Source organism: Quercus suber, unplaced genomic scaffold (genome assembly GCF_002906115.3).
Source record: "Quercus suber isolate HL8 unplaced genomic scaffold, Cork oak 2.0 scaffold_32, whole genome shotgun sequence".
In the NCBI taxonomy this organism is placed as follows: domain Eukaryota; kingdom Viridiplantae; phylum Streptophyta; class Magnoliopsida; order Fagales; family Fagaceae; genus Quercus; species Quercus suber.
This window is the reverse complement of record NW_027069497.1, coordinates 1,333,026-1,477,204: the sequence shown is the minus strand read 5'-3', so window position 1 is coordinate 1,477,204 and position 144,179 is coordinate 1,333,026. Positions and strand designations below refer to the sequence as shown.

The window sequence follows — 144,179 nt, the reverse complement described above, 5'->3', positions numbered from 1 at the left end:
CGAGAAGCAACTAGCTGCTTTACCGAAGATACCGCTTCGGCTATTTTCTGAAGGAACATGTAGAAGAAGACACAAAACCCAATGTAATAGTCATTGCCGCATTAATGAGCTCTCTCTACCTAATGTCAACCCCATTAAATGCAGAATGATTGGCCTGAACAGTAAGAACACCCCAAAAATCTGCCTTCATGACCAAGAAATGGTAGGGAGAGGGGTTTGATAGGACAAATATCTCCCCAAATCCACCTAAGGGAGGAACAGCTGGAAAGCGGAAAAGGGGAGAATGAGAGGAGGTCACTAACACGTAAGAGGACCCAAAAAAAACGGAAGGAGAACTAGAGAGAGAAAGAGAGAAAAGCTAGAGCTTGCATTTTCTCCTTAGAACCTCTATGTGTACTCAGGAAACAAATTTTTATCAATATAAGAGTTTAGTTCATTTGTTTCTATCTCCAATCATCAATCTAATCTTCCCATTGTGGAATTTTATCCCTTAATAATTAGAAATTAATTGTGTTGATTAGAAACTCATACGCTTTTAAGTTTGTATTGTGTTTCTTACCCCCACACACACACACACATATACACACACACATATATATATATAACCAACACTTTAGTATTTATTTTATGTAATTAAAAAGATTACTAATATGATAAATAAATATTTTTATTAATTATTTTAAGTGGTTCACTAATTATTTAAGTATAATAAAATTTTGATATCAGTTTTCTAAGATCTATATGTGAAAAAAAAATTATTAAAAATATGTTATTCTTGCATAAATTTAATTACTTTTGTCAAAGTCCAACAAAAAAAAAATTAAATTAAATTAATAACCCACAATCAAGAATGTAAAAACAATTTATATATATATATATATATGGAACCAAAATTGTAGTATTTCTATATTAAAAGATTACTAATATGATAAATACATATATAGTTCTATATTAATTATTTTAAGTGGTGCATTAAATAATGAAATTTTGATGTTAGTTTTCTAAGATTTATATGAAAACAATTGAGTAGAAATATAGTTTTCTTGCTAAAATATTCTTACTTTGTAACGGTGGAAACAAAGAAAAATAAATAAATTTAATAACGCATGATCAAGAATGTAAAAAAAATTATCCAACAATATTTTTATTTTTATTTATCAAAATGGTATTTGCATTCTTTTTAGCATGCATGAATCAAGTCTATCTATATCAGTCACAATATAATACAATTTTCAAAATTTTAAACACATATAGTATGAACAAATTAGTACATCACTCTTATTGTATTTCTATTTTGTCTATAAAATAGAACACCAAATATTACAATATTTTAGAAGAAAATTATTGAAATATTGGAGGAAACTAACAATATGCATCACGCATCATGCAGAAACTCAACTAGTTTATTTATAATAATACAACTAAACTTGTCAAGGTACTTTCTTAAGTAAGAAACTTGAGGAGTTATATTTTTGGAAAGATAATCCTATTTTTTCATGTTACATTGAAGTCAAATTTTAAAGTTATCATAATACAATTTATAAGTTATCATAGGTAAAAATCCAAAACATACCTTCTAAGTTTCAACTTTTGTCATTTTAGTCCTCTAAGTTTCAATTTTTGTTAATTCAGTATTTTGTTAGGCTTTAGTTAAGTGATGCTGCTAAGTGAACCAAAATAATGCCGTTTAGGGTTTGTTTTTTTCAATTTCGTAATTAAAATGAAATAAAAAATTGTTATTAAAAAAAAGGAAAAAAGGAAACAATTAAGGGGAATGAAAAAAAATTTGGGGAAAAAGAGAGGGGAAAGAGAGAGAGTTAGAGATCTACAAGGGGAGAGACGATTATAAATTTCAAGTAAACCCCATCTTTTCTATGCTCCCAGTCGATAGAATTATTCTGATACTGACATAGCTTGTAACGCTTTGTTCCCTGTCATCCCCAGTAAAAAGGGTTTGTCTGAGGCCTTGAGGTATTTGCCATGGCAGCTTTTCCAGCAGATAAGGTTGTTGTTTTCTTCTACATGCTCAATGGTCCAAAACGCTCTATTTGAGGCATCATTGCCCTTATATCGTACTTTTTCTTCGTCGTCTTCAGCTACTTGGTACTTGTTGAAGTGACTTCTTAGTCTTACAGTGGCATTCTTGAAAAACTCCATGGTAATTGGGACTTTCTTGAAAGTTGAAAGACAAATGAAAGATTGAAAAACTCCATGGTAATTGGGACTTTCTTGAAAGTTGAAAGACAAATGAAAGATGGTACGAAGAAGTAAAAGTGAATTTGATTGCTATTTTCAAAGGTTGAGGAAAGGTTTGAAAAAAAAAAGTTTTACTTGGTGGTTTAGTCTGAAATTAGCATGCGAAGCTTGAATTGGTCTCCATACTATGTATATGTATAAATTTTTTTTTTTTTTCATTTTTTGTTTATCCTTGTTAATGAATGTGAAATGAGAACAAAACTTCAATCCTTTCCTCTTTCCCCTCTCTCTTTTTCCCCCAATTTTCTCAGTTAGGGCATACAAATTCATCATTCATCAGGGTTTTTTGTTTTGTTTTCAAGGGAAAGGGAACAACGTCATTCCCCATAATTGTTTTCTTTTGTATTTTCTTTTAATAACAGTTTTTGATTTTGTTTTAATTACAAAATTTATTATAAAATAAAAAAATAAAAAGAAGATAGCCTAAACGGTGTCGTTTTGGTTCACTTAATGGCACCACTTAACTAAAACCTAACGGAATATTGAATTGACAAAAATTGAAACTTAGAAGATTAAAATGACAAAACTGAAACTTAAAAAACTGAAATGACAAAAGTTGAAACTTAGAGGGTCAATTTTGGATTTTTGCCGCTATCATAATACAATTTATTCAAAAAACTGATGGTTATTTTGGATTATGTATTGCTGATTAAATCAAGGTAAAGGAGGAAATTAAGTAACAAGGTGGCTAAGAACAAGTAAAAAGGTGGTTAACTATCAAGCTTGATATTTCAAGTTTAATGTATCCAAAGTACTATTTGGGGAGGCCAACCTACATTTATTGATAAATAATTGATGGAAATAACAAACTGGGTGGAGTTTCTTTTAACTAGCGAACCACTGTATCATATCAACTGTATATTTGGGATAAAAGACTCAAGATACACACATGTAACATTGCTATTTAAAAAGGCTGAATTGATTACCAGAGGGAGAATCTTAGTAATGCAATAGTAGGTTAACATCGCACCATATTTGGCAAAGATCAAGTCCCAATTCTCCTGCATTTATCACCGAATATATAAGTCTCCGCAAATTTTAATTCAAGAAGAAAACTTCAAAATAGATGAAAACATTCAAAGTAATTAATTGCTTCTTAATTCCCAATGATAATACTTTCTAGACTATATACACAATTAGACATAATCCCAATTATTTCCCGAATCCCAAAATGATGGTAATAGTCAAAAGTAAAACTCATGATGAAGATGTTGACGATGAACTGCATACCTTCAACCATCTCCATGCTATCTCACGGCCTTCTGAACTTATCATGAAAAGCACGTAAATACTATCTTGATCTCGAACCTAAAAGGATATTTAGATGGGCAACAATTAGACTGGCAAGGAAGACAAGGCCATTAGAAACCATGATTTAATTGGCACAACCAATACCTCATCAGACAACATAAAATTTAGAACCTCAAGCAATATATTTGGGTCTGGACAAGATGCAAGACAACCTGTGGATGAAAGAATGGCATTAAATTTAAGTAGCTTTAACCCAAAAAGTGACACAGGATATTATTTCAAATGTTACTAAATCTTACGTAAAACCAATTCCTTCTCTTGCACAGTATCCGCTTCTCTATAGAGCTTCAGTAAGGATATTATATTTTTTTTTTTCCTACACGTCAGCCCCAACCAAGAAACTTGCACACTGATCAACAAGCTCATCTCCACTCAAAGTAAAAGATTGTGAAGAAGAGGTTCCAATCAGTGTCCAGCAACCAGTGAGTTGGAATGCAGTCATTGACATAATAATATGTATGGTGATTGTTCTTACTCTGCAGAAAAGAGGAGAAGATCAATGAAAAATTGTTTCAACTCATTCACTACAGCTGGGATGGCATCACTAGCTATCTCCATAACTTTATAACACACCTGTTGTGTATATCACTTAAAAAAGTCAAGTTCTAGTAAATATTTGGGGTTGATAGTAACATTATCAAGATATAGAAGTTTTCCTTACATTAATGAGTTTCGATAACACAATGAAATCAAGCTCTTTTCTGTACACAACCATCAAAGAAAGCAATGATGACAGTGGTTGTTTGCAAGCCTCACAAAGAGCATATGTATCATCCAAAATGCCTGAAAATTGAGACGTAAAAGGAGTTTTATGCTATTTGACCATGAGTGCAGAACTTATAACGGCATAAATCAAGAAAAACCCCTAATGTAAGGAATTTATTATAGAGAGAGGATAGGCTTGGTATTTATAAGGAATTAACATATAGAGACCAAATATGCAGTCTTAATTTTGCCAATTCATTTGCCAAACTCTAGTCACAACAATGCTTCCCTGCTGTTACACCTACCCTAGGAACTAAGCACCAAAGTCAGAAATCTAGTATACTTCACACCATGTGATCAGTTTCCTATGAATACAGCCAGCCTAATACAACAACATATGATCAGTTATTAATTTATTGTTGGATATGGCACACACCAAATTTATCCGGTGCTGACAAGCAATTACTCTCTATGGCTTTCTTAAGTCGAGCTGCAAGCTTATCTTCATAATTTACCCTGTAGAAACCACTCTGCTCAGTATTAACTTTGACCCAGAAATGGTCATCACATTTCTCTTTATTCTTTTCATTAACTGAGCTTGAGTTTTCATGGGGAGAATGAACCAGTTCAGATATATCCACTTTTCCAGATTTAGTTTCCAAAAGGAAAGTCTTGCATTTGTTATATGAACCAATTGATAAGGTTATTGGAACAATCCATAGTCCATCACCACCCAAACCAGATGATAGGAATTGCGACTGCAAATCTTAAAACTGTATCAGATTTCCACAATAACAAAGATGGTCATAGATAGAGATGAATAACTTGACCTCTAAGATTTTAAGAAATGCCTGTTTGCTTATTAATTAATAATATTACCTGTTCAAATTCCAAAATATTATCTTTGTATTTTACAGAGATAACTGGAAATCCTTTTTTCTTTGACCAAGCATCCATCATCGAATTGAGTTCAACACCAGAGTTCTCTGAAAGAACTCCCCATAAATCATCTGTCTTCGCATTTTTTCCAGCATATCCTTTTATGTACGAACTTAAGGATTTCTGGTTCAAATAAGATGTCACAGAGTTATATATGTAATTTAGTCAAAGTTAATTTTCTATCCACTCATTACATGGTGAAAATTTTTGATCACATTCAAGAAGTGCGAATTAAATGCCTGCAGGAATATAATTCAGGCATTTCCCTTCCGCCATTTTGTTCATAAATTTGTGTGCATAACATGTTGAAAAAAGAAAAATGTTCATGCTGAAATTTTTGTTATTAAGAACCTTATTTTCATGAAAATGTGATATTAAGGTCTACTGCACTGAGAAATGATACATTGTAGTGACCGCGATTAGTGGAATAGGTGATCAAAGAAAGCTTCCGATTTGACAAATATAAGTGACACGGAAAATATGTAGATTCTAAAAGAAGAACAGACACTGGAGCAAGAATTTCTGCAAAAGAAAATACCTAGAAGGCGTTACTTGGCAAAAGCATCCTACACACTGGATCAAACCCCAATCCACTCTTAATTTTTGAGCCCATGTGGTATCAATATATATTCTTTTAGCCCATTGAATAATTGAAGACTATAATGGCATTGTTAACCTAGAATATGATCAGAAATGAACATAAATTACATAACAGCCTTGACAATTATAAAGTGCCAAACCTGCTTAATAAACAAGAGAGCCATTAAAGCTTTATAAACAAATGATATTAACTGATAAATGCCAAGCAATAGTTCTGTATAGATTTTCCAAGAAATGGTTATGAAATATTGCATAGAAGGTTTTACTATGAAAATACAGAATCAATATTTGGTGCTCCATATAAAAATAATTTAACTATTTTAAGTCAAGAATGAACTATCCCACCTGAAATGTATCATCACCAAGATAACCCTGCAACATTCGAATAACAGCAGATCCCTTTTTGTAGCTGATAGAATCAAATATTTCCTCTATTGAACGAGCATGATGTACCTCCACCTGCAAATATGCCAAATATCATGTGATGGACAGTTGAATTACAAGTTAAAGTTATGCTTTATATAGAAAATTGCCTAACAATTTTTCCTCAATTGAATTCATAATTGAAACTTATAATATAGTACAATTAGTGCTTCAATCTTTGGAGTTGGATTATAGGATATTTCCCTGCACTGTCACCTCCCTCCTACTAGGTAGTGCTCCACACACTCTGATGACAGATGCACATGCATGTGAACACACACACACACTAGGTTGACTTTGTGTCAATAAATTTACTTTGATGATGTTCATTGCGGTGCTTGAAATCCCGAAAACATGCCATTTTAGGAAGTAGTTTGCCAATTAAAAAGATTGTTGATTTTATCACTTGATTCACTAACAAGATAAATAATATAACATGCATAGTTGATGTGCTATTTGCAACTTTTAACAAAAGCATTCACTTCCTTACCTCAATAGGATGTGATTGTTCCAATGCATCCATACGCAGGCCATCATTTGTTTTTAGAAGAAATTGAGTCCATATTTTCCACTCAGGAAACATGATGTCAGTGGCCATATAACTTACCTGGAAATTAAAGATCAAATAGAGATTTTTTTTTTTTTAAATGAACGTATTGAAATAGCCAGCAAGTGGAAGCAATGATGTAAGATGACTCAATTTTACCCATGTTGCAAATCCCTCATTAAGCCATAAATGACTCCACCATTCCATTGTTACCAGATTGCCAAACCATTGATGGGCTACTTCATGTGATACAGCAATTGTGAGCTGACACAACCAGAATATGATTTAAAGAACTATACAACTATTTAGGATAGAAGAAAACTTATTTCAAAGTAATTATGATCTCCATTGAAATTGATCTGTTATTTGTTCCAGATTTTTCTTATTGATAGCACTATATAATAAACCATTTAATGAATTGACTGCATCAAGAAATTATCAATAGTAGTCAGTTATTCTATAATAAGGTTTTTTGGGGAAATAAAAAAGAATACTACATTTCCCTATTACGTGTTATGATTTATAAAAAGGGAGCGTAGAAAAAGTAAAACAAAAAGTGTCTTGAAATTGCATTTCATGATAAGCAGGAGCTGCTAGGCCTCAAAGGAGGATCATAATGCAAAAGAGAAAAATGAAATGTAAATTCTGTTAGATATGTAACTTACAAACTGCTTCCTGTCTGCTGGAGAAAGTAAATCATCGTAAAGTAGCACATTTTCACGGTATGTGATCAAACCATAATTCTCCATAGCCGCATCAGAAAATTCAGGAACAGCAACCATATCAAGTTTTGGAAGTGGGTAAGGAGTTGAGAAGTATCTGGATGAAGTTGTTAGAGTTACTTCCAGTTATTAGCGTTTTATTTTACATTAGCATAAAGGTATTCTTGTAATCATTGCATAAAATCTAACATAAATATGTGCTAAGGTGACTGAATGCTTAGGAAAGCCTTAGACATTTTCTCAAGCCTCTCTCTCTCTCTCCATCCTTCTTTTCTCCTCTTCTCTCTTTTAACCTTATACCTCATATTTACAACTCAATTAGGTTTTAGAGTCAGGTTTCAGAGAAACTAACTTGTTCCTTTAATCTTTACCAATCAATTGAAAGGAAAGAAGGAAATTTTAAAAAATAAAAATAAAAATTCATTCTGTTCTTTGGAAGGTCAAACAAGAATGTACTGAAAAGTTCACCTTCTCCTGTGCATTACTGTAGACCAAACTCTATGTAATGGCCCAGTGTCCCTCATCTGTTTTTTTTTTTTTTAAATCATGTCATGGTGGATAAATTTGAATTTATTGATCAATGTAAAGAAAAGATTTTCATAGTTGAACCTATAAATATTAATAAAAAGAAATAAAAATATATTGCGATTGAAAAAGATACTTTATTTTGGATATAAGACGATGCATAGTTAAATAAAATTGTAATCTAATTTTTAATTTTATATTTTGATTTTAAGAGAGAGAGAGATATTACTTGGTGTATGACTTTGTAGGATATTATTTTACAAAAATCAAAGTCTCAAACTATTAGGAGAGATTAATCTATAATTGATGATTTAACACCTTTGCAACATCTTTTTGAAATATTTTAGGGTTTCAATTGAGTTTTGGTTCTATTAGTCTCGTACTTTGAGAGTCTTAATAAAAATGAAAAAGAAAAATTCGCTAATTAAAAGCACTATAAAATGTTCAAAATATAATGTGATATTGTCTCTCATTGATGAACTTCATCAATTTAACTAATGAATGTTTATATCACTTTTTTTGTGATTAATAATATGGCAATTTGTAAGCTAATAGTAAAATTTGTAGTATCTTTAACATCACTAATAAAAAAAATGTACAACTTTTAGAAAATATATATATAATTTTATAAAAATTTGGGTCTTTAATTATGAAAAGTAGGGCTTTTTTTTCTAAGGAAAAATTTATTTTTTGATGGGGCCTTAGGCCTAGGCCCAACTTGCCTGTGCCTTGAGCCGGCACTGGGTCAAACAAGAATGTACTGAAAAGTTCACCTTCTCCTGTGCATTACTGTAGACCAAACTCTATGTAATGGCCCAGTGTCCCTCATTTGTTATTATTATTTTTTTAAATCATGTCATTGTGGATAAATTTGAATTTATTGATCAATGTAAAGAAAAGATTAAGGAGTGTAAAATTCAAAAATTCCTCACGACCAAGAGAAAAGATCGTGGGAATTACCTAGTAAATATGTCAAGCGCCTTAACAGCAACATCTAAAGCAAACTTCCCTTTATCACACTTTCCAACAGGACAATATACACGAACCTTGGTTCCTGCATGTACAGTGCAATAGTCTACATAAACTTGAAAAAAAAAACACAGAAGAGAAAAAAAAAAGTAAATAAAGAAGCATCGGCCTAATATCGGTTATATGCATACCATAAGCTGTGGTTTCTTCAATATGATCAAATACACCAACAACAACAGCCACCAAATAAGTTGACATAATTGGAGATTCCTCAAAGTAAACAGTCTTGATATTTTCATTGAGCTTTTCATCAGTAATTGGCATATTGGACAATGCTGTCAATTCTGATGGCATGTCTATTGTGATCTTGAAGGTGGCCTGTAAAGAATGTATTGGTAATGCCTGAGAAGCAGTAAATTGAAGAGAAAAAATGGAGTTTCAAGAATAATTTAAACCACATAAGAACAGTATTAGTTAACTCTAATCAGATATTTGTGGCCACTTACACCTGATATTCATTAACATTGACTAAACAAAACACAAATACAAGTATACTATGTTGCCTATTTGCTTCATTTAAGCTTTTCACAAAAACAAATCTATGGTAATATCGTTTATAATCTGTTTACATGATTAAAATTTCTATTTTACCTGTTGTTTCATACAAGCATGTAAAAAGTCACTACTTTTAAAAAAGGGGGCACAAGTAAATGTCACTTAAGGAATATTGATTCCAGGCTCTAAATAAGTGAGAAAGTGAGTTATTTCAAGGGCAAAGGGAAATTCTTAATTATGCATACCTTAAGAGCAGGTTCATCCCAGTAAGGAAAGCACCGCCTTGCATCCACCGCTTGAAACTGAGTAACTGCCATATTCTTCTTCACTCCTCCATCCACATAAGTACTGTCAAAATAAAAGGGTTAATGCCCAAGACAAATAACTGTCTGTTGCATAGTTGTTTCAAGTTCTGCCTCATTGGTGGGATTATTATGTACTTGATTATTCTCAATAGTAACTAAAAATTCAAAAAATTTCATTTCTTCTTTCTTTTCTATGGTTTCTTCCCCTACTTGTTGGGGAGATAACATCTTGGGAAAACCTAATTGAATAGTCAATAAAATGCACAAGAACACCAATTGACCCAAAAGTTTAAGCTAATGGACTAGTTTAGACACAACTATGTTATATTAACTTTCCATTCTTGTCATTTGTATCCATGTGGGACTTCATTACTTAGCTAACCAAACCACTCACACGTGAATATTCCAACAGGTATAGTGGAGAATGTTGATCAACAAAAAATGTTTTATGTGGTCAATGGGAAACACATCCGATGCAGAACACATGTTCCAAAACATTACATACTTGATAGACCCTCACAAATATACTCTACACAAACACAAAATAAATAAATAAAAACTCTCCCAATGGTAACTTTGCACCCGACCCCTCTTGCTCAACAGACTGATCGTTGACTAATTATTGATCGACCGGTGTTGATTGATTACTTTATTTTTTTTTTCCCCAATGACCTATTTTGCTCAAATATGTTCGCTTTCCACATAATTTTGACAAAGATTCTAAATTTGTATTTAACATTTCCATTTGAAGCTCCTAAATGGTCCAAAAAATATCAAATGTTTTTCCAGTTACATAAATGAAAGTTTTTGTTTTTATAATTTTTTGGAATTACGTGAAATTATTTATAATATTATATGAAAGCCAAAAACAACATAAGATTTTTCTGAGAATTGCAACCAAAATACAAGAAAATGGGTAAGTTTTCCACAAGAGTTATTCTCCAAAAAAAGTTTTCCATGGAAACAATTATGGTAAAAAAGAATTAAAAAGAACAAGAAAAGGAGCTACCATCTATACAGTCCCTTCATTTGCTGGTTAAGGACCCCAGAAAAATCAATCCCCAAAACTCCATCACCAGGACTAAGCATTTCATCATAGACCAGCACTAGTATCATCATCACCATCCAAAACAACATCACACGGCTGATATGTCTTCAAAAACCAAGAAAAAACAGCATTAGAAAAACACCCATAACTAGTAGACTCAATGAGGGAACAAGAGTTATGTACTTACTTGGTTGTTAGATTTTGTGAACCAGACTTTATGAACATCAAGTTCTAGAGCATTTAGGACGAGATACTTAGTGTGTTCAAGGATGTTAAGGTTTAACTTGTACTGTACCAGAAAAAGTGCATGCTGTGAGGTCAAGTTTGAGATAAAGATCATAACTTGTTGGGATTGCCAATTTGGGTAGCCTTGTTTGGCCTTTGAATTGCTCTACACTTTGTTTCAACTCCATTTTCCTCCAGAAAAGACCTCACCCTCTGATTTCTCTCTGTGAATTTCTTGTTACGTAAGTATATAGCTTTGTGAATTAGTACTATGATTTTTTAGTTTGCAGAGAATTAGAGAAAGAATTATTTAAGAAAATGTTTGGGGCTTTTAGAAAGACTTTGTTGTGCTTACATTCATTGACCGTTATGAAGTGACAGCTGCCTTCGCTTTCGGTTTTGGTTTTAGTGGCAAAGTTTACACGCAGAAAAGCTTAAACAAGATTAAGCTTATTCAAAGTTCAAACACATTTTTATTAGTTTATAAGGATGGGGATGTGACAGTGTTTAATCTTATTTCTGTGGAATTTTGTGAAGCACTTGAACATTGAAAATATCAGTGAAAATTATTCGTGTTAGCCGAGGGTCCGATTGAGGTGAATGGTTGAGAAGAAAAATAATTTTGTTCCATATGTTCCATCGATTGCAATATATCATATATCTTCTTCTTTTCTTTTTGAACTTTAATTCAATAGCAAAGAACTTTGATTACCAAAATTCTGAAATAGGTAAATAGCTATTTAACTTCTATGTAATTGTATGTGTTTTTTTTTGTAAATAGCTATTTAAATTCTGAAATACGTGACAATGTGTTTTTTGTTTTTCTCTCCCCCATTGGAAAGGTCCCTATTGATTAAGGAAGGTGATGGTGCCACATAACAATCTAATCTTGCCTATATCAAGAAATGAGAAAAGTCAGAAATGGAAGAGAACAACTTTCAATTGTGTGTGCGTCTTTTGTTTTTGGGTAATTTTTATAGGTTCAATCTTTGTCCAATGAACCAAAAAGAAAGTTATTGCAATTTGCACTCTAGACCAAGTGCATTGAATTGACATCAACAGATTGAAAAGTCTGCATTAGTGGGCTGGTGGGGTTGGGGGGTGGGGTTTAAATTTACAATTTCTGAACCAGGTCAGACCCATATACAAAGCTACCTGAATCCTTAAGTAAAAGATCAGCCTTTTTGGCCCGAAGATCTCTAGGGGAAGCACAATTAAGACCAGGGAACATCTATGTCAAAATAGTATCTTTACTCTCACAGCAGCTTGAAGCATTGCCAAACACTCGTGAAGAATAACTGTAAGAAATCACAACGTTTTTGGGCTTCTTTTTCTTTTTCTTTTTTGGCTCTTTTGAGGTAGGGGAGGGGGCCAATCAAATCTGCGATGGAGGAACTGGGGATGGGGTAGGTGCCATCGAGATAGAAGCCCATCTTCAACATTTAGTCTTGATGCCAAGCACCATATAGGTTGATAATTCATAGTTTTAATTAAACGCAATGCAACTCTCAGGTCATGAATGCCGAGTAAAGGAATGGTTGGGGGTCATCAAGAGAATGGAGGAGATACACTTTCCTGAGTTCATCGTGAAGTTTACTCAAGGAATTAACAAAACAACCCAGCAGAGCATAACATATAGTATACTATTTTGCAATTTAGAGTTTGAGATTGCTAAAATTAATCAAAACATGACCTAAGAGTTTATTGGTTTCTTCCAAATCTAAATACATCAATTCACAGTCATGATAATTTTGAATCCATTTTCTGCAAGTCAAGATCAGTTACTTAAAACTCTCAGCAAAGTCTGATGCCAAATTCTATGCCCATTATAGTTACTCCTATGTAAATTTAACATACCTGTTGATCAGAACAGCACTAAACCATCTTCTCCCATGGATGAAATAATCATACACCTGCCAATTTCAGACAGCCTCACTCATGCTGAGAGGTATTCCAATCTCCAAAAGACAGTAACTTTTGTAGATTTGGAATTCGATACTCGATACAACCTACAACCACTGTAGGCTTCCCTCCAAGAGAAATAAATTGCATTCAGAATGAAGAAGAATAACTCAGAATCACCATGCAATCAGCAGAAACGTGAGAAACTGAATGATTGCTAGAATTGTTATAAATTAGCACATTTGGGGTGCATGGGCTGAAAACAATGAAGGAGACCATAAAATGATGTGACCATGATCAAGATAAAAACTACTTCCCCTAAAACTTCTTAAATAGTCCTTTAAATGCAGGCATCAATTTTTTTTTTTTTTTATAAATAAATGCAGGCATCAATTACTCTGTAAAATAATGCTTCAATTGCTTTTAATGTGCGTTTAGATACCACTTATTTTGCTGAAAATTGAAAACAATAAAACAATAATTTCTGCAACACTGTTCACTCTTTTAACACTGTAGCATTGCCACTTGCACTGTTCATGTCCGTGAACTGTGCAAGAGGTGCTGGTCAAAGGGAAAAAAAAAAGAAGGCAGACACAGACGTGAACTTGGAATGCGCAATCCAAACGGAGCTTTAGTGTAAAATATTGCTCCAACAGCAAAGTCCAAAATAAAATGATTGCATGAAGGGATATACAAATTCAATATCACAGCCTGTCAAAGTCACTCCTTAATGCAGTTCTATATATTCAGAAGCTTTTTAAAAAAAATTTAATTCAAATCAATAAAATGAATGCTAGAGAAAACATAGAAATTGCTAGTTTAACTAGGTAAATGCTGAAAATTAGGAAATAAAACAAGTCAACAAACGAAACATAAATATGACTCCAACACAGAGTAGCATATAGAACACAAGAAATGAGTAAACAGAAATGTCGTTGAATTCAAATTACAAGGAATTTGTCCAAGATTTGCCCATACTGCCTTACAAGTTACAAGTGAACTCCTTTCCTATCAAAGCTTACAAAAGAGTATAACAGTTCCTCATTTCATCCTTGTCCTACGCTCAACAATCCAACAATAAGAAGCAAAACAAAAATTGAAATAATAGAAGGGATACACTTTCCTGAGTTCACCATGAATTTTGCTCAAGTAATTAACAAAACAATCAATCATAATAGATACTATTTTGCCATTTACAGCAATGATAATTCTGAATCCATTTTCTGCAAGTCAAGATCACATACCACCATACCTGCAGATCGTTCGTTTTTTTAAACTCTCAGCAAAGTCTGATGCCAAATTCCATGCCCACTATAGTTTCCTCATATGTAAATTTAACATACCTGTTATCAGAACAGCACTAAACCATCTTCTCACGTGAAGGGAATAATCATATACCTGCCAATTTCAGACAGCCTCACTCATGCTGAGAGGTATTTCAATCTCCAAAAGACAGTAACTTTTGCAGATTTGGAAGTCGATACTCGATACTTTTTAGTTTCTACAACCACCATAGGCTTCCCACCAAGATAAATATATTGTATTCAGAATGAAGAAAATAACTCAGAATCACCATGCAATCGGCAGAAAGGTGAGAACCTGAATGATTGCTAGAATTGTAATAAATTAACCCATTTGAGGTGCGTGGGCTGAAAACAATGAAGGAGAACATAACATAATGTGACCATGATCATAGAAGTTAAGAACTACTTCCCCTAAAACTTCTTAGACCTTTAAATGCAGGCATCAATTACTCTTTAGTGTATAATATTGCTTCAACAGCAAAGTACAAAATAAAATGATTTCAAGAAGGGAAGTACAAATTCAATATCACAGCTTGTCAAAGTCACACTCCTGCAGTTCTATATTCAGAAACCTTTTTTTAGTTCAAATCAATAAAATGAAAACTAGAGAGAAAGCATAGAAATTACTAGTTGAACTACATAAATTCTGAAAAATAAATATAACTCCAACACAGAGCAGCATACAGAACACAAGAAATGAGTAAACAGAAATGTCATCGAATTCAAATTACAAGGAATTTGTCCAAAATTTGGCTATGCTGCCTTACAAGTTACAACTAAACTCCTTTCCTATCAAAGCTTACATAAGAGTATAACAGTTACTCATCTTAAACATTTCCTTGTCCTACATCGAACAACAAGAAGCAAAACAAAAATAACAAACGCCAAAGCCAACCAAACCAAATAACAATGCTCAACAATCAATCATGCCCTAATGATTCGGCGACTTACTCAACAAATACCTCTGCAACACATCCATAACCGATGCAAAATCCGCCTTGACATGAACTGGCGGATTAGCAAACCGGCACGCCATATCCTTAATCTCCTTAGAATGATAATCAATCTTAGATTGAGTAAACTTCAACCCATGTGCAGTGCTCACCACCACCGTCCGATCTGTCTTCCCAATCACCCCACTCTTCCTCAACTTAATCAATGCAGTCAATGCAACACCCGTATGCGGGCATATAAACATCCCAGTTGAATCCGCCTCCGCCATAGCATCCATCAACTCCTCCTCAGTTGCCTCCTCGACGATCCCATTAGAATTCTTCAGGGCATACACTGCTCTATCAATCGAAACGGGATCACCTATCTGAATAGCGGATGCAAACGTGGCATTCGCCTTTACAGCCTTGAAATCCTTCCACCCTGACTTGTAATGCAAGTAAAGCGGGTTTGCATTGGCAGCCTGAGCACAAACTAACCTAGGAATCCTATCCACAAGGCCTAATTCTTTACACATATGGAAACCTTTGTAAAAAGCATATATATTCCCAAGATTCCCACCCGGAACTATAACCCAATCAGGCACTTGCCAATCAAATTGTTGCAAAATCTCAATAGCAGCAGTTTTCTGACCCTCTAATCTCAAACTATTCAATGAATTAGCTAAGTAAATGGGCAATTCAGAGGTTACCTCACGGATTAGATGCATACATCCATCGAAATCAGTGTCGAGGCTCAACACGAAAGCGCCATTGGCAATGGGCTGAACCAACTGGGCAATGGAGATTCTATTAGCAGGCAAGAAAACAATGGAGGGAATCCCAGCAGAGGCACAATAAGCCGAAAGCGCCGCCGAGGTGTCTCCGGTGCTGGCACAGCCAACCCCAACAACAGGACGGTTCATTTTTCGAAGCCGATTCACTTGACTCACCAAAACAGTCATGCCCAAATCCTTGAAACTCCCAGTATGGCTAATCCCACAGTGTTTAACCCACAAATCATTCATGCCCAGAAACTGTTTGCCATAACGCTCGGCCCAGAAAAGGTTGGAGTTTCCCTCGAAAGCCGACACGATGTCGGCGTCGTCGATCTCCGGGAGGACCCATTCTTTCTTGGACCAGACGCCGGAGCCGTACGGCCACGTGGTCTTGCCGACGCGGGAATCGAAGAGGTCGCGCCAGTACTTGCCGTCGTAGGTTTTCAAGGCGGCGATGTCGTGCTCGACGTCGAGCAGCCCGCCGGATCGGGAGCGGTACACGATCTCGTCGAGGGAGTAGGACTCGTCGGAGGTTTGGTGAGATGGGTCAGGGCTGAAAGGGACGTACTTGGCGGAGAAGAGATGGGAGTACGTTGGGTTGTTGCGGCGAGCCTCGTCGCGGATGTTTTCGTCGAGCGGGCGGCGGGGTTTGGAGACTGAGATGGGTTTTGGCTGTTGTTGTGGTGGTGGTGGTGGTGGAGGAGATGGGTTTGTGGAGGCTTTGATGAAATGGGGTTTTGGGAAATAGGGTTTTGGAGATGGGGTTTTGGGTTTGATGGAGAAGAAGGATGAGGTAGATGAAGAAGAAGAAGAACAAGAATGAGCCATTATGGAAAATGGGCTTTGTTGTGTTTTTTGTGTGCGTTTGTATGTATGCGTTGTTGTTAATGAGAGATGGGTTGTTGCATAATAAAGCATTTATATATGGAAAGTTGGAGGGTTTTAAGGGGATGTGGGGAGTCGACTGTGAATAGTTGTCAATTAGCTGATATGAGACTGTGGGGCATTTAAAGCATTTCAAGATTCTCCCCAAAAATATCAAAAATTAAAAAATTTATTTTCAGAATGGAAAAAACAAAGAAAGAAAAAAGAATTTTGTTATAAGTGAAGATAGTTTTTCTCATTTTGTTTTATATGGTAGACTGGTAGTAGTAGGGGAAAAAAATTTAAAAAAATAAAAAGAGATTAAGGAAAATTATCTCTTAACTTTGAGATAAAACTGTTTTCGGATGAAAACAACTCTTATCTTATTTGAAATTAAATAAAGAAAACAACTCTATCTCAAGTAAGCTAAATAAGAAAAGTTAAGAAATAATTTTTTAACTCATTTTAAAGCTACTACCAAATATAAGAAAATAAAATAGTTTGTTAGAAAATATTTTTTGAAAAATGATTCATTTTTTTTAGAAAATGTTAATATCGAAACAAACGGAGAGTTAACTTTTAATAATTTGGTGGATATTGAAAATAAATTGAAAGTTTTGAATGGAAAAATATAATTTATAATCTATATATTGATAGTTTACTTATGACATCTCAAATTTAAAATTAGCACCTACATTATATATATATATATATATAGTAATAGTGTATATATGGCACCTGGTTTGTAAAAGACATCTCTATTTTAAATCAATTGGAAATATTTTATTTAATAGTTCATTTTTTTTTTTTTGTATTTAATTGTGTACATATACCACATCACATTAAATGTATGTTTAAATTTATAATATTTAATTTAAACCATGAAATGAATTATGAATTTATTTCAAATGGAAAGGATATATGTCTCGTGTGATTAAGATTTTGGAGAACAATCATCTCTATTTCAAGTCTTCTCTATTTCATTCATTATATAGTTAAGATTAGATATAAATTGTGATATTCTAAATTATCTGAATTTGATTAGATTGGATTGGTTTCTCAAAAAAAAAAAAAAAAAAAAGATTAGATTAGATTGTTAAAATGTGTGTTGTGCAAACTTGTGTTAAATCTCACATCATATACATTACTAAGTACATCTTGGTTTTATAAGTTCCCTTTGAAGTGCAAACACATATATAACTAACATCATCCTCATGTTGCTAAAGTTTGATTTGAACTATGAAATAGATCCATTTTAGGATAATCATTTTCCTAAGAGTCTAAAAATTTTAAAATAATAGTCTAAAATTTTTAAAATAATTTTAGCTTGACTATCATTAATAAATGGGATCTCAAAAAAAAAAAAAAGTACAAATGCCGTAAAATCTAAAGAACTAGTTTAATAATGAATTTTTTTGTTATTTTAAGAAATATGTTAATAGGTTTTCACTTTTCACTGAGATATATCAGGTAATAATTTTATAAGAAATCTTTATGGATTTGCCTTTTGGTTTTGTTTTTAGTGCCCAAAAGTGCCCACACTGACACACGGTGGTAGGGATTTGGATAAGAACGGTGGGGGTCGAGGGAGAGCATGTGAGAAGAATTAAAAAAATAATTTATTTGATTACCAAAACTTTGAAATAGATAAATAGTTGTGTTACCTTTTACGTAGTTGTTTTTTTTTTTTTTTTGGGACCTTTGACCTTTTACCTTTTACATAATTGTTAGTGTAGCTTCCCACACCCAATCATCCGACTGGAATGGCCCAATGATCTACAAAGAAAGTGTGCATTGATCCTTAGTTTCCTCTAGGATTTTATAAGGAAACCTTTTTTTTTTTTTAGAAGATTTATAAAGAAACTTAATATAATAGAATGAGTAAATTATAAAGAAATTTAATAAAATGAAATAAATATAAAGAATTGAATGAAATACAATAGAATGGAATGGAATTGAGTAGAATGAATAAATTAAACTAGCATCTTTAGAAGTTCTAAAAGAAAAATAGTTGAAACAAAATTGAATGTATATAACTTTATTTGTGAGCTTTTTCAAAAAAAAAAAGAATATATAAATTATTTTATAACAACTTAACTATTATACTTATTCTCAGCAAAAAAAAAAAAATTACACCTATTCTTTTACAAAAAGAACAAGCTAGTTGAGCTTGATCAAGACTTCTGTGATTTCAATTTTGCAAAGCTCGTTAAATCTTTTTAAGGCCAAGTCTAAATATAAATATATTAGTGGGCTTTTTTTTTTTGTGGGGGGGGGGGTAACTGAAGAAAGTATACAGTGTAGTTGTATACCCACTGTGGTGGGCCTTTTTGTAATGCGAGGCTGGGCTGCTTCCTACCGTACTGGGCCCAAGTTTTTTGAGTAAGGGAGTTGAGACTGGTCCAACTATAATACACTTTGATTCAGCTTATGCACAAACTATGCCTCGTTTGTCAAAAACTTCGTTCGCATGCCCATGGCAGGCAAAGGTACTTCGAATGAGTCATGGTAAGCAGACATGATAATAATAATAAAAGAAAATACTTTTGCCTTTAGACAAAGTGAATAAATAATCCCCAATTAAAATGATAATCACAATGATAAGAAACATCTTATAAAGAAAATGGTGGAGATAAATAAGTAAGACATAAGTTATCTAAAGAAAGAAAAAGGTCAATTTGTTATGCCAAGTTGTATCACAGGACCAAGATCAAGGAGGGAACCATTTTCCTCAATGTGAATAATCTCCCAGGAAAAATCCTACCATTGAAATTAATCACTTTGAGGGAAACAGACCTGAATGGCTTGTGCTCAAAAGAATCACCTTGCTTTTGGTAGAGAGCAGTACTTTTAAAGGGAGAGAGGGGATCAACCTATTGGTGCATGTATGTCGTTCTAACTCTCTGTTTTCTTTCCTTATTTTCTAATTTTCCTTTTCTCTTTCTTTTTCTCTTCTTTTCTCAATACTTGTTTCTGTTTCGTGATTTTTTCCCAGAGGTTACTATTACCGTCCTCCTTCCTATGCACGACAAATGTCCTTTATATAATGCATGTCGTGACCAGATTTTACTATTTTAGCCTTTAACTACCTTTGTCTGGTCTGAGTGTCCTTGCCGACCACCATTAATTTATCAGTCGCCTAACCACCACCACTTACTTGTGCTGGCCATACCATCAAACAAAGAAGACTATTTTGTTTGTTTGTTTGCTGTGGCACTCTTACTTGCTACGGCGTGGGTGCTCTCTCTCTTTCTATCCCTCGTGGTATGCACCTAGTGATTCTAGCTCATCTTTACTTCTTTTGGGTGGTATGTCATCCCAGTAGGACATTTCCCCAAAAGAGCCTGAGCAGAAACCCCAAAATAGGCTTTCCCCTCTCCCCACTGCCAGACCATACCCTCTTACCTCTGACCCATGACCCACTACCTCTTGTGTTGGTTAGGTACAGGTTGGTAAAGCCTAGGCCTTATGCGTGCTCAACTTCTGTGTGTGTCCAAAACTTGCCCGTTGCATTTGCCATGGTCTAGAGACTCCTCTTCACATTCTGCCGCCCACCCTTGACTTCTTATGGTGTGAGCTACTTTTTGATTCCTCATTCTCTATGGCCCACTCCCTTTCGGGGCTAAGTTTTACTTGATTGTGGACTTTTCCTCCTTCAGCCAATTCTTTTGCTCTTTTCTGCAGTCTTTGCATTTTCTGCTACACTATTCTGTCATTCCTGCTGTGATGTTATTGGACCCAAGCCTGATAGGCTTCTTTGGGCCTACTACTTATTCTTTTCTCAATGACTCAGTATGGTCATTGGGCTTTTGTTACATTGCTTGCAAGCTCCTGTGTCCCATTTATTTCCTCTTAGGCATCCTTGGCCATTTACTTTCCTTGAGCATCTTCAGCCCTTTCTAATTCTGCATTTCCATGGACTTTTACTAACTCCTTTGGGCTACTTTACTTGAATTACTTTGGGCCTGCTGTGGCCCATTTTTACTTTTCTACATCACATGCTGCCCATGAGTTTGCTACTTCTCTTTTTTCAGGCTCCTTTAGGCCTATTTGCTTCCTTAAGACCCATTAGTCTATTTTACAGGCCTATGATCCATTATTTTTGCCGCTTGGGCTTAATGACTTTTCTATTCAATTATTAACTCATTTCTGCCCATGTTGCTGAGCTTCTTCCTTCTACTGGGCTTCCCAAAATGAGTATCAACACCCACCTTAGGGTCATATCATGGGTTTAAATTTACAATTTCTAAACGAGGTCAAACCTATGTTCAAAGCCACCTGAATCCAGATATGAATATCAGTAGGGTTGTCCGTCGGTCCGGGTCGGGTTTATGCCCAACCTAGAATCGACTTGCTGGAATCGAGTGGGAAAAAAATGCACCTACCGCTGACCCATTGGAGTAATTGGGTCGAGCAATTCAGACCATCAACGGGTGGCGGGCAGGTCGATCAGAGTCATAGATTTGAGAAGATGGCAAAAAACGGTGAAAAAAACACAGAATTGGTGAAAAAACCCAGATTCCGACGATAATTTTCTAGATTTCGGCAATATTTCCCTTAGATTCGATGAGATTTAGCCAGATTCGGCGAAAATCTCACCGGATTTGATGAGATTTCGCTAGATTCGGTCAAAATCTCACTAGATCTAAGGGAAATATCACCGGAATCTGGGTTTCTTCGCCGGATTCTAGAAAATTATCATCGGATTTTGGAAAACTATCGCCAAAATCTGGAAATTTTGGCTGGGATTTGGAAATTTTGGTCGGAATTTGGAAATCTTTTGGTCAATTTGGGTTTTTCGAGTTTTATGGGAGGAAAATCGAAACCCACCTGTCGGAATTGGTTTCTGATGATGAAGACTTGTCGGAGCAATTAGGTAGGCTGGATTCGGGTCGAGTTCAGTCAGTTCTTCAGGTGGGTCGGATTACCAAATCAATCTGGACAACCCTAAATATCAACATTTTTAGCCAACATATTTCAAGGGAAGCTTAATTAAGATAAGAAATGGTAAAATTTAGGTGTAATTCTTTCAGTGCAATACATTTGATTATTTAATTAAATTCAAATACATTTCAAAAAAAAAAAAAAAGATAATTATGTTCATGTTTCATTAGTCAATACAATCATGTATTTAAATTAATTTGTAATTGAAGAATTGTATCATTTTTTGGGTATTAGAAAAACTATATTGAAATTTTACCCACAAAGGAATGTCAATATCAAAACACTATCAAAGCCACTTGAAGAATGTCATTAATCACTCTTGAAAAATAATAACGGTGAGAAATCACAAGATTTCTACCAATGTTCTATAAATCTCTTATGGAGATGATGCTTCCAAGGGCGAAATAGATGAATAATTCATAGTTTTAATTAAACGTAACTATGGTGTTAAGTAAAATTTAAAAAAAAAGCAGTTAAGAGTCTCATAATTTAGTGACATTATTCAATCTTCTTTATAAGAAAAAGTCACTTGCGATCAAATAAAAGATCCGGGGTCCTATCTTTCTCTGCTTATACTATAAATTAATTAGTGTTTTGGTTTGATAATATATGACAAACATCTAGAGTAGACGTTCTAGGTTGAAACTTTCCCTCTAAATAAAAAAAAAAGATTCAACACTGCTTATTGAATCAAGAGTATGGAAGTGATATGCTTTCCTATATTAAAGGTATATATAATATATGGTAGTAAATTTTATTTTTTGAATCCAACAGTGCTTATTAAACCACACCAAGGATCCCCATCAGGCAGGAGGGTGGCGAACAAGCTGAAATTCACCAAGTCAAATCCTACAAGAATTGAACAACCTCTAAGTTCTAAGCTTGGGAAAGCTTGGGAAGGTTAAATCAATGAATGAACTTCACTGGAAAACCGAAAAGTAATAAAGTCCATAGTGCGTATATTCATAGGTTTTTGGAATAGGGGTTGCTGATCAATTTTTCATATAAGTGTTGAAGTGAGGTTGCCACATGGAAGTGGTTTTGAGTCAAACTTTTGTGGGCTAGATGTTGGCCTTGGTGCTTGTTTAGGGGCCCTTTAGGCTTGGGCTTTGCAACTGTAAAGTCATGGGTATCGGAGGAGATACCTCAAATCCAATTTATTATGTAGTACACGTTATGTCCCATTTTGAAAAATTGTTATCAATGTTTATTCTAAGTATTCGTTTGGAATAGTTTGAAATTTGAATCCATTAGTTTATTTTACTTCAAGATAAATTGGATATAAGTATATATGCATTTTAAAAAACATGAGACCTTAAAAAGTTGTGTATATATATATATATATATTATTTTTTTACAGAAACAAACACATACATATACACAATGAAAAGTGAATAAAATTTTAATATAAAAACACATCATAAATTCCACTAAAACTCAATTTTTTTTCACTGGCCATTACAATAAGTTATATTCATTTGAAACCTCTTGTCATTAAAGTTATTGCAAACAAAAGAAAGGAGAAATGAAGGAAGAGTTAAATTTTGGAGCTAAGAAATTTATGCACGTTCAAAAGCCAAAGGTTAGAAATAGAATATAATATCGAGTTGAGTATTTGCTCAGCATGTAAATATTTATTCAAAAGTTAGCAAAATTTCGTGAATGTTAAGCAAGTTTGCTGGGAAAACTTTGTATTTTCGCTTTCCAAATTAGTTTCGTGCACACAAGCTTAAGGCTTAATTTCATTTGTAATCTAACCCAGAAAGAAAAAAAAATTTTCATTTTGGAATCCAATTTATTTCCCCCCAAACATGGCAAAAAATATGGTGAGGTAACTAAAAGACGTAAATAACCTTCACCAGCACATTGTCTCTCCGATGATATCCATGCCCGACCGATTATATTTCAGGGCAGTTTTGGAGAACCGTCGGAATGGTAATATAGCATCAAAATTTCCTCCAAGGAGAATATTCCTTTGAATTTCGTTCCCAACAAAGTTGAAAATTAAAAAAATAAAGAAATAAAATATTGCAAAAGCCAGCAAAGATGGACAAATAGGCATAGCCCTATTCATTAAAAAAAAAAAGAAAAAAAAAGAAAAAAGAAAAAGAAAATAGGCATAGCCCTTTGTCTTGTCGTGAAAGGTTTTGAAATTCATGCCATATAAAATATGAAATAAATAACCATGATATCACTCTGTAATTACTAATTACAGTTCTAAATTCTGATATCTATATATTAAAAAAAATCAATTTCCCCCTTATTTTTATGGGTTGTTCATAATTCTCCCACAAAATTATAAATCGAACAATGTCTTTTTTAATTGTTGAAAATGAGCAAATACCCCTATTATTAGTTAAACTGTTAATACATAACATAATTATTTGTTTCATGGAATATTCTACAATTAAATTAAACAAAAATATGATCTTGAGGGGGAATTGCAAATGAGCTCATAGTTAAGACTTAAGAGAGAAAAGGTGCAAATGAACCAACGTATAAAAGGGGAAAATATAATTTACCCTATTTTTATTATATTTAAATACTATAAGGATTTATTATAATACTTGTTATATTTACACCCATCAGTAGAATCTTGTCTTATTATATTTTCTTTAGGGTAAAATTTAGGAATAGTATTTAGATGTTGTTCTTTAGATTTCTCCTCTTAGTATTGTATCTAAGTATTGTCATTTTCTTTAAATAATACAATTAATTACTTCATAAACAATTACAACCATAATAAATATATATTTATAAGTATCATACTTATCAACTTTCATATTTAAAAAAATAATAAAATAAAACATAGAGAATATTGTACTTATGGTGAACTTTTCTGTATATTGTATAAGTTACTAACTATTCATCAAAAATTAGCAATATTATTTTTGACTAGTTAGTAACTTGTGCAATAAATAGGAAAGTTCAACAAAAATATAACATTCTCCATCTTTTTTTTCTAAATATGAAAGTTGATAATTATGATACTTATTAACATGTATTTATTATAATTGTGTTTGTTTGTGAAGTAACTTATTATATTATTTAAACAGAATGTGAAGTGGCATGATTTTTTTTTTTTTTTTTTATAATTTCAATCTATAATGTTTGCTCTTGATGGTAGCTTTTCATCATCATACCAAAACACTAATCAGCTTTTGATGTAGGTAGAGATTAAATTCTAGACCTCTTATTCAACTATCAAAGACTTTACTGATTGAGCTAACTGAAACTCACAGATGTGGCATGATTCTAATGAAATGTAAATATGAGAAGTTTTATAAGAAATCATTATAGTTTTCTAAACATATTTAAAAAGAAAGGTAAAAGCCAGTCCCTCTTTATCTATTGTTTTATTTGTAGTTTTCTCCATTAACTATTAAGTCATTTGCAATATTCAATTTATTATTTACTTTATTTGATGATGATAATAATAATAATAATAATAATAATATATGGTTTTTACAAGTTAAGCTAACTAAAATCAACAAAACTTGATTACTTTAATCTTAAATAAAAATGTTTTTTTTTTGTTTTTTAGTGACGTGTCTTAAGTGTTTTTTTTTTTTTTTTCTAGTTAGCAAAAATTACTTTTACTCAAATTTGTACAAATAACACCTTTTGAAAAAGCATCATCCTTCTTTTTTTTCCAAAAATGCGCTTTTTAATTTACCTCTGGTGCAAAAAATAAAATAAATTTACCAACAGAATCCAAAAATACATATTTTGACTTAAAAGAGCATTTGGTTGGTCACAATAAAGGGAATCGAAAGAAATAAATAATGGGAATCAAATGGGGCCTTAAGTTGACAATTCTATGGGTCTGTTTAGATGCAACTTATTATTACTGAAAGTTATTGAAAACTGATTGTTGCTGAAAACATGTAGCAAAATAATTTTTAAATATATGAATAGTACCGTGAGACCTATTTTTAATGTGTAAACAGTATATAAACAGTACATAAACAGTGTCAAACTATTCATGCACAGTAAAAATTGTCTTCCACTGTCAGTCAAATCCGGGCCAAAAAAAAAAAAAAATAGGAGAAAACGCAACTCACAATTCACAAAACGCGCCGCAGGTATCAGATGCTATCCAAACCAAGGCTATATATCAAAAAGACATTCTGGATTTGCTATATAGGGTCCGTTTGGATAGCACTTATTGTTGCTGAAAGTTGCTGAAAACTGATTGTTGCTGAAAACACTGTAGCAAATAATTTTTTAAATGTGTAAATAGTATTGTGACCCACTTTTAATATTTTTTAATACATAACAGTGCGTGAACAGTGCACGCACTGTTCATGCACAGTAAATTTTGTCCCCTCCCAGTCAACAAGTGCGGCCAAAAAAAAAAAAAAAAAAAGAAGGAGTAAAACGTAACTCAACTTTAAGCAACAACACCTCCTATCCAAACACAGTCATAAAGTAATGATGAGTTTGATACACCAGATGAAGCACGCAATGCATGGTGGCTATCAAATAACGTGCTTAAAAATTATACTCCTCTTCTATATTTTATTGTTAATATGTAATTTTATTTGTAAGTTAAGTACATGTTTGAATGATGCACATATGATTTGTTTGTTGAAATTANAAATAATTTTTAAATATAGTAAATATATTGGACCCATCTTTTAATGATTTGTAACAGTATATAACAGTGCGTAGAACAGTGTCAACTGTTCATGCACAGTAAAAATTTTGTCCCTCCAGTCAAAAGTCGCGGCCAAAAAAAAAAAAAAATAAAGAGGAGAAAACGCTAACTCAATTTCACAAACCGCAACATTATCCAACTCGGCTATTATCAACAAGACATCTATTGTCATAAAGTAATGATGAGTTTGATACACCAAATGAAGCCACCAATGCATGGTGGCTATCAAATAACTGCTTAAAAATTATACTCCTCTTCTATATTTTATTGTTAATATGTAATTTTATTTGTAAGTTAAGTACATGTTTGAATGATGCACATATGATTTGTTTGTTGAAATTAAAGTCTCAAGCTCATTTGTCGCCCAAACAAAAAACCATTTTTATAGCTTTTACAAGTTGAGCTATCAATATATCAATTACTAAAAAAAAGGAAAAAGGCATTGTCCTTCCTTTATCCTTGTGATAGCTCATCATAATTCTCCGTCTAAACTGTAAAATTGAGCAATATCCATATCCCCAATTAACTATTGAAAATGAGCTTATCAACAAAAAAGAAAAAACTAATGAAAATGAGTAACTGCCCCTTTATTGTTAAAACCATGAACTCATTACAAAATCCTTTGAATTTTGAAATATTCCACAATGAAATTACTAAAATATATACACTTTTGTTGTGTGTGTGTGTGTTGGGGGGGGGGGGGGATATATATATATATATAGAGAGAGAGAGAGAGAGAGAGAGAGAGAGAGAGAGAGAGAGAGAGAGTTTTAAGACCAACCATAATCATTTTTGAAAAATATTTACTTCACACCGAATATTATTCTTGCATTATACTTTGAAAAGTTGAAAGAAAGAAACAATGAATTCATAACATGATTTTTTTTAATGAGAGTGTCTAGAGTTCAATGAGCATCTTACTATCCACTGAGTATGTAACTTCTTTGTCCCACATAGATTACACGGAGTAATTTCTTAAGTTGATCCAAAACTGTTGATGAGAGGTTTTAAATTCAAAACCTTGTGAATCTTGTTACGGGGGATTCTAGCATTTTACCTTTATTTTTTAAAAAATTTAGTAATATGCTAATGTTTTGAAACTATATAGGTAAATGCCCTTATTTTGATACTTGATTACCTTAAAATTGAGTTTTAATGAAATACTTGATTGGTACCGAGTTATACCCAATCAAACTTAAAAAAAAAAAAAAAAAAAAAAATTGCATGGAACTTGAGTTCACGGAACTTGATTTCCATTAAAAACGTCACTATAAGACAACAAAAACGTAGCTATAGGTTATGCCCGATCAAATTTTAAAAAAAAAAATTTGCATGGAACTCGAGTTCCATTTAAAATGCCACTATAGGACAATCAAAACGTAGCTATAGGTTATGCTGAGTTCCATGCAATTTTTTTTTTTTTTTTAGCTATAGCAGTGTTCAGAAACACTTATAGCGGCGTTTTGGAAACTTGAGTTTCATGCATTTTTTTTTTAATTTTTAAGTCTGATCGGGCATAACTTGATTTTAAATCAATTGAGTTCTTCATTGAAACTTGATTTTGAGGAAATTGAGTTTCAAAACAGGAGTATAAACCTAGATAGTTTGGAAATAGGTGTATATTGCCAAATATTTTAAAAAATAGAGGTAAAAGGCTAAAATTCCCTCTTGTTACGTACACTAGGGCAACTCATTGGACTTTGTTAAGTACATAGCTTTTTGCTGATAATTTGATAGTTGAAAGTGAGAGGATTTGAATCTAAACATCTTTATTGAAAACATCTAAAAGTACGAGTTGAGTAACAAGACACTTGTCAAATTAAGTATGTAATTAAACTCAAACAACTTGTGCAAATTTATAAATAAGTTTTTTGTTGTTGTTGATAAATATGTAAAATTTTAATTTATAGCGTTTGTTATAATGATTATTTTTTATTATCAAGTTAAGAAACTAATTGATTTTATATATAGACTCTTAAATCTCTTATTTGACCGAAATTTTTTTTATAAGTTTACGAGTTGACTGTAAGTCTGTAACTCACTGTAATCAGGTGATTAAACTTTGAAACCTATTAAATGTTTTGCTTGATTAGTCAATGATAATGGGTCCCAACGTGACTGGTCGTTTGAGCTTTGTAAATATAAACACACAAATAGAGTGGTGTTGTGTAGCCGTGTGTAGCTGATTACCACCATTGTCCCCACATCGCTCTCACTGCCCCATACAAATCCAAAACCTCTTCTAAAAACAGAGACACTCATAGAAAAATATAAATAAACAACAAAAAATAACTTAAACAACCTGAAGTTTTAGACAGAGACCAAAGCTTAGAGAGAGAAAGGAACGGTGAGTTAAGCAAACAAGGTTTTGAGAGAGAAAGAGAGAGACCCAGATAGAAAAACAAAAAAAACAAAAAAAATTAAAACTTTGAAGTTAGAGAGAGAGAGAGAGAGAGAGAGAGGGAGGGAGGGACCAAAGCTTAGAGAGAGAAAGGAACAGTGAACTGAACCAAAGTTTAGAGAGAGAGAGGTGGGTTTGAGAGGGAAGGAATTGGTGGGTGTTTTGTTTGAAATGAAAAGCTATTTGATTGAGGCTTCTTATTTGATGTGCTGGGGTTGCTGAGTTGAAGTGCAAATAGTGGAATTTGTTCTGGAATGGTAAATTTTCAAAGCTTGCCACCTTTGTTTTTGTTTGTTTACTTCATTGCTCTCTCTCTCTCTCTCTCTCTCTCCTTCTTTTGTATTTGTTGCTGTGCTTGCCTGTTGAGGGTTTGTTTTGTGTGACTTGTTCTTGCTGGGTTTTTTACCATGTGTTTTGAATTTTGAGTTGGGGGTGACTTTATTTGTTTGTTTCTAAATTTTGAGGAACTGGGTTTGTTCTTGATTTTCTTTAAGGTACCAATTTGTTATGTGCAATTGTCCATGAATAAGTTTTCTCTTTCAATAGAAAAAAAAAAGTACTGAATTTCAATAGAATTCAACTTTTCTTTAAGTTATCTCTTATCATTTTCTGTGTTCTGTGTAGTTTTGTTTCTTTGTAAATATAAACACACAAATAGAGTGGTGTTGTGTAGCCGTGTGTAGCTGATTACCACCATTGTCCCCACATCGCTCTCACTGCCCCATACAAATCCAAAACCTCTTCTAAAAACAGAGACACTCATAGAAAAATATAAATAAACAACAAAAAATAACTTAAACAACCTGAAGTTTTAGACAGAGACCAAAGCTTAGAGAGAGAAAGGAACGGTGAGTTAAGCAAACAAGGTTTTGAGAGAGAAAGAGAGAGACCCAGATAGAGAAACAAAAAAAACAAAAAAAATTAAAACTTTGAAGTTAGAGAGAGAGAGAGAGAGAGAGAGAGGGAGGGAGGGACCAAAGCTTAGAGAGAGAAAGGAACAGTGAACTGAACCAAAGTTTAGAGAGAGAGAGAGAGAGGTGGGTTTGAGAGGGAAGGAATTGGTGGGTGTTTTGTTTGAAATGAAAAGCTATTTGATTGAGGCTTCTTATTTGATGTGCTGGGGTTGCTGAGTTGAAGTGCAAATAGTGGAATTTGTTCTGGAATGGTAAATCTTCAAAGCTTGCCACCTCTGTTTTTGTTTGTTTACTTCATTGCTCTCTCTCTCTCTCTCTCTCTCCTTTTGTATTTGTTGCTGTGCTTGCCTGTTGAGGGTTTGTTTTGTGTGACTTGTTCTTGCTGGGTTTTTTACCATGTGTTTTGAATTTTGAGTTGGGGGTGACTTTATTTGTTTGTTTCTAAATTTTGAGGAACTGGGTTTGTTCTTGATTTTCTTTAAGGTACCAATTTGTTATGTGCAATTGTCCATGAATAAGTTTTCTCTTTCAATAGAAAAAAAAAAGTACTGAATTTCAATAGAATTCAACTTTTCTTTAAGTTATCTCTTATCATTTTCTGTGTTCTGTGTAGTTTTGTTTTGTTTTTCTCGAGATAAATTCTCTTTTATTCATTCCAAGCTGCTCTCTCTCTCTCTCTCTCTCTCTCTCTCTCTCTCTCTTATTTGTAGGTTTACTGGTTGAAGTTTTATTGTCTTTTGCTATCTGTTATGGGCTTACCTTGTGTGTATGTGTGTTTTAACTTGTTTGTTTGAAGAAATTTAATTTTGGTTGGAATTTGTTTTATTTTTTATTATTCAAATTTAAGGAATTGGGGTTTGTGTTTGTGTTCTTTTTTTTTTCCCCATAATTCTCTACTCTGAAGGCAACAAATTGTGATACTTGAGAATTATAGTGACAATATCTTATTAAAAACAGATACTTTTAATTAAATTTAAATGTTGGTTTTAATTTCATCAAAAAGGTTACAATTGCTTGGATATTAGGAGGTTTCTGAATCAGTAAGTGTATTTTTGGCTATAGGTACTGGCTAAGGTTACTTCTTGTCTTTACAGAACTAGATAGTTTCATCAAGACTTTGATCTAGATTGCATGCTTACTCATGAATATTTGATGTAATTAATGCTCTATTCAATTCTTATGTCTTAGTAGCAATGTATCTTATGCTCTCTATTTTTTTTATAACATTCTGTTATGGATATTGATATTGCTGTTTTGTGCTCTGTCATAGTCTTAAGTTTTGATGTAAACATCATTTTCACGATGAACTTGTAAGTCTTTAATGCATTTCTGGACTTCATTCTAACTTTGATGTTTTTTTCTGCGTCCTTGCTATTTGTAGGCATCACTGGTTAACATAGTTGTGGGTTCTCATGTATGGGTCGAAGATCCAGTTTTGGCATGGTTGGATGGGGAAGTTATTCGAATCAATGGCCAGGAGGTTCATGTCAAAACCACCAATGGAAAAAAAGTAAGTGCTCCTTTACTTGGTTATTTTTGTATGAATGGACCTGTCCCTTAAATCTACCACTTCTGTATGCAAATGGAATTATTGAGAACATTTGTGACTTGTGACATAAATGAGCATTATAGGTTTTGTATGTATTTATCCTTCTTTCTGAAAATATTTTACCTTGTATTTGGATTTGATAAATTATTGGAATTTTCAAAATGATGGGAATTTCAAGTCTATCGATTTAATTTTGCATTGTTTGGTTTGGTAGATCTTGAAATTAAGAAATTAGACTCTTTTAGTAGTTACAATGATGATGGTACAATTACTACTCTTCATACTAATGCCACTGCCGCCACCACCACCACTACTACCACCTTCATTATCATTGTCAATGTTGTTGTTAAGTGTGGAAATCAAGAAATGTATGTATCTAGCTGTATTCGAGGTCAGCTGGTCCTCCAACATAGAGAGAGAGAGAGAGAGAGAGAGAGAGAGAGAGAGAGAGAAGGAAGAAAAGAATTGGAACTGAATTTAAAACATTCTTATTGCTTAATCTTCATTCAATTAGTAATGCCCTCTTTATATATCACTCAGCAATTCCCTAATCCCCTGCTCTAACTGATTGATACAGTAACCACTAGCCAACTGTCACAACCAACTCACAGTTATCAATAACTGCCACTAATTGTCACCAACTGATTTCCCTCCTTCTCACTAGAATACAATTGCAAACAAAACCCCATCCTGAGAACTTAAGTCACCATCAAGGACACAATCTTCGGTTTCAATCTTCCTAGACACTGCATCAGCCGCCAAAATTATCCTTCCCCTTCTTATATTCTACTATAAAAGCATACCTTAACAATTTAGTAAACCACTTTTGCTGAGCTGGGGTGCCAATTTTCTGTTCCTACAAATACTTTAGGCTCTGCTGATCAGTCTTGACAACAAAAGGTCTTCCCACCAAGTATGCCCTCCACCTCTTGACGGTAGTGACTAGAGCTAACAATTCCTTCTCATATGTAGGCAAGGCTAAATTTTTACCCTTGAGAGCTTGACTGTGAAAGGCTATAGGTCTGCCTTGCTGCATCAAAACTGCACCCAACCCTCTCCCTGAAGCATCACACTCCACAACAAATGGATTTTCAAAATTAGGAAAAGCCAACATAGGTGGTTGAACTATAGCTGTCTTGAGCTGCTGAAAAGCCAACTCAGCCTCATCTGACCAAGAGAATGAATCCTTCTTCAACAAGGCTGTCAGAGGAGCTGCAATCTGGCCATACCCCTTGACAAATTTTCTGTAATACCCTGTGAGACCTAATTACCCTCTCAAGGACTTAATATCCTTAGGCACTGCTGTGTATCAGCAGTCTTTTTAGGGTCAGTGTGTACTCCTTCACTAGCGATCACATGTCCCAAGTACTCCACTTCTTTACAAGCAAACGCGCATTTAGATTTTTTGGCATACAATTTATTAGCAGCTAAAATCTCCAAAACAGTTATAAGGTGGAGGATATGATTAGGCAGTGATTTTCTATATATCAGTATATCATCAAATAAGACTAACACAAACCTCCTTAGAAAGGGCTTGAATACCTGATTCATCAAGGATTGGAAAGTTGATGGGGCATTGGTCAAGCAAAACGATGTAACTAAGAACTCATAATGGCCTTCATGTGCCCTGAAAGCTGTCTTGGGTATGTCCTTTTCGTTCATTTTAATCTGATGGTATCTAGACCTTAAGTCAAGTTTGGAAAAAAATAACAGCTCCATTCAACTCATCTAGCAATTCATCAATGATAGGAATGGGAAACTTGTCCTTAACAGTGTTGCTGTTTAATGCCCTATAGTCAATACACATCCTCCATGATCCATTTGCCTTCATCACCAGCAAGACAAGAGAAGCAAAGGGGCTGCAACTGTTCCTAATTGAACCAACAAACAACAATTCCTTCACAATCTTCTCAATCTCATTCTTTTGATAAAATGGATATCTTTAAGGCCTTTGGCAAATTGGTTGAGTGCCCTCCTTAAGATTACTCTGATGTTCATGTCCATTAAGAGGAGGCAAACCCCTTGGAGTCTCAAAGACATGGTTAAACTCTTGCACTAATGATTTTACTGCTGTAGGCACCTTGGCTGTTGTCACATCGCCTTCTGCAATAGAAATTTGTAGTAAAAATCCTTTCCTTACTGGAGTTTTAAAGAATTGATCACAATCCATTAGAGAGGACCTTGAAGATGGTCTCAAACCCTGCAACAAGACTTACTGACTCCTATAGTAAAAACTCATAGTTAAGAGTTGGAAATTCCATTGTATCTCTCCAAGAGTGCTCAGCCATTGAGTACCCAACATTGCATCACAACCCCCTAATGCCAATACATGGAATTGGATACAAAACTCCACTCCTTGAACACACACTAGTACCTTACTACAGAACCCATGAGTCTTCACAATAGAACCATTGGTCACCTTAACTTCCAAGATTTTTGTAGCATCAACTCTTAGTTGTAAACTAGAAACCAATGATGCATCAATGAAGTTATGAGTACTACTAGTGTCGACAAGTATCACTAACCCACTACCATTGATTTTATCCTTAACTGTCACAGTACTAGGTGTAGGGGTACCTATTAAAGCATACAAAGTGATCTCAATATCCTCTTCTTGATTGGTCAGATTGTTCTCAGCAATCTTGGTAACAACATCACTATCCACATCCTCTTCTAACTCAGTAATTTGCATCATAGATTGTAAACCTTGAACCATTTCAATCTCTTCTAAAAGAAACAATTTTACATTCTTGCATTTATGCCTGGGCCCCCACTTCTCATCACAATTCTAACATAGGCCTTTTTTCTCTCTTTTCCATTTGTGCGGGTGTTATTCTCTTAATAGGTATCCTAGTTTTAGCTTCTACCATTATATTACCCTTACGCAACCCCAAGATAGAATTCTTACCAGATTCTTGTTGATACTTCGCATTTCTCTTGCAACTTAGCACATATTCCTCTTGAATCTTGGCCACTAAAAAAGCAACTTAGCTTGTGTAATGGAGAAAGGCCTTTGATCCTATTAGACATAGCTTCGAACTCTGCCTTATACAAAGCAACTGTTGACGTTTGCATTAGCCTTGTTAGCACCTCCATAGGATCATCATAAGCTGTAGAACCCAGCCTCACAAGTAGTGCATGCACCAATGACTCCCAATCAGAAAACACACCAGCCTCCTATGCTTCTTGGAACCAGATCAGGGCTTCTTGATCCATATGGAAGGAGGCAATCATCATTCTCTCTGCATTTGGGGTTTGGTAATACCCAAAATATTGCTTGGCTTTATACACCTAACTGGCAGGGTCTTCACCTAAAAAGTGTGGGAAATCAAGCTTAACACGTTTCACAAGAGATAACGCTGAAGAACTTCGAATTGGGGGTGAATTTTCTTGAGATGATCGTGCCTTGGGTTCATCATCAGAACTCAACTTCTACAAAATAGCCGTGGGATGTTGATTCATCTCGTTAAAGGTTCTGGTATGGATTTCTCGTATCTTCTGAATCTCTCGGATGTCTTTACTATGATGATCTAAAGTAGCTCGAAGAGAAGCAATAGCTTCATTGGTCGTGGCAGTGGATTGTGTCACGCCCATTGTTGTTGCCGAATCACTGCTCTGATACCAATTGTTAAGTGTGGAAATCAAGAAATGTATGTATCTAGCTGTATTGGAGGTCAGCTGGTCCTCCAAGAGAGAAAGAGAGAGAGAGAGAAAAGGAAGAAAAGAATTGGAATTGAATTTAGAACATTCTGATTGCTTAATCTTCATTCAATCAGTAATGCCCTCTTTATACATCACCTAGCAATTCCCTAACCCCCTACTCTAACTGATTGATATAGTAACCGCTAGCCAATTGTCACAACCAACTCACAGCTATCAATAACTGCCACTAACTGTCACTAACTGATTTCCCTCCTTCTCATTAGAATACAATTGCAATACAATCCCTAACAGTTGTTGCCACTGCCATTGCTGGTACCACTACCATCATCTGCTAGTGTCATGGCCATCACCATTGCCACAACTAGCACTCATCGGCATTGCCACTACCACCACCACAATCGTCACCACTGCCAATTATGATACCATATGATCATCAAATGACACATTCCCTATGGAATTTGAACTTGGGATTTGGATACTTGATTCCAAGTTCAAAATTCTACAGGATTTTTGGGTTACCTTTCTTGTTAACACAAACAAAGGAAACCAATATTGGGAACTATCAAGTTACAACTTTGAGTAAAATTTCACCTCAAAATTCCTCATCTAAACACAATTTTTTGGAGAATTTCGAAATTCTTCTAAAAATATAGGAAAATACAGGTTCAAGTAAAGGGGTTTTCAATGATTTATTACAGAAGTTATGTTGAGTATATTGGGAGCTTTCAACCATATAATCTAATCTAAGATTAACAGCAGAATTAATTATAGATGAAACAAGAGGTTAAGCATGAGCATGGTGTAAACTATGAAGCAAAGAAAGAAAGATTATTGTTTGCCTATCCAGAATCAAGGTCATTAGAGTGTCACTGTAGACAACAATCTAAAGGGGGAAAAACCCTATTGATATGGTGATCAGAGCTGCACAATCATGTGAAGAGTCAGTTCATATTAGCTTGCCATCTTCCTATCAAAGACTTGTAAAATAATGTGATGGTAACAACACAATTAAAAATTGATAACAGAACATGTTGCAAGTTTTGCCATATCATATAACATTTTGTACAATACTAAATGAAGATCTCTATCTAGCCTTCCCACATATTTTTTATCTCTATTCACCATCCCTACACATGTGGCAAACAAAATTGAGAAGCTCCAAAAGGATTTCCTGTGGGGAGACCCTAAGACTCATTTATTGGGATGGGATAAGGTGTGTATGCCTATTGCTAATGGTGGCCTAGGTATTAGGAAATTGACCACTTTCAATAAAGCCTTGCTAGGAAAGTGGCTTTGGCGTTTTGGGATCGAGGAGAATAGGCTTTGGAGGAGGGTGGTAACTTTGAAATTTGGGGAAGAATGTAGGGGGTGGACCTCTAAGTTGGGAAGGGGGGCTCATGGTTGTGGTTTGTGGAGAAGTATCCGGAAGGGTTGGGGAGTTTTCAACAAAAATGTCCAATATAAGGTTGGGGTGGGGGATAGAGTGAAATTTTGGATAGATAGGTGGTGTGGAGACCTTTCTCTCCAATTGGCTTTTCTAGTCTTGTTGGCCCCCACTTCTCATCACAATTCTAACATAGGCCTTTTTTCTCTCTTTTCCATTTGTGCGGGTGTTATTCTCTTAATAGGTATCCTAGTTTTAGCTTCTACCATTATATTACCCTTACGCAACCCCAAGATAGAATTCTTACCAGATTCTTGTTGATACTTCGCATTTCTCTTGCAACTTAGCACATATTCCTCTTGAATCTTGGCCACTAAAAAAGCAACTTAGCTTGTGTAATGGAGAAAGGCCTTTGATCCTATTAGACATAGCTTCGAACTCTGCCTTATACAAAGCAACTGTTGACGTTTGCCTTAGCCTTGTTAGCACCTCCATGGGATCATCATAAGCTGTAGAACCCAGCCTCACGAGTAGTGCATGCACCAATGACTCCCAATCAGAAAACACACCAGCCTCCTATGCTTCTTGGAACCAGATCAGGGCTTCTTCATCCATATGGAAGGAGGCAATCATCATTCTCTCTGCATTTGGGGTTTGGTAATACCCAAAATATTGCTTGGCTTTATACACCTAACTGGCAGGGTCTTCACCTAAAAAGCGTGGGAAATCAAGCTTAACACGTTTCACAAGAGATAATGCTGAAGAACTTCGAATTGGGGGTGAATTTTCTTGAGATGATCGTGCCTTGGGTTCATCATCAGAACTCAACTTCTACAAAATAGCCGTGGGATGTTGATTCATCTCGTTAAAGGTTCTGGTATGGATTTCTCGTATCTTCTGAATCTCTCGGATGTCTTTACTATGATGATCTAAAGTAGCTCGAAGAGAAGCAATAACTTCATTGGTCGTGGCAGTGGATTGTGTCACGCCCATTGTTGTTTTTTTTTTTTGATAAGTAATAGATTCATTGAAATCAAAAAGAGAGGAACACCGAAGTACACAGGGAGTATACAGAGGTGAACAAATAAAAAACGAACATTACAAAAATCAAGAAAATCCAAAATAGAAGAAAAAGGATGGTTTCTCCACACAGAAAACCAATCAAGTAAGGTTCTAAAAAAAAGAAGCTTGAGATCAGGCATGGAACGCTCCTTGTCTTCAAAACACCTACTATTTCTTTCCTTCCAAATACACCACATCAAACAATGAGGAGCAACCATCCAAAGATCTCCATTACGATGGCGACCAAAACGACCTTGCCAGCAAGCCAAAAGCCCAACAACAGAGAAAGGCATAACCCAACAAACTCCAAATAACCCAAAAACCATGTTCCACAACTCTAGAGCAACCGAGCAATGAAGGAAAAGATGGTCAATAGTTTCACTATTACACTTGCACATGAAACACCAGTCCAAAATGCAAATCTTTCTTTTCCTTAAGTTGTCAATAGTCAGACATTTCCCCAAGGCTGCTGTCCATACAAAGAAAGCCACTCTAGAGGGGATCTTCTGCTTCCAAATGCTTTTCCAAGGGAACAACTGCTCACTATGGCCAGCTAGAAGATGGTAGTAAGCACTGACCGTGAATCCCTTACTCTTACAAGGCAGCCAACATCTCTTATCCTCTCCAATCCCCCTTACAGGGGTGCAATAGATGGAATTGATGAAACTCTAGATGGTCAATAGTTTCACTATTACACTTGCACATGAAACACCAGTCCAAAATGCAAATCTTTCTTTTCCTTAAGTTGTCAATAGTCAGACATTTCCCCAAGGCTGCTGTCCATACAAAGAAAGCCACTCTAGAGGGGATCTTCTGCTTCCAAATGCTTTTCCAAGGGAACAACTGCTCACTATGGCCAGCTAGAAGATGGTAGTAAGCACTGACCGTGAATCCCTTACTCTTACAAGGCAGCCAACATCTCTTATCCTCTCCAATCCCCCTTACAGGGGTGCAATAGATGGAATTGATGAAACTCCAGAAAGCTTCCAATTCACGGTTATGCACCTCCCTACAGAACTGAAGATCCCAGTGGAGTACTCCATTGGTGAACTTCATAAGATCCCCTACACTTGCCTCTTTGTTGCAACAAATCCTATATAAATCAGGATAACGGTCACGCCCATTGTTGTTGCCGAATCACTGCTCTGATACCAATTGTTAAGTGTGGAAATCAAGAAATGTATGTATCTAGCTGTATTGGAGGTCAGCTGGTCCTCCAAGAGAGAAAGAGAGAGAGAGAGAAAAGGAAGAAAAGAATTGGAATTGAATTTAGAACATTCTGATTGCTTAATCTTCATTCAATCAGTAATGCCCTCTTTATACATCACCTAGCAATTCCCTAACCCCCTACTCTAACTGATTGATATAGTAACCGCTAGCCAATTGTCACAACCAACTCACAGCTATCAATAACTGCCACTAACTGTCACTAACTGATTTCCCTCCTTCTCATTAGAATACAATTGCAATACAATCCCTAACAGTTGTTGCCACTGCCATTGCTGGTACCACTACCATCATCTGCTAGTGTCATGGCCATCACCATTGCCACAACTAGCACTCATCGGCATTGCCACTACCACCACCACAATCGTCACCACTGCCAATTATGATACCATATGATCATCAAATGACACATTCCCTATGGAATTTGAACTTGGGATTTGGATACTTGATTCCAAGTTCAAAATTCTACAGGATTTTTGGGTTACCTTTCTTGTTAACACAAACAAAGGAAACCAATATTGGGAACTATCAAGTTACAACTTTGAGTAAAATTTCACCTCAAAATTCCTCATCTAAACACAATTTTTTGGAGAATTTCGAAATTCTTCTAAAAATATAGGAAAATACAGGTTCAAGTAAAGGGGTTTTCAATGATTTATTACAGAAGTTATGTTGAGTATATTGGGAGCTTTCAACCATATAATCTAATCTAAGATTAACAGCAGAATTAATTATAGATGAAACAAGAGGTTAAGCATGAGCATGGTGTAAACTATGAAGCAAAGAAAGAAAGATTATTGTTTGCCTATCCAGAATCAAGGTCATTAGAGTGTCACTGTAGACAACAATCTAAAGGGGGAAAAACCCTATTGATATGGTGATCAGAGCTGCACAATCATGTGAAGAGTCAGTTCATATTAGCTTGCCATCTTCCTATCAAAGACTTGTAAAATAATGTGATGGTAACAACACAATTAAAAATTGATAACAGAACATGTTGCAAGTTTTGCCATATCATATAACATTTTGTACAATACTAAATGAAGATCTCTATCTAGCCTTCCCACATATTTTTTATCTCTATTCACCATCCCTACACATGTGGCAAACAAAATTGAGAAGCTCCAAAAGGATTTCCTGTGGGGAGACCCTAAGACTCATTTATTGGGATGGGATAAGGTGTGTATGCCTATTGCTAATGGTGGCCTGGGTATTAGGAAATTGACCACTTTCAATAAAGCCTTGCTAGGAAAGTGGCTTTGGCGTTTTGGGATCGAGGAGAATAGGCTTTGGAGGAGGGTGGTAACTTTGAAATTTGGGGAAGAATGTAGGGGGTGGACCTCTAAGTTGGGAAGGGGGGCTCATGGTTGTGGTTTGTGGAGAAGTATCCGGAAGGGTTGGGGAGTTTTCAACAAAAATGTCCAATATAAGGTTGGGGTGGGGGATAGAGTGAAATTTTGGATAGATAGGTGGTGTGGAGACCTTTCTCTCCAATTGGCTTTTCTAGTCTTGTACAATTTTGCTGCAAACAGAGAGGCGTCCGTAGAATCATCTTTGATATGTCAAGGAGCAGGGGATGGGAGAACTTGGGATGTTAATTTCAATCGAGGTCCTAATGACTGGGAGGCAGATGTGGTGGATGATTTCTTTCGATTCTTGGCAGCCAATTTACCTTCAGAGATTGATGGTGATCGTTTAAGATGGAAGTTGACAAAAAACAGGGATTCTACTATTCGCTCATATTATCATAAGTTATACGGCTCTTCTTTCGTTGTTTTTCCATGGGAAGGTATTTGGAAGGTTAAGGCTCCCCGGCGTGTCTCTTTCTTTGTTTGGACAGCCACATGGGATAGGATCCTCACGGACGATAACTTGCGGCTTAGAGGCTTTGATTTTGTTGACTGGTGCATTATGTGTCATTGCTGTGGTGAGACAGTGGATCATTTGTTGTTACATTGTGGAAAGGCTTATCAGCTGTGGTACTTTGTCTTTAGGATTTTTGGGATTTCATGGGTCTCCTCACGTTCGGTGTCAGAGTTTCTATTTAGTTGGTGGAATTGGTTGGGGAAGCATTCATCTTACATTTGGAACTTAGTTCTGTTGTGTTTGATGTGGTGTATTTGGAAGGAAAACAATTGGAGGATGTTTGAGGATTTGGATAGATCTGAGGACCAAATGCATGCTCTCTTTTCTGGTTTCCTGTTTGATTGGGCTAGAGCTTGGGGACTCACATCTAGTGACTCTCTTCCTCTATTCCTTAGCTCTCTTTCTTTGTAATTAATGTCTTTTTATGTTTTTGCTTTTCCATCTTTTTTGTACTCTTGTTATGTTGGTACTAATTTGCATCTAGTAGTCTTTTGAATATATTTTTTCTTACTTATCAAAAAAAAAAAAAGAAGTGTTCTACAACAAACATGAGAATAACTCCTGCATTTTCATAAATACAATAAATTTGTTCCTAAGCCAAACATAGAAGAACTCCTATTTATACCAAAGACTCTTCTTGAACTAATGCTAATGGTTTGTCCAAATAGACCTAGCCTTTCTGTTCAGTAGTAAGAAATTGAACGTATTAGTATATAATTCTCCCATGTATCTTTAATTTATCTATAGTTCAGTCAATTTGTCTAAAAGAAAGTGCAACTTTTAGGTAATCAGCACCTAAAGTTTTTCTGTGTTTCTCTTGCATGTAAATCTGGTTCTAATCAAGTTGATGACTGGTGCAGGTCATTACAAGTATATCAAAAGTGTTTCCAAAGGATACTGAAGCTCCTCCTGGAGGGGTAGATGACATGACAAAGCTTTCCTATTTGCACGAACCTGGAGTTCTGCAAAACTTGGCCACTAGATATGAACTTAATGAAATCTATGTGAGCTATGTTACTTTTTATCTTTCCTTGGGACTTGTTAATATGCTGAAGCAATTGTTTAGAAATAATTTTTAGATGTAATACTTGAAATTACCTTTCTCAGACATACACAGGAAATATCCTGATAGCAATTAATCCATTTCAACTATTGCCTCATCTGTATGACACACACATGATGGAACAATACAAAGGAGCTGCTCTTGGGGAGCTGAGTCCTCACGTCTTTGCAGTTGCAGATGTTGCATACAGGTTAATTTAGATTCGCCTTCTGGATGTCACTACTTTTTTGTTTACCTGTGGGGTAGTTTCTTATTTGACATGCTGTTTAAGATAACAGGGCAATGATTAATGAAGGAAAAAGCAATTCAATTTTGGTTAGTGGAGAAAGTGGTGCTGGTAAAACTGAGACAACAAAGATGCTCATGAGATATCTTGCACACTTAGGTGGGCGATCTGGAGTAGAAGGACGAACAGTTGAACAGCAAGTTCTGGAGGTATGAATGTATGATGAAGTTATTATTAGTTGCATTCTATTTCTGGATTTCAAAGTTCCCTATATGAGCATATACTCAACATATTATCTCAAGAACCAAGTTAAAACAAGGTTTATATCCTCATTGATTTAATTTAATTTAATTTTTTTTAATATTACAGTCCAACCCAGTTCTTGAGGCCTTTGGTAATGCCAAAACAGTTCGGAACAACAACTCAAGGTGTGTATTAATCATATGGAAATTCATTTTATGCTTTATAGTTTCATTTCTTCTTCATTTTGATTATACAGACTGCATATATTTCTTAACCATGCTTATTTTGAGATATCTCTTTTTGAAGTTCTCATTGTAATGTCTGTTTCATGTCATCGTGACATTACCATGTAGTCGTTTTGGTAAATTTGTTGAAATCCAATTCGACAAGAATGGGAGGATATCTGGGGCAGCAATTAGAACGTATCTGCTCGAAAGGTCTCGTGTTTGCCAGATTTCTGTTCCTGAAAGAAATTACCATTGCTTTTACCTCCTTTGTGCTGCACCACCTGAGGTATTTTACACTATTCTGCTTGTCAATTTTTTTCTCTATATTTATCTTTTAAATCAAGCAAGTTCAACTATTGTTAGTGTTATCTCTAAGTATAAGTTCCATTTCAAAATTTTTATTTTTACCTTTTGTTTTCAAATATTTGTAGGACATTGAGAAATATAAGTTGGGGAGTCCGAAAACTTTCCATTATTTAAATCAATCAAATTGCTATGAGCTGGATGGCGTAAATGATGCTCATGAATATCTTGCAACCAGAAGGGCTATGGAAATTGTTGGAATTAATGAGGAAGAACAGGTTGCCTTTCTGCAACTTTAGACGATGCATGTTCTTTATGAAGGTTCAACCAGATTTCTCATCATTATATAATCTTTTCAGGAGGCAATATTCAGGGTTGTAGCTGCAATTCTTCACCTTGGTAATATTAATTTTGCCAAAGGGAAGGAAATAGATTCCTCAGTCATTAAGGATGAAAAGTCTAGATTCCATCTTAATATGACCGCAGAACTTCTTAGGTGTGTTTCTTTTACTTGTTCACATTAGAAGTGCATCTCTGAATCTTGTTTTGAAATCTATTCAAAAGTGTCATGTTTCACTGTTAATCATAATCATTTTACAGGTGTGATGCCCAGAGCTTGGAAGATGCTCTAATTAAACGTGTAATGGTGACACCTGAAGAAATTATTACAAGAACTCTTGACCCTGAAAATGCAATTGCTAGCAGAGATGCATTAGCCAAGACAATATATTCTCGCTTGTTTGACTGGTAAGGGGCTCATTAGACCTTTTATTTTCTCCCTGGTTTGTATTATAGTCTTCTTATTTTTGTATTTGATAATATTTTGATTTACTGCTTGTTTTGACAGGCTTGTGGAAAAAATTAACATTTCTATTGGACAGGATCCAAACTCAAAGTCAATAATTGGAGTCCTTGATATCTATGGTTTTGAAAGTTTTAAGTGCAATAGGTATGCTATTACAATCTTTTGATTTCACTGGAGCAAGATAAATTTCATTTCTTTAGAGGCAGAGAGTGGATACTATGCATCACATGCGTTTTTGTATAATTTTACAAAAAGTTATGAAGTTTGCTCCAATGACATCGTGCCCCTCCCCTCCACCCTAACATCTACAACAAGAAGCAAAAGAAAAGAAAGACAGAACAGTGCAAAACTACAAACAATATTTCATTAGTTTTGTGCTGACATCTTCTTATAAAACAGTTTTGAGCAGTTCTGCATCAATTTCACAAATGAAAAGCTGCAACAGCATTTCAATCAGGTCAGGTTATTAATCAATACCAGTTGTTTTGGGTCCTAATTATTGAGATAGCTTATAGGCTGATTTTGGTTATTTTTAATTGTGCTCTTGCAGCATGTGTTTAAAATGGAGCAGGAAGAGTATACCAAAGAAGAGATAGATTGGAGCTACATTGAGTTTGTCGATAACCAAGATGTGCTTGATCTGATTGAAAAGGTTTTTAGCTGTTACACAATATTTTAACTTAGAATTTTGTGTTTCTCATTTTGAGGCTGTTTTAAACGACTTTTGTTTTAGTAGTTAGATTAATAGATTCATGTTGTGATTTGGTATTTACTTATAATAAAAAAAATGTTGTCGATTGATATTTGAGTGCATATCATAACCATATTATACTGTATATCATTTATCTAATAAATGAGTAATTTGATCTTTTACAGAAACCTGGAGGAATTATTGCGCTACTTGATGAGGCCTGGTAATATGCTGCTCTTGCTTTATGTGGTTTAATTCTAGATTTCAATCTTGATCATAATTAACTGATATTTACATTCCATTTCTTCCATTTGGCTGGTCTCTGCATTCTGTTACATGTGGTAGTTTCTTGTTCTGCTCTGCTACTCATATTTATCTGATTCTTGAATGCAGTATGTTTCCTAAATCAACACATGAAACATTTGCACAGAAGTTGTACCAGACATTTAAGAATCACCAGCGCTTTATCAAACCAAAGCTTTCTCGCACAAATTTTACCATATCACACTATGCGGGGGAGGTAAACAATTTTGTTTTGTCACATTAGCTGTTTGCCTTGGGAAGGTTTAGGGCATTTTCTCTAGCTTCTGAAATCTTCTCAATTTTAAAGGTAACTTATCAAGCTGATCAGTTCCTGGACAAGAACAAAGATTATGTGGTGGCAGAACATCAAGCTTTATTGACGGCCTCAAAGTGCTCTTTTGTGGTGGGTCTATTTCCCCCACTTCCAGAAGAATCATCAAAGTCATCCAAATTTTCCTCCATTGGAGCACGCTTCAAGGTGAGTGCATGCATATCCTTTTCAATTTCTCTTGTTTGGATGGGGTTAACAATAACATATGATGGGTGTGTAGGTGAGTGTTGTCAACCATCCTAATTATTTGTTTAACTGTTGTATGCCATGATGTCATTGACCTCTATTCCATCTGCATTTCACTTTAATAATTGCCATATATATATATATATATTCCTCGCCAAATCCCCTCAATTTCTTTGTGGTCAGTCTTATGTTTTTATGCCTCAAGTTGGCTGACATACCGTGGTCTTCTTTTGCCCATCACATGCTTGCAATTTACTTTAGAAGACCTTGTTCGAAATATGTGGTTAAATGATTAAATTTACCTTATCATAATAGTTTAAATTTTTGGGATAATTGGTAATTTAACACGGTATCAAAGTAAGAGGTCTTGAGTTCGATCTTTGTTTCCTCCACTCTACCTCCCATTTAAATTCCCATGTGTTGGGCTTCGCCTATTAAAAGGTAGTTTTGGCCCACACGTAAGGAGGAATGTTAAATGATTAAATTTACTATATCCCAATAGCTTAAATTTTTATGACAATCGGTAATTTAATAGACCTAAAGGTCAAGCTTTTTCTTTTTTCAATAGCTCTTCAGTGGCATTTTGATACTGTTAGTAATGGTATATATGGTGATTTTACAAGGTTCATTGTTTTTTTGTGGACTAATATGCTCTGCGTTTGACAATTTTACCAGTGTTCAATATGAATATTACTTATAATTTTGATTACAGAATATGAGAAATGATTTAATGAATCAATTATGGTAATTGGCAGCTACAACTTCAATCGTTGATGGAGACCTTGAGTGCCACAGAACCTCATTACATCAGATGTGTGAAGCCAAATAATGTCCTGAAACCTGCTATTTTGGAGAATTCTAATATCATTCAACAATTACGCTGTGGTGTGAGTATGATTTTGTCAAAATGTACCTTTGTTTTTTTTTTTTCCTCATCAAAACTTGTATACTTTTGTTTTCATATGATCTGAATTTTTTTTGTCATCTAGGGTGTTCTTGAGGCCATCAGGATAAGTTGTGCTGGATATCCTACCAGACGCACATTTTATGAGTTTCTTAATCGTTTTGGTGTTCTGGCTCCAGAAGTTCTGGAAGGAAAGTATGTAATAATTAATCTTTTTACACAGAATTTTGGATTTTTTCTTTTCTTTTGTGAACTTGCTTTTTGTAGTACTTACCACTTAAGTTGATATAGCTCTCAAATGTTACTTAATGGTGCTTTCTCCATTTCTTTTCAGTTATGATGATAAAATGGCTTGCCAAATGATTCTTGATAGGAAGGGATTGAAAGGATATCAGGTGATTCAAGTTTTTATGTTCAACTTCTCGTCCCTGACCATGCTGCTTTTATGGTTGTTTGACTTGATTCTATTTCCTTTTCAGGATATTATATGCATTTTCTTTGTCCCTGTATATAATAATTATTCACTGCAATGTGAACTGGCAGATAGGCAAAGCAAAGGTTTTCCTCAGAGCGGGTCAGATGGCTGAGTTGGATGCTAGAAGAGCAGAGGTACTTGGAAATGCTGCTAGAACTATCCAACGGCAAATTCGTACGTACATTGCCCGTAAAGAGTTCATCTCATTGCGCAAAGCTGCTATTCAGACGCAATCCCATTGGCGAGGTATCGTTTTCTATTGTCTCCAAATCTCTGCACTTTGTCAGTAGGAAATAAGGAAATGTCATGCTCAATTTTTATTTTATTTTGTTTTCTATTACAGAATGTATGAAACTTGAGAACATATTAAAATGCATGAGATTTGCAACATATGTGATTTTGTTAAAAGCAGGAAGAGTTGAAAAGAATGTGTTAATGTTGCTAGCTAAATTCAGATTTTTGTCTCATGGCATGAGAAGTGTTGCCATTGCTGGAATTATGAGAGACTGATGAAAACGTCTGACAATCTGTCATGCATGTCAATATAATAGTGAGATACGTGATTTCTTTACATATGAATAAGATCCAAATCAGAAAGAAAGGCAAAATGTTTGAGAAGGCAGTTTCTGAAAATTGGGTGTTTTTCAAAGCTCAATCAAATAATCATATTGGTCACTAACCAAATCACTTGGACTGAACTCTTCTGTCCTTTTCTCGCTTTTTTTTTAGGTAAAATGGCTCGTAAACAGTATCAGCAGTTGAGACGGGAAGCTGCAGCCCTGAAGATTCAGAAGAATTTCAGGCGATACAGTGCCAGGAAATCCCACCAAACGGTACTTTCATCGGCAATCAAATTGCAGACAGGCTTAAGAGCAATGACAGCACGCAATGAATTCAGATTACGGAAGAAAACTAAAGCTGCCATCATTATTCAGGTATCATCATTGTTCAGTGATATGATCTTTTAGGTATACATATTATTATTGTTATTTGGGTGTTAATGCAATTTACCACTCAAGATAACATTGTTAAATTGGTTTCCCTTGAGCATTTTCAAACGCCAATTCTTTGACTTCTGAAGTATGGAAAATTCAAAATTTTCTTCTAGATTCTTATATATCTGTGGGTTACAGGCAAATTGGCGCTGCCACCAAGCTTATTCTTATTATATGAGTCTTCAGAAGGCAGCTATTGTTTCTCAGTGTGGCTGGAGATGCCGAGTCGCTAGAAGAGAGCTCAGAATGCTCAAAATGGTTTAAAATTCTTTTTAAAATATTTTTGTATCTTTCATTTTTGATCAACTTGATGAAAGTTTATGACGTGGTTGTTATGTATAAAGAATTATAGCAAGTGCTGACATATCCTATAAATTAATATAGGCCGCAAGGGAAACTGGGGCACTTAAAGAAGCAAAAGACAAATTAGAGAAGCGTGTGGAAGAACTTACATGGCGCCTGCAATTAGAAAAGCGATTAAGGGTAGGGATTCTTATTTTTCCATCTATTAAAATATATATTTTTATTCTTCTAATTCAGAGTCGAGGATGGATCTGAGTTTACTTTGTTTGCTGTCAATACAGACTGATCTTGAGGAGGCAAAAGCACGCGAAACTGCCAAGCTACAAGAAGCATTGCATGCAATGCAAGTACAAGTAGAAGAAGCAAGCTCCATGATCATTAAAGAACGAGAGGCAGCCAGAAAAGCTATTGAAGAAGCACCTGCTGTCATCAAGGAGACTCCTGTTATAATACAAGATACACAAAGGGTTGAGTCATTGACAGCTGAAGTTGAAAGATTGAAGGTATAAATACTTGGTTGTAGGATAATAATTACTGCTTGCTTGAACATTCTCTTTTAAATATTCTTTAGCCCTACTCTATAGGACATAAAAAGTGTTGGGTTCCAAGACACACTCTAGAGAAACTGCATCTTTGTTATGGTTACTTCATTCAGGAGAGGTATTATAATCTGGGAAGTTGAATTTTTGAATTCAAAATGCCATGTGGTGTTTGTGAAACCTTTAAAAGTAAGTTATACACTTTATACACAGGGCACTTTTTGTACTGCAGTCTAACTGATACTAATATTTCAGAAAAGTAATTGTTAATTCATCAGAACCACAGGTTGAGTTCATGGGGACGCCATATGATGAATTTGACATTTGTACAGGCCTTGTTGCAATCAGAAACACAGATTGCAGAAAGGACCAAACAGGCTTATGCTGTTGAGCAAGCTAAAAATGGGGAATTGAATAGGAAGCTTGAAGATGCAGGGAAGAAAGTGGATCAGCTTCAAGATTCAGTGCAAAGGTTTGTAATAATTTTGGAAGTTATCCCAACCCTGTTGCTAATTGCACATTAAATGCCTGCAGACTCTGAGGCCTTTTGTCCATATTCTAGTAATTACTCCTGTTCTTTGTTCTTAATGTATATGCACAATATGGAAGTGTTTTCATTATGCTTTCAATTTCTTATTGGAATATTAATATTAAAGTGGGATCAGAAGCTTCAACATATAAAGGAAGGCATGGATAAATAAGAGTCAGTCAAGATGTGTAAAATATTGAAGTGTTTTGAAACTTTTCTTCCACCTCTGATCCAGGCTTGAGGAGAAGCTCACTAATTTACAATCAGAGAATCAGGTAATGCGACAACAAGCCCTACCAATATCACCAAAAGGGAAAGTTTTATCTGCAAGACCAAAGACAACAATCATTCAGGTATTTTGGTGTGAAAAATAATTAATTTATCTGAACCACATAAGTTCATGGAAATTTTTTTAAGTTGTCAATTAATTGTAGAGGACTCCTGAGAATGGCAATGTTCAAAATGGAGAAATAAGGAAACCCTCGGTAAGATGATTTATTTGCTTTGTGTATATCAAATCGAGGAAAGCAATATATATGTGTTCCCATCATCTTCTTAATGTCTCAGGATTCAATTGTCACTGTACCTAACTCACGGGAAGCCACTGAAGTGGAGGAAAAGCCACAGAAATCTCTAAATGAAAAGCAGCAGGTAAGTGGTTGTAAGAAACTTGTGAAACAAATTTAAACCTCAAAAACATCTTGATATTCCATTTTGGGTTTCTACTTCCCATACTTCTTAGTTTACTGTATTTGGCTGAACCAACACTGGCTAAGGTCTTTTCTCATTTGCTGTATTCTTTCTGGGTGCAGGAGAACCAGGACCTGCTAATAAAGTGTATTTCACAAGATCTAGGTTTTTCTGGGGGCAAACCTGTTTCTGCTTGTCTAATATACAAATGCCTTCTCCAATGGCGGTCTTTTGAGGTTGAAAGAACCAATATTTTTGACCGTATCATTCAAACAGTAGGCTTGGCACTAGAGGTATGGCTTAGCTTCTGTTTTAGTTGGAATGGTACCTGTATGGGTTTCATCATATATTATTTATGTTTGTGCAAAAGAACAATCAGATCGGCCATTTAGCATTGAATCTGTTTCAATGAATGAACTTATTTTATAGCTCCGGATTTTTTTTGCTGGAGCAGCGAAGAAACTCATAAATTAATTTGTGTTTGATGTCATTATGCCACTCACTGAAGGTCCAGGATAACAATGACGTATTAGCTTATTGGCTATCAAATTCATCCACGTTGCTGTTACTCCTCCAACGCACATTGAAGGCAACTGGAGCAGCAAACTTAACTCCACAACGGCGAAGATCAGCATCAACTTCTCTATTTGGGAGGATGTCTCAAGTAATGAAAGAGACATTTTATTTTTGGTACTATCATGTAGTTTGATTTTATTTTTTTTTAACAATTCCAATTTATAGGGGCTTCGAGCATCTCCACAAAGTGCTGGGTTCTCATTTCTTAATAGTCGGATTCTTGGTGGCCTGGATGAACTACGGCAAGTTGAAGCCAAATATCCAGCTTTGCTTTTTAAACAGCAACTCACAGCCTTCCTTGAAAAAATATATGGAATGATAAGAGATAATTTAAAAAAAGAGATCTCCCCATTGCTTGGATTTTGTATCCAGGTAACTGCTATGTTTATCTTCTTTTCCCATTTTTTATTACCATATCTTTTTACTTCCATATATTAGTTTTTTGGAGATTTTATAATTGTAAAATATATATTTTTTACTTCTGACAACAATGCATCTGCCGACGAGTGCACCTTTCTCATATTTATGATTTCTATGTAAAAGCATTGAATATTTTTCCTACTATAACCTTAATCTCGGGCATAATGAGTAAGAGATGAGACATGTACAAATTTCTAGTGAATTTCAAGTGATGCATCTGTACATAGATACTGCTTCTTACCCGCTTTTTAATGCAACTTCCCCCCGCCTGCCCTACCCCCTTTTCTAGTTTAAGGGATTATGTTTCTAATAAACAAATTGATCAAGTTTCCTCTGTGCTTATCTAAGTCAAAATGGGTAATAATCTAACCATGTCCGAGGCCTGAGCCATCCCAACAGTTGTGCATCTAGTCTGACCAAAACTAACATGTGCAAATTCCTGGTTGATAATTTGATGTACATTTGCTTGTATTATGGTGCATGTCTTCTTGATAAGTGTGTATGAGTACTAGGATAAAATAGTGTGCATACATGTGTATGTCTGTTTTACAAATATTTCAGGTGGCCCATGGTCTTGGTGGCATATGTAGTTATAGGAGCCAGCTATATCCATGCTCTAAATCAAAATTTTTTTTTCTTCATCAATTGTGACACAGGCACCTAGGACATCCCGAGCTAGTTTAGTGAAGGGACGTGCTCAAGCCAATGCTGCAGCTCAACAAGCTCTGATTGCTCACTGGCAAAGCATTGTGAAATGCATTGATAACTACTTGAAGATCATGAGGGCCAACCATGTAAGTGGAGCTTCCAAGTACAATGAGATGGGGTCATTGTTTTTGTTCTTTACATGGCTAACTCTCTTCAATATTGTGACAATACAGGTCCCTTCATTCCTAGTTTGCAAATTATTCGCTCAGATATTTTCTTTCATCAACGTTCAGTTATTTAACAGGTAAAAGTATCACTTAAGGTTTCTAGAATCCTACAACATATTTTGATTATAGAGTATATTAAGGTATATTCCCTGACAATTTAAATTTCTTTTTTGCAGCCTTCTCTTGCGGCGTGAATGTTGTTCATTCAGCAATGGGGAATACTTGAAGGCAGGGTTGGCTGAATTGGAACAGTGGTGTCATGATGCGACCGAGGAGGTACTAGCCATGGATCAATCTCTTGGATTCTTTCTCCATGCCTCTCTTTTGGTAGACTTTATTTATTACCTTATTTGCATGCAGTTTGTAGGTTTGGCTTGGGATGAGATGAAGCACATCCGACAAGCAGTTGGCTTCCTGGTTTGATTCATTTATCTCATTTTCCATTCCTATTGAGGTATCTATTCTTAAATGTGTCTTATTAGTCTTTTCCTTTTCATTTTTTCCTGCAATATCAGGTCATACATCAGAAGCCCAAAAAGACCTTGAAAGAAATAACAAATGATCTATGTCCAGTGAGTCTTTAACCCTTCTTCTCCTCCCTCTATCCCTCCTCCTGTCTTTCTAATTTTTTTGTCCCATCCTCTTGCAGGTGCTTAGCATACAGCAATTATACAGGATCAGTACAATGTACTGGGATGACAAATATGGTACTCACAGTGTATCTACTGATGTAAGTTGTGTACTAAACTTTTAGTTGGTTAGGAGTTGTCAGCCTTCATTTACCTTCATAGGCTCTTTGCTAAAAAAACGCTGATAAAAGAGTGTTTGGAATTAGTTCCAAATAAAAGAAATTTTGAATACTCTTAATCAGTTTTTCTATCTCATAATCTTTTCTCAAGAAAAATTATTAAACCCAATATGTCTATGTTTTGTGGTTACATTTTGAACTCATTTCTGCAATTGCTGTTTTTATACAGTCCCTTGTAAGGTTATCATTCAATTTGTTTCCATAAAGGATTTATCAAGCTGTCGCAGGTTCATTTCTGTTGAACTCCCACTCAAAATTTCACCATGTGCAGGTTATTTCAAGTATGAGAATTATGATGACCGAGGACTCAAACAATGCTGTCAGCAGTTCTTTCTTATTGGATGACGACTCTAGGTAAAAACTTCCAACTGCATGCTTTTAGTATCACATCTTGAATGCCTTCCGTGTATAGCTAATACCGAAACTGCTTGTGTTCAAAATGCAGCATTCCATTTACTGTGGATGACATTTCCAAGTCAATGCAACATATTGAAGTTCCTGATATTGATCCTCCACCTCTTATTCGCGAAAACTCGGGCTTTACATTCTTATTACAACGCTCAGAATGATATCAAGTGGTTGTACTTTTCTGCCAGCAATCTTTTCTCTTCCATGGGCTACTACTCTTGGAACATCCAAAGTTGATGTGCCACAAAACCTTTGCATATATTCCGTTGGTCCAGCTCAACGTGTAATTATATTAATCATTTTATTTTATTTTTTTCTGCCCAGGCTATTTATTTGGTCAGTCTGGTCTAATTCTTTTCTCTTATTTTTTCAATTTTTCATTCACTGTAGTAGGATGGGTATTTGCACTAGTCTATTACTAGTTACACTACATTAGGCTGCTTTTGTTATTTATTAGGCTTTCATTTGTGTAATATTTTTTCACTTGGTTTCCAACTACTACAAATTGTAGTTTGTGATGTTAGCCGCATTTTTTTTTTTTTGGCTAATATTTGTTGTATAAATAGTTTTCTGTGTAATATGATGTAAGGAGAGTTCTTTATTTATTTATTAATTATAATTATTACTATTTTTTGGTTATTAATTGGGCTTTCATACTGCTATCTCTTATTGCTTTGTTGACTCGATATAGCTAGACGTGAGTGTTGCCTTTTGTCTCTCATTCTATCTATATATATGATCGTCATTGCCTTGTGCACATGTTGTGGTCAGATCAACAACTATCACTACCCATCCTCACCGGTTTTGGCTAGATCTTAGCCAGTTTTGAGTGTTGACACACCCAACTCGACATGGTCAGATGAGTTGATTACTCGATCCATGCACAGTCCTAGGTAGAAGTAGTTTTAAACTTTTAAATGGGTAAGCTGATTTAAGTAAGAGGGATGCTTGACACAAAATTTGAATGCAATTAGAATTTGATTTGAATTCTTTATTAAACTTGCACTCTAATTCTTTACTAGCAACTGATCAGGCAATTGAATGATCAGATCCCTGGATTCAACTATCTATCCAGCTTTTTTAAATCCTCTATACAACTACTTTCTCAATTTTTTTTTATTATAATTATTGTAAGTTTGCAAGGGGAAATTTTAACCCTAGTTCTCTTTATAAAGAAGGCTATGTAATGTTGAGTAATGCTATGTCCACAAAATTTTCGCAATAATTTCATAATAAATTCTAGGTGGTAAGTTGTTACTAATTTTAATATGGGTCCACTATTGAAATTTCTTTTTGGCCCACCAATAATAGCTTATCACCTAGGATTTGTTGTGAAAATTTTGTAAACGTAACATTTCTTACTTTTTTATATATTAAAAAATAACTCTATTATTTAATTGAAAATGATTAAACATTAAGACAAATTAGGATATAAATGAAAATTTGAGAAATTTCAACTTCAATTACAAGTACTCCAAAGTGGTACAATGGATTTTTATTCCTAACTTATTGTTATCAATTGACATGTCACAATTTTAATTATTATTTTTTGCAGCAAAATCTGTCTAGAGAACACTGTTAGAAGAGATGGTGTGGTAGGATGAGACCCTTTCTAAGGGAGGTGGTCCAGGTGGGAAATAGTATTGATGTAATATGAAATGTTTCAATGAATGAATTATGCTATTTTGTATTGTTAGGGAAGATTTTGAATAGGCCAAAAGTAAAGAAAGGAACCCAAAAATCTCCTTGGTTTCTTAGAAAATGCAATAAGATGGGGAAATCAATTCCAAAATTTGTTAAATAGAAACTATTGGTGCATTACAAGAATGAGCTTAAGGTGCTGGACAACAGAAAAATGGTAAAACATGTGAAACACATAAATCATAAAATTTTCTTTACATATAGCAAGATGGAGAATTTAAGAAAAGTAGTGAGGGAGAGAGGAAAGACTCGTTTGTGCCATTATTTTCACTCAAAAGACTTGAATGTGAATATGGCTCCTATGATGTTCGTGTATGGGCTTTTACTCTATGTTATGGTTTTGTAGGTAAAAGGTGGTTAGTTTCTTTGAATTTGAAGAGGGGGTTTTATATCAAGCTTTGGAATCTCTGTTTTGGTTTAGTTTTCTTGTGTTTGGAAAAAGATTGGCTTGCTTTCAGCATTATTAAGGGAAAGTCTTTACAAAATAAGACCGGGTGCCCTTCCCTAGCCCTTTTCTGCCTCTTGGGAAGCTAGTCATGCCTGGCATTGTGTAGCCAAAGTTAGCCAAAAAGCTAGCTTGGTCCAAAATCTTAAAAAGGAAACGTTTGAAGGTTTCAGCCACACATATAGCAGTAACTACAAGTCTTTATTTGGGTGAAAACTTTGGACATGTGATCTTTTCCATGAGCACTGGGTCATAGCTTGCATAGCACAACCTATGTTCTAGACTCATGTAGAAAGTCTTAAAATGTCTACCCATGCTAACCAAACCACACTCCCTCAAATCCCTCAAAGATGCATGAGCTTGGGCCATGCAAAAGAGAATAAAATGAGATAAAATACATGAATTGAGCCTAAAAATAAATTGCTCTTAACTTGCATTGGGCTTATAGAAAATGTGTCACCAAAATAGGTATCAACACGTATATAAAAAGAAAGGGGGGATAAAATTTGTTTAGCGGTGTGAGTGCAAAGGGATATCAATGCATTTTATCCTTGATCATATAAAAGTTATAGAAAGAGAAATGAGACCCTTTTTTTATTTTATTTTTTTATTTAATTTTAATGCGGAAAATTGATTGATAACTGATAAAACTTATGGAAGTAAATCAATATCAACTTATAAATACAAACACTATGCTACAGATAAACAGTTCTTACACTTCATGCACAAGATTCATAGTCCACAACATTTTATTCAATTTAAATTTCATAATAAAACCATGAGATAGGATCTAGTACAATATCTATGCCAACGATTCATCTTGAAGAGCATGAACCTGTACCACTCTCTGAAATATAAACAAGGACCACAAATCATACAACATAGTCAATCACCACCTACACCTTAAGCTTAACTTCAATTTGAATTGTGCAATATTGAAATTCTAAGAATTCTAGTTATGCCCAGCACAACTTTGATTTTCTATTTATTATATTCGAAAATTTCCCTATAAAATTAAAGCCCTACAGCATGTGATGTGAGTTGCGAAGTCATGATGTATATAAATGAGAAAAAAATTTATGCTTAACATAAAACCACTATTCATAGATTTCCCACTATTTATGCTAAAAAATTTATAAATAAATTATTTCAGAGCCAATGAGCTAACTGCAAATTTAGACAAAGTTCATATGCAGTATTTGTGAATCAAAATTCAAATGGTTACAACATTTAGCTGTGAATTAAATTACGTGTTCAAAGTTCATGACTACAAGTCTACAACATTAACATGATATTAATGGCATTATGTTTGAAGTAATACCTCTTAGCTAGATAATGACAACTTTCACTTACTAAATGTGGCAGCTTCTTAGCTTTTCTAGCAACCAATTCACGGTTTGCACAGTAGTCACATAAACCCAATCCTTCATGTCATCGAAGAATCTAAAATAAGCATGCCTCCAGGTCCTGTTGAAGAAGAGAACTCCACAAACTACCTAAAAACCAACCACAAATCCAACTCCCATACCAATGTAGAAGTTGGAATTATTAGAGTCCTCTTCAGTTTTTCCAATTGGTGTCCTATTTTGAGATTCTTCCCTAATTGTGCAGCTGATTGGAAGTGGATTACCACAAAGTTGAGGATTGCCTATGTAGCTGAGTGCATCAAAAGTTTGAAGCTGGGTGCCTAATGGAATTTTGCCTGACAAGTTGTTGTATGACAAGTTCAAGTGACTAAGAAATGTCAAACTAGACAAGCTTAAAGGAATTTCACCTGATAGATGAATTTGTGAGAGATCAATAGACTCTAACTTTTTCATGATCTCGATTTTTTCTGGTATCTTTCCTATCAATTGATTTCGCGACAAGTTCAAAAAACACAATTCGGAAAGAATTGAAATTTCTGAAGGGATTGATCCAGACAAGTTATTGCTTGAAAGATCTATGATCTTAACAAAGCCAAGGTTTTCTTCATATTCTAGTTCCATCCCTTTGGGAACCAACTTGAGATTCTCATGATAGGTTCGATTATAATTGCTATGTAGATAATCATAATAATATTGAGCTTCAAATCTAGGTGTAGGTATTGTCATGACGCTGATATTTTTCAAGCAATTTGGTATGCGTCCCGAAAGGCTATTATTGGCAAGATCCAATACTATAAGAGAAGAAAGTTGACATATTTGTAGAGGTATATGACCCTTGAATCCATTGGAACTTAATCGGAGAATCGTAAGATTTGTCATTTCTCCAATCCATGGTGGTATGGCCACTGACAAAGGATTCTCACCTATATCAATAAGGCTCAAATTTGAGCACTTCTTCAATGATGAAGGTATATGTCTTGAGATTCTATTGTTTTGTAAATGCAGTGATTGGAGTGCAACTAAAGAGCCCATGGAGTATGGAATTCTGCTCGATATTTCATTGCTTCCTAAGTCTAGATGGGTCAAAGATTGCCAATACTTCCAGCAGTGAGGAAGTGCGCCTATTAAGAGATTATTTGATACATCTAAAACCAGTAATTGATTCTCTTTATTCTTCTTTTGGCACATGAAAGAGGAAATTGGCCCAGAAAATGAGTTGTTAGCTATATATAGCTCCATGACATTTGTTGACAATTGTGGCATTTGACCTTTGAAATGATTAGATCTTAGATTTATGAAAAGAGAACTTAGCACAATGTTCAATACATCCCCTTCTATTTGGTTGTTAGAGAGATTAATTGTTACAACGTATGAAGCCCGATTCCAGAACCAACTTGGAGCCTTGTCTGCAATTTCTAAGTTGGACAAGTCTAAAACTGCAATAATGGAACTTTGTGTTTGTAGCCTGGTTCAATGTTCTCCTTACAATTGGTTATCCTTTTATATACTTGTAAACCCCCCCAATCATAACCGTGTAACAACCTTATAACTACCATGACATCCTAACTAACTCCAGCTCATAGTCTAACTAACTAACTAACTCTAACCTACACTGGCAGCCCTCCCATGATCAGCTGTGCATGCATGCTGTGCACCCTCTTATGCAGCCTCACCTGCATTAGCCCTGCATTATACAGCCCACCTGCATTAGCCATTCATCAGCATCACATCATCAGCATCCCATACGCATTGCCTCACTGAATTCCTAACAGTCTCATTAAAAGTTAAGTTGGTTCTTGTTAATATCAGGTTTAAACTTGATATTAGCATGCCGGTCATGGTCACAAATCCGAGTATCGGGTTTGGGGCGTGACAAATGAGCTAACTGCAAATTTAGACAAAGTTCATATGCAGTATTTGTGAATCAAAATTCAAATGGTTACAATATTTAGCTGTGAATTAAATTACGTGTTCAAAGTTCATGACTACAAGTCTACAACATTAACATGATATTAATGGCATTATGTTTGAAGTAATACCTCTTAGCTAGATAATGACAACTTTCACTTACTAAATGTGGCAGCTTCTTAGCTTTTCTAGCAACCAATTCACGGTTTGCACAGTAATCACATAAACCCAATCCTTCATGTCATCGAAGAATCTAAAATAAGCATGCCTCCAGGTCCTGTTGAAGAAGAGAACTCCACAAACTGCCTAAAAACCAACCACAAATCCAACTCCCATACCAATGTAGAAGTTGGAATTATTAGAGTCCTCTTCAGTTTTTCCAATTGGTGTCCTATTTTGAGATTCTTCCCTAATTGTGCAGCTTCTTGGAAGTGGATTACCACAAAGTTGAGGATTGCCAATGTAGCTGAGTGCATCAAAAGTTTGAAGCTGGGTGCCTAATGGAATTTTGCCTGACAAGTTGTTGTATGACAAGTTCAAGTGACTAAGAAATGTCAAACTAGACAAGCTTAAAGGAATTTCACCTGATAGATGATTTTGTGAGAGATCAACTTTTTCATGATCCCGATTTTTTCTGGTATCTTTCCTATCAATTGATTTTGCGACAAGTTCAAAAAACACAATTCGGAAAGAATTGAAATTTCTAAAGGGATTGATCCAGACAAGTTATTGCTTGAAAGATCTATGATCTTAACAAAGCCAAGGTTTTCTTCATATTCTAGTTCCATCCCTTTGGGAACCAACTTGAGATTCTCATGATAGGTTCGATTATAATTGCTATGCAGATAATCGTAATAATATTGAGCTTCAAATCTGGGTGTAGGTATTGTCATGGCGCTGATATTTTTCAAGCAATTTGGTATGCGTCCCGAAAGGCTATTATTGGCAAGATCCAATACTATAAGAGAAGAAAGTTGACATATTTGTAGAGGTATATGACCCTTGAATCCATTGGAACTTAATCGGAGAATCGTAAGATTTGTCATTTCTCCAATCCATGGTGGTATGGCCACTGACAAAGGATTCTCACCTATATCAATAAGACTCAAATTTGAGCACTTCTTCAATGATGAAGGTATATGTCTTGAGATTCTATTGTTTTGTAAATGCAGTGATTGGAGTGCAACTAAAGAGACCATGGAGTATGGAATTCTGCTCGATATTTCATTGCTTCCTAAGTCTAGATGGGTCAAAGATTGCCAATACTTCCAGCAGTGAGGAAGTGTGCCTGTTAAGAGATTATTTGATACATCTAAAACCAGTAATTGATTCTCTCTATTCTTCTTTTGGCACATGAAAGAGGAAATTGGCCCAGAAAATGAGTTGTTAGCTATATATAGCTCCATGACATTTGTTGACAATTGTGGCATTTGACCTTTGAAATGATTAGATCTTAGATTTATGAAAAGAGAACTTAGCACAATGTTCAATACATCCCCTTCTATTTGGTTGTTAGAGAGATTAATTGTTACAACGTATGAAGCCCGATTCCAGAACCAACTTGGAGCCTTGTCTGCAATTTCTAAGTTGGACAAGTCTAAAACTGCAATAATGGAACTTTGTGTTTGTAGCCACGTTGGAAAGTTGGGACCTATCTTGCAGTAGATCATGTCAACATATTCAAGTTGAAAAGGAGGAACCCAATTGGAATTCACGTTAAAGAACAAAGGTGTATGAAAGATATCTAGATACAGTAATTTTGAGAGTTTAGTAAAATGCTCTTCGTTTACTGGCCCTGTTAAGAAATTATTTGAGACATATAATCTCCATAAATTTGAGAAATGCCCAAGAGTCTTTGGAATGGTACCATTCAACTGATTATCAGAGAGAAATAATTCTTCCAAATAAGATAAATTCCCAATGGAAGAAGGAATTGGACCATTTAAAGAATTACCTTCCATTTGGAGATATGTTAGATGTTTAAGCTGGCCTAACAACTCTGGAATTTTTCCAATTATGTTATTGGAATACAAGTATAAAGAATCTAATTTCGGTGAATTGAAAATGCTCGGTGGTATCTCACCTCTTAGAGAATTGAGGCTCAGGTCAAACATCAAGAGGCTTGTAGTGAGATTAGAGAACCAATTAGGTATCTCGTGATTGAAACGATTAGCAGAAAGATCAAGATATTGAAGAGATGTGAAATTGACAAATGCAAGAGGTGGATTTAGATTAACAAGTTCACAAGCTGACGCGTGTAGCGTCGAAAGAGATGGGAACATACTCATTATTTGAAGCCAACCAACTTCTGATTGATGTTTGGTGTTGCTTAAGTCAAGGTATTGAATGGAAGAGAGATTAGAAATCCAATGAAAGTTATCTGCATATAGATAAAAATTACCTCCAATATCCAGATAACAAAGGTTTGAAAGGTTCCCAAGCTGATGAGGAATGTGTCTAGAGAAGTTAGATCGATGGAGGACAAGATGTGTCATACTAGCCATTGAACCAAGAAAAGTTGGGATAGGGGTATGATTAAAGTCATTGAGACTCAAATCCAAGTAATTCAAATGTTTTAATTGGAGCAATGAACCACTAATCTCACCGCCAAACATCGCATTAGAGAGTTCGAGCTCAGTGACTCGGCCAGTTTTTTGGTCATAGACAACTTTGTCCCATTTAGAGCAATCTTCTTGGTTAGAACAAGATCAAAGCACTTTCAAAGGTGTTGAGGGTCATTTTTGTAAAACAAGAAAGAGGCCCAACTCAGCAACACAGGCAGCAAGTAGAAGTGGCAAGTATAGAATAAAACCATTAAGCTCAAGCGGCAAGAATAATGGGTCACAGGTCCATAAAATAAATAAATGGGCCTTGAGGATTCAAGTGGGCTCGAAAGGCCCGGAAAGAGAGTATAACAAACCCATGGGTAGTGTATGATATGAAAAAAAGTAAGAATGAGCCGCGGCAGGCTCAAAGTAGTGTAAACAAAGAGAGTAGGGGATTGTTGGCAACCCCATAAACCCCAAGGATGGGTATGAAGTAATTGGGCCGGGGAAGCCCAATGAAGTAAGTAAAAGCCCATGGGAACACAAAGTTAGGAAAAGGTTCGAGGAAGCCCAAAGTAAGTAAATGGGTCAAGGAAGCCCAAAACAAGTAAATAGGTCGAGGATGCCAAAGGGGACACAGGAGCCCCTAAGAAAGAAAGTCCATGGTCATGCAAGGCCATTTGGGGAAGGGAGTAAAACGGCAAGTCTAAAAGAGGACCAGCAGGACTAAGTCATTATGGCAGGAATGATAGAATAATATGGCAGGACATGAGGGCAACCAAGAAATGGGCTAAGAGAAATGTAAAACCCAGTATCAAATGAAGCCTAGCCCCAAAGGGAACAATGAATTATGCAACGGCCCATGTAAAAGAACAAAGAAGTGCGGTAGACTGTGCAAAAAAAGCTCCAGATTGCGGCAAATGCATAGGCGGCAGGCAGATTTTGAACATACATGACAGGAAAGCACGCGCAAGGCCCAGGCACCACCAGCCTTACCCAGTCAATATGGGACGTGGTGGGGCCATGGGCCAGAGGTAAGAAGTAAGGAGGGTATGGTTTGGTGGTGGGGAGAGGGAAAAAGACCTACTTTGCGACTCTTGCCCAAGACCTTTTGGGAGGTACGTCTTGCTGGGACGACAGACTATCCAAAAGAGGTAAGGTTGAGGGGGGACCGTTTGGTACATGCCATGAGGGAAGGAGAGAGAAAAACATTTACACCGTGGTAGGAAAGAATGCCACGGCGCACTAACAAAACAAAACAAACTTGCCACCGTCTGGCAAGGGTAAGTACACAGACGAACTCCTTGGTGGTCAACAAGTACGCCCAGACCAGACAAAGGCGGTTAAGGGGTAAGGTGGTAAAATCCAGTCATGGCAGACCCTATAAAAGGACCCTCGTCGTGCCCTGTAAAGGGGATCGAAAAACAGAGTATGATCAAGAAAGAGAAAAAAAAAAGAAAAGGAAAGGAAAGAAAAAAAGATAAGAAGGGAAACAGAAAACAGAGGGAGATAATACAATGGGCATGCACCAGTAGGTCGATTTCCTTCTCTTTCCCTCTAAATCCTACTCTCTTTGAGATAAGTAAACAAAAGAGATTCCTTTGAGCACTAACCATTTAGGTCCGATTCCCTCAAAGTCATTAATCCCCACGATAAAATCTTTTTCCTGGGGGATTAGTTGCATTGAGAGGAGGCATTCTTCCTCCTTGGTCTTTGCCACTACGGACCCAAACTTGACTTGACATTTATTTTCGATTAACTCATATCATCACTTAATCCTCTATCTCTTTTGTAAAGCTATTGTTATAACTTCCGTTGCCATTACTATGATTGGTATAAGATAGAGATTACTTGGTTAATTTTCATTAAGAAAAGGTCACTATCTTTTTGTTCTTCTGCTATTGTTTTATTTGTCTGCCGTAAATCATTTGAAATAGCTCTGCCTACCGTAAGCACGCTCCTGGCAGACGAGGCCTAGTTTGCACACAAGCCGGCCCAAAGTGAGTTACAGTTGGGCCGGTCTTAACTCTTCCACTCAAAATATTTGGGCCCATCATCGCAGGAGGCAACCCAGCCCAACTCATAACACAAAAAAGGCCCCTACAAAAGGATCACTGAGACCTTGTTTAATGTTTAGAAGTGCTTTTTTGTCTTTTTCATTGCAAGAGACATTTGACTCTGCTGTCAAGAAGAAGCTGAAGGTTGTAGCAAAGAACCATAGTAAAAAAAGCACATGAGCAACAAAAGAGGCACCCATGACAAAGCAATAACGAAGGAAGGGATTCAGGTTCAAAAGGAAAGTTTGGAGGAAGAAAAGCTGAGTGTGAGTAGTGGTGATGCAATCGGAGACCACTAGCTACTGATAATATTTGAATTATTTTGAGAATATCCTTTTTTTTTTTTTTTTTAATCATATCTTTTATGAATACTTTGACTTGTTGACTCCAAACCGTCTTACACGTAACCGTGTGATGATTTGTTGACTTTGTTTTGTGCAGTATTTTCCTGTGAGTACCGCCATTGTCGGGTAGCTAGTTGGGCTCTTAAACTTTTAGGTACTACACAATGATATAATATTATAAGAAAAAGTTAACCGATGCTTTAAATATATTGGTTTAAGGCCTATTTTTAGAAGTTTTTTATTTTTTTATTTATTTTTTTTTATGAGAAAAGAAAAAAAGTAACTAACTCTTTTTATAGTTTTTTTTTTTCTCATTAAAGTGCTATTGAAACTTTCTTAATATAATAGTTGATTCTCTTTTTGCCCACAAATTATTCTATTTTGCTGAAAGTCTTCCATAAAAGCAAATTGTCTTTCCAAGTGGTTATTGAAGACTTTGATTGCTGGCTTTTTTTCTTTTTTCTTTTATTTTTTGGTGACTTGTTGATCAATAATTTTGCATTGTTATCCTAAGTGCGCCACAATTTTTATGTAATAAAGGCTATATGCAGTTGTCCAAATTCGGAGACTTGTTGACTTGTTGCCTCTTTCAGGTAGTGGTGATGCAATTGGATACTACTAGCTCCTGATAATATTTGTGTTGTTTTGAGAATATCCTATCTAGTTTTTTGTTTGAAATTTTTTTGCTGAAAGTTGTTAAAATATATTCCTAACTTGAAAAAATTTTAAAAAGAGAGAAAATACAAGAAAAAGTGTGATTTTAAAAATGGTACATAAAAACTAAAAATTAAAAACTAAGTTTATAAGCTGATGCCAATCAAACACTATATATCGATTCTTCCAAAAAAATAAATCATATCTTTTATGAATTCTTTGACTTGTTGACTTGTTGACTTAAGTAACCAAATTGTCTTTCACCTAGCTGCGAAATGGTTGTTCTTTATTCTGTATCAAAGTTTTTAAGACTTCGACACCTCGATTATTTTTGTTTTTTTGTTGTCTGTGACGTGTGCAATGGCACTCTCGTATCTCTATTTTTCTGCATAGTTTTTGATAATTGTTTGAATAAGGACTTTTTCCCATGAGCATGTTGTATTGTATATGGCTTTGGACTAATCTTCCACACCTTGATAATTTTTTTCGTTTTTATTGTATTGTACAAAAGAAAAATCTAATCTATGAAATACTGTCTATGCAAATTTGGTTTGCACAAAAGTAAATTTTCATTTAAATTCAGCATTAAATGACACGATTGCTGGTTGATTCTATTTCAAGTTTGATACCTGTATCCAATATTCTACAAGTGGATATAAATAGTAATTTACGCATTAGAGAGAGTAATGTAGTAATTTTTGTACTCATGATTTTCTAAATTCCAGCAATTAAGATATACTCATCAGCCAAATTTGGAGACCATTTATGAAGGTTTATTGTATTGAGATTTTTTCGGTGCCAAAATTTTTCCAATTTAATAAATTTAACCCCCAAAATAAAAGTATCACATTCTTTGAAATAAATCTAGTCACACTCAAGTACAATTTTCAAAGGGTTATCAGTTAAAAGAAAAGAAGCTTTGTTAATACTTATGCTAAAATGTAAAATGCATTCTCTAAATTTGACAGAAATTCATTTAAGTCATCTAACTTTACTTTGGTTTAATTGAGTTTTCTATGTTTTAAATTTATTCAATTCATGCCTTTTGTCCAATTTTGTTAAAAAATTGCCATTAAGGCAATTAACTAAAGAAAAAAGAATTTTTGAAAAACAAATTCTCACGTCAATGTCTTTAATATATATATATATATATATATATATAATTTTATAGATTTTTTTTTTTTTTTTGGTGTGGGAAAAATATTGTTTTATTGACAAATTTTTAAGGAAATTGGATGAAATGTCTAAATTGAATAAATTTGAAATTTAGAGAATTGAATTAAACGAAAATAAAATTAGAAGTTTGAATTGAATTTCAGTCAAACTTAGAGGGTGCATTTTGTATTTTAGCCTAATACTTATAACACACTCTTCACTATTTCTCCTTTTGTTTTCTTATTTCCTCACACTTGATTCTTGCTATCTCACACTCTTTCTTATTGGATGCTACCCTTCTTGGCTACAGTGATGCATTTCATATTAGCTCCTTAGTATAGAATAGAAGCATTATGTTTACAATAACTTTTACAACAAATTATAGTAAGTTGTTATTTATTTTAATTTTAATCCATCATTAAAATGATTTTTTTGCTTACTAACAACAGCCAATTAAAATTTGTCATTTAAAATTTATTGTAAAAGTGTTACAAAAATATTATAAATATATGGCATATAACATTTTTCTACATAGAAAACAACATACACTACGCTAAAAAGCATTAAAAAGTCTATAACCTAAAAAGCAAAAGAAAGCCATCCTATAGTTTGCAAATGTTGAAAGGAAGAGGAGTCAACAAAAGAAAGTCTTCTTCCTTTGGAACCCCATCTCCACGTTATTAGTTTTCTTTCTTAATGTGAAAGACCACCTACCAAATGCAAAACACATGAAATTTTTTTAAGATAATCAAAATTGAGTGGGTGAATAATCTTACATACCGTCTTACACGTAACCAAGTAATGATTTTTCATTTTGTATTATATTCTTGATTTGTTGACTTTGTTATTTTCCTGTGGCTACCGCCATTTTCAGGTAGTTGGGCGCTTAAACTTTTAGGTACTACCTAATAATATAATTTTATAAGAGAAAGTTAACAGATGCTCTAAATTCATTAGAATGGATCTAGATCTTCTAAATTTTCTAAGGTACTCTACTAATAGATTTCGGTAAATTCTAACAACTTCTTGATTTTACCATGTTTGCATTCCACTAATAATACTCTTAAAATAATAAAATAATGTTATAAACAAAAAAATTGAGATTATATATTGTTAGTAGATTGCTAACATGGCAGAACTCAGACCGTTAAATCATTAAAGAATGGTTAAGATTTAAGAAAATATATTGGTAGAGAACCCTAGAAAATCTAGAAGATCTAAATGGTTTAGTAACTATTTTTAGAATCTTTTTATTAGAAAAGAAAAAACTTTAAAAAAGTAATTAACTCTTTTTACAGTTTTTATATTTCTCATTATAGTGATGTTAAAACTTTCTTAATATAATAGCTGATTCTACCACCGCACACCCTAGATGTGATGGTCACTCCACAAGTATAAGTGCTTGTGGGTGTTGGGGGGGTAAGGGCTGAGGTTCGAGTCCCCAGGAGGGAGTTTTACACACATATACACTTAGATTAGGTTAGAGTAGAAATTTTATCTTGCGTTAAAAAAAAAAGCTGATTCTCTTTTTGCCCACAAATTATTCGATTTTGCAGAAAGTATTCCATAAAAGCAAATTGTCTTTCCCGAGTGCTTCTTCAAGACTTTACTTACTGGCTTTTTTATTTTTTATTTTTATTTTATTCTTTGGTGACCTGTTGATCAATATCTTTGCATTGTTATCCTTATTCCTCAGTGCACCACAATTTTTATGTAATAAAGGCAATATGCAACTGTCGAAATTCGGTAACTTGTTGACTTGCTGCCTCTTTCAGGTAGTGGTGATGCAATTGGAGACTTCTAGCTCCTGATAATATTTGTGTTGTTTGAGAATATCATATATATTTTTTTGTTGAAATTTTTTACTGAAAATTGTTAAAATCGTAACTTGAAAAAATTTGAAAAAGTGAAAAAAATAAAAGGAAAAGTGAGGTTTTAAAAGTTGTACATAAAAACTATACGTTTTTAGACCCCTTAACACAAGTTGTTTAACCTAGTTATTTAGCCAAGTGACTACTTAGATAAATTATTTAGTTCTAGATTAACACAATAAAATCATACCATGTAAATAATGTTGAAATACAAAGAACACAACGATATGATAACCTAGAAAAACCTAACTCGTAAAAAACTTGGGGAGGATTTAACCTAACTATCCTCAAGATAAAAACAGATCCACTATGAAAGAATTGAAATTTTTACAATAGAACTTAGACCACTAACATCCTATTGCTACCGTAAGTAGAAAACTTACTATCACGACTATGCGACAGCTCCGAGTCCATGGATTACTTCTTTTTTTGATTTGCAGCAACCACAAGTTCTCTTACTTGTGACTTTGAGACTCCACTCAAAGGTTTCAGATCTTCTTTAAAGTTCTTTAAGCAGCAACTGAAGAGATCATCAAGTTCTTGCCGTAAATCTTGATCTTGATAACTCTATATGTGTGTATGAAGGTAAACACCTCTAGATCTCACAAAAGATTTAATACACAACTTATAAAAGACTTTTAAAATGTAGCTATAGTTTTTCCTTTTATACTTGGAGTGAAACACAAAACCCTATATGTCAAACAAGCTTGGGCTGAATTGGAATTTCTACAGAAAAATAAATCTGCACGTGTTTCGATCGATTGAGTCTAATTTTCGATCGATCGAACTTTGTAGATTTTGTCCAATAATTTCTGCAATCACTTGATTCTAATTTTACAATTAAACACACTTTGAGCAAGCCTAAATCAAGACTCTATGTTTTGAACATAGTTTGTCAACATATTACAAATTGAAGTTCTAATACATTAGTTTCTAAATCCTTAGAACCTAACAATTTTTTTTTTTTTTTTTGAGAAGGATAAAAACTAAAAGTTAAAAACTATGTTATATAAACTGAAAGTTAAAAACTAAGTTTATAAGCTTATACCAATTGTTAGGACATATGTGTTTCACTTGTTAAGAACATATGTCATTTGTTTATGTAAATTAGCTAATCCTTTGACAAAACGCACTTTACTTATAATTGGGTAGTTCTAGGTGTTTTTAATACTTCAAGAAATAAGGTTTCAAGATCAAGTGTTGAAGTCATCAAGTCTGTCCAAGAAAACAAACTGATAGAGCAAATTCATTAAATCTCGATAGCTGGCTCGATAGTTGCATATATCGAGCTTAAGAAAGCTGTCTCAAGCCTGTAAGCTCGACACCTTCTCAACAGCTTCTATCTGTTGAGGTTTATAAAAATCAGATTTCTGATATGATTTCTTGGGATCCGTGAATGTGTTTTTGGGCCTTCTTTTCTTCTAACCCTAGACATATAAAACATTGTTTTAAGGGCTGTCAAATAGTACACAAGTTGCACAAGTATTGAGCAAACTCTGTTCAAGCAATTTGTGATCAAAGACGAAGTTCTTACCCTAGTTCATCTCTTCTGAAAAAGTTGCTGTGTATTTGCACCAAAAGGTTTTGTGACCAAACATCTTGTAACGCCCCAAAATCATAAGCAGTAAATGTCTATTTAATTTGAATAATCCATAAAATATGTTAAATAAAAGAAACTAGCAACCTTGAATCTCATCACAAAAGTCAGAGCTCTAATTCATCAAATACAAAACATCCTCAAAATAATTCTCTAATACAATGTTTAATGCCATAAAATAATAATAAAATCTTTAGTTCTACAAAAATAGTTTGTAACTGCTGTCTCCCAAGAATCTCTACTTCAGTAATCCCTCTAATGTATCTGTAATGGAAAATAAAGGGGGGGGGGGGTGAGATAACTCAATAAGTAGAATTCACTAACATTGGAGTGTGGGAACAAACATTCAATAAATAATTCTTACAGCAATTTCATAACTTGTAACTCAACAATATTTATTATCAAATATTTCATGTTAGAGAAAAATATCTTTATATCGTGAGCCATTATAATATATATATATATATATATATATATATATATATTAATACCATCACATAAACAATTTCCTAGGCTTTTCTCGTGGTCAACGTTTACGCCTCGTTGACAGGGTTGTGCTGTCCCCTTTTTGGGATTGGAACCTCCTTTTCATCCCATTTCTTAAGGATGGCTCCTTTGGAACCTAAAGGTGCACTTCCTTGCTAAGGAGCTTCCCTTTTGGATCTTCAATAATTTACTCCCTTGCTAAGGAGCTATCAAATGTGCACTGTCCCCTTTTGGGACCGTCCCTTGCTAAGGACTAGCTGCAGTATGATTGTCCCTTGCTAAGGACTAAATATCATACTGAGCTTCTAATCACGACTTGCCATAGGTTTTCAAAACATATACAAGATGCTCACATAAACAATCCATTCAAGATGCTTACAAAAATAATCCAATCATAATTCTCAAAAATATAAGGATATATCGCACATACAAATTTAAATAAATTTAGGTTGTCCCACAAGTTTTTCATAAAACGAATAATTAATGTACACATCAAGAAATTATAAAATATCCATTTATATGTATAGAATAACAATATATTTCTTATATATATATATATATATAATAGTTTAATAACCAACGCTGTTTAGGAAAAATCCCCAAAATTAGTAAACACCACTTACATCTTAGTTGCAAAATAATGGAAATCAACCTCCCTTGAATCACAACAATTCAGTAGAATTAGAACCTAGCAATACCAAAAATAGGTTCATCAATACACAATTTCCCACTTAAAAATCTATTTTCACACTTAAAATGGTTTTATCCTAGACAATATTGATATATCTAAAATTCTCCCTTTATTCACCTAACTATCCAATTTACTATTGAAAGCCACGTATTGCCTTAATTTGTTGCTTAGCATTCCCTCTTGATGCATTGGATGTCCATTGACTCTAACATTATATATATAACTATATATATTCAACTTAACATTGAAGGCCACGTGAGATTGCTTTAATCTATCAATCTAGTGCTAGAATGCTCTCTTAATGCCGCTGGATATCTACTGACCTTAATATTATATATATATATATATATATCAATCTAACATGGAAAGCCACGTACAAGCCTTATATCAATCTAGTTGCCTATTGTCCCTTTAATGCCGTTGGACAAGGATTTAGACAATAATAGAAGTGTGATGGTTGATTGGTCAACCATTGAGGCTATATGTGAATGCAATAACCATAAGCACTCTTTTTACTTTAACATGGTGACAAAGTCCAAGCCCAATACTCTATTTGGTTCAATTTCAAAGTCTGAGTTCCTTCCTGACATATTGACCAAATCTTTATCTAATACAATACAATCGGAGGAGCCCTTTTCTACAGTATAATGATAGTCTAGGTTCATATCAATTGCTAGCTATTGACTATTCAAACTTCTTAAATCTTAAGCATGAGAAAATGATACCTGAAGACTCCAACTCAACGCCACAGTGAAGAAAGACAAAGTTCAATAGTCGGCTGAAGCAAAAAGGAAGCCTCCATCAGCAAAATACACGTGTGACTAAAGAGAAAGAAGGCTAGGGTTTTCAAGGCCCATATATTTACTTATGCCATCTCACTTGGGCTTCATATTCCAATTGTATTTATCTTATTTTTTAATATCTTAGGCCCAAACCAATTTAATCCATTTAATTGTAGGTCTCCTTTATAGTTTACATATAATAATTAAATAGGTGTTAAAATTTTGGGGTGTTACACATCTTCTTGATCTTCATCGTGTAGGATGAACTAAAGAAGTTTGCAACCAACCTCTCCTTCAAGTTGGTGTTGAAGTCGCGTACTGGGATCCGCGCATTAGTTAGTCATGTACTTGGGAGCCGTGCATCAAAGGTGGGAACTGTCACTACAGAACAAGTCCAATTGGATATTGGGGTAAGGGTTCAACTGTAGGTTAGTAAGGTACTTGGGATTCCTTTACTTGTAACCGTTTGTTGTGATAATAGTGGAGTTTTGGGAGTGGTGACTTGAAAATCATCCGGTGGGGTTTTTGCCGTCAGGTTTTTTTCCCATTCGTAAACAAATCACCGTATCATTTAATTTTCGCTGTATATTTAGTTATTTGGTGATTTGTTTGTGCTACCACGTGTTTGCATGATAAATTGATTAATTAATAACTTGTCTAATTAATTAATTAATTTTTATCACAAGGGGTCAATTTAGTTTATGGCCTATCAAGTGGTATCAGAGCAGGCGCACTCTGATTAAGTTTAATATTTACTGTGTTGATCCATTGACCCTTGTTTGTCATGGATAGAGGACAGTCATTAATCATACCTCCTTATTTGATGGCATTAACTATGCATACTGGAAAGTACGTATGAGAGCTTTCTTGCAGTCTTTAGATGAGAAGATGTGGCAAGCTGTAGAGATTGGCTGGACTAAGCCAAACGAAGCACCGGCCGATTGGGATGAAGCTAAGATCAAGGCAAAAAACTTCAACAGCAGAGCGTTGAATGCTCTATTTAGCGCAGTCACCAATGAGGAGTTCAAGAAGATATCCTCTACTGAAACTGTAAAGGAAGCATGAATCATCCTCTAGACAACCTATGAGGGTACAAAGGTTGTCAAGGATTCAAAGTTTCAAAGGCTCACTACAAGCTTTGAAGAAATAAAGATGGAGGAGGATGAGTCGTTCTATGAGTTTTATGCCAAGCTCAAGGACATAGTGAACTTAGCCTTCAATCTTGGGGAAACCATTCCTAAATTCAAGATTGTGAGGAAGGTGCTCAGATCTCTACCAGAGAGATTCCATGCCAAGATTACGGTAATAGAAGAATCAAAGGATATCGATAAGATTCCTTTGACCGAGTTGGTTGGAAACCTGCAGACCTATGAGCTAGGGCTGACCAGAATTGGCAAGTCAGGTAAAGGCAGGAGTATGACCTTGAAGGCAAAGAGCAGTGACACAGATGAGTCTTCCGATGATGAAGATTCCAAGATGAAGTCCTACATTACAAGGCAGTTCAAGAAATTTATGAAGAATGCTAATGGAAGGAGCTTCGATAAGGACCGTAGACAATCCAGTTCTTTTCAGTCTAAGGGGTAAGACAAAGTGAAAAAGGATGCTAAGGATGGCGGTCAGTACACTGTTCCTGCAGGACCAAAGTGTTTTGGATGTCCTACATATCTCAAGAGCATTGGGAAGAGTAAAGCACTTGCTGTAACTTTGAGTGACACTGAGCCTGAGGATGATTTCGACGATGAAGATGACAGAATCTTGAATATCTTCACTACCACAGTCAATTCTACTGAAAGGATTGTTGAAGACGTGGAAGAAGAAGAAGAAGAATTGGTGGATTTTAAGTGTGAGAAGATGGATGATCAAGATGATATCCATTCAACCTATGAGAAACTATACAAGCTATCTGAGAAGCATGAGAAACTGTATAGGCTAGTCACAAAGAAGCTAAGTGATGTGGAACTTGATCGTGAAGAGTTGTCCACAAAGTTTGATAAGGCTAATCAAATGATTGCTGCACTGAGGTTTGAGAACAATTTCTTGGCTGAGAAAACCAAGAAGCTTGAAGCGGAGCTGTTTCAAGTCAGAGCTCAACTGGAGAGGACTTTAAGTGCAAAGCATGATGAGATGCTCAGCATTCAGAAATCTGCTTCACATCGAACAGGTTTAGGGTATGGTATTTTTTCCTCTCATATTGCTTCTACTAGTGCTACTGTTTTTGTTTCTCCTGCTAATAACACTAAAATTGAGAACACTGATGATAAAATTGAATTAGCTAGTGAGAACTTAGATAAGGGTAAATCTATCTTAGGAGCACCCCTTAAGCAGGATAAGAAAGATATTAAAAACGCTAGGGCTAAGAAGGCTAACTCTCAAAAGCCTAAACAGAAGAAGTAGCATCTTTGTCATCATTGTGGAGCCATCGGTCATACTCAACCAAATTGCTATAAGTGGCTAGCCACTCAACGGAGCAACAACGTGATCGCATCTGAAAGCTAGAATCAGCTTCAATCCTCTCTTGCTCCTCTTGGTGATCTTCTCAAAGCCCTCATGTTCCTTTCGAATTTGAACGGTTTCAATTCTTCCCCTTCACTGTTGGTTCAAGGATTCAATCAAAGGAAAGGTTCTTCCAAGGTGTAGAAGAAAAAGGACTCTAAGTGATTTCATCACTTTCTTCTATCTTCTCGTTTTTATTTGTTGCATTACTTATGTGTTTTGCATTTATTTTTTTTGAGTCAGTCTGGTTTTATACTTTGCTTTGTTTAACATGTTTTTGTGTGTTTTCTTTTAGTTTTATTTATTTTTGTTTTTAAATTAAAAATAAAAATTTTTAAAAAAAAAATCAGAAAAATACAAAAATAGTGTGTGTTTTGTGTACTTTGGTACTTGTGTACCTTGGATGGCCATTGAAACAAAGTTTCTAAACTTTGTATCATTTGTAACTTAGATGAGCATCTCTATGCACAACTAAGTAAGTAAGTTTTGTGGCTCTTGTTCGTGATGAATAAGATTAAGTTATCTCTTGAACTTAACACTCGTATCACTCTTTTTGATGGGTAGGACTAGAAAATCTTAAGAGAAATGCATAAATAATCATCTCACCACTATTGCCCGCCAATCATAATATGACACCTGTCTCTGTAATGTTATTTACAAACTGGCATCTAAAACTTTAGCCAACAGACTCAAAACAATCCTCCCAGCTATTATCAGTGATACCTAGAGTGCTTTTGTGAATGGTAGGTTGATTATTGATAATGTTTTAGTGGCCTTTGAGGCAATGCACCGGATTAATTTGAAGAAATCAGGGGCTACAGGAGAGATTGCTCTCAAGCTTGACATGAGCAAGGCCTATGACAAGGTGGAATGGGCATGCTTAGATAAGATAATGGAGAAGTTGGGGTTTCACTCAAGATGGAGAAGCTTAATGATGTAGTGCATTACTTCCGTCACTTATGCTGTTCATGTCAATGGTAAACCTACTGGCCATATTATTCCTTCCAGAGGACTACGCCAAGGTGATCCACTTTCCACATATTTATTTTTGATTTGTGCAGAAGCTCTGTCTTCATTAATTAAAAAGGTTGCAGTTAATGGTTTGTTGGAAGGTGTATCTGTGTGTAGGGTGGACCTTGTCTTTCTCATTTATTTTTTGCAAATAATAGTTTAATTTTTTGCATTGCCACTATCGAGGAATGTGAAGCCCTTCAGAATGTACTGTGTACGTATGAGCAAGCTTCTGGCCAATAGCTGAATCGTGCAAAAACTTTTTTGTTTTTCAGCCCTAACATAGCAAAAGAGATCCAAGAAGAGATAAAAGTGAGGTTTGGTGCTCAAGTGATTCGGCAGCATGAGAAATACCTGGGTCTTCCATCGCTTGTGGGAAGAAATAAGAAGAATACTTTTAAGGAAGTGAAGACAAAACTGGCTAAAAAGCTAGCAGGTTGGAAGGAAAAACTATTGTCTAAAGCTGGGAAAGAAGTACTGATAAAAGCAATGGCCCAAGCCATCCCGACGTATATTATGAGTTGCTTTAAAATTCCTGATTCTCTTTGTAATGAGATGACAAGTATTATTAGGAATTTTTGGTGGGGGCAGTGTAAGGAGGAACGGAAAATGGCATGGATTAGTTGGGAGAAATTTTGTGCTCCGAAGGCTTGTGGAGGTATGGGCTTTAAGTAACTGAAGCAATTTAATTTGGCAATGTTTGCAAAACAGGGGTGGCGGCTCCAGACTGGGAATGCTATCTCTTATTGCTTTGTTGACTCGATATAGCCATACATGAGTGTTGTTGCCTTTTGTTTCTCATTCTAGCCATATATATGATCGTCATTGCCTTTCGCACATGTTTTGGTCAAATCAACAACTATCACTACCCATCCTCATCGGTTTTGGCTAGATCCTAGCCAGTTTTGAGTTTTGACACACCCAACCGCCACCCTTGGAATATTGGACGGTTGAGTGTCTATTTCTTTGTAGTTAGTGGCTGGTTACTTCCTCCCCAACTCGACATGGTCAAGCGAGTAGTGGGTAGAGCTCCAACTTAATCTAACTCAATCCATGCATAGTCCTAGGTAGAAGTAGTTTTAAACTTTTAAATGGGTAAGAAGTTGTTTTACGTAAGAGAGATACTTGACACAAAATTTGAATGCAATTAGAATGTGATTTGAATTCTTTATTAAACTTACACTCTAATTCTTTACTAGCAAACTGATCAGGCAATTGAATGATCAGATACCTAGATTCAACTATCTATCCAGTTTTTTTAAATCTTCTAAACAACTACTTTCTCAATTTTTTTTTTTTTTAATAATTATTACAAGTTTGCAAGGGGAAATTTTAACCCTAGTTCTCTTTATAAAGAAGGCTATATAATGTTGACTAATGCTACGTCTACAAAATTTTCTCAATAATTTCAAAATAAATTCTAGGTGGTAAGTTGTTATTAATTTTAATATGGGTCCATCTTTGAAATTACTTTTTGGCCCACAAATAATAGCTTATCACCTAAGATTTTTTGTGAAAATTTTGTGAACGTAACATTTCTCACTTTTTTTTATATATTCAAAAATAACTCTATTATTTAATTGAAAATGATTAAACATTAAGACAAACTAGTATTTAACCCCATGCATATGCATGGTACATTTTAAAACAATCACAATTATATATATATATATATACACAAATTTTTTGCTTATTGATTATGAATTAAAAAACAAATTGAAATTAACATTTAGAATAATAAACGTAAAATATAATTAGTCATGCCAAGACAACATTTCCTAAGGGACCAATCCCTTCACCAAAATAACTTGGAAAAGAGTTTGACAAAGACTGAAAGGCATCTTGCTAAGATGTGTAGCTTTGTTGTCATTCCTATACACCCAATCATGTTTGTTGTGCATGGGGGGGTTGCCGGTTTGTTATTAATAATTGTTTGCTAATGGTAGCAGGTGGTTAGGGGTTGAGATTATATTTAGAGAAACATTTAAGAGAGAGAGAGAGAGAGAGAGAGAGAGAGAGAGAGAGAGAGAGAGGAGTTTGAGAGTCTACATAGAAGTGTCCAGGTTGTTGAGATTATATTTAGAGAAACATTTAAGAGAGAGAGAGAGAGAGAGAGAGAGAGAGAGAGAGAGAGAGAGAGGAGTTTGAGAGTCTACATAGAAGTGTCCAGGTGAAATGTTCTTGTTTATGTTATTTTTGTGGTTTTCTTGGTTTTTTTATTAGGTGTTAATGTATTATTTATTTTGGCACAAAAATTTTAAAAATTTAGATAGGACACATGGTGCAAAATTGAGAATCTAATTAACTCACTTGACCAAAAAAAAAACACGTGGCGCAAAATTGAGAATTCAATTGAAATCTAATTGGATTTTCTCTCAGTTTCACCTATTATATATATATATAGATTAGGATATAAATGAAAATTTGAGGAATTTCAACTTCAATTACAAATGCTCCAAAGTGGTACAATGGATTTTTATTCCTAGCTTAATGTTATCAATGAGGATGGAATCTTAATATAGTGAGTAATGTTAAGGTTACTACAGATTTTACCATATGGAATTTACAAATTGACATGTCACAATTCCAATTATTATTTTTTGTAGCAAAATCTGCCTAGAGAACACTGTAAGAATAGATGGTGTGGTAGGATGAGAACCTTTCTGAGGGAGGTGGTCCAGGTGGTGAATAGTATTGATGTAATATGAAAAGTTTCAATGAATGAATTATGCTATTTTGTATTGTCAAGGAAGATTTTTGAATAGGCCAAAAATAAAGAAAGGAGCCTAAAAATCTCCTTAGGTTCTTAGAAAATGCAATAAGATGGGGAAATCAATTCCAATTTTTGTTAAATAGAGACTATTGGTGCATTACAAGAATGAGCTTAAGGTGCTGGACAATAGAAAAATGGCAAAACATGTGAAACACATAAATCTGAAACTTTTCTTTACATATAGCAAGAAGGAGAATTTAAGAAAAGTAGTGAGGGAGAGAGGAAAGACTTGTTTGTGCCATTATTTTCAGTCTTAAGATTTGAATGTGAATATGGCTCCTATGATGTTGGTGTATGGGCTTTTACTCTAAGTTATGGTTTTGTAGGTAAAAGGTGGTTAGTTCCTTGGAATTTGAATAGGGGGTTTTATATCAAGCTTTGGAAGCTCTGTTATGGTTCATTTTTCTTGTGTTTGGAAAAAGATTGGCTTGCTTTTAGCATTATTAAGGGAAGTCTTTGCCAAATCAGATTGGGTGCCCTTCCCTAGCCCTTTTCTGCTCTTGGGAAGCTGGTCATGCCTGACATTGTGTAGCCAAAGTTAGCCAAAAAGCTAGCTTGGTTCAAAATCTTAAAAAGGAAACGTTTGAAGGTTTCAGCCACACATATAGCAGTAACTACAAATCTTTATTTGGGTGAAAACTTTGGACATGTGATCTTTTCCATGAGCATTGGGTCATAGCTTGCATAGCACAACCTATGTTCTAGACTCATGCAAAAAGTCTTAAAAAGTCTACCCATACTAACCAAACCACACTCCCTCAAATCCCTCGAAGGTGCACGAGCTTGGGTCATGCAAAAGAGAATAAAATGAGATAAAATACATGAATTGAGCCTAAAAATAATTGCTCTTAACTTGCATTGGGCTTATAGAAAATGTGTCACCAAAATAGGTATCAACACATATATAAAAAGAAATGAGGGATAAATTTTTTTTTAGCGGTGTGAGTGCAAAGGGATATCAATGCATTTTATCCTTAATCATATAGAAGTTATAGAAAGAGAAATGAGATCCTTTTTTATCTTATTTTTTAATTTTATTTTAACGCTGAAAATTGATTGATTATTGATAAAACTTATGGAAGTAAATCAATATCAACTTATAAATGCAAACACTATGCTACAGATAAATAGTTCTTACACTTCATGTGCAGGATTCATAGTCCACAACATTTATTCAATGTAAATTTCATGATAAAACCAGGAAATAGGATCTAGTACAATATCTTTGTCAACGATTCATCTGGAAGAGCATGAACCTGTACCACTCCCTGAAATATAAACAAGGACCACAAATCATACATCATAGTCAATCACCACCTACACCTTAAGCTTAACTTCAATTCGAATTGTGCAATATTGAAATTCTAAGAATTCTAGTTATGCCCAGCCCAACTTTGATTTTTCTATTTATTATATTTGAAAATTTCCCTATAAAATCAAAGCCTTACAGCATGTGATGTGAGGTACGAAGTCATGATGTATATAAATGAGAAAAAAAATTATGCTCAACATAAAACCACTATTCATAGATTTCCCACTATTTATGCTAAAAAATTTATAAATAAATTATTCCAGAACCAATGAGCTAGCTGCAAGTTTAGACAGAGTTCATATGCAGTATTTGTGAATCAAAATCCAAATGGCTACAACATTTAGTCATTGTGTAGCCAAAGTTAGCCAAAAAGCTAGCTTGGTCCAAAATCTTAAAAAGGAAACGTTTGAAGGTTTCAGCCACACATATAGCAGTAACTACAAGTCTTTATTTGGGTGAAAACTTTGGACATGTGATCTTTTCCATGAGCATTGGGTCATAGCTTGCATAGCACAACCTATGTTCTAGACTCATGCAAAAAGTCTTAAAAAGTCTACCCATACTAACCAAACCACACTCCCTCAAATCCCTCGAAGGTGCATGAGCTTGGGTCATGCAAAAGAGAATAAAATGAGATAAAATACATGAATTGAGCCTAAAAATAAATTGCTCTTAACTTGCATTGGGCTTATAGAAAATGTGTCACCAAAATAGGTATCAACACATATATAAAAAGAAATGGGGGATAAAATTTTTTTAGCAGTGTGAGTGCAAAGGGATATCAATGCATTTTATCCTTGATCATATAAAAGTTATAGAAAGAGAAATGAGATCCTTTTTTATCTTATTTTTTAATTTTATTTTAACGCTAAAAATTGATTGATTACTGATAAAACTTATGGAAGTAAATCAATATCAACTTATAAATGCAAACACTATGCTACAGATAAATAGTTCTTACACTTCATGCGTAGGATTCATAGTCCACAACATTTTATTCAGTATAAATTTCATGATAAAACCAGGAAATAGGATCTAGTACAATATCTTTGCCAACGATTCATCTTGAAGAGCATGAACCTGTACCACTCCCTGAAATATAAACAAGGACCACAAATCATACATCATAGTCAATCACCACCTACACTTTAAGCTTAACTTCAATTCGAATTGTGCAATATTGAAATTCTAAGAATTCTAGTTATGCCCAGCCCAACTTTGATTTTCTATTTATTATATTTGAAAATTTCCCTATAAAATCAAAGCCTTACAGCATGTGATGTGAGGTACAAAGTTATGATGTATATAAATGAGAAAAAAAAATTATGCTCAACATAAAACCACTATTCATAGATTTCCCACTATTTATGCTAAAAAATTTATAAATAAATTATTTCAGAGCCAATGAGCTAGCTGCAAATTTAGACAGAGTTCATATGCAGTATTTGTGAATCAAAATCCAAATGGCTACAACATTTAGCTGTGAATTAAATTACATGTTCAAAGTTGGTGACTACAAGTCTACAACATTAACGTGATATTAATGGCGTTATGTTTGAAGTAATACCTCTTAGCTAGGTAATGACGACTTTCACTTACTAAAGGTGGCAGCTTCTTAGCTTTTCTAGCAACCAATTCACGTTTAGCACAGTAGTCACATAAACCCAATCCTTCATGTCATCGAGGAATCTGAAATAAGCATGCCTCCAATTCCAGTTGAAGAAGAGAACTCCACAAATTGCCCAAAAACCAACCGCAAATCCAACTCCCATACCAATGTAGAAGTTGTAATTATTAGAGTCCTCTTCGGTTTTTCCAATTGATGTCCTATTTTGAGATTCTTCCCTAATTATGCAGTTTCTTGGAAGTGGATTACCACAAAGTTGAGGATTGCCAATGTAGCTGAGTGCATCAAAAGTTTGAAGCTGGGTGCCTAATGGAATTTTTCCTGACAAGTTGTTGTATGACAAGTTCAAGTGACTAAGAAATGTCAAACTAGACAAGTTTAAAGGAATTTCACCTGATAGATGATTCTGTGAGAGATCAATAGACTCCAACTTTTTCATGATCCCGATTTTTTCTGGTATCTTTCCTATCAATTGATTTCGCGACAAGTTCAAAAAACACAATTTGGAAAGAACTGAAATTTCTGAAGGGATTGGCCCAGACAAGTTATTACTTGAAAGATCTATGATCTTAACAAAGCCAAGGTTTTCTTCATATTCTAGTTCCACCCCTTTGGGAACGAACTTGAGATTCTCAACATAGGTTCCACGATACAAAATAAAGTAAGGAGATTGAGCTTCCAATCTGGGTGTAGGTATTGTCATGGCGCTGATATTTTTCAAGCAATTTGGTATGTGTCCCCAAAGCCTATTATTGGCAAGATCCAATACTATAAGAGAAGAAAGTTGACATATTTGTAGAGGTATATGACCCTTGAATCCATTGGAACTTAGTCGGAGAATCGTAAGACTTGTCATTTCTCCAATCCATGGTGGTATGGCCACTGACAAAGGATTCTCACCTATATCAATAAGACTCAAATTTGAGCACTTCTTCAATGATGAAGGTATATCTCCTGAGATTCTATTGTTTTGTAAATGCAGTGATTGGAGTGCAACTAAAGAGCCAATGGAGTATGGAATTCTACCCGATATATCATTGCTTCCCAAGTCTAGATGGGTCAAAGATTGCCAATACTTCCAGCAGTGAGGAAGTGCACCTGTTAAGAGATTATTTGATACATCTAAAACCATTAATTGATTCTTTCTATTCTTCTTTTGGCACATGAAAGAGGAAATTGGCCCAAAAATTGAGTTGTTAGCCATATGTAGCTCCTTGACATTTGTTGACAATTGTTGCATTTGACCTTTGAAATGATTAGATCTTAGATTTATGAAAGAAGAGTTCAGCACAATCTCCGATACATCCCCTTCTATTTGGTTGTCAGATAGATCGATTGTTACAATGTTTGAAGTCCAATTCCAAAACCAACCTGGAGCCTTGTCTGAAATTTCTATGTTGGACAAGTGTAAATTTGTAACAAATCTTTGTGTTTTTAGTCACGTTGGAAAGTTGGGACCTATCTTGCAAGAGCTCATTGTGATATATGTAAGTTGAAAAGGAGGTACCCAATTGGATTTCACGTTAAAGAACAAATATGTATGAGAGATATCTAGATGCTCTAATTTTGAGAGTTTAGCGAAATGCTCTTCATCTACTGTGCCAGTTAAGAAATTATTTTGGACATATAAAGCCTCTAAATTTGAGAGAAGCCCAAGAGTCTTTGGAATGGTACCATTCAACTGATTATCAAAGAGCCATAATGCTTCCAAATAAGATAAATTCCCAATGGAAGAAGGATTGGACCACTAAAAGAATTACCATACATATGCAGATATGTTAGATGTTTAGGCTGGCCTAACGACTCTGGAATTTTTCCAATTAGCTTATTGGAATCCAGGTATAAAGATTCTAATTTTTGTGAATTGAAAATGCTCGGTGGTATCTCGCCTCTTAGAGAATTGCCGCTCAGGTCAAGATGCAAGAGGCTTGTAGTGAGATTAGAGAACCAATTAGGTATCTCATGACTGAAAAGATTACCGGAAAGATCAAGGTATTGAAGAGATGTGAAATTAATAAATCCAAGAGGTGGATTCAGATTAACAAGTTCACAATCTGACACAAATAGCGTCGAAAGAGATGGGAACGTACTCATTATTTGAAGCCAACCAACTTCTGATTGATGTCTGGAATTGCTTAAGTCAAGGTATTGAATGGAAGAGAGATTAGACATCCAATGAAAGTTATCTACATATAGATAATAATTACCTGCAAGATCCAGATAACGAAGGTTTGAAAGGTGCCCAAGCTGATGTGGAATGTGTCCAGAGAAGTTAGACCAACGGAGGTCAAGATGTGTCAGACTAGCCATTGAACCAAGAAAAGTTGGGATAGGGGTACGATTAAAGTCATTGCCACTCAAATCCAAGTAATTCAAATGTTCTAATTGGAGCAACGAACCACTAATCTCACCACCAAACCCCCAATAATTGAGGTGGAGCTTAGTGACTTGGCCAGTTTTGTTGTCATAGACAACTTCGTCCCATGTAGAGCAATCTTCTTGGTCAGACCAAGATGAGAGCACTCCAAAAGGATCACTGAGACCTTGTTTGAAGTTTAGAAGTGCTTGTTTGTCTTTTTCATTGCAAGAGACATTTGACTCTGCTTTGAGGAAGAAGCTAAAGGTTGTAGCAAAGAAGCATAGCAAAAAAAGCACATGAGCAACAAAAGAGGCACCCATGACAAAGCAATAACAAAGGAAGGGATTCGGGTTCAAGAGGAAAGTTTGGAGGAAGAAAAGCTGAGTGTGAATAGTGGTGATGCAATCGGAGGCCAATGGCTACTGATAATATTTGTATTGTTTTGAGAATATATATATATATATATATATATTTAGTCATATTTTTTATGAATACTTTGACTTGTTGACTCCAAACCGTCTTACACATAACCGTGTGATGATTTTTCATTTTGTATCATATTTTTGATTTTTGACTTGTTGCCTCTTTTGGGTACTTAGCATTTATACAGAATCAATAGTATAATACTACAACGTGCTAGGATGACAAATAAGGTACTCATAGTATATCTACTGATTTAAGTTGTGTACGTACTAAACTTTTACACTGTGTTTGGTTGGGGTGAATTTAGGAGGGATGGAAAACATAGAGAGGAAAATAGGGTGGAAAACAGTGTTTTCTACTATTTAGCAAAAGGAGGAAAACGGGGAGGAAGGAAAACCCGGGAGAAAATTTTCTCTCCCGGGCCCACAAAATTCATCCTCCCAAATCGGGAGGAAAAGGCTGGAGAAAAAGTGCTCTCACAGCACTTTTACAAAAATGCCCTCTCCTAATGTCTGAAACAACCCAGCGCGGCAGAAAATAACCACCCAACCAAGCAACACCAACAAACACCACAACTTAGCACAGAAAATTAACCCAAAATCAACGGAAAAGCAATTAGAAAACCCAACTCAAAATCAAAACAAACCACTGAAAATCATCACAGACACACCACAAAATCGTTCTAAATCTAGATCCAAATTCATCAAACCCATATACAGATTCATATAAATAATCAAACCAAAATTGAAAAAAGAAGAAGGAGAAGAAGAAGAAAGAAAGAAGAAGATGCTGAAGAAGAGGAAGAAAAACCCAAACCGGAGAAGAAATTTCACCACCCAAAATCACTGCCCTTAATCAAGCCCAACCTGAAATTTCATCTATAATAAAAGCATAAAACTCAAATTGTAAAAGAGGAAGAGGAAAGAAAAAGATTCTAAAAAAAAAAAAAAAAAGAAAGAAGGAGAACAAAGAGAGGTGGAGATACAGAGATAAGAGGGGAGTGTCATTATGAATCAGAAAAAGGAGGATGGGTTAGGTGGGGGGAGTGTTATTATGAATCAGAAAAAGGAGGAAGGGTTAGGTGAGGGGTAATTGGGAAATAATAGAAAAAGGAAGAGAAATATTATTTTAATAAAAAAATGTGTATAATAAATAAATTAATGTGGGTATTTTGTAAAAATAATGGTGTAAAATAGAATTAATAAATTTTTTGTGTAAAATATACGGAATTTTTTAGACAGACTGATGTGGTTGCTTTTATCACTTTTGTCTCTTCTCATCTTACCTTCACAACACACCAACATCCAGCAGTTCAAGTTCTCTTCTCTCAACTTTTTTTTTTTTTTTCAGCGTGACCTGATCAAGTTGTACATTATTGTAATTTTTACATTATAATAATAAAAATAATAACATAAATTTTTTTTTTTTTCAACGTGACCTGATCAAGTTGTACATTATTGTAATTTTTACATTATAATAATAAAAATAATAACATAAATTTATATATATATATATAATGTGGTAAATTTTATATTATTTAATGAGTACAAATAAATCTATTTATTACCTATTATGTAATAAAGGTATAATAGTCAATTTATATAAATTATATTTTCCATCTTTCTCTTTTTCTCTCCAACCAAATAAAAAAGTTTTCCACCCTTTTACTTTTCCACCCTTTCAATCAAACACACAAGAGGGAAAACTAAATATTTTCTATCCTCTCACTTTTCCATCCTCCCACAATTTTTCATCATTCCACTTTTCCACCCCTTCAACCAAATGGATCCTTAGGCGGTTAGGACTTGTTAGTCATCATTTACCTCATGGGTTGTTTGCTAACTAAATGCTTATAAAAGATAGTCTTTGGAATACCAGTTCCACCCTTTTGTTTTTTTGAAGACTTTAAATCAATTTGCCTAGCTCATCAGCTTTTCTCAAGAAAAATAATTGGACCCAGTATGTCTCTTTTCAGTGGTTACGTTCTGAATTAATTTCTGCGGGGCTGATTGCAGTTTTTACTTTTTATATATCCCCTTTTAGGGTTTATCACTCAATTGTAGTTTTCGTTGTATCGAAGTGTTCAAGACTTTGACTTGTAGACTTCTTTGTGTTAGGTTCTAAATGTTTAGAACAATTGGCAAATCGTGAACACAAATTTGTCTAGATATAGATCTTAGAGTCTATAGGTTTTATTAGACAATGCTCAAGGTGATTCAAGTCAAGATTCAAGAACATACAAGCTGCAGGAAGAAGACTTCATATTCTGCCTGGTTCGATCAATCGAAGAACAGGCTCGATCGATCGAAAATCGTATTTGTAGAATTTTAAGTCGGCCCAAACAGCAGCTTAAGCCCATTAAGGATTAGGGTTTCAGATCTACTTCTCCCACTATATAAAGGAAACCCTAAGCCATGTTTTTGGGACTGGTGGAGAGAGAGATTAGAGTGCCTCTTTTTATTTTTAGGGTTTTGTACCCAAACCTCTTTAAGTCTTTATTGCTCATATTGCTGTTTATGTGAATCTCTTGTGAGATCTTTGAGGAGTTTTCCTTCACATAAACTTAGGGTTTTCAAGGTAGAGATATTATCTACATCTTGATGATCAACAAGGTTGCTACCATTGAAGTTTAAAGAATATCAAGCGTGGGTGCTTGTAATTGATTGAAGAATTCAAGAAAGAAGGAGTTCGTGGATTCGGAGCTTGCACGTGGTCGTGTCAGTAAGTTCTACTGGTGGGTAGCATTAGGAAGTCGAGCGGGGAGCTTGTAGTCCTTTTGTATGAACTTCGATTCTTTCATAGTGGATTCAGGTTTGCCTTGAGGATTGGTGGGTCAAATCCTCCCTAGGTTTTTACCGTGTGGTTTCCTGGGTGATCATATCATTGTGTCTTTTATTATTCCGTTACTTTATTATTTTGATATGATTATTTGATTGCTTTAACCTAGAATTGCATAATTTGACTAAGTAACAACTAATCTAGGCTAACCAATCTGGTTGTGTTTTAAGGGGTCTAAAACCGTTCAAGTGGTATCAGAGCGGGTAGCTCTTCTGTTGTAGATTTTTTAATCTCTGAGCTGATCCTTGACCCCTGTTATCATGGATAATTTGAAGTGTCTTTCTGCTCATACTTCTGCTGATTTTATTAATGCCTATGATGTTTTGAATAAGAAGGACACTATTGTTTCTGTTGATTTTTTTGATGCTTTTGAAACTCTTCGTAAAGAATTATCTAAATCTTTGAAAATTGCTAAGAATTTTAGAGAAGAGTTAAAATTGGCTAATCTTGAAAAAGAGGATTTGATTGTGAGATTAGATGAGTCTAATAAAAAGAATGAATTTTTGAGAAATCAAATTTCCTCTCAAGATGAGAAGATGAAAAGCTTGGAACAAGAGTTAGTTGAATCTAAAGCTAAAATTAAAGATTTGACTAGTGTCAAGCCTGCTGTTGATAACAGAAGTGTTTCTATTTCTCTTAAGCCTAAAACTGAGAAAGTTTATATCCCTCCTTTTAAGAGGAATAATAAAGAAAAGGCTTATTTTGCTAGGTTAGACAAAGGTAAAAGTTCTAATGTAGACGCTAAAGTTTCTACACCTAAGTCTAAACATACTGTTAGAGAGCATAATAAATTTGTTTTTGTGCCTACCTGTCACCTTTGTGGTGTTGTTGGTCATATTAGACCAAATTGTTCTTTGTTGAGGCAAAAACTTAAATCTGAGACTAGACTTGTTGTTAGGAATACTGATGTTCCTAAATTTGTTCCTGTTTGCCACTTTTGTGGTGTCTCTGGTCACATTCGTCCTAATTGTCATAAATTGAAATTTAAGCATTCTGTATGTCAATCTAGGATATGTGATGATATTTCTCCTGCCATAAGTCCATATAAATTGTTTCATATTCTTTTGAAAAATTTGAGCTTGTTGGCTTGTGAAAGGAATTTGCAGGATTTTAGTCTCTCTCAGAAGATTGGTGTAATCCCTCAAATACACTCTGCTTCACATGATAGAAGAGATATAGATAGTTAATGGAGTTTTTTTTTATTTTATTTATTTATAACTAGTTAATAGAGTTAGTGGACAGTAGATGTATAGATAAGATAGAAAAAGACGTTGCAAAGTGAACAGTTTTAGACCCCTTAAAACACAACCAGATTTGTTAGCCTAGATTAATTAGCCAAGTTGTTACTTAGTCAAATTATGCAATTCTAGTTAAAGCAATCAAATAATCATATCAAAATAATAAAGCAGAGAATAATAAAAGACACAATGATATAATCACCCAGAAACCACACGGTAAAAACCTGAGGAGGATTTGACCCACCATCCTCAAGGCAAACCTGAATCCACTATGAAAGAATCGAAGTTCATACAAAAGGACTACAAGCTCCCCGCTCGACTTCCTAATGCTACCCACCAGTAGAACTTACTGACACGACACGTGCAAGCTCCGAATCCACGACTCCTTCTTTCTTGAATTCTTCAATCAGTTAAAGCACCCACGCTTGATATTCTTTAAACTTCAATGGTAGCAACCTTGTTGATCATCAAGATGTAGATAATATCTCTACCTTGAAAACCCTAAGTTTATGTGAAGGAAACTCCTCAAAGATCTCACAAGAGATTCACATAAACAGCAATATAAGCAACAAAGACTTAGAGAGGTTTGGGTACAAAACCCTAAAAATAAAAGAGGCACAGAGGCACTCTAATCTCTCTCTCCACCAGTCCCAAAACGTGGCTTAGGGTTTCCTTTATATAGTGGGAGAAGTAGATCTGAAACCCTAATCCTTAATGGGCTTAAGCTGCTGTTTGGGCCGACTTAAAATTCTGCAGATACGATTTTTGATCGATCGAGCCTGTTCTTCGATTGATCGAACCAGGCAGAATATGAAGTCTTCTTCCTGCAGCTTGTATGTTCTTGAATCTTGACTTGAATCACCTTGAGCATTGTCTAATAAAACCTATAGACTCTAAGATCTATATCTAGACAAGTTTGTGTTCACGATTTGCCAATTGTTCTAAACATTTAGAACCTAACAATCTCCCCCTTTGGCAATTCGTGACAAAAACTTCCATACAGAATGAAATGCTCAAATACAAGAACAACCCAATACAATAAAATGCTCATTACAACAAATTCAACCTAACTACTATCCATCAGTTGCAAGTGTAGATAGAAGCTCAATTGAATCAACCTATATATTTCCTGAAACATTCAATAAACGCATAAACGCATGTGTGACAGAAAAACAGTAAATCAACAAATATACAAACTAACTCTCCCCCTAAGTTAGATACATCAAAAACAATGTTAACTCCCCCTAAACATAACATTCTTGTATTTTCCACACATATTCCCACATATCAACTATTTCTCCCCCTTTTTGTCACGTATTGACAAAGACAACTCATACAAAGAGTAAACAGTCAACATACACAACAAAGGATAAGAGAAAATAGAGAAAAGATGGGACACAAACAGTTCAACTCTATAGAAAATAGAGACAGCTCCCCCTATGAACAACACAGGATAAAAAAAAAAAACTTTTCTCCCCCTATCAAAAATAGGAAAAACAAAACAAGTTTTGAGAAAAACAGTTTTGGGGAAAAATAAAGGAGGTGGGGGAAAATCAGCAGCAGCAGCAGCATCACCAACAGGATCGGGTACATCCTCACCAGCAGGACCAAAGTTAAAAACTAAGGTGAGGATACACATAAAGAAAAAATATTCTCTCTTTCAATAAAATGCAAACATGGCACTATGTGACCCATAAACAGTTGCATGAGTAGAGAAAATATTTGCACATTGATTATCCATCATATCTCTTAAGAAAAATATTTTCTACAGTTCACACATAAGAAATAGCATATACTAGAACGAACAAAACTCAAAAATGACTCAATCAATTTTTAAATCAAGTTAAGTACCCAATTTAGCAAAGTGTATGCATGCTATGTGTGAAAATAATGAGAGATATGACTGCAAAACTGCAAGATGGATACAAAACAATGCAATGCATGTGAATCCTAACACAAATGATGCATAAAAATTTTGGTCAAAAACACAGAAACTGAAAATTTTTCAATTTTGATCGATCAAGATTCGATCGAACATCAATCGAGTCAGGCAGACTTTGCTAAATTGGGTACTTAACTCAAGTTTAAATCAAGTTAAGTACCCAATTTAGCAAAGTGTATGCATGCTATGTGTGAAAACAATGAGAGATATGACTACAAAACTGCAAGATGGATACAAAAACAATGCAATGCATGTGAATCCTAAACACAAATGATGCATAAAAAATTTTGGTCAAAAACATAGAAACTGAAAATTTTTCAATTTCGATCGATCGAGATTCGATCGAACATCAATCGAGTCAGGCAGACTCAAACCAAAAAATTTAATCGCAATTTCGATTGATCGAAAAAAAGGTTCGATTGATCGAAAGTCTGGAAAAATCAGATTTTTGAAAAACAGAGCATTTTAATGCAGAAACTCCTCAAAGCACATTGTTTTATAAAAAAATCATGAGTATGAGATGAAAAGCTTTTCAAAAACACTTGAATTTAACCCGGATATTCCAAAATCAAGATATTTCAATCAATTTGTCCTCAAAGCGCAAACATTATACACATTTTGCATTAAAATCAAGGAACTTTTAATCTTGGATGGCCATAACAAGATCACACACAATAAAATGTACCAAGTTTAACAAAGAGTAACTTGTGTAGTGTGTGCAACTAGCAAAAACTTGAGATACATGTGAGGTGATATGTGAATAGCAATTAATCACAAAATCTACACAATCCATCACATAGAATTTAAAAGAGACTATCACCTAAAGAGTTACATCCTATAACTCCCACATCTCCTAGAACAAAGGCTTGCAACCATATAAGTTTCTTGTATTTTTGCCTCATTATTATGTGAGATGGCATCAAGCCTAATAATACACACCAATTTTAATTATGTGAGATGGCATCAAGCCTAATAGTACACACCAATTTTAAGCATTAAGCAATTAAGCCGAGGCATCACCTTATGTTCTTTTTGTGCATGTGCTACACTTTCTCGAGCACCGAATCTTATGATATGCACTAAGGTGTTCATGATTGGCTAGTGAACAGTGGTGAGATGGTTATTTATGCCTTTCTCAAAAGGTTCAAGTCCGACAGTCAAAGACATGTGACTTCAAGATCAAGACAAAGTGATCAAAAACTATAAACATCTTTCCCACACAACATGCACTACAAAGTTTCAACTAGTAAAGTGCAATAATTAAGCTCATCCGAGCTAAACAAGGTACATAAAACTTGTTATGTAAAGATAAGGTGGTCAACCTTGATTTCAAATCCATGATATGAAATACAAAACACAAAAATCTTTTTGGTTTAAAAAATTTATGACCAAAAAAAAACACACATTATGTTAAATGAACAATGCAAATGCAATGCATGACAATGTTTAACTAAGCTATAGAGGGTATACAAACAAGAAATATCAATTTCTTAATTAACCTATGAGTACATGTACAAACTAGTACATACTCACACAAAATCAGAAATAGTTTAGCATACTATTCAAGTTTCTCCACAATATCAAGTATGTTTTAAATCAAGAGAGAGATATCATAACTCATGTAATCCTCAAGAACAATAAAATAAGACACAAAATAAAATATTTTTGTCTTTTTGAAATTTTTCAATGTTTTTGGATTTTTTTTTTTTATAAAAACAACTTAAAAAAAAACAAATCAAAAAAAAAACAAAACATGTCCACAAATAATTGAAAGAATTAAATCAGGGACAAGTTAGCAACACTCACCTTGGAGAATCTTTTCTCACCCATTTAGCACGAGTATTCGGCTTTGTAGGTGAAAATCNTTAAAAAAAATTGAAATTAAAAGAAATTAAAAAAAAACTAATATTAAAAAAAAAAAAAAAAAAAAAAAAAAAGAGAAGAAGAAAACATTTACTCAATCAAAACTAAGAATCATTCCATACCCAAATCCCTTAGAGAAATTGGGGAATGATTACACTGGGACTCACTTTTTTCATTTCTCTCATTCCCAAACAAAACTCTTTCTTCTTCTTCTTTATTGTTTCAAAACACTTAATAACTATCTAATAATGGGTCTGATCGATCTGAACACCACCGAGGAGGATGAAACGCCGTCATCGGCGCGTCTTCAACATCTTCATCGTCTTTCTTTGTAGCCAGGTTGAATGCCAATGGTGGGTTGGGTTCGAATTTGGTGGTGGGTGCATCAGCATCAGCTTCGGCTTCATCTTCGGTGTGTTTGGAGCTATGGCCCACTGATATCTTTGCTAAAGAAGGTAGTGAATTTGAGAAAACGGATAGGAATTTGAGAAAAACACAGAACTTGAATCGACAATGAAACAAAATGGAAAAATAATCGAGGTGATTATTACGACGGTAGTAAAAACCCTAGTGTTTTTTTGGGACGAACGCAATCGACGGCGGAAAACAAAGTTTGTGTTTTGCTTTCGGTATCGAATTCTTGTAGAAAAAGCAAAAAGCTTTTGTGGGTTTTTTTTTTTTTTTTGGATAAATTTTTTTTGGTTTGGGAGGAATTGAAATTGGAGAGAGATGGAGAGATTTTAGGGTTTTGTTTCTCTAGTCAGAATTCGATCCGAGGGCTGTCGATCGTGCTGTCAAGGAGAGAGAGAGAGAGAGAGAGAGAGAGAGAGAAATAATAAAAAGAAATTTTTTAATATCTGTTTTTTGTTAATTTTCTTTTAATTCGGAAATTTATTTAAAAAAAAAAAAAGCCAAAACAACTTCGTTTTGGCTCAATTAATAGCAGGACATAATTGGAGTTTAACGGAGTACCAAATTGATGACAATTGAAAGTTAGAAGATTGAAATGAAAAAACTGAAAGTTAGAAAACTGAAATGAAAAGACTAAAAGTTAGAAGGTCAGTTTTGCATTTTTGCCAAAATCAATACGCGGTTCCGCGTTAAAGCCCTCCAAGTCCACCACACCTTTGCATTAATGATCTACAACCTTCTACAGACTTTCGAACTTCTCTTTGAACCATTCTCTTCTTCCTTCTTTATTGTTTTGTCATGGGTGCCTCTTCTGCGACTTGTTTACTTTTCTTACTATGGTTCTTTGCTGCAACCTTTTTTTAAGCTTCTTTGAAGCAGAGTTAGATGTCTCTTGCATTGAGAAAGACAAACAAGCACTTCTAAAATTTAAACACAGCCTCATATTCTCATCCGGGTTTATAAAACTCGAGATCTATGTATATTTTAATTGAATTTCGAGTCTATAAGACTTAAGATTCACGTGGCATAATTGAATTCCTAAAGAAAAAAAATCAAGTAGACTCGGTTTTGTTTCGTAGAACTCGAGTCTATAAGACTTGAGATCTATGTGGCATAATAGTTCCAACTCAGCAATTGAGATTCGTGTCTTTAAGCCTCGAGTTTTATATAAAACTCAAGTTTATAAAACTTGAAATGCTAGTTTGCAAAAATCTTTCAAACGCATGTTAACTTATTATATTGTATCACCTCACTATGCTAGCTTGCAAATTTCTCGAACTGCTTTGGATGGAACAAAGTTCACTGCGACAAAAAAACTGGTCGAGTCACCAAGTTATCAGTAACATCTGGCGGTGAGATTAGTCCTTCGTTGCTGGAATTAGAGTTTTTGAATTACTTGGACTTGAGTAACAATGACTTTAATTGTACTCCAATTCCAAGTTTCCTTGGTACAATGGCATTCTGACACATCTTGACCTCCGTTCTGTAACTTCTTTGGACCATTCCCCATCAGCTTGGGACCTTTCAACCTTCCTATCTAGATCTTGGAGAATTATTCTTTATGCAGATAACCTTCATTGGATGTCTATCTCTCTTCCATACATACCTTGCCTTGAGCTCAATTCCAGACCATACAGAAGTTGTTGGCTTAAATAATGAGTACATTCCCATCTCTTTCGACGCTATACTTGCAATATGTAACTTGATATCTAATCCATCTTGATTTGTAATTTTATCTCTTCAATCCTTGATCTTTCATAAATCTTTCAATCATGAGATACCTAATTGGTTCTCTAATCTCATACAAGCCTCTTGACCTTCCCTAGAGGAATTCTCTAAGAGGGAGATACCACCAGCATTTTTATTCACTGAAATTAGAATTCTAACTTGGTTCCAATAAGCTAACTGGAAAAATTCGAGTCTTAGGACACTTAAACATCTAACAATCTGCATATTATGTAATTCTTTAGTGGTCCATTCCTTCTCCAAGGGAATTTTCTTATTTGAAGCATTAGTCTCTGATAATCAGTTAATGGACCATTCCAAGACTCTTGGGCTTCTCTCAAATTTAGAGGATTTATATGTCAAAATAATTTCTTAATGGCACAGTAGACGAAGAGCATTTCACTAAACTCTCAAAATTACAGTATCTAGATATCTCTCATACACATTTGTTCTTTAATGTGAAATCAATTGGGTCCCTCCTTTTCAACTTACATATCACAATGAGCTCTTGCAAGATAGGTCCCAACTTTCCAACGTGGCTAAAACACAAAGATCTTTAAATTTACACTGTCAACAGAAATTCAGACAAGGCTCCAGGTTGGTTTTAGCCATACAGAGGAGGCATGAAGTAAAGAAGTGATACTAAGAGCATGCAGTAGTTAGAGATTTTTACCTCTAGTCATAATCCAATAAGAAGAACTACTGACAGCATTGTTTGAGTCCTGGTCGTCATAAATCTCATACTTAATTAACATGCACATATTCAAAACTTTTGAGTGAAAGTTTATAAAAGTGAATCTGCAACAGGTTGATCAATGATTTAAGGATAGATAATTAGAATTCGTATGTCAAATAACAGAACAGGTTTGAATTCTAGAACGAATTGAATATTTCGAAATTTATTATTAAAAAAAAAAAAAAAAAAAAAACCCAAAACAACGTCGTTTTTACTCTATTAACGGCAGAACATAACTGGGGTTTAACGGAGTACCAAATTAACAACAATTAAAAATTATAAGACTGAAATGAAAAAGACTGAAAGTTAAAGGGTCAGTTTTGTATTTTTGCCTTGATTTTTTGTTGTATCGAAGTGTTCAAGACTTTGACTTGTAGACTTCTTTACAACGTCTTTTTCTATCTTATCTATACATCTACTGTCCACTAACTCTATTAACTAGTTTATAAATAAATAAATAAATAACTCTCCATTAACTATCTATATCTCTTCTATTTATATGTCTATTATTATTTTCTACTTCTACTAACTATATAAAAAGAGGGAATAGCTCTTCCTACAGTACCAATTTGGTTTAGTCTATTTGGTGAGTTTTTGGATATACATTACTGTAAGATTCTTTAAGACCTTCTGATCTGGGCCTCTGTTAGTGTCAGAAACTAGAAATAAACTACATTGTAATAGAATGTTACTGAACCATAACTGTATTTTTCTTCCATATATATATATATATATATGTAAGTTCATGTAATTTTAAATTATTCAAATTTTCCGTCATTTTTTATTTGGGTGGGTGATTTTCTTTGTAAGATTTTTTATTATATTCATAATTCAAAAAACAAAATCCCTTAGAGCAGACAATTTGACTTCTTTTTAAACAAACATTGATTTAAATCACAAATAATACTTCTCCTTTTGTGCAAAAGAGAAGTTAGGATTTGGAACTGGGGGAAAAATTTACATACACATATGCACCTACACTCAAACATACATACATATTGTACCTGAGATTAAAAAAAAAAAAAAACCATTCATGTGTATATATGAGTGATATAATATTAATATTAAAAAACTCACAAAAAATGTAAAATTCACTATATTTGGTTTATGTTAAAAAAAAAAAATTGGATGAATATATAGTCGTTTGAATTTTTCTTTTTTTACAATAAAAAAAAAATTCAAAAGAAACAAAATTCCACTTATTCTCTATACTACATGCTAGTATCACAAAATATTGGAAAATATGGAAATTGATGAGGACGTTTTTGACCTGTTGACCCGAAAGACTGATAAGGCTCACTCTGACAGTCAGTCGGCCCATAGGCCGACGAGGCCCATTGGGCTTGCCCCCATGACTAATCGTTGTGGAGGCATCCCAAGCCTTGGGCTCATTGGGTACATAGTAAACCGACAAGCCAACATTGGTCCATTCGAGTCTTGGCCTATCCCGACAGGTCTCAGTCCCAAATTTCCACTTGGCACTTGCGTGCTTCCCACTTATACGCCTCTATATGAAAATAACTTACACACCATGCTCAAAGACCCTACTGCACAATCAAATCTTTCATATATGAGAAGAGAAGCCCTATGATCCAAGGGCCTTTAACTTCGTATCCTTCCCGTTAAGAAACTCTCCTGAAACATGGGATTCATGTCAACTCTCCACCACTATATAAGCATTAGACCATAACCTACTCGAATATGCGAATTCTCCCTATCTCTTGCATTCTTGAGCTTGTGGAGATTTTTTTATTACTGACTTAACTTTCAGAGGGTTTTTAACCGGCATTCCACCAATGCTCTCTGTAGATTTTCTTTGTTTGTGTTCTTCAAGTACATCCATTGGCACGTGTAAGGATGATCAGCTCATTAATGATTTTGTGCATCATTAAAAATATAGATAACAAATATGATATATAGAACTTTAAAACGCATCAGTAAAAGGTTGATCAGTTATAACATGAGATCGATCCATAAAGACCCACATTGATTAATGAAAACGCATCTGTGAATGAAACCCCGTTAATTATACCAGCTTTGCTGGCCCACATTGATTTTATTAGAGATCTTCTTGTTCTAAAACCCTACCTGAGAATTGAGTTGGACTCCCATTACATTACCCTCTTCACGCTGCTACATTTGGTCCTTCACTTGGTATTTTTGTGTTTGATTTATTTATTTTCTTATTGGTTTGAGATATTGATTATTTAATTTAAATAGGAATTTTTAAAAAAAAATTATATATATAAATTACTTGGAAATTTTCTTAATTCATATAAGGCTAGTGTGCGGCTCGACATGATCGATTTCCAAGTTTATACAACAGCAGGAAAACCTTAATCTCAAAATCTTGAGATTAGCTATAAATACTCACAAACTAATTATATATAATTCATTAATGAAATGTGACTAAATAATAGTGCATGGATTGGGAGTACTGATTGAGTAGTTGTAAACATCACGCGGTTTATAACTCTCAACTCTTTGTACTGACTGTACGTAATAGCGCATGGAATGCTCAAGTGACAAGCAGTGGGTTATAATATTGGTAGGTCCACTACATGCATCTATTTATATGCTTCTTTTCCGTACACTGTAACTACACCCTGATAAATTAGCAAGGATTCCAGTTAGTTCAACTAACAGTTACTGCCTAAAGTGGATTTCAGTTAGTCCAACTAATAAAACTTTTAATAGTTAAATAAGATATCTGAGATTCAATTTCTGCTTACACCAAAAACTAACTGATATTTTAGTTTAACAATGATTAACTATCACCAGAAACGGAATCATAAATTAAAACTCTCTAAAAAAATAAAAAACAAAAAAATAAAAATATCACAATTCATGACACCTATTTAGGATAAAAATAAAAAGGGGTAGAGAATGAACAAAAATAAAATAAAGGCAAGGACCAAAACTGAAAATAGACGAATTTTTATAGGAAATTAAGGTCTCTTTGCCCTAAATGGTGCTAGCCATTTTCAGCCACAAGTTCCCCCTCCCCGTCAACGTTAATTACCCTCTCCACAAATACCAACCCATTTAAGTTTAACCCCACACTCCCACCTGCCCCTCACCACCACGGCTCCACTAGGCAACCTAACCTTGACCTCCAACCACCTCAACACCCATTTCAATCAAGCAAGGGATTAAGGTAAAAGCTCATAATCCTTTTGGATTTGGGCTGTTTATTACTATTAAAATTTGGAATACTTGAATGCATAAAATATTCACTATATGATTGACCCAAGAAAAATAATCAAATATAATGGTTAAAGACCAAAGAGAATAGTCCACAACCTTATCAGTAAGCAGGTAGAAAGGCAGAAAAGTCGTATATAAAGGGTAGCTCGGTAAACATAGATGGCATTCAGCATCAGATTAGGAAGACTATAAACTGAAATCTCAGAGCTCTCAGAATAACAACCAAAAAAAAAAAAAAAAATTATCAATGGCAGCTGCGTAAGTGTCTTGGAATTTGAAATCACCACGAATTCTCCATTTTCTCAACTGTTTTTTGTTGTTGTTCATTTGCGGTTCTCTGAATTTTGTGGTATAGTGTAAGATTGTTTTTACTAATGTTGTTCTGTGGGTTATGCAGGATCGTGAACGAGCATCTTCCCACACCTTTGACTGCCACTTCTGAACAACCTCCTCTCTTTGATGGAACCACAAGGTTCACTCATCTCTTCCCTTTTTTTGTTTCTTTTTTCTTTTTTTTCTTTTTCTTTTTTTTTAATTATTTTTTTTTATGTTATAATTAGGAAAAAGTAAAATCATGATTTTACAATTTAACAATTGAAATCATGAATTCAACTGACGTGACACACAATACACACCTGTGCTTTTTTCTTTTTTTTTTTGGTCGGATATTCACTATCTTTAGTGTGCTTGTTTTTGTCCGATATTCACTTTCTTTTGTTTTATTTATGTCCTTTGTTTAGGATTTTATTTTTATACCTTTACTTTGTATGCCAAAATGAACTAGGACCTTTTTTTGAAGGTTGTACATCGCTTATACATGCCCATTTGCACAGCGCGTGTGGATCTTCAGGAACTATAAGGTTAATTTCATCACTTTTTGTCCTCTTTGTTCTCATTTCTTAATTAATTTGTTTCTAGACTTCAACTTAAGTTATTCAATACTGCTTTTCTAGCTTCTTATTTCAATTAAAAGACTGACCCTTTAGCCCTTCTGGGATCATCTGTCCTTTTCCTTTCTTGAGATTATTTTTTTTACTTAATATTTAAGTTGGTGAATATTTGGATTGCAGGGATTACATGACAAGATAAAATTAGTTCCAATTGACCTTCAGAACAGGCCTGCTTGGTACAAAGAGAAAGTCTACCATGAAAACAAGGTGATACATTTAAATGCCTCTCTAATGCACACTTCATTGAGCTGCTAAATCTTCAAGTAGCTGTGAAATATCTTAAAGATTGGGATTTGATGTTGGCAATTGACTTGCATAACCTAGATGTCAAGAGTGGAGAGCTCGAATACAAATATCTTACTCATTCGGGAGATCTTGTAAGTAGTATTATATTACAACTATTTTCATAGTGGATTCGATTTTAGAACATGGTCTATAAGGGTTTTTCCTATTGCAGGTTTTTTTCCGTCAATATATTGCTTGTTAGTGTGCATTTGTTGTGGGTGATTGCAGTTTATGGTTGCGTTCGTATTATCCATGAAATCAGTTAATTAACTACTTGAACCATATTTAAAGAATTTGATAAAATTAGTAATAAGTTGTGCTAGGGATTTGCATAGCCTTTTTCAAGGTGTAAGCACACCACAAATGCATATATTTAAATATGAGGGTTTTGATTCTCACATATTTACATATTTTACTATCTTTTTTCACGTATATTTTTATGTGCTAAAATGTATGCATTCACGTATTCAATTATGGATATATGCGTGTAAAATAGTAGACGTAAATGAATATGTTTCCTAAACATAAACAATATTTTTTAAGGACGGTTCTGAACCGAATGACTTATATATGTTTAAGCAATCCATACATGCTGATCAGACGCTGTCTTCAACTGGTACGTACACGGTACACACGTCAGACATAATACACTAAGAAATATTATAATAAGGCAGAAAGCCACTTATTTCTTCAACAAAAGAAAAAAAAAAAAGACAGCCACTTATTTCACTAATTAACGTCCAATGGAACTGTGCTGGTATGTTCAGTGCTTAGCCTGAGGAAGAAAATTAGATTAAAGAGTTGTTAGCAAAAAACACACTTGCAGAAAGTAAGAGTGGAAAAGCTTCAACGAAATCAAATTCATAATTCCATGACTAAATGGTTAGTACCAAAAAGACGGCACTGTAATATTCAACGGTCAGTTTGGGATCCCTCTTTGTTGGCTTATAAGCATCAATCTTGTTCACCTCCTGCACAAGAAATTAACAAGAACAATTACCATTCAAGAACCAAGAACTCTGTCCGATAAATTAGGAACTCATGCCTCCTTCAGAGCCATGTTTAAAGTTAAGAGAATATAAAAATATATAGCATTTGCATGTATGCTCCGCCGTAAAGATTAATGACTAAAATGAATTAGCTAGTAACTAAATGGGGGACAAAATTACTTTACAAGTTGTAAATCTTAACTAATAGAACGCGCAATTGCCAATAAACATCATATGTGTTTTAATTTAATTACCTCAATCCACTTAGTAAGTTTAGGCCTTCCTGCAGTGATGTCGTAATTCCACACTCCTGAAAGGAAGGCTTGGAATTTTTCAACAAACGGGATGTAAATTATCTCCACCTGAAGATCACATAGTTTCACTCATGAATTAAAGGAGGAATTTAGAAAATATCGTTTAATAAACATATAACTGGTTTCCACTTCCCATATTTATATATAACTATATAAATCATTTTCTAGAGCATAGGTAAAATAAAATTTGAATCTTTAATATGTTTAAAGAGAATGTACCAAGGTCAATATATACAAAAAAGGCACGCATCACAGCACCAACGAAAGATCAAAAACATAGTTGAGAATTCAACTTACCAAACTGAGTTCATGGCCAAGGAAGAAAGGCCCATCATTAAATTTATGAAGAGCATTCTCTAGGTGGTCAAAAGCAGGACCTGATGCAAGTTTAAGGTTTTAGTGAAACTGGCTTCTATACAAAATGGGGTAAAGACTCAAGAGGCAGCAAGTTTTAAGTCTTACCGGCTTCTTTGACTGTGTCTCCTTTGAATGATGCGAACACTATTTTGTTGAAGGTATCACTGTAGGTTATCAGTTCTTCAGCAAACTCTTTTTTAGCAGGATCCTACAGTCATGTCATAACTTTAGAGTCAGATTCCAAGGGAGCTATAGAGCTTTTATGAAGGGCATAATGAATTATGCAAATCTTACATTGGGGTAGGGAAGAGAAGGCCCTTCAAAGTTGCTGTCTACATATTTAATCAAATCAAGGCTCTCCCAATGACTTTGCCATTGTGTTCCAAGGAGGGTACCTGATAATATTTAAAAAAAAAAAATGATAATAAATCAAGAAATTCAGATGATTTCCCTCTATGGTTTCTAGCAACAATCAAATGCACTCATGAATTATCAAGGTGTTTGGATGGAATCTCCTCTCAATTGCAAGTCGATTTGGAGAGGATGAAGGTATATATGGAGACTACAATAATTTCTCTCTATGGAATCTCCTCTCAATTGCAAGTCAATTTAGAGATTGTTTTTCACTCTTATGCAAGTTACAAATAATGGTTGGTTGGCTAAAAAAATAATTGGGAAAATCAAAATTGAAATTCCTAGGCAAACTCGCTCAACCAAGTTTCGGGTGAATTTTAGGTGAATTGTTTTGTGTAACTAATTTTCAAATCTAACTGTCTTGCTCAAAATTTCTCCTGACACATTGTATCTCACTTAATTAAGATTCCTTTTGTAGCACTTGAAGTCTTTCTTTTGAACTTGAACCTAATGATTTGATGAAATTACAATTGAAATGAAATTAAAATACATGGAAGCTCGCAATTCCTATAGAAACATTTTGATATTGAATTTTCCAACACTGCAAATATTCTCATACACTCAATGAATGTAACCTCAAGTCTTCAAGTATATTACACCACCTAATAATTTTTATTGAGTTAATATTTGAAAATCCCACCATTGATACTTAACAATACATTGCTAGTAAGTTGACTAAGAAGGTAATGTCAGATTGTGTGCAATTCGAAATATACATCAAACCACTGATTTTTTTAAAAATATGGTACTTTAGAATTATAACTAAGGGTTTCTATATCATCTTCTTGAGGACAAAAATGGTCGCTTACATCAATTGAGTGAACTACTATTGGAGTGTTCAAAGGATGAGTTTTCATTGTATAAAGGTGCTTCAAGACCTTTTGTGTGTGTGTGTGTGTATGTTGACTCATGAATGAGAATTCCATTTGTAAGATGTTCATTTTAAAGGTCAAGATATCTCTGAACTTGCATCATATTATGCACTCCAAAGAGCAATTCTTCTCAAAATCTCAAAAAGTGTGTTGAGATGGAATCTCATTCTAACAAGTAAAAATACAATAATAAATAAAAAAGAAATTTAAAATTTTGTGCATAAATAAATAAGTTATTAACTTCATAAAAAAAGAAAAAAAGAAAACCATATTTGGTAGGAGATTCCTGAAGCTAAAAGAGCTGTGAAGTGTGAACCATATTTTTGCCCACATATAAGTCCGCTTGCCTTATTTTTTTCTTTTCCATCTAAAAATTTGAAATACAACGTTTGAAGCTATCACTTTTTTAAAAGGTATAATAATTTCTTCGAGGCTATAAAACTAGGCTAAAATCATATATAAAATAAAATCCCGTAAAAAGAATCACCCTACAGTTTAATAATGACTATTTAGATTTGTTCCATATAAATATTCTTTTACTATTGACAGCAAAAATAAATAAATAAAATCTTTTACTTATAAGGAAGCTTTACCTTTTTTTTTTTTTTTTTTGGGTAAACTCCATATTTGGTTTCTATCATTTACACCATATTTCAATTTGGTCTCTTATATTTTAATTGAGTCAATTTGGTTTATAACCTTTTAATGTCATGCCAATTTAGTCTTTGCCGTTATATCTTGGATGAAAATTGCTGATATGGCAAACGGCCAAAATAGAATTTTAGTTTATTTTTACATCAACAAAAGCTAATTCTTTTTATTTTGGCCATTAGACACGACATTAGTTTTCATTCAAAAGACAACGACAGAGACTAAATTAAAACAGTAATAAAAGGTTAGGGACCAAATTGACACAATTGAAAAATTATGAATTAATTGAAATTTGGTGTATAGAATAGGAACCAGAAACGTAGTTTATCCTTCTTCTTTTTTGAGAATTTAAGGAAAGTTTTACCATCATTCAGCACAAAACACACATATATAAAGGAGGTTTTTATTTTGGTAAGTCAGACATAGAGGAACTGGAAATAATGCTAGATTACAAATGTTATGCTATGGCCAACATGGTAGATGGCCCAGTGGTAAGGGATTTGAGTTAACAAGACTCCAGTCTTGAATTTTAGTGTCCCCTCCCTAGTGAATGTGTTGGTGTCTTCTTCTAGTTGCCCTAGGTGCAAGGAATTGCCCTTTCCCCCTAGGGATGTCAACAAGCCGAGCTTTATTGAGTAGTACATGTTCAAGCTTGGCTTGTCAAGAAAAATCAAAAGATCAAGCTTGGCTTGAGCTCATGATAAGCCTAAAAATAATGTTTAAGCTTGGGAAAGCCAAAAAGGTTGAGCTTGGCTTGGCTTGGCTTGATTAATTAGTCAAGTCAAGCTCAAGCTTAATCTCGAACTCAAACTCGAGCTTTGGTCAAGCTTTTGGGCTTGAGATTTAAAAATTACATTATCAAATGCTTAAATCTCTAAAATAGTCCTACTTATGATTAGACATTATTCAAATTAAAATTTTATATAATTAAATTCATTCATTCATCATTCCTTGGCTATAGCTTCAACAATTATTCAAAATACAGTTTTTACATTTACATTAAATGGTGAAGAACTAGAACTTGTTTGTAACTATTATGAATGAGAAAATACTAACATGTTTCATAACTTTACTTTAGATGATTGATGGGGAAGGATCATATATGGCCCACTTAAATAATTAATTTATTTTTAAATGTAACTATAGTCTAAAGTGGTTCTTGGTTAGTTTAGAGGAAAGGAAAAAATTAAGGTAATGGGTAGTGGTTCCGTGTTGGCCATGTCCTTATTAAGATATATGTAATGAGTATATTAACTAACACATATAAACTTATAAAAGAGTCTATGGTTGAATTGTTTTGTATCAATCCTAATAGCTCATGAGTTTATTCTTGAACAATTTTTTTTGCTTGTGCTCAGCTTATTTATTAAACAAGAATAAAACTAAGGCTCAAGTTTAGCTTATTTATAAACAAACAAACATGAACAATTTTTTATTGAGCCGAGCCCAAGTTATTCATAAATGGCTTAGTTCATTTACAATCCTACTTCTCTCTATACATTTTCTTTTTACCAAAAAAGAATTGTTATAATATGCATTTATTAAAAACTATATATACTAATAGTCGCTTCCTCTTTTGTACAGAGGAAATCACGTGGTACAAAAAAGGGGTGAGTCAATTACCACTATACTAGAAACTTTCAACTTTTTCCTGGGAAAACTTAGATAGTCCAAAAGCTGTACTTCGGGCTCTCACAAAGGGGATGGGCCTCACATGTGGGTCCCACCATAGAGCCCACCCTCTTTGTCAGAGTTTGGAGCACTACACGAGACTACTTCAGAATTAAAATAAACACACAAAGTCAATTTTCAAACTCAAACCAATGACAAAAGAGGAAAAGAACAAAAGAAAAAGATAAGGATAAGGAAGGTAGGAATAATCACACCAAAATAGGAGGAGATTTGAAGAACAAGAAGATGAACAAATAAGGCTTGAGTTTATGGGTTAAGACTTGAGAGAGAATCCCAGGAAAAGTACAGGCTTGAGTTTATGGGTTTCCACTATATAGGAAATGCTATTGCTATCACACTTTTCTGTTCTCTGTTCTCCCACCAACCTAGACCTGGTCTTTTTCTTTGGGCTATACGTAATCTTTCTTCCACCCATTACAGTCATGTTCGTCACTGCAACATCACAAGGTAGAAAATACTCCTAAATGGAGTATTATTCAGGTCGCCCCCTTTGCACGTATAGATTAAAGTAGTATACAATTTTTGACTCTTTAGAAAAGAATTACATTGTTATAAAATCCTCTGGATTACTCGTATAACAGTATTACAAATTGAGACCCGTGTTGAGGGCAACAGCAACAACGCCATATACTGTTGTTAGAGATATATTAACCTAATAGTATAGACCCAAACTCAATTTACCTTGTGTGCAAGCCAAGTCTTCTGCCTATATTAAAATATATAAAGTGATATTTTAAATTAAAACAAACATACATGAAAGAAATGAACAAACAAAATCTTTGAACATTTACATTTAAAATCATTTAGGAACTCAACCTATTTTTATTTTTATTTTTTAAAAAATAATTGAATACAAGAGGAAGAAATTTATAGAAAAATAAAAATTAACTTCAAACTGGTTTAGAACTATTTTCTTCAAACTTACTAGGCAGTTAATAATAAATAAATAAATAAATCATTCATATATAGTTTTAGTCACATAATTTTAAATGAATTTTGTTAATATAATTATGCTACTTATTTAAATAATGCATATAGTTTGTCTTATAAACTGCAAACAAAAAAAATTTAAAAAAATTTAAAAAAAAAAAAATCTAATCTAAACAGTGAGTAAAGACTAGAAAAGTCCATAACCTTAACCTGCCCTCAATTGTTAATATTAGTAATGCTACTTATTTAAAGAATATATATAGTTTGGTGATTTGAGTCTGGTTAATGTATACATTTAGGGCACATATTAATTATCAATTTTAGAAAAAAATTTATGAAAAATTGAAAAAGTTGTCGAAAAAAGTTAATCACTATTTAATTTTCAAATAAAACATTTCCTAAAATAACTTACTAACCTATGGTTTTATTACCTTATATAGTTTTAGTCTTATAAACCTTTAAAAAAATCAAATCAAACAGTGGGTAAAGACTAAAGAGAAAAGTCCATAGCCTTAACCTGCCCTAAATTCCAGCATTCAGATGATTATCACTGTATTCGTCCCACGTGACAGTCACATTTCGTGTTCGTCACTGAATCACAGTAGAAAAGCCCTATACTCCTATCAGTGAAGTCCTATAAAAAGGGTTGCACAGTGAACATATATAGATAACACTCAGCATCAGATTAGAAAGACCTTAAAACTGAGACCTCGGAACTCTCTGAACAACAACAACAAAAAAAAAAACATAATCAATGGCAGCTGTGTTAAGTGTCTTGGAATTTGAAATCACCACGAATTCTTTTCTCAACTGTTTTTTTTTTTTTTTTTTTTTTTTTTTTTTTTTTTTTTTTTTTGGGTTGTTGTTCATTTGGGGTTCTCTGAATTTAATTTGTGGTAATTAAGAATAGGATTGTTTACTGACGTTGTTATGTGTTTTGCAGGACCGTGAACGAGCGTCGTCCCGCCGTCTTGGAAGCCACTTCTGAACCCCCCTCCTCTCTTCGATGGAACCACAAGGTTTCACTCTTCAGTCCCTCTTTTTTTTTTTCCTTTTTTGTGGTTAATGTCTGTCGCATACCTCGTGCGATTTCAGTTATAATTTTAAAATTTTGAAATTGTGTCTTAAAATTGCGTTTAGCTGATGTGGCAGTGTCACAGAGCACACACCAGTGTTCAATTAACAACAATATTTTCTTTTCTTTTTCTTCTTCGTTTCTTTTTTTGGGTCGATATTTACTGTCTTAAGTCTTTACTATGTCCTTTGTTCAGGATTTTATACCATGTATGCATGCTAAAATGAACTTGGACTTTTTTTTTTTTTTTGAAGGATGTACATCACTTATATATGACTATGTATCTTGTTTAACTTTGATGGGCTTATATTTGCACTTTGTTAGTTTGTGCTTTATAGTGTGAGTTGTTTATATTTTTTAAACAAATAATTTTGATTTTGATGTCACATTCTTTTAATTGTATAGACTAAAAAATCCTAGGAAAAAGACATAAATAGTTATCTTACCACTGTTACTCGTCAATCATGAACACCTATGTGCAAATCATAAAAGCTATAATCAGAAAGGTGTAGCACTTGCATAGCAAAATTAAACGAAGTGTTATTTTCAAAAGAAACAAAAAAAAAAAAAATTTATAAAATTTATAATAAAAAAATGCATCAAAAGAAAAAGAAAAAAAAATGCATTTACATGATTGCAAGCATGTTTTCTAAGAAATGTGGGAGTTATATGATGTAACTCTTTAGATAATAGTCACTTTCAAACCAATGTGATTGATTTTACAGAAAATTTATTTAGTTACTATCTACATATCACATTTTCTGTACTTTGTACACTTACTAGTTGCACACACTACATGCAAATCTTTGCTAAATTAAGTACATGAGATTGTGTGTGTTGATTAATCTGGTTATCTTTAATTGCATATGAACTGATGTGCAAATACCCCTTTTTTTTTTTTTTTCTGGTTGGGAATTTGAAGAAAAATATGCTTCGAAGTTTGAAATATTTGTTTTTTACTTCTTGATTGATTTTGATATTTGCATTTAAGATGCATCATATTTTTAAAACTTTTTTGGATCATGTGCATCTACATTGAGCCTTAAAAACTGCTTTTAAGTTGTTTTCTGCATAAAATTTTCAAATTTTATAGTTTTAAAATTTTTAACTGTTTCGACCGATCGAAAATCTCCATTGACCGATCGAAACTGTGAGTTTTTGTATTCAAAACTCTCCAACTCTCTCAATCGATGCTTGATCGATGTTTGACCGATTAAAACTAGAAAATTTTCAGTTTTTAGATTATTGTTCGATCAGTCTTTTCATGCATCATTTGTGATAGGATTCACATGCATTGCATTTTTTTCTTTATCAATCTTGCATTTTTGCAATCATATCTCTCATAGTCTGGTTTCACACACAACACGCATACATTTTGCTAAATTGGGTACTCAACTTGATTTAAAAAATTGATTGATTATTTATTTTTTTTTTTTAATTCTATACATTTTAGTATATGCTACTTTTCCAAATGTGTGAACTGCTAAAAATTGGCAATTCTTTTAAGAGATATGAAGGATAATAAATGGGCAAATATTTTATCTACTTTTGAAGTTGATTTGAGTTCAAAATACCGTGACACATGAAAACATAGTGCATGCTGAATTTTTATATCATAGAGATCTATATTACATAGTTGTAACTGATTGTGCCTGGAATGTTTGCATGCATCAGTTTATGGGTCACATAGCCGTGTCAAGTTTGCATTTATTGAAAGAGAGAATATTTGTATTCATGTGTATCTTTACATTTTTTTTTTTTTTTTTTAAGTTTGGTTTGTATCTTTTTAGTTTTCCCCACCTTCTAAATTTTCTCCAAACCTATTTTTTCCAAAACTTATTTTGTTTTTCCTATTTTTTTATAGGGGGAGAAAGCTGTTTTTAAAACATATATTGTTCATAGGGAGAGTTGTTCCTCTTCATATGGGGAGTTGCCTCTATTTTCGATAGAGCTTATTTCTTTTGTGATTCCTTAGTTCTCTATTTTCTCTTACCATCTGTTGTGCATGTTTGATGTTTACCTTCAGATTGAGTTGTCTTTGTCAATACGTGACAAAAATGGGGAGAAATAAAAGATATTTGGAAAATTTCTTTAACTGTTTTTATTTAGGGGGAGATGAAATTGTTTTTGAAAGGGGGAGAAAATAAAAAATTTTGATGTATCTAACTTAGGGGGAGGGTTAGTTTGCTCATGGTTTTATATTTTCTTAGTTGTGTTCAACAAGTTGATATCAAAACTATTTGTTTTATGAATCACAATGTTTTATTCATATTATTTATCTGTTTTTATTTCCACACATGCGTTGATGTGCTCTTGTGAGTCTTTCAGGAAAGATAGGTATATTTCAATCAAGATCTTTTACCTCTTCTAGCAACTTTTAGGTTTGAAGTCTTAGATTGGGATTTGTGATGTATTTGGGCATTTTATTGTATATGGGTATTATGTTGTATGTAAGTTTTGTCACGGATTGCTAAAGGGGGAGATTGTTAAGCTTTGAGTTTGTAGTGTTGGCAAACCATGACAAAAAGTAAATCTCATTAGGTTAGAATGGTGTACTTTCGCCAACGGGGGCTTGGCTGAGTGGGTAAGGCTCGGATGCTTCATGCAACACACCAAGGTTCAAGTCCCGCTGCCCGCAGGAGTCCGTTGATGGGCATCACATTACTAAGTCTGTGTGCTCTACCTGAGGGAGTAATATAACCATAAAGGCCCCCATTTTTTTTTCTCAAAAAAAAAAAAAAAAAAAAAAAAAAAAAAAGGGGAAATTTAAAAAAATTGAGGGCGATTTAGAGATACTACCCCTATGGTATACCCTTAAAATGTAAAGTTATCTTGTGTTTTATTTTGTGATTCTTATTTACCTTGTGGTTTGTAATTTATAAGATGTTTTGATTAAATTTAATGGAATTTAATGATGCGGTAAGTATTGGAAGCACAAATAGCATAGATTGAATTTTTTAGGGGGTCTACAGTCTTATATGACACTTAACTTGCCAAGTATTTGGGAACAACAATCTCTAACAGTTTTTTCTTTCTTTTTTTTTAACAAAAAAAAAGATTGAAAGTTAGGAAATCTCTAACACTATTAGAAACAGTTAAAATAGATTCAAATTTAAATGAAAGATAATATAAAAAAAAAAAAAAAAAAAATGAAAGGAGATANCCTTGAGAATAGTTAGGCTAAATCCTCCTCAAAATTTTTACCTTGAAATGATTAGTTTCGTTGGTTTTTCTAGATCATCATATTACTGTCTTCTTTACTTTTCCACACTAAATAATATATTTGCATGTGTTTAACCTATATCTCATAATTAACTTAAGTACCTACTTGAATTAGGTTAAATTAATATGTTTTAAAAAAGAGTCTAAACAAACAAACATCTTGACATATGCCATGTGTAGCACTGTCTTATTCGTGGGCTTGACCTATGCACAAGCATTAAGTATGCAAATCCCAGCGGATCTTTTTAATGAATATGGGCTTCTGATATCGGTACCAATTGGTGTTTTGGTATGTCTGATGGGTGTTGTGGAACTAGTTCACACTATTCGCTTAATGCATTGGCTGGTAAGGAAAATCATAAAGCTCATCTCTACATGTGTAAAGGCGTTAACTTGTTGCAAGAACAGATTGGATTGGCTCATTTCTAAGATGGAAGACTGCAAATCCTACTAGTAAGTGGTTGAAATGTTAATCTCCATTTAAGAAAAGTGCATGACAGGTTGCGTGGTCTTCCATTAGCGATCATACCAGATTGGTGTAATAAATTGGCTACTTTCCAAGTTTGGAATGTCATTTTGTGTTTGTCTTTTTTCTATTTCCTACCTTTATGTTTCTTGTTGGGAATGAAAATTCAAAGTACAATCATATGTATTTGGTTGCATTTTATGAGTTTCTGTGATGAAGTAGAGATATTAATTGTGTCAGAAGGTTGGCTTGATTTTCTCTCAAGCCTTAAATACATATTTGTTTTTTGCATGCATTGTCAATCTAGGCACATATATGCGTAGCTTTAGGTTTTGATGCATGGCCACGATCAACTTTGTCTTCTCATGGTTGTGGCTCTGTCAAGCAGCGTATCAAGATTAAATGCAAGCATTACCTTCTTGCATGGATCCACAATAGTGCTTGCCGATACCTAGGTTATTTTGCTCTATATATATGTAACTTTGTACAGCATAGAAGGAAATACAGAAGTCCATCCCTACATGGGTAAATGGCATTCGCCAACTCAATTGTTGAGAATCTTGAGACTGTAGCATTGTTGTTTATATTAACAATTAAACTTTGAAGTATCTTTCAAAGAAAGTGACATAGACAGTCCTGTGGTCTTAAGGAGCATCAATGCCAGATTAGTACTATACTGGCTTCTCCTTAAGTGTTTTTTTTTTTTCCTTTCCTTTTCTTTAGTTTCTTCTTCTTTTTGCCTGTACTTTTTTGTTTTTGTAAGCCCTACTTTGAGCCAAAATACAAAATAAAACTTATAGTCATTAAAACCTTGATAATTTTAAGGGACGGCTCATATAAATACTTCTGAAATTTTAAGTAAAAATTTTCGTGTCAAAAAAAATTTACTGAAAAAAATTAAAGATAAATTTATTATAGTTCCAGTGGTAGTGCTAGTGTTCATATTACGTAAATTACAAGATTTGATTTCAGATCATTATGGTGTTTTAAGGCCTATCCTATGGTTGGCGCTTTCTGTGGTTCTTTTATTTACTAAACCCCATAAATTTTGTATTGGGTTATCCATTCTTCAAGCTTTTGATGATTCAGGTCTTACGTGTGCTATAAACTTTGGCACGAGTATATACAAGGTACAAATAAAAAGGAGGATTTTGATCAAGCAAAAAACAAATAATAATAATAATAATAATAATAAAAGGAGGTTTTAAAAGTTGGTGGAGAGAAGAATTTTTTACACTACAAATTAATAATCAAATTTTGAATTTCAACGTAGTACGATGGTTCATTAGTTCAACTGAGAGTATCAAAAGCAGATTTGAAGACAGTTTATGATTGATTATCAAGACCGAAGCCACCAACCATCCCAATGCATGTTTACTTTGGGGATCAAACATTCAGGATGGTATTAAGAGTCACAAACGCGATTCATGGATGAAATTTAGAATATATAGAAGAGTCCAAATGGCTTAGAGCTAATCACAGGGTCACATCATGGGTATGATTAGAATCTAGGATCGTGGCTATGATTCAGGTGTAAACTTCAATTCTATTAGTTTTTTTTTTTTTTTTGGAATATTTTCTAACAAGATGCATCCATAGATTTTAAATTTTGCCACCAATTGTTTGTATTAATTATTATAATGCCTATTGCTTTTTAAATTGGTGACTTTATCTATCTATAATTAACCAAAAATAAGTTGAATAATATAACTGGTTAATTTAAGAAGTTTATTAATTCCACTCAAAAATTAACCTAGCGGTCTACATTACTTTTCAGACTAACTTCAAGGAAGGGCGTGTAATTTACCTAAATAAATATTATAAAAATTCATTTCAAATTATATCATAGCTATATAATAAAAGTAATTGAGACCTACACATTATAGTCACACCATGCTCTCTCCTTTTCATATCTTTTTCCCCCATTATTTTCTCACTATATTATGTAACATGCTATAAGTACATTAAAACAATTCTCCTAATTATTCTAAGTAAAACTATATTGTCAAAGTTTCAAAACTTCCAATTAAAATTCTACTACCAAGATTTTCTGAAAATTTAAGAAAAAATTATTATTAATTTATTCAATATTCTTTTTAATAAACTTTAACTTTTTGTTCTAATAATAAAAGTAATAATAAACCTCCTTTGTACATTAGACAGTAAATATTCCCTATTTATCAGGATCCAACCTCCCCCCCCCCCCCTTTTTTTAATTTGATCATTACAACAGATAAGAGAAATTTGAACCCTAAATATCATGACATCCTAGGAGTGTCAATTTGAACCCTAAATGTCATAACATCCTAAGAGTGTCAACAAGTTAAGTTACAAGACTCTTGGCAATCTAAAAACCCATTATTAGATTAAGAAAATGCAATTATGCAATGTGATATCTGACTCTCTAAATTAATTTCGACCATAAATATATTTCTTTTCTCAATCTTATAAAGCTTGATGAAACATTTATTTATGCTATGGGTTTGTTTGGATTGAACTTATTGTTGCTAAAACTGAAAACTGAAAACACTGTAGCAAAATAATTTTTAAATGTGTGAATAATACCGTGGGATCCATTTTTAATATTTTTTAGTGCATGAACAGTGCTGTGAACAATGATGAACAGTGCGTGAACAGTGATTTTTGTCCCCTGCACAATGAACCCAAGTGATGTTATTGTTCATGCGCAGAGGGAAAAAAAATAAATCTGAAAACGCAGACTTGTAAACGTAGACACCCAATCCAAACGACACCTATATCTACAAAATTTCATAAATACTAAAAAATGCCTCTATCCCAAATTATTGGTTTTGTTTAGAAAACATAACTTTTTAAAAGAACTTCATTTATTGTCTTGTGTCTCTTAATTAAAAAGATACAAGTTTCAAAATTACCTTTAAATAAAGTTCTCAAACAAAATTCATTTAAAGTGCTTGTGTTTGGTATGGACATAATAGAAAACTCAGTAAATTGATGGCTTTTTAATTTTAGAAACAAAAAGAATATTTTGGAACATCCTAAAATGGAATACATGAATTAAATTATTAATTTAAAACTCTTTTAAAGTATATATAAATTTTATTGGATGGTGCTTCCAATAGATAAACTCTTTTTAATATAATTTTCATCTGTAAGTGAGCAAGAGTTGAACCTAAAACCTTTCTCAATTTCCCTTCAGATATTATTATATTAACCCCTTGAAAAAAATAAATTTAGTTCAAGCTAACCGGCCTTCAAGACCTTCCACTACGTAGGCACTTAATCTAATCCTTATACCTATGATTAAAAGAAAATTGAGGTGTTTAAGTGTGTAGTAATATAATATTGTTTTGCTTGGACTACGTCCATACATGATTGATTCCTTAATTTGCTCATAAATCTAAACATGTATGTGAAAATTCATTGAGTTTGCCTTGATATATACAATTACATGTTATGAAATTTATGGGTATATAATTTAATATTTCAATGACTGTTTAATTGGTTGTACATAGATTCTTTCATGTTGATTTATTTACATGATCAGTCTCTTTGCTCATAGATATATGCGTGAAGTGATTGAATCTATTGAATAAGTTATGAAATATGTTATTGCATGCATGTAAATATACGGGTATTAGACTAGTCAAGTACAACTGATGAATGTGTGAGGAGTTTTATCTATTACTTCCATCTTTGCTTGGATTGATTTTTTGTTTTCCTTGTGATATTCCTCATGTACGTCATGAGGATATGCACATGTTAACTTTATAGATAGCATTAAAAATACTCTTTACCAAATAGTAAAAGCCTAAAAGGACTTGATCCACGAAACTATCTAAACACCATAGTGTTACACTTACATGCGCATTACACACAAATCATACATCACCCGTAGCCAAGACACCCCCAAGGGATGGGGTGGTGATCAGGCCCAAGAAAAAAAAAACCTAGTGTCCACACCCCAAAAATTAAACTCCATGAATAAGAAAATTAGATTATATATGCTCCGCTAAGGATAAGTTTGGGGTTATTTTGATTTTCTCCTTCATGTTTAAAATTGTGATATGATCTGATCTTCTTCTTCTTCTTCTTTTTTTTTTTTTTCTTTTTTCTTTTTTTTTTTTTTTTTTTTTTTTAAATCAAACAAACACACATGCATAAATGATGAAAAATGAAATTCTAACATAAGCATATTACAAACTCTACTAAAAAATCATGGTTGCATTAGGCTGGGAGGCTGGTTCACTATATCAACTTTGGAAATATTGCGACAAACTATATTTTATTTTTAGTTTTGAAATTTAATCTGCACTTGATGTTGTATTAAGCTGGGTGGCTGGTTTAGTTAAGATGATAAAGTTCGGACCTTCATTCTCTTATATATATATATATATATAACAATTATTAAATAATTATTACGTTATCACAATAATATATTAAACCTCAGTCTAACCTCTTGAATTTCTCTCCTTTATAGTTATTTTTAACAGTTTGGTTTTTTTTTTTAAATGCTTAATTTAGTTCTCAAGGTGTTCATATCACCCAAATTATGAAAATTACAAAAATTGATTTCATAACTATGGTGTTTTAAGGCTTATCATATGGCTGGCTCTTCTATAGTACTTTCGACTGTAACCCACAAAGTAAGTTATTTGAGTTCTAGATAATACAATGTTTTGAATTAGGGGTGTCAATGTTCAACCCAATTCGTGAACATGACACAAACCTGACACAGGTTTTAGCGGGTTAGGGTTGTGCCTTAATGGGTTTGGATCATAAATGGGTCGACCCGAAAGCAACATGATAAGAAACATGCCATAAGTGGGTCAACCCGTAATAGACATGTTTGACACGCCAATTTATTTGTGTCAACCCAAAATGACCCACTTAACACAATCTGTTTAACTCGTATAACAAATAAATATTGATTTTATTTTAGATTTGTCAACTACCTTTTATATCCAACATATATTTTAAATTTAAAAAGAAAAGTGAGTAATTACAAAAACTTACAAGAAATATAATTGGAAATTGAAATTTCACAAACCCTAGATTTCTAAATCCTACAAACTCTAAATCTCTAAACCTTCTTATAAATATCTAGTTTTACTTTTTTATTTCAGTCATACTATTCACTCTACTATCTTATAGTCTCATGTGCAATTCTCAAACTCAAAGTCTCAAATCGGTTATTGCTCGCTCTCTCTCTCTCTCTCTCTCTCTCTCTATGGATGATAATCGTAGTCATAGTCAAAATTAGTCTATTGTTTGCTCCAATTCTTTCAATATTGATATTTAGCATTTGGCGAGTTCCAAGGATATTATATTTTTGTTGAACTATGTTATTTTTGTTAAACTATGTTATTTTGAATTTGGGTTGAAGTGTATGCACTTCTTTTGGAGTGTAAAGAATTTATTTATAGATGAATGTTATATTTTTGTTGAACTATATTATTTTTAATGTGGGTTGAAGACTTAAAGTGTATGCACTGCTTTTGGAATGTAAATATATATATATAAATATATATATATATATATATTATTTTAGATGAATATTATATTAAATATTATACAAGTTGAAATGAGTTGTGTTACATTCGTGTCAACCCAACACGACTTATTTATTAAGCATGTCAAATGGGTCGGGTCAGGTCAACCCACTTTATTAACAGGTCGGGTTAGAGTTGAAGGATCATGACAAGATTATTAAATGAGTCGGGTTAGGGCTGAGTCATTTAGTCAAATATCTCTACCTTAACACAACACGAAACCCAACACGCTAACTCAAATTGACACCCCTATTTTGAATGCTTGGGAAATGAGAAGCTCTGATACGCAAGAAATAGTCAGTTTTGAAACACAAAATGTCATATCTCGCAGGCCATTTAGCAAAATTCCAATGTTTACTGACTTGACTGATTAAGATCGATCAGCATCATTCCTACACTAATCGCTTTCGGAGTAGAACTTATCCAAGTTAAATACTCCTATATCAGGAATCTAAAGATTTTTTTTTTTTTTTTTTTTTTTGAGAAAAAATAAACCATATGATGTACAACCCACATCTTGTCTTGATAGGAAGGAATTATTAGGGCCAACCACACTGCTGATTATTATCGAACACCTGGAAATTTACAACCCACATCTTTTCTTGCTAGTAATCTTAAGTCTAATATATTGAGACAAAATTGTGGTAGGGTAGCAAAGTATAAGATTCATAACATATTTACAATCGACATCTTGTCTTGCTAGGAAGCTTAGTGCAAATTTCAATGATGCCCCTCCCCCCCATATATTGACAAAAAATTGTGGTGGAGGACAATACTGAATACCTAAGTTTTTTCCGTGCATGGTAGGGTTGCAATGGATAAGAATATCCCTGGTAGGACTAGTTACATTTATTTATGTGATAATTCTACTCTAGGCAGACAAATACGGAGGAAGATGAGAATATAACGGAACTCGATGACGCATCAGAGAAAGGGTCACGTTGCACAGATTGATCCAGAAAGATCCACACATCCTTGATAAAATTTCATTGACCCCTTTCAATGAAACTTCATTACACATATCAGCTTTGCTTGGCCACGTTGATTTTACTAGAGCTCTTCTAACTCTAAAACCTCAGTTGGCTATGGATGACCTCCGTAAACATTGTCCACTTCACTTGGCTTCTGCTAAAGTGTGAATAATTTGTGAAATAAACACCCACAATTTATGCATATTAAATTTAAGAGAATAAAATATTCAAGATTTAAAAATTACAGTTCAATCCTCTACTCCTAATGCTAAAACTTTAGATATTGAACACCTTAGAAAGGCTCCAAGATGTGAACTTAAGCAAATAGAAATTTTTTCTTAATTATGAAACATGAGATTTTGAATGATTTTTTAATTATGAATATAGAAAAAAAAATTGCTAAAAAGTTTCATTTAGAATCAATTATTAATGATTTTAGTACCATAAAAGAACCTTCGATACAACTTTTTTATCGTAAAAGTTTTCTTTTTCTTAAAAATTTTATTATGTTTAGCTTGGCCCCTCTTAGGAAAAAATCTTGGCTCTGCCACTTGTTGAGGTTCAAAATTAATCACAGCCCAAGGCCCAAAGAAATAACACATTGGGTTAACTTCATGGGAAATGAAGCTAGAAAAATAAAGGCGAAAAACCACTTTTAGTCCCTACATTTTCAGGCGATTCCCATTTTAGTCCCTACATTTTATTTTTACCGCTTTTAATCTCTATCCTAAAAAACGCTTCCCATTTTGGTCCCTGCCGTTACATCAGAAATGGAGAAAGCTGACGTGGCAAATGGCAGGAATAAATAATAGTAAATTAATGTCCATGTGGCCTAAATTAATATTAAAAAATAACAGTGACAATCACATCTGAAGCAAGCCACGAACCCAGGGACAATCATAGTGACCAAACCCACCAATAAATCACAAACCAAACCACGAAGCAAGCCACGCACCAAACACAGATCAGAATCACCAACCACCGCCACCCTGACCCAAATTGGAACCACAACCCAACAAAAATTTACTCATGAAATCCACGAATTAGAACAAACACCGTGGCCCACTCCCAACAAACACAATCAACAAGAACACCCCCAAAAATCCAAGACCAGCGACAAAAGCGAAGTGCGAAAGAGGGAGAGAAAGAGAACTCAACGCCGCCATGTCGCCACCTTGGACCTAATCTGGTCAGGCTGATGGGTTCACGATGGGCCGATGGTTTTCAAGTGGATGGGCTATGCGATTTTCAAGTGGATGTGCTCTCTCACATTTGAAAGATGAGAGTTGTAGTGGAATGAGCTTTCCGTTGGAGAAGAGCTCGTCAATGGGGAGCATGGCCACCAGATCTGGGTTTACTTGAGGTGGGTTTGCTGGGTTTCTTTTTAAATGAGATGGGTTGTTCTGAATTTGAGATTTTTTTTGTTTGGATTGGTTGTGTTGTATTTTTGGATTGATTTGATACTATGAGGCTTTAGGATTTGATGATATTGCTGGGTTTGAGAAAATTGTAATTTTGAGATTTTTAATTTTTGGATTTTAATTTTTGGGTTTGTGTTTTTAGATCTCAATTCATATAATTTTTAGTTTTTAATTCTGTTTTTAATTTTTTTATTTAGTTAAAATTAATAAAATTTTTTTTTTAATTTAGATGTTGATGTGGCATTTTTTAATGCCAAAAAAAAATTTTATTATTAATTTAGGCCACGTGGAAATTAATTTACTATTATTTATTCCTACCGTTTGCCACTTCAACTTTCTCCGTTTCTGATGTAATGGAAGGGACCAAAACAGGAAGCATTTTTCAGGATAGAGACTAAAAACGGTAAAAATAAAATGTAGGGACTAAAATGGGAATCGCCTGAAAATGTAGGGACTAAAAGTGACTTTTCGCCAAAAATAAAAGGGCTAGGCTCACGTAATGAGGAAAAGAGGAAAAGAAAGAAAAAAAGGGTGAAAGGTCCAAAGAATTAGGATCCAAAGACCCGTGAAGGAACAGGATTTAAAATCCATGAAGTAAAGGAAAAGCCCAGCCAGCCAAGATCAGTAAGCCAAAAGAAGCCCAATAGGAAGAACTAGGCCGGGATCCCGAAGATTACCAGAGCCTGGGGATCCCTGCGACGCACAACACGCTCTAAGTAAGATTGAAACGGCTCAAAGGAGAAAAGCATAAAGGACAAACGGGTCTCAGACGCCCAGCCATGCAGTGAGGGATCAGAAAGTATAAAGCAAACATTCATGAACAAAGGAGCTGTACCCCCAAGGAACCAAGCATGAGAAAACCATAAGTAGAAGTGGCTGGAGGGAGCTTTCAACCCAGCAGTAAAAGATCCCGACTATTTGGGAAAAATGACAAGGATGGAGGGCAAACAAAAGCTGAAAAGACAAAGAGGGCCAAATAGCTAAGATCAGTAACTTGAGTGGATCTTGGAATAGAAAGTTAGCTAGGGGCGTTCAGCTTGGTCGAACCAAAAGAAAGAAATTATGAGAAAAAAGGAAAGGACAAGCCCCTAGGTAACTGACACAGCACGAGCCCTGATGGGCAAAAGAGAAAAATCACTAGTACCCTGGAGCCCTAGAATCTCACTATAAAAGGAAGAGAAAACCCATGCTGAAGGGCATTCAGGATTCATTCATTGATTCATCATCATTTTGATTGGAGAAAAGATGTCATAATAGAACTGTAGAAAGAACTCTGTAAAATTCAAGGAAAAACAAAGGATCGTCTCCCGGTATCCCAGAAACAGCCACTATAGCACATACTTAGATTCGAAAAGATTCAAACTTTGCAAGTCTTAGAGGCTTGAATAGCCATCAAAGTCTGTAATTTTTGAGTTAATTTGAATCTTGTATCACGTCTTAGTGAGCACATTGTAATCATAATCAAAGAAAACTAATAAAATGCCTCTCATTAATCTGAGGATCCCTAACCCCTGTTTTACTATATTTTTTATTACTACGCATTTCTTTGCTGTTTGAGCTGTCATTCAATACAGATATTCTCGCTTGTTAGTTTATTTGTATTGTAGGAAGCCTGCCCTATGCACCACTTGGTTCTTAAACAGCCCTTTAGCTGCGGTGAACCAAGCCCAGTCCACCAACAACAATTATTTAGTTCAGATCCTTGGGCCATTGTGCTGAAGCAAAAAGGCACATTCACACCACTAAACCAAGAATAAGATATAGACGATAGTGGCAATGTGACATCATCTATATATTTCCATATTTATGAGGATAAATAATGCAATTATGCAATTTCTGCCCTACGAAATTCCATAAATAGTGAGAAACGTAATTGTGAGAATTCAATTATCAATTTGATGCTCCTATGAAGTAGATGTTATATATTATTAGTGCATGGTGCTTCTAATAGAATCATAGATCATTTGATATAGTTTATTTTGTATTTTTTATTTAAATAATAATAAAAATAATAAAATTCAGTTCTATCTTAAAAAATTTAAAAGGAAAAATTATACATTAACAAATAAAATAAATAAATAAATCAGAAAAATAAATAAATAAGCCAAACTAAACAAAGAACAAGGTCTTCTCAATATAGTTTTTTTTGGAAACTATAAACAGTGAGAAATGTAAAATAAATATTAGTTTAATGCTCCGATCCCTGCAGATTGGATCAAGAACAATTCTTGAATGAGGTATTCAACTCCAGCGGATGAATTGAAAAGAAATATTTATTGGTTCTACCTCCTATTTTTTATGAAGAGAATGAATCCTTTTATCGAAGGTTCAGAGAAAAATGGGTCCGAATCTCACCAACAATTTCAAGGTAAAAAATCTGAGGAGGATTTAACATAACAATCCTCTAGGTAAAAAAATTCATTATGATAGAATGGAAGTTTTATAATAGATTTTCTCCCTAAAATCTAAAGCTGCCTCTTGTAGTACTTATTCACACGGCCACGTGCAACTCCGAATCCATGGACTCTTCTATCTGAATTTTCTGAACACAAACACCCAAGTTTATGACTTTGAGATCCCACTCAAAGGTTTTAGATCACTGTCAGTAGTGATCTTTATGTAGCAACTTGTCTCCACTAGTTCTTGATTGTATAACTAGTTTTCGGTAGATGCTTGTTGAGTTAGAAGGCTACAAAAACCTCACAAATCTCACAGGAGTAACTCATAAGACTTCCAAGAATTTTTGAAACATATTTAGGGTTTTCTTTTATACTAGGTAGTGTTGGACTGAAACCCTAAATGTTTTCGTGGGCTTTGGGCCTGATTTAAATTCTATAGAATACGACTTTCGATCGGTTAAGTTTCACAGATTCTAAAGTCTTTTTTCTATAGTTTGACTGTTCTTGAATCTTGATTTGAACAAACTTGAGCAATGCTTAACACCTAATTTAAACATGTTTTTGTTCATGATTTGCCAACATAGATAAATTTGGAATTTAAACATTTAACCTAAATATTTAGAATCTAACAATCTTCTTGTCTAATTTGAGCCATGTCCATTCTCTCTCTCTCTCTCTCTCTGGTGTTTGTGAATTGTTATTATAGAAAAGAAGCATATAAATAGATGAATGTAGTCCATACACCAATATTATATTATAATAGTGTGGTGTTGATGATCAGTACTGGAGATGGACGACTTTGAAATTTCATGGTCAATTGCATACTAGAGAGAGAGACCCTGACATGTGGAAAGGCCGAACCTCACTTGCTAGAAGTAAAATTTGGTTTGCTGTAGGTGAGTTTGAAAAATGTTGAGTTTTAAAGGTTATGTGATTACTTAATCAGTGTTAACACTGATTAAGTCCAGTTTGCTTGAACTTTNCAATAGAAAAGGTAAATCCCTTATGATAAACAAAGCAAGGAAACAGGATTAAAAACAAGATTAAAGAAGAAATGAAAAAAAAGAGTTTAGAACTTAATACCTCAAAACAAAAAGCTCCTAGGCTTGATTTTGACCGTTCTCCTCAGTCAAATCTATTCATAACCAAATAAAAATTATTAGTAAACTTCAAAACTCAAGGATCAAGACCAGAAAATGTCTCAATCAAAATAAAATTGACTTGAAAATGTTTTGTGAAAAACTCCCTCTTTGATTCACTATTTCTAGTGAATTTTAGGTTTTCCCTTAGGATTTTCTATGTGTTTGTGAAAATGTATCATGTATAGCTTTATATAGTAAAAAAATTGGGGTTTAAAATGGCTCTTAGACGATGTGAGATTCGTTCCAAATCTCAACATTAATGCAGAAAACTTACCTTTTATAGTTTCTGGAACCCTAGCTGTGTGCGCAAGTCTATGCCTGCATACGCATGCATCAGACCTACATATGAAGAAACTTGCCTGTGCATGTAGGCCGAGGGTTTTCTTGGCCTTTATTTTCCAAAAATAGATTTATTTGCTCATAAACAATTTATATTTTCTATTTTAACATTTTTTAAGTCAATTTATAATCTGATTAGGCCCTAAACTAACCTTGGGATTTAGAATTTCAGCAACATTAAGGAATGGGGGCTTGAGTCATAAGGGTTACAAAATGCGGGTGTCTACAAGAGTCTCCATTTATCACCTCCAAAATAGTTTCCATAGCCTTCCTTATCTAGAATATGAGTAAAAATTGGATTCAAGTGCATATCCGGAACATGTCACACATTCTTCAATGCCAAGGTGTATCCGGTGTTAGTCTCAACACAAACATCTCTAATTTCCACAATGTCAACATAACTATTATTGCTCATCTTCACTCTCCCAAAGTCTCCTACTTTGTATGAAGTAAAGAGCTCCTTTCTTGGAGTGACATGGTTGGAAATAGTTGAGTCAATCACTCATTCAACATAAGGATGTGAAACATTGCAACATTCATCATCTCCTATAGAAAGCACCACATCTTCAATTGTCCATACGACAGTGGTATTTTGTTCCTCCACCCTATTCTGATTTTTCTCATCTTTTTGTTTATTCTTCCAAGCCTTGCAATTTATTCTTATGTGACCTTCTTTATCACAGTAGAAACACTTGAATTTTCATTTCGATTCTGATTGACTTTTGGATTTACCACGGCCCTTAGAATTTCTAGTCTTAATCCTCCCTTGTTCTCTGTGACAAGAGCTTGTGCATTATCCTTGCCCATGTCTTATTTTCTTGTTTCTTCATTGAACAAGCTATCCTTGACCATTGCAAGTTGTAGCACACCATTTGGAGCAGAGTTATTAAGTGACACCACCAAAGTCTCACAACTATCATGTAAGGAACTTAGAAGCAATAAAGCTTGAAGTTTATCATCTATTATCAACTTCATTGTAACCATCTTATTCACCAATTCTTGGAACTCACTCAAATGCTTGGCAACGAATCTCCCTTCCTTAAGCTTCAAATTCACAAGATTTTTCCACAAAAGCTTTATTTTGAGCTGTCTTTTTTTCATGGAGACCCTTCAATTTCTCCCAAAGAGCTTTTGCATTAGTCTCTTGAGATTCATGACGAAACACACTCACATCGATGTATTGTTTAACACATTCAATGGTTTTTCTATTTAACTTCTCCTAGTCTTTATCAGACATCTTGTTTGGCTTAGCACTATCACCCTCAATAGGGTCATGCAAGTCCTTACAGTAAAGGACATCCTCCATCATCGACTTCTAAATCGAATAATTTGAAAGTAGAACATATAATTATTTTTTTTTTTAATTTGAGGGTGTTCCTAATACAGAGAAAATATAAAAAAATTTAAAAAAAAAAAATTTCAGGTTTTTTTTAGGTCAGGGTGTTCTTGGGAACACCCTGAGTTGCACGTGGCATCGCCACTAGTTAAATGTGATTGACCATAAAATTTCAAAGTCGTCCAATACCTATAGTACTGGTAGAGCAGTTGTCAATATTGGGCAATTCTTAAATAGTTCCAAAGTAGTGTTTCAAGCTCACACAAAAAACAAAAAACAAAATAGGCTCCATACATGAGTTCCACAACGGGACTCACACTGTCAAGAGCACTACTCCAAGACTACTTAAGTTTTTTCCATCAACATCACGCGGTTTATATATAACTCTCAACTTTTATGTAATGTACGTAATAGTGCATGGATTGCTCAAGCAAAGGATTAAAATATTGTTACGTCCAGTGCATGCATCTATTTATATGCTTCTTTGATAGTATCACAGATTCACAAACACTATAACACCCCGGTAATTTAGCTATCACTCCACCTCTTTAGGATGAAAATAAAAAGGGATAGTTTTGTCCTAAATGGTCCTAGCCATTTTCAACCACAAGTTCCCCTCCCTTCAACGTTACCTTTTTCCCTTATCCCTTTTATCTTCTATCTCCCCCTTCCTCTTTTCAACCAGATACAAACATACCCACCATTTAACCCCACACTCCCACTTGACCCTTCCCACCACAGCTCAACTAGACAACCTAGCCTTAGACCTTTGACCACCGGATCAACACCCTTGTCTATGCCCTTACCCAAATAGCCCATGTAAATCAACAAGGGGAATGTTTGGGTTCAATCAGGTAAGAGATTAAGGTATCAAACCAAGCAGAAATCAAATACAGAGGAAGCAGTAGCTGTGAAGCACCGACACGGCTCTAGAGGAGCCACACCCAAGTCGGACACAGCGGGACGAGGCGACGCAGCAGGGACGCCGCTGACTGTGAGTCCGTGCCGCGTCGAGCCGCGTCCTGCCACGTGGCATAGCCGACTCGCGCCGACGTAAAAAAAAAAAAAAAAAAAAAAAAAAAACGGTGCGAAACGCACCGTTTGAACCTAACCTAAAAATCCCTCAGACTCTCACGCACTCTCACTTGTCCAAAAGACTCCCTCTCACTCCGTCCCTCATCTCTCTTTCTCTGTGCTCTCTGCGGCTCCGCCTCCGGCCTCTCCCTCTCTGCCGTGTTCTCTCCTTCAGGTGTGCTCTCTCTTCTCTTTACTTCCCTTTTAGTCTCTGTTTTCTACTATTTCTCTCTTCTCTGTGCTGTGTTTGTTGTGTTTGTGTGCTTGTTAAAAACCGATTTCGTCCAAACACGATCTCTGTTCTCTATGCTATGTTTGCTGTGTTTGTGTGCTTGTTTCTCGGTTCTTGTGGGAGTTAAAGGATTTTGTAGTTGCAGGTTGTAATTTTAATTGTAGATTAGTGATAATGTTTGACTGCTTTGTACTGGTATTGTTGCAATGAATAAAACGATGTTGGTGTTTGATTATCTTGTTGATTGTCTTGTTGATTATCTTTTATTTTGTTTTAGTTTCGAACTTGTGAGTTGTAGTCTAATTTCTAAACATCATGGAATGTTTTAGTTTTAATCTTGTGGGTTGTATTTAATTTATGAACATCTTGTTTTAGTTATTATCTACTATTGTTCTTAAATTTGGTATATGTTTATATAATGTGAAAAAGTATGCTTAGCAATATATTAAAAATATAAATAAAAATATTTTTAATAATTTTTTAATCGCCGAGTCCCGCCGCACCCGCACCCACCTTTTTTCAAAAATTGCCAAGTCCCGCACCCGCACCCGCACCCGCACCCGAGTCCCGAAATGCACCCGTGCTTCCCAGAGCAGTAGTTGAAGAAGATCTTATCTGCAGAAACTACAAAATGAAGAAGAAAAAGATAGAAGAAACGACAGTAGCCCAGCTACACAATGACAAGACGACTTGTAGTTTAGTCTGTTGTATATATTTCATTAGTGATCACACGTGCCACACGTGTTAGTGTTTGTTATCTTTTTCTGTTTTTCTATTTTGTTAGTTAAGTTTTCAGGTTCTGCCCGTGTATATAAAACACCTTGGCCGGAAATTAATTAATTGAGAAATCATCTTCACCAAATTCATTTTCTGATATAAGGTAAAAGCTCATAATCCTTTTGGTTTTGGGCTTATTCTAGTTTCTTTACAAGTAAGCTTGATTATGATTCTAAGTAAATTATTTTGGGGTCATGGGCCGTGTTTCTTGCTTTTGTGGTGGGTGTGTGATCACTGTAATGTATGGTATTATGGTGTTCAATTATGGAGGTTTCGACACCATGGCCAAATGGAGGAAGGAGCCAACCTTTTGAGGTGTTTTGGGTGTGTTGAGATGACTTTGTTGTTTTGACGTGTGCTTCGGAATGGTTTTGTGACATGAAAAAATGAGTGTAACTAAGGGGATATTAAGTAAAAATGTAAACTATGAAATTGGTGGCTTTATTAATCTATAATTAACCAAAAATAACTTGAATTACATAACTGGTTAATTTAAGAAGTGCTTTTTAATTCTAATCTAAATTAACCAACTGGTTTACATTACTTTTCAGACTTTTACCCAAATAAATATTATATAAATTCATTTCAAATCATATCATATAGTCATATAATAAGAGTACTTGAGTCCTGCACATTGTAGTTGCATCACGTGGATGCTTTCCCCTTTTTATATTTTTTCCCCGTTCTTTTCTCGCTATGTTATAAGCATGGTTTTAAAAATCGAACCGGGCATCAAACTGTTTTTTTAAAAATTTCCTGTTCAACCCCGGTTTTTCCCCGGTTGTTGACTGGTTTTTGGGATTTTAACCAGACCGTACTGGCTCCGGTTCCCCGTTAAACCGGTCGGACCGGCCAATCCAATTTTTAAAACTATGGTCATAAGTACATCAATACAATTCTCCTAATTGTTCTATGTAAAACACTTTTGTCAAACTTTCAAAAAAATTTCAAAATTATTATGCCAATTAAAATTCTACTACCAAGATTTTCTGAAAATTTAAGAAAATTTTATTATTAATTTATTCTATATTCTTTTTAATAAACTTTAACTTTTTGCCCTGATAATAGAAGCAAGAATAAACCAATTTTGTATGATAGATAGTAAATATCCTTTGTTTATCAGGATCCAAACCCCTCCCCCCTTCCCTTCTTTTTTATTTTTTTATTTTTTTATATGCTATTGGACATGTCTTATAAGCAAGTTGTGAGTTTATATGTTATTAGGGATTTTTTTTTTATTTTTATGTAGCGTTTTTTCTAGCTTATTTTTCTTATAGAAAAAATAATAATAAAAAATAAAAACTTGCTTAAAACTATAATGTTACAATTTCTTGCAGATCGTAAAATTCTTGCTTTTGGTTTCCAAAGTGAAAGAAGAAGCAAATGCTGTTGGATGGGTTTTACAGCTTTAGATGTCTTAGAGCATAGTCCAGAAGATTTCAAACGATTCACCCTTCAAAACATTTTAATGGATGCCGGCATTGAAAGAGCAAATAACCAAAATAATCTTCCACCACCATCAGCGACCATGATTGGTCACCATGAATCAGGGAAACCAACACAATTATGTAAACAAAGGTCGAGCCAATTTTTGTACTTGAAACATAAGTGTAATTGGATAGAAGAGATGCGTGGTGCATTAATGGTGGTGGCCACTGTGATCACAACGATTACTTACCAACCTGCACTCAGTCCCCCCGGTGGAGTTTGGCAAACCGATATAAAGAATTCTACTGAAATTAATGCATGCCGCAATACAACATGTAAAGCTGGAACTTTGGTGTTAGCCTATGGTGGTTACGAAGATGTGTTCCTTTATTTCATAGGTTGCAACACTATTGCTTTTACTGCATCTCTCAGTGTCATCTTTTTGCTTATTAGTGGAGTCCCTCTTAAGAATAAATTTTTTATTGTCATCTTGACACTTGCCATGTGTACCACTCTCACATTCTTGGGCTTTACCTATGTACTGGCATTCTTTTTGCTGATCCCAGAAGAGCTTAGGCAAAAACTTAGGGTTAAGGTGTTCTTCCCAATTGGTGTTTTGGTTTGTTTGATTCTTCTTTTGCTTCTATTTCACACAATTCGCTTTCTCTATTGGCTGGTATGTAAGATCTGCAAGTCCATCTTTACATTTGCAAAGACGCTAATTTGTTGAACGAACCAGAATGGATGGAATCGCCTCTAAGATGGGAGACTGCAATTGCTATTAGTAAGTGGATGAAGGTCATGAGGTCTTCAATTAAAGATTATTCCAGATTTCTGTAATATATAATGGCTACTATCTTAGTTCAAAATACCCTCTCTCTGTTTTTTACTTGATTCCTACCTTTGTGCTTCAAGTTGGAATGAAAGTTTAAACCATGAGCATATGTATTTCGTTGCATTTTATGAGTTTATGTGATGAAGTTGAGATATTAACTTGTCAAAACTTTCTCTCTCTTTTTAATAAAGACTAGTAATGATGCTTGAAATGAGGTCTGAAAAAAAGGGATTTGGTCAGTTTAGATTGGATTTTTATGTAGTTATTGGATCCTCGCCACATATTCTTGGCACTCATGTCTGTATGACGTTTGCAGTCAAGTTCCTCATGAATATGGTTCTCTTACTAAGAATAAGAAATGTTTGAATCTTATTGGAATCATTATGAAATAAATAAAATCATGACCTCAAGGGCGGCTCTACCTTATGTTCAAGGGTTGAATTGAACCTCCGACTTGAGATACCACTTGTCTACATTACACTTCCATCTTGTAATTGAATCTTATCATATTCTTTTACACTCCTTTTGTAGTTAAATTTGCACAAAAGTATTTTCTAATAAATTTATATTTGACATTTGAATTAGGAGAACTGAATTGACTTAATTTCTTGAAAAAAAAAATCTTTTCTTTTTCCATTCATAAAGGATGATGTTGTTTGCACAAAAGGTAATCATTATACATATTTGAGAGTGTACTTGTGTCAGGTTACGTTCAGTTGGTTTGGGGATTTTCTTAGATTGAAAATGCCCCAAACTTAACCTAACCCAAAACAACTCTAAAAACAAACCCAACCTAACTTGCAAAGATTAGCTTGAGACCATTTTATCATATGTAATGAAGCAATTAGCTTTCATTCAACTATATAAACATACTATTCAATAAATTATTGTAATTTTACAATTAGTCATAATACTCTAATTTCATCAAATTTAAATCTTAAAATAGTTAAATAAATCAAACTACTTAATTTAATGCATGTCTCTAAATAAATAAAATTCATATATAAATAAAAATTAATTGAACTATTATAATAGTTAGGTTGAGTCAGATTACTCAAGTTGAAAATTTTTCGAATCTAACCACAAGTCCATGTCCCAAATCAAGCTTCAAACAAAAATCAGGATGATAAGATAAATCGAAAATCCAACTCATCAACTAACCAAAGACCAATCTAATGGTCTGTTTGGATTAAGGAGGAGAGAGTGGAGTAGAGTAGAGTTAGCATAAAATTATCATATTTTTAGTCAATTCTACTATACTCCTCTCCACTCACCCTCCCTCCCCCCTCAATCCAAATAGGCCTTAAAGTGTCACTTGTCAAATCTTATAATTTCTACCATGAATATATTTCTTTTCTCAATCTTATAAAACTTTATGAAACATTTATTAATGCTATATCTACAAAATTCCATAAATATTGAGAAATACTTTTGTCCCAAATTATTGGTCTTGTTTAGGAAACCTAACTTTTTAAGGAAACATTATTTATTATCTTATGTCTCTTAATTAAAAAAATACAAATTTTCAAAATTATCCTTAAACAAAGTTCTCAAAAAAAAAATTCATTTAAAGTGCTTGTGTTTGGTATGGACATAATAGAAAACTCAGTAAATTGATGGCTTTTTAATTTTAGAAACAAAAGAATATTTTGGAATATCCCAACATGGAATACAGGAATTGAATTATTAATTTAAAACTCCTTTGAAGTATATGTTAATTTTATTGGATGGTGCTTCCAATAGATAAACTCTTTTTAATATAATTTTCATCTGTAAGTAAGCGAGAGTTGAACCTAAAACCTTTCTCAATTTCCCTTCAAATATTATTATATTAACCCCTTGAAACAAATAAATTTAGTTCAAGCTAACCGGCCTTCAAGACCTTCCACTACGTACCTAGGCACTTAATCTAATTCTTATACCTATGATTAAAAGAAAATTGAGGTATTTAAGTGTGTAGAAATATAATATTGTTTTGCTTGGACTACGTCCATACATGATTGATTCCATAATTTGTTCGTAAATCTAAACAAATATGTGAAATTTCATTGAGAATGCCTTTTTTTTTTTTTTTGATAAGCATTGAGTATTAGTAAGTGGATGAAGGTCATGAGGTCTTCAATTAAAGATTATTCCAGATTTCTGTAATATATAATGGCTACTATCTTAGTTCAAAATACCCTCTCTCTGTTTTTTACTTGATTCCTACCTTTGTGCTTCAAGTTGGAATGAAAGTTTAAACCATGAGCATATGTATTTCGTTGCATTTTATGAGTTTATGTGATGAAGTTGAGATATTAACTTGTCAAAACTTTCTCTCTCTTTTTAATAAAGACTAGTAATGATGCTTGAAATGAGGTCTGAAAAAAAGGGATTTGGTCAGTTTAGATTGGATTTTTATGTAGTTATTGGATCCTCGCCACATATTCTTGGCACTCCTGTCTGTATGACGTTTGCAGTCAAGTTCCTCATGAATATACTAAGAATAAGAAATGTTTGAATCTTATTGGAATCATTATGAAAAAAATAAAATCATGACCTCAAGGGCGGCTCTACCTTATGTTCAAGGGTTGAATTGAACCTCCGACTTGAGATACCACTTGTCTACATTACACTTCCATCTTCTAATTGAATCTTACCTCATATTCTTTTACACTCCTTTCGTAGTTAAATTTGCACAAAAGCATTTCCTGATAAATTTATATTTGACATTTGAATTAGGAGAACTGAATTGACTTAATTTCTGGGAAAAAAAAAATAGTCTTTTCTTTTTCCATTCATAAAGGATGATGTTGTTTGCACAAAAGGTAATTATTATACATACTTGAGAGTGTACTTGTGTAAAGTTAGGTTCGGTTGGATTGGGAATTTTCTTAGATTGAAAATGCCCCAAACCTGACCTAACCCATAACAACTCTAAAAACAAACCCAACCCAACTTGCAAGGATTAGCTTGAGACCATTTTATCATATGTAATGAACCAATTGGGATTTCATTCAACAATATAAACATATTATTCAATAAATTATTGTAATTTTACAATTAGTCATAATACTCTAATTTCATCAAAATTAAGTCTTAAAATAGTTAAATAAATCAAACTACTTAATTTAATGTATGTCTCTAAATAAATAAAATTCATATATAAATAAAAATTAATAGAACTATTATAATAGTTAGGTTGAGTCAAATTACTCAAAAAGGTTGAGTCAAATTACTCAAGTTGAAAATTTAACAAATCTAACCACGAGTCCATGACCCAAATCAAGCTTCAAACAAAAATCAGGATGATAAGACAAATCGAAAATCCAACTCATCAACTCACCAAATTAAGACCAATCTAATGGTTTGTTTGGATTGAGGGGAAGAGATGAGAAGTAAAGGGAAGTAGAGTAGAGTTAGCCTAAAATAAGCATATTTTCAACCAATTCTACTATACTCCCCTCTACTCGCTCTCCCTCCCCCTCAATCCAAACAAGCCTTAAGGTGTCACTTGTCAAATCTTATAATTTCTACCATGAATATATTTCTTTTCTCAATCTTATAAAACTTGATGAAACATTTATTTATGCTATATCTACAAAATTCCATAAATATTGAGAAATACTTTTGTCCCAAATTATTGGTCTTGTTTAAAAAACTTAACTTTTTAAAGGAACATCATTAATTGTCTTGTGTCTCTAAATTAAAAAGATACAAATTTTCAAAATTACTCTTAAACAAAGTTCTCAAAAAAATTCATTTAAAGTGCTTGTATTTGGTATGGACATAATAGAAAACTCAGAAATTAATGGCTTTTTTATTTTAGAAACAAAAGAATATTTTGGAATATCCAAAAATAGAATACAGGAATTGAATTATTAATTTAAAACTCCTTTGAAGTATATGTTAATTTTATTGGATGGTGCTGCCAATAGATAAACTCTTTTTAATATAATTTTCATCTGTAAGTAAGCGAGAGTTGAACCTAAAACCTTTCTCAATTTCCCATCAGATATTTTTATATTAACCCCTTGAAACAAATAAATTTAGTTCAAGCTAACCGGCCTTCAAGACCTTCCACTACGTAGGCACTTAATCTAATCCTTATACCTATGATTAAAAGAAAATTGAGGTGTTTTAAGTGTGTAGTAATATAATTTTGTTTTGCTTGGACTACGTCCATACATGATTGATTCCTTAATTTGCTCATACATCTAAACATGTATGTGAAAATTCATTGAGTATGCCTTGATATATACAATTGTACACATTATAAAATTTATGGGTATATAATTTAATTTTTCAATGGCTGTTTAATTGGTTGTACATAGATTCTTTCATGCTGATTTATTTACATTATCAGACTCTTTGCTCATAGATATATGCGTGAAGTGATTGAATCTATTGAGTAAGTTATGAGATATGCTATTGCATGCACGTAAATATATGGGTATTAGACTAGTTAAGTACAATTGATGAATGTGTGAGGAGTTTTATCTATTGCTTCCATCTTTGCTTGGATTGAATTTTTGTTTTCCTTGTGATATTCCTCATGTACGTCATGAGGACATGTACACGTTAACTGATAGGCCAAGAATGTATTAACCCCTTTGATAACTTAATCGATTAATTAGCCAAGTGAATTAATTAGATTCACTTACATACAATAAACGTGGTAGCATAAACAAATCACTAACTAAGTTAAATGCAGCAAGAAATAAATTTGACACCGGTGATTTGTTTACAAATTAGGAAAACCACCGAGGCAAAACTCCACCGGGTGAATTTAAAGTCACCACTCCCGAGAATCCACTATTATCAAAACAAGTAATTACAAGTAAAGGAATCTCAATACCTTATACCAACCTACAATTGAACCCTTACCCCAATACACAATTAGACTTTTAATGTAGTGACAATCTCTCCTTTCAATGCACGGCTCCCAGTACGTAACTAACCAATTAATGCACGGATCCAAGTACGTAACTAACTCCACAGCAACCCTTTAATTGTTGTAGTTAATTTGCAACAGCTTCACATAGAAATACCAATAAGATCTTCAATGTTGGTACAAGAGACTTTGCTTGGTTACAGAACCCAAAGGCATACAAGAAACACAACAATAACTCTTTCTTCTGTTAAGAGAAGGCTAGGGTTTCAAAAAAAAAACCTTATGAAGCTATCTAGGATTAAGTTTTTCTTTTTCCACATCTTTTAAATAGGAGCTTAATAGGCTCTCCTATTTCAAATAGGTTTACACAAACTTTGGGCTTTTCTAGTCCAATAAGAATTACACAAACCCACAAACCTTAAGTTTTCCTAGTCCTATAAGTATTATACAAACCCATAAACAAATAGTCTTTTAAAATAAAAACGTTACTAACTATAGTCTAAATCCCATAAGCTTGATAGATCGAGACATGTGTCGAGTTTTAATGAATCTTGACAGATCGAGCTTCTGTTGAAAAGGTATCGAGACCTGTAGATTGCACTTTTCTTGAGCAATTCTTGAGTAATCTTCATGTCTTCAATTTAATCACTTGTGATAATCATCTTGAACCTTATTAGATTTACCCAAACACAAGTAAAGTGCATTTTATCAAAGGATATGTCAATTACATAAAAATATGTCCTTAACATTAACTTTATAGATAGCATTAAAAATACTCTTTACCAATAGTAAAAGCCTAAAAGGGCTTGATCCATGAAACTATCTAAACACCATAGCGTTACACTTACATGCACGTTACGCACAAATCATACATCACGCGTAGCCAAGAAATAAAATAAATATTAATATAAATATTAAATTATAAAAAAAATTAAAAAAAAAAAAAAAAAAAAACCTGGTTTCCACACCCCTAAAATTAAACTCCATGAATAAGAAAATTAGATTATATATATATGTTCCACTAAGGACAAGTTTGGAGTTATTTTGATTTTTCCCTTCGCGTTTAAAATTGTGATATGGTCCTCTCTTCTTCTTCTTTTTCTTTTTTTCTTTTTTTGAAAAACAAACAAACACACACATGCACAAATGATAGAAAATGAAATTATTTTAACATAAGCATATTACAAACTCCACTAAAAAACCATGGTTGCATTAAGTTGGGAGGGTAGTTCACTATATCAACTTTAGAAATATTGCGACAAACTATATTTTTATTTTTAGTTTTGAAATATAATCTGCTCTTGATGTTGTATTAAGCTGGGTGGCTGGTTTAGTTAAGATTATAAACTTTGGACCTTCATTCTCTTTTTTAATCTATACTAATTAATTATTAAATAATTATTACGTTATCATAATAATATATTGAACCTCAGCCTAACCTTAAAATCTTGAATTTCTCTCCTTTATAGTTATTTTAAACAGTTTGTTTTTTTTTTTTTTAAACACTTAATTTAGTTCTCAAGGTGCTCATATCACCCAAATTATTTTTCTCAAAAAAAATATATATATATCTATATATATATATATATCACCCAAATTTTGAAAAACACAAAAAATTGATTACAGAATTATGGTGTTTTAAGGCTTATCATTATATCATTTGGCTGGCTCTTCTGTAGTACTTTCGACTGTAACACACAAAGTACGTTATTCGAGTTCTAGATAATGCAATGTTTTGAATGCTAGGGGAATGAGAAGCTCTGATACGCAAGAAATAGTCAGTTTTGAAAAACAAAATGTCGTATCTCCGCACGTTTGGGACCATTTAGCAAAATTCCAATGTTTACTGACTTGACTGATTAAAAGATCGATCAGCACCATTCATGCACTAATCGCTTTCGGAGTAGAAAGTATCTAAGTGAAATACTCCTATATCAGGAGTCTAGAGATTATTATTAATGATTAATAATGAATTTTGAAGTCCGCCAACCACGATTGAATTATTAAGAAGAAACCATGCGATTTTTTTTTTCTTTTTTTCTTTTTCGAGAAAAAATAAACCAGATGATGTACAACCCGCATCTGGTCTTGCTAGGAAGGAATTATTAGGGCCAACCACAATGCTGATTATTATCGAACACCTGGAAATTTACAACCCACATCTTTTCCTGCTAGTAATCTTAACTCTAATTCCTCCTCATATATTGAGACAAAATTGTGGTAGGGTAGCAAAGTAATGAAAGTATAAGATTCATAAGATATTTACAACCCACATCTTGTCTTGCTAGGAAGCTTAGTACAAATTTCACTGATGCCTCCTCCCATATATTGACAAAAAATTGTGGTGGAGGACAATACGGAATACCTAAGTTTTTTCCGTGGTAGGGTTGCAATGGATAAGAATATCCCTGTTAGGACTAGTTACATTTATTTATATTATACTTCTACTCTAGGCAGACTATAGTTACAAAATATTTGGAGAGGAAAATGGAAATAAGGATGGAAGATGATAATATAACAGAACTCCATGACGCATCAGAGAAAGGGTGTATGGTCACGTTGCACAGATTGATCCAGAAAGATCCACACATCCTTGATAAAATTTCATTGACCCCTTTCAATGAAACTCCATTACACATATCAGCTTTGCTTGGCCACGTTGATTTTACTAGAGCTCTTCTAGCTCTAAAACCTCAATTGGCTATGGATTTGGACTTCCATAAACGTTGTCCACTTCACTTGGCTTCTGCTAATGGTCATGTAGAAATCGTCCATGCACTGTTACGTGCAAATGAAGATGCATGTCTGGTTTGTGATCAAGATGGAAGAACTCCTCTTCACTATGCGGCCATGAGAGGAAAAGTTGAGGTTGTGAAGGCATTGATCTTTGCAAAGCGTGATTTAACTCGAGTTGTATTTGATGGAGGAGAGACTGTTTTGCACTTATGCGTTGAGTATAACCAATTGGAGACTCTGAAACTATTGGTGGAAACCGTGAAAGATGACGGGGAATTTCTTAATTCCAAAGACCATGACGGTGGCAACACTATCTTGCATATAGCGGTGATGCTAAAGCAAATTGAGGTTTGTCTTTATTTCTTTTATATATAAGCCTTAAAGCCCAAACCCACCCAAAAGGAGTGCTGTCTCTTCACAACTAGGTAGCTTAGGCACTAATAATCTTAGACAAAATTTTGTTTGTGTGTTGATTATCTCCTAATATTTACATTTTTATTAAGCATATACGAGGGTTTTTATTAAGCATAGAAAATTCATGAATTTCTATGCTATTGAGAAAATTATTATTATATTTTTTATGTAGCATTTTTGCTAGCTTGTGTTTCTTATTATTAAAAAAAAAAAATACTTGTTTAAAACTATAATGTTACAATTTCTTGCAGATTGTAAAATTCTTGCTTTCGGTGTCCAAAGTGAAAGAAGGAACAAATGCTCTAAATGGGATGGGTTTTACAGCTTTAGATGTCTTAGAGCATAGTCCAAAAGATTTCAAACGATTCACCCTTCAAAACATTTTAATGGATGCCGGTGTTGAAAGATCAAATAACCAAAATAATCTTCCAACACCATCAGCAACCACGATTGGTCACCATGAATCAGGGAAACCAACACAATTAAGCAAGCAAAGGTCGAAACAAAAGGGTAATTGGATAGAAGAGATGCGTGGTGCATTAATGGTGGTGGCCACTGTGATCACAACGATTACTTACCAACCTGCACTCAGTCCCCCCGGTGGAGTTTGGCAATCCGATATAAAGGATTATAATCAAGCTAATGCATGCAGCGGCAAAAACAAATGTGACGCTGGAACTTTGGTGTTTGCCTATGGCAAGTACGAATACAGGTTCCTTGTTTACTTAGTTTGCAACTCCATTGCTTTTACTGCATCTCTCAGTGTCATCTTTTTGCTTATTAGTGGATTCTCTCTTAAGAACAAATTTTTTATGGTCATCTTGACACTTGCCATGTGTACCACTCTCACATTCCTGGGCATTACATACGTACTGGCTTTCGCCTTGCTGATCCCAGAAAATCTTCGAAGCCAAATTGGGCTTAAGATGTTAATACCAATTGGTGTTCTGATTTGTTTGATTCTTGTTGTGCTTCTAATTCACTTAATTCGCTTTCTCTATTGGCTGGTATGTAAGATCTGCAAGCTCATCTTTAGATGTGCAAAGAAGTAAATTTGTGGAACGAACCAGAATGGATGGAATTGTCTCTAAGATGGGAAACTGCAATGGCTATTAGTAAGTGGATGAAATTGTAATTTTCTTTCAAAGTGACATAGCAGGTTGTGAGGTCCTCAATTAACGATTTATGTAATATATTGGCTACTTTCTAAGTTCAAAATATCTTCTTCTTTTTTCTTTTCTTTTTTTCCTACCTTTGTGCTTTGAGTTGGAATGAAAGTTCAAACAATGAGCATATGTATTTCGTGGCATTTTATGAGTTTATGTGACGAACTTGAGATAAGTTGTCAAAACTCTTTATCTCTTTTTAATAAAGACTAGAAATGATGTGTCAGTAAAGGCGGTTACGAAGATTGGTTCCTTTATTTCTTAATTTGCAACTCCATTGCTTTTACTGCATCTCTCAGTGTCATCTTTTTGCTTATTAGTGGAGTCCCTCTTAAGAATAAATTTTTTATGGTCATCTTGACACTTGCCATGTGTACCACTCTCACATTCTTGGGCTTTTCCTATGTACTGGCATTCTTCTTGCTGATCCCATCAAATCTTAGAGAAAAACTTGGGGTTAAGATGCTCTTACCAATTGGTGTTTTGGCTTGTTTGGTTCTTGTGCTTCTAATTCGCTTTCTCTATTGGCTGGTATGTAAGATCTGCAAGTCCATCTTTACATGTGCAAAGACGCTAATTTGTTGAGCGAACCAGAATGGATGGAATCATCTCTAAAATGGGAGACTGCAATTGCTATAAGTAAGTGGATGAAGGTCATGAGGTCTTCAAATAAAGATTATTCCAGATTTCTGTAATATATAATGGCTACTATCTAAGTTCAAAATACCGTGTCTTTTTTTTTATGATTCCTACCTTTGTGCTTCAAGTTGGAATGAAAGTTCACCATGAGCATATGTATGTCGTTGCATTTTATGAGTTTATGTGATGAATTTGAGATATTAATTTGTCAAAACTTTCTCTCTCTTTTTAATAAAGACTAGTAATGATGCTTGAAATGAGGTGTGAAAAGGGATTTGGCCAGTCTAGATTGGATATTTTTATGTAGTTATTGGATCCTCGCCACATATTTTTGGCAGTCCAGCTGTCTGTATGACGTTTGCAGTCAAGTTCCTCATGAATATGGTTCTCTTACTAAGAATAAGAAATGTTTGATTCTTATTGGAACCATTATGAAAGGGAAAAAAAAAAATTCATGACCTAAAGGGCGGCGCTACCTAAAGTTCAGGGGTTGAACTTGAGATAGCACTTGTCTACATTACACTTCAATCTTGTAAGTGAATCTTACCTCATATTCTTTTACGCTCCTTTCGTAGTTAACTCTGCACAAAAGTATTTTATGATAAATTTATATTTTAAATTTGAATTAGGAGAACTCAATTGACTTAATTTCTGGGGGAAAAAATAGTTTTTTCTTTTTCTATTCATAAAGGATGATGTTGTTTGCACAAAAGGTAATCATTATACATACTTGAGAGTGTACTTGTGTCGGGTTAGGTTCGGCTAGATTGTGGATTTTCTTAGATTGAAAATGCCCCAAACCTGACCTAACCCTTGACAACTCTAATGGCATGTTTGGAAGTTTAGAGAGGGAGGAGAGTAAAGGGGAATAGTTATCCTCCACCTTATTTAGATGTTTTTAAAATTAGTAAGAGGGAATGGAGTAATTAGCCCTTTTTCTTATTTGGATTTTTTTAATTTTAGGATGGAAATGAGAGGAAATAATTTAAATAGACAAATTTACCCCTATTTGAAAATGGACTTGTAATATTGGTCTATGATTAATTTGTTAGATTAAAAAATTATTTAATCAACATTCTCATTTCATCAAATACCACTAATAAAAGTATAAAACTACTATTAACTATTATAAAAAAAAAAATTATTACCCCAAAAAAAATTATACTAAAAAATCAAAAACCTCCTCCAATTTTTGATGTGATTAGGTCCAAATTATTGCAAAGGAGATGACATCCTTTGCAATCAGAGCTGCACCGCATGCAACTCCTTCCAACGAGCTCAAGTCGTAGCCTTTCGTTACATCAGTCTTGGCCATGGCCACCACCACCGGTGGGGCCATCACCACGTGGGTCACTCTAAACTCCTCCACCGCCTTCAACATCTTCCTCAAATCAAACCTCTCCATTAGCACCACCATCTCGCTCATAGCCACCAACTTCAAGCTATAGAAAAACCCGAACACATGAAAGTACAGCATTGTATAAAGGAACACTGCAGGCGGTTCCCTTTCAGTCTAGTAAGCGTAGGGACCGGCGACACTCACTATTAGGTTCCAATGAGTCAACATCACTCCTTTGACTCTTCCGGTAGTCCCCGACGAGTACAATATCGCCACTAAATCGGACTGGCTCACTTCGACGGGCTCGATCACCTTAAATTTTCTCAAGAAACAAACAAAGATTATTTATATAATCGGTTTGTAATTTTGTTAATTTAGAAAGGGTAAACTAGGGAATTCATTTGGTCAATAATTTATCTACTTTACTCTCCCTCCAAATCTCTCCAATTTTGAGGAATTAAAAATGAGGGGTTAGAGGTAGTTGAAACCCCTCCAAACCTCTCCCCTTCCTTCCTTAAAAAAACTTCCAAACAAGATAATTGAATTACTCTCTCTCCCTTTACTCTACTCCCCCTCATTTTTTAAACATCCAAATAGAGCATAAAACAAACCCAAACTAACTTGCAAGGATTAGCTTGAGACCATTTTATCATATGTAATAAAACAATTGGGCTTTCATTCAACTATATAAATATATTATTCAATAAACTATTGCAATTTTACAATTAGTCGCAATACTCTAATTTCATCAAAATGAAGTCTTAAAATAGTTAAATAAATCAAACTACTAAATTTAATGCAAGTCTCTAAATAAATAAAATTCATATATAAATAAGAATTAATAGAACTATTATAATAGTTAGGTTGAGTCAGATTACTCAAGTTTGAAAATTTACGAGCATCTCCAGCAGTTTCTCTAAATTTTTGTACTGTTTAAAGTGTGAACAATTGTTTTTACCTTTTACATACCTATTTTTTTAAATATATTTTCTAACAGATTCTCTATCCCTTTCTCTATCTCATTTAAATATTATTTCTTCATTATTAATTTCTTTAACCTTTCTTTATTCTTTTTTTCATATTTTTTTTATTCTTTCTCTATTCATTCCCAACAATTATACTTTTCAAATTCCCAACAGCTATATTTTTAAACCTCCCAACAATAATATTTTCAAAACTACATACATACACAATCTAAATGAAAGCCCCTGTATTTTGGAAGCGCGCGCGCGCGCGCGCACACACACAATCTGAATGAAAGCCCCTATATATGGAAAGCACACACACGCACACACATAATCTAAACAAAAGCCCTGTACATGGGAAGCATGAAATTTGAACAAAAGAACAAAAGCTTTAATAAAATAAGGTTGAACATCACCTTTTTTTTTTTATAGACTACAATTTCATTAAAAGACTAAGAAGAACTACAAGCAGAGGCATCTCCCTTAGAAACTGCCTCACGCGAGGGAGGGAGATTATCATCAGAAAAATAGAAGGGGAAAACAAAGTTTAAAGCAAATTTTGCAGCTTCATATGCTACAGAACAAAATGAAATTACGCAGCTTCATGTGTTGTAGAGATTACCATCACCTTGGATATACATATATAATGCAATAGGATCACATTGTAGCAAAACAAAATGAATAGTGCAATAGGATCATATTGCAACAAAACAAAAATGAGTGACCCAATTTATATTCTTAGTTAGTAGGATCACATTGCAACAAAACAAGTTTAAAAAGCTCTTTTAATCATATACAAAATAAGAGCATTGATGATAATAATAGTCTAAGAACAAGACCTTCGTTTTTCAAGGATTTCCATTTGGCATTGATGAATATATTTTTGCTGCACTGAAGACAACATACTTACATCCATCATCATAAGCTCTTTTTCTTCCTTCATCTGATTCATTCTCAATTTCTCCATTTCATTGTTCTCCTTCAGCTTTTCCATTCTCAATTTTTCCATTTCATGTTCCTTTTTTAATCTTTTCATATCCAATTCCATTTTCATTGTTGCTATTTCAAGTTTTTTATCCTTAAGTTGAATTCATGGCATCTCATACTCCTAGTCTACAAGACGTCCTTTCTCAATATGTCTTCTATATGTGAAGTCATGCCTTCTTTGCACTTTTTTTCTTCAATCTTTCTTTTTCGACCTTCACCCCTGGTGGTCTCTTCAAGTTTACAATTGGAGCCTGTGGAATATCATCATCCTCTAAACTTATTGACTCTAGATTAGAAGGTGAAGATGCCTCAGATCTCCCTCTCTTTTTTGGTTGCTGATTGTTACAAATAGCCAACCATTTTGATGAGTAATTTAATAAATTCCAGCAACGTTCATTTTCAAAATTTGGTACGCTACAATACTTGATAGAGCTCTTTTGCTACATTAAGCTGAAAAATTAACAAATAGTTTATAGTTACTATCTTGAAATAGTTGGAACAAATTAGCAAATTAACACAAATTTCTATATAAGATGTACCTTGTCTTCATCAGTCTTACCACTTTCATTCTTTGATTCAATTTGTGCCAAACACCCACAAAACTTATTGGTACAAGATTGAATCATTGACCATCGGTTCCTTAGAGAACCCACCGTACGCTCAGAAGTGAAGGTCTTCTACTGGTAGTAATACTCCCAAATTCTTGACCAATTTGTGCTTTGCACAACATCTTGATTGACATTGAGAAATGCAGACACAAGAAGCACGTCTTCTTGTATGGAGAAGTTGCTGCCACGTTGTAATTTCTTAGCTACAAATTCAACTTGGGGTGGAGACATTTGGCCAAATGATTGAGCTTGTGGAACACTATCTTCACCACTTATATGTGAAGATCCTAACATATATTCATCATAACTATCTTATAAAAGATTAGTGAAAGATGTGTCTCTTGGAATACTCAAATCCATTCCTAGTAACAAAAACAAAAACAAAAAAACATAGTGCTCAAATAAATAATAAATTACCACCATTTCAATCATATAATTCATTACACAAGCTACATTGACACATCCCTTGCCTTTTATTTCCATACCAAGAAGACAATTGTAATTAAGAACAACAAGAAATATATAATTATTAAGGAAATAATATCTATTGATGATAGATATTGAGGAAAGGAAAACGTACTCTCTCCAAATTTGACTCTATAAATAGAGATAGGAATAGAATAGGATTCTAGCTTATTTTACATACCTTAAAATAAACATAGTTCTTGAAAATTCCTAATAGAACCAATAAAGCCACCAATCCATTAAAGATTGAAACACCAATCCAATTATAATTCTATAATGTGTAAGGAATCCCTCTCATTCAGTAATCAAGAATTCTGAACTAAATCAATTGTTGTTTTGAACTTAGCAGGTTTTGATTTCAAGTTTGAGGATTTGATCCCAAGTTTGACTCTAAGAAGCGTACCCCATGTGTAAGCAAATATCTCAAGAAACTAGAATATGACTAGTATTCAATAACAAATTAAAAGGTGCTCTACTAAGCAATGCAAATGTACATATATAAGCCTCTATATAAGCAATGCAAATATACAAATACAATTGAAATGAAAAGCAATGAAATTTAATAAAAACAGAGCATTAGAAAAATACTTTGTTGCCCGTGCTCCACTTAGTAAGTACATCAGAAGAAAAAAAAATCATGTTTTATAAAAAGAAAACTAAAGCCTTCCATATCAGTTCTTAAACATACCTATGTCTTCTCTATCAAACACTTGGTGTGCAATAGAGATGAGACCAAAATTTCTATTAGAAAATAAGAAACTCTAAGGGAATCAAATTAGTTCATCAACTCTAATAAGATTAATTAAATAGAAAAAATAGAGAAAAGATCAAGAAACAGAGTGAAAGACATACAAAGAGAAAAGAACCAAAAACCCAAAACCTAAACCCAGATAATGGTGAAGAACAATAGAAAATCATTCAAAACCACCAAATCATCAACTCGTACGATAAACTAATAAATTCAAACATGACAAAAACCCTATTAAATCAAAATTTTGGGTACCAATATTCAAGGCTGAGCCAATGTTTTCAGAACTCCATTCTTTGTCACAGGTGGTTGAGGTTCGATTGAAAGACACGGTGCAAGTTCTTTTGTGAAAGAAACGGTGCAAGTTTTTTGTGAGAGAGAGCAGCGGCGAGGGTTGATTTTGTGAGAGAGGAGTTTTTGAAGAGAGAGTTGCGTTGATGTATTCTGAAGAGAAGAGAAACCAAGAGCATAATAGAGAGAAGGAAAAATGTTCGGATGAGAGAGAAAGAATAGTAAATTAATACCACATGCATGATTAAAAAGCCATACATGATTCTAAATAAAATAATAATAAATAAATAAATAACCCATACACTTCAAAAGCAAAAACTTATTGTGGGGAATAAAAGGATCAAGCCCAAGTTAATGGGCCGAACACCCACGAGAGAACTATTTCACATCCGAAGAGAAGGATGAATAGAATGCGAGGCCCAGATTGGAGCGGAATCCTCTGGGTAGAGGATCATCGCTTTCCGAGGAGGATATCTCCAGTCCGAGGAGGACATCTCCTGTCCGAGGAGGATGTTTTACCCTGGTATGATAGCGGAGACTAATTGAGCAGGAGAAAAGCCTGGTTGATCGTCCGAGGAGCCCACCTGATCAAGATAAGCTCAAAGCACACTCAAGAACGATAAGGATGAAGAAATATCTGAACAGTGCTTCATGACCTACCGCCACTCACACAGAGATGAAAAGCAGCTGCCTGACGTGACAGGTACTTGAGCACGTCCATGGATGGGGAGCACGTGGACGGTAGGGATGAGAGTGAGAGTGGCTATATAATAGAGGGAGAGGGTATGAAACGGGGCATGGAATGTATGAGAAACTGTTGAATAAATAACAATAGGAGTGATAATCTTTTGCGGGGAATCCCTTGTCAACTTTAGTTCTTCAACCCATACTCTACAAATTTATTGTTTTTGGGTTGACGTAAAGAAATTTGACCCTACACTTATATTAGTTTCTTTTTTTTTTTTTCTTTGTTTCACACTACTCTTAGTTCTACTCTTAGGTGTGTTAGTATTCTTCTTTATCATATATTTTTATTTAATTGATAATACATATAAATATAATAAGTTATTATTAATTTGACAAAAATGTATGATTAATTATTTAATTATATTTATTGTCTTACTGATCTTTAAACTATTAATAACTATTTTTTATATTATTGTACAATATAGTTGTATTATATACTGAATTGTATTTAGAATACTATTTTAGATTATTATATATAATATGGAAGTTGTTTGTACAAAAAAAACAAAATATCATTTTATTTTTATTTACTTCCATGACAAATTTCTTGCTCTATTATTGTTGAACCTCCTAGAAAAAAATTCTAGAGTCGTCACTGGAGAAACTGTTGGAGGGTGAACAGTGGGCTTTTCTCTCCAAAAAATAGATATAGAGCATCTATTGGAGATGCTCTAATCACAAGTCCATGACGCAAACCAAGCTTCAAACAAAATTTAAGATGATAAGACAAATTGAAAATCCAACTCATCAACTTACCAAAGACCAATCTAATGGTCCATTTAGAATGAGAGGGAGTAGAGTAGAATAGAATTAACTTAAAATTAGCATATTTCTAGACAATTCTCCTATACTCTCCTTCCCTTCTCCCTCAATCCAAACAGGCCGTAAGGTGTCACTTGTCAAATCAAGTTACGCTTGTCCAGCATGGTGGGTTAAATGCAAAGCATTTTTTTTTTTTTTTTTTTTTTTAGAAATACGGATGGACCTTATTATCTTACTTAATTATTCTTGTGTTTCTTTCTTTCAAAAAAAAATTATTCTTTTGTACATTATCATTATCGGTTCAAAAAGTTTGACATCAACGATATGACACGGTCAGCAGACTCAGCACAACCCCACAAGTCCTGGACACAAATTTTAGACCCTTTAGACCTTTGCAACCAAATTTGATGTAGGAAATTGAATCTAACCACTTGTAAAATTCATACTAGCCTTTCAAAAAAATAAAAATCATACTAGGAAATAATCGTACAATTTACAAGAAAATAAAAGGAAAATACATTGAGTAGTAGACAGAACTGACAAAAAGGGTAAAAAAATGAAAGAGACGTAATTTTTCTCTAAAGCAAGATAGGATTCAAGTGACGATCGATCTACGTACCCTTTTAATCATCTTTGTTTGTTGATTTGCAGCCTGACACTACTTTCTTTGTAACCAGCTTTGCTTTGCACGTTTCCTTTGATATGGGGGAAAATGAAAATTGATATTCTGATAATAATATTGACATGCTCACCTAATATGCTATTTTTTTGTGAATCATGTAGAAACTAGAATGGTGTCAGAGCATAATAAGCCTCTTGAAACAAATTAAACTGAGAATGCAATTTTATTTTTATGTAAATACACACATGCATATTGCCTATTTAAAATATAAAAATTCGCTCAAAAACCTCATAATTCAACTAGTTGCTATAGAAACGTTTAGGGTTTAATTCTCTCCTCCCCACTATTAAATTATCAAAACAAAATACATACATTCGGATATGTTCCCTAAATACATTGAGTAGTAGACAGAACTGACAAATGGGTAAAAAAATAAGAGACGTAATTTTTCTCTAAAGCAAGATAGGATTCAAGTTATCAAAACAAAATACATACATTCGGTTATATTCCCTAAATACATTGAGTAGTAGACAGAACTGACAAATGGGTAAAAAAATAAGAGACGTAATTTTTCTCTAAAGCAAGATAGGATTCAAGTGACGATCGATCTACGTACCCTTTTAATCATCTTTGTTTGTTGATTTGCAGCCTGACACCACGTACTTTCTTTGTATCCAGCTTTGCTTTGCAGGTTTCCTTTGATTTGCGGGAAAATGAAAACTGATATTCTAATAATACTATTGACATGTAGAAACTAGAATGGTGTCAGAGCATAAGAGCATCTTTATCAGATGTTGCAAAATTTTTGCCATTTTACCACATCAAACACCTACTTTATTATTTTACCACATCATTTTACAACGTCTCATTTATCAGATGTTTTATAATTCAATCTTATACATTAAAATAATATTTCCTACACATTAAAATAATATATTATCCCTAATTCATTATTATCAACAACAGCAACAGCACCAACAACCCACACCGTAGCTCAACCGCCACAGCCCACAACCACCGGCCACCGCCACAGATCAACCACCGACCACCAATATCAGCCACTTGCTACCAAAAA

The 144,179-nt window shown here is 34.1% G+C and overlaps 9 protein-coding genes across 16 annotated transcripts in view; 4 read left to right on the top strand and 5 right to left on the bottom strand.

The window, feature by feature from the left end:
* Positions 1-11,430, bottom strand: part of LOC111993432 (aminopeptidase M1-A-like) — a 12,771-nt gene extending 1,341 nt beyond the window's left edge. The window contains 19 exon segments of the mRNA XM_065770540.1: positions 3,183-3,257; positions 3,487-3,564; positions 3,652-3,719; positions 3,807-3,933; positions 4,042-4,140; positions 4,229-4,350; positions 4,709-5,030; positions 5,152-5,334; positions 6,157-6,270; positions 6,725-6,841; positions 6,941-7,045; positions 7,447-7,600; positions 8,989-9,082; positions 9,189-9,375; positions 9,798-9,900; positions 10,867-10,968; positions 10,970-11,010; positions 11,093-11,185; positions 11,187-11,430. Of these exon segments, the coding sequence (XP_065626612.1) occupies positions 3,183-3,257; positions 3,487-3,564; positions 3,652-3,719; positions 3,807-3,933; positions 4,042-4,140; positions 4,229-4,350; positions 4,709-5,030; positions 5,152-5,334; positions 6,157-6,270; positions 6,725-6,841; positions 6,941-7,045; positions 7,447-7,600; positions 8,989-9,082; positions 9,189-9,375; positions 9,798-9,900; positions 10,867-10,968; positions 10,970-11,010; positions 11,093-11,185; positions 11,187-11,318 (2,316 nt within the window). The 5' untranslated portion in view covers positions 11,319-11,430.
* A 3,603-nt stretch (positions 11,431-15,033) lies between these two features.
* LOC111993415 (threonine synthase, chloroplastic) lies at positions 15,034-16,952 on the bottom strand. Its single transcript, XM_024025251.2, has one exon. It carries the CDS (start codon positions 16,870-16,872, stop codon positions 15,268-15,270), a length of 1,605 nt encoding a protein of 534 aa, XP_023881019.1. The 5' UTR covers positions 16,873-16,952; the 3' UTR covers positions 15,034-15,267.
* Positions 16,953-29,853: 12,901 nt separating this feature from the next.
* Positions 29,854-53,121, top strand: LOC111993413 (myosin-17). Of its 2 annotated transcripts, XM_065770508.1 has the most exons (39): positions 29,855-30,078; positions 31,209-31,337; positions 41,439-41,582; positions 41,686-41,831; positions 41,920-42,076; positions 42,237-42,295; positions 42,464-42,623; positions 42,769-42,918; positions 43,000-43,136; positions 43,241-43,387; positions 43,488-43,589; positions 43,845-43,902; positions 43,996-44,097; positions 44,322-44,359; positions 44,530-44,656; positions 44,747-44,917; positions 45,712-45,843; positions 45,946-46,055; positions 46,195-46,255; positions 46,404-46,581; positions 47,065-47,270; positions 47,469-47,588; positions 47,715-47,813; positions 47,915-48,136; positions 48,505-48,644; positions 48,937-49,054; positions 49,136-49,186; positions 49,269-49,352; positions 49,514-49,684; positions 49,900-50,055; positions 50,133-50,339; positions 51,044-51,181; positions 51,269-51,339; positions 51,439-51,538; positions 51,623-51,679; positions 51,778-51,834; positions 51,912-51,992; positions 52,342-52,424; positions 52,516-53,121. In XM_065770508.1, the coding sequence occupies exons 1-39, from the start codon at positions 30,076-30,078 to the stop codon at positions 52,637-52,639; spliced, it is 4,596 nt and encodes a 1,531-aa protein (XP_065626580.1). In that variant the 5' UTR covers positions 29,855-30,075; the 3' UTR covers positions 52,640-53,121. The 2 variants fall into 2 exon arrangements, with proteins under 2 accessions (XP_065626581.1, XP_065626580.1); XM_065770509.1 differs by lacking the exon at positions 49,136-49,186 and having other exon boundaries at positions 29,854-30,078.
* Positions 53,122-56,120: 2,999 nt separating this feature from the next.
* LOC111993438 (receptor-like protein EIX2) lies at positions 56,121-60,514 on the bottom strand. Its single transcript, XM_065770539.1, has 4 exons — positions 58,579-60,514; positions 58,238-58,483; positions 57,603-57,693; positions 56,121-57,456 (listed from the first exon to the last, which is right to left on the bottom strand). Exons 1-4 carry the CDS (start codon positions 60,512-60,514, stop codon positions 56,121-56,123), a joined length of 3,609 nt encoding a protein of 1,202 aa, XP_065626611.1.
* Positions 60,515-77,432: 16,918 nt separating this feature from the next.
* On the bottom strand, positions 77,433-83,112 carry LOC111993420 (receptor-like protein EIX2). Of its 7 annotated transcripts, none has more exons than XM_065770503.1 (3): positions 80,325-83,112; positions 79,239-80,198; positions 78,568-78,763 (listed from the first exon to the last, which is right to left on the bottom strand). In XM_065770503.1, exons 1-2 carry the CDS (start codon positions 80,536-80,538, stop codon positions 79,270-79,272), a joined length of 1,143 nt encoding a protein of 380 aa, XP_065626575.1. In that variant the 5' UTR covers positions 80,539-83,112; the 3' UTR covers positions 78,568-78,763; positions 79,239-79,269. The 7 variants fall into 7 exon arrangements, with proteins under 7 accessions (XP_023881023.2, XP_065626575.1, XP_065626574.1 ...); XM_065770502.1 differs by having other exon boundaries at positions 79,239-79,604; positions 79,692-83,098; XM_065770504.1 differs by having other exon boundaries at positions 79,239-79,763; positions 81,506-83,081.
* A 13,064-nt stretch (positions 83,113-96,176) lies between these two features.
* LOC136066361 (protein IN2-1 homolog B-like) lies at positions 96,177-97,541 on the top strand. The gene is made up of 6 exons (XM_065770538.1): positions 96,177-96,298; positions 96,438-96,512; positions 96,840-96,900; positions 97,111-97,197; positions 97,315-97,367; positions 97,448-97,541. The coding sequence occupies exons 1-6, from the start codon at positions 96,288-96,290 to the stop codon at positions 97,539-97,541; spliced, it is 381 nt and encodes a 126-aa protein (XP_065626610.1). The 5' UTR covers positions 96,177-96,287.
* Positions 97,542-97,787: 246 nt separating this feature from the next.
* LOC112031524 (glutathione S-transferase L1) lies at positions 97,788-120,867 on the bottom strand. Its single transcript, XM_024064214.2, is given in 8 exon segments — positions 97,788-98,050; positions 98,166-98,246; positions 98,519-98,626; positions 98,876-98,955; positions 99,041-99,143; positions 99,230-99,294; positions 99,297-99,330; positions 120,730-120,867. Coding segments are annotated over 8 exon segments (621 nt in total). The 3' UTR covers positions 97,788-98,038.
* Positions 120,868-124,797: 3,930 nt separating this feature from the next.
* LOC112031530 (uncharacterized) lies at positions 124,798-125,637 on the top strand. The gene has a single exon (XM_024064221.2). The coding sequence runs from the start codon at positions 124,798-124,800 to the stop codon at positions 125,635-125,637; it is 840 nt and encodes a 279-aa protein (XP_023919989.2).
* A 7,372-nt stretch (positions 125,638-133,009) lies between these two features.
* On the top strand, positions 133,010-135,674 carry LOC111986570 (ankyrin repeat-containing protein BDA1). The gene is made up of 2 exons (XM_024018241.2): positions 133,010-133,699; positions 134,017-135,674. Exons 1-2 carry the CDS (start codon positions 133,103-133,105, stop codon positions 134,815-134,817), a joined length of 1,398 nt encoding a protein of 465 aa, XP_023874009.1. The 5' UTR covers positions 133,010-133,102; the 3' UTR covers positions 134,818-135,674.
* The last annotated feature ends 8,505 nt before the right edge of the window (positions 135,675-144,179 follow it).

Bases quoted from the DNA above. Each gene is read 5' to 3' on its own strand.
- LOC111993420 (XM_024025255.2), bottom strand. From the start codon at position 80,538: ATGCAACAATTGTCAACAAATGTCAAGGAGCTACATATGGCTAACAAC.
- LOC112031530 (XM_024064221.2), top strand. From the start codon at position 124,798: ATGTTACAATTTCTTGCAGATCGTAAAATTCTTGCTTTTGGTTTCCAA.
- LOC111993438 (XM_065770539.1), bottom strand. From the start codon at position 60,514: ATGTTTGGCGGTGAGATTAGTGGTTCATTGCTCCAATTAAAACATTTG. The intron at 58,484-58,578 runs GTTTTTTGAACT...ATCATCTATCAG, and splicing joins TTCAATTCTTTCCGAATTGT to GTGAAATTCCTTTAAGCTTG. The intron at 57,694-58,237 runs GTATGGGAGTTG...TGGCTAATGCAG, and splicing joins TAATTCCAACTTCTACATTG to GTGGGCTGTATAATGCAGGG.
- LOC111993413 (XM_065770508.1), top strand. The intron at 43,137-43,240 runs GTGTGTTTCTTT...ATCATTTTACAG, and splicing joins ATGACCGCAGAACTTCTTAG to GTGTGATGCCCAGAGCTTGG. The intron at 46,256-46,403 runs GTGATTCAAGTT...GTGAACTGGCAG, and splicing joins AGGGATTGAAAGGATATCAG to ATAGGCAAAGCAAAGGTTTT.
- LOC111993415 (XM_024025251.2), bottom strand. From the start codon at position 16,872: ATGGCTCATTCTTGTTCTTCTTCTTCTTCATCTACCTCATCCTTCTTC.
- LOC111986570 (XM_024018241.2), top strand. From the start codon at position 133,103: ATGGAAATAAGGATGGAAGATGATAATATAACAGAACTCCATGACGCA. The intron at 133,700-134,016 runs GTTTGTCTTTAT...AATTTCTTGCAG, and splicing joins TGATGCTAAAGCAAATTGAG to ATTGTAAAATTCTTGCTTTC.
- LOC136066361 (XM_065770538.1), top strand. The intron at 96,513-96,839 runs GTTCACTCATCT...CTTTTTTTGAAG, and splicing joins CTCTTTGATGGAACCACAAG to GTTGTACATCGCTTATACAT. The intron at 97,368-97,447 runs GTAAGTAGTATT...TTCCTATTGCAG, and splicing joins TTACTCATTCGGGAGATCTT to GTTTTTTTCCGTCAATATAT.